This window comes from Lepidochelys kempii, chromosome 6 (assembly GCF_965140285.1).
Source record: "Lepidochelys kempii isolate rLepKem1 chromosome 6, rLepKem1.hap1, whole genome shotgun sequence".
Lineage (NCBI taxonomy): Eukaryota > Metazoa > Chordata > Testudines > Cheloniidae > Lepidochelys > Lepidochelys kempii.
The window spans coordinates 113,332,709-113,445,233 of record NC_136385.1 but is presented as its reverse complement, the minus strand read 5'-3'; the positions used below and the strand labels follow the sequence as shown (position 1 = coordinate 113,445,233).

The window sequence follows — 112,525 nt, the reverse complement described above, 5'->3', positions numbered from 1 at the left end:
AAATACAGTGGGGAGATTTATATACACAGAGAACATGAAACAATGGGTGTTACCATACACACTGTAAGGAGAGTGATCACTTAAGGTGAGCTATTAAGCAGGAGGGGGGGCGTGCGTGGGGGAAACCTTTTGTAGTGATAATCAAGGTGGGCCATTTCCAGCAGTTGACAAGAACGTCTGAGGAACAGTGGGGGGTGGGGAGGACTATATGTCAGACTATATGATCTAATTGTCCCCTTCAACCTGAGACAATGGACCTCTAATGCAGTCAGTGGCAGCCCACCTGCACAGATTCAGTTGTACAATCAGGGCCTAATGAGTTAGTAATGGTGCCAGAAACACTTCTGGGTCTAGCCCTGGTGTACTTGTTTCAAATATTAACTGGAATTGGGTGAGGGCAGGAACTTGTAAATGATTTTGGTTCATTCATTGGCTTCCTCTACATCCCCCACAAACAAGCCACTTAATTTACCTATTTCCTCATCTATTAAGAAGGAATTACTTGGCTCACACAGGTATGCTGGGGGTTGGTTAATATTTATATAGTCTCTGGTAGATGGAAAGCACAGTAAGTGTCCCTTTCTCCCCATGGTCCTATAACCTTGTATAGTGTAATAATACTTAGCCCTTCTGGTGGTCACCCTTTCAAAACTTAAAAAGAAAAGGAGTACTTGTGGCACCTTAGAGACTAACCAATTTATTTGAGCATGAGCTTTCGTGAGCTACAGCTCACTTCATCAGATGATGAAGTGAGCTGTAGCTCACGAAAGCTCATGCTCAAATAAATTGGTTAGTCTCTAAGGTGCCACAAGTACTCCTTTTCTTTTTGCGAATACAGACTAACACGGCTGTTCCTCTGAAACCTTTCAAAACTTGTTAACTTTGTTTTAGACAAGTAAGATTACCTCAGCATTTGCTATATTCCCTGTACTTCCTTATAGTTATTAGGGGAAATACTTCAAATCTAGTAAATGTTGAGGTAATTGTCTTACTTTTCTGAGACAAAGTTAAAGGGTGACCAATACAAGTGTTAACTATTGGTGGTTATTGTTTCTATTATGTAAAACATTACAGAACTGGCAAAAAGATGGACATAGAAGAATTGTGTGTATACATTTTATTTACTCCATGAAACTGAATACAGGATCACTCTCGTTACAGTCTGTATGGTAACACCCATGGTTTCATGTTCTCTGTGTATATAAATCTCCCCACTGTATTTTCCACTGAATGCATCTGATGAAGTGAGCTGTAGCTCACGAAAGCTTATGCTCAAATAAATTTGTTAGTCTCCCAGATGCCACAAATACTCCTTTTCTTTTTGTAAATACAGACTAACACGGCTGCTACTCTGAAACCTGGCCAACATATGTGACTTCAAGATTCTGCTTTTCAGTTAATGCAGGCTAGAGAGCATTTAAAAAAAAATAAAAATGATTTGCTATACTGTTTGTTTTGGGTTTTTTTGAACATGACTTTATTTTTTTCTTTAAATCATCTGACCCATCAAATAAAAAATATATTAACACCATGGGGTTCTGATAATATTAAAGTGTTTACCCTACAATCTGGTGTGGTCATGATGTCAGCAGCATGTATGGACCATATATCCCCTAAATCCCAGCATATAGCACCTCTGTATAAATTTAAAACTCAGCTGTGTATCCACCTCCATAATATACAGTTATTAGATAGTTTAATCCCAACTCTACCTCCTTACACAGCTACCTGCTTGCTGTGTGGTATTGTACAAATCACTAGATTTTTCTCTCTATCCATTCCCATCTGTAAAATGGGTATAATATGTTGTTTACCTATCTCATAAATGGAGTTGGGAAGCTTAATATTTGTAGTGATTTGGGATGCTTCTTCAAGGAAAGGCTCTGCATGATAAAGTATAAAGAATGGCTGCTGCTGCTATTATTCTAAATAACTTAGTATGGAATGTTACTAAAGCCAGACTACAATCTAGAATACAGAAACCGGTCACCAGTGCTGATGAAGGGGTGGGGGAGGGGAGAGGTGAGCTCAGTGGTCCCCCAAATCTTCTAATATCAGTGTAAATAAAGTGAAAGGGGAAGGTATGGGACCGCCAGCAAACATGATGTATGGGGCCCCTAACTTTCTCTCAAAGGGCCTGCAGGCCATAATCTTTTCACTGCATTTCCCTGATTTTGTGCACCATTGTAACAAGACCATTTAATCTGTCTTGATAAATGAATGTCATTCCAGTCATGTCCTTGGGGCATAATTGACAGTCTGTTGGTGAGAATCAAGCTCATTACTTGAAACATCAGTGCTGCCAAACTAAACATCTGAAAAACACAGAGAATGATCTAGTCTTGCTGTGGAACATGAATAGAAACAGGGAGCGGCTTGATTTGACTAAATTGCTAAACTTTATCTCTACCCTTCCTCTAATTCCAGGAGTTTAGTTCGTCCTTTTCCATAATCGAAGCATGCATCTATTGGCCATTAATAGCCTCTTAGGGCTCAGTCTGTACTTTGTCAAATCATCTCTATAGAAAGGGCAAAAAATAATCACAGGTGGGATGGTAAAGCCTGGCTAGAATTTTACCCCTTTTTATTTTTCAGTACATTTGATCAACTTCATATAAACTTACACAAGATGGGATACAACACAAACTTGGCAAAAGAGCAGAGTCCCAAAGCTCTGTCTTATTCACACCAATAAAGTAACTCTGAGCTCACCTCTGCTTGCCTTAAATCTGCACATGCTCACATTGAAGCCAGCTGGAGTAAAGCAAGCAGGATCTGGCCCTCACTGAGTATGTTATCAGCCCCAAATCAAGGCATCCTAGCATGGGTATGGACTGGCTTAGGAAGCAGCCCAATCCAATCCTTGCGTTCACTGTCCTGGCAAATGAAGTGTTTTCCCAATAAAACCAGGCCGATTCACTAACATTCAAATGTATATTATAGGATAAATAGCTCTTCACTCAAGAGCCCCTGACCTTGTCATCTCCTTGTTCAAAACCTGCCTCAAGATTTGCTTCTTTGCAAAGCTGATCAACACTCACCCACAGCTGTCAAATGCTCTCTCCACCCTGCTATGGCACGTGTGAGAAAGCTTTCCTCAATTTCCACCTGCTTCTGTGGGTAGCAGGCTGGCTGGGATTTTTCCTGGCCTTTTCACATGTTAAACTTTCCAGAGCAGTGACTGTGTCTAGTGGTGCCTTGTATAGTGATAAGCACGTAATTGGTTCTGAACCAATCACAAAGCCTAGAAACAGACCCTGCACCAAAACGATGAAAACTCCTAAATTAAGGATTGCACCTCTAGGTATTGAAAAATCATTTCTCACGTCCAGAACATCCTGAGACTGAAATCAGTAAATAAGCATGGAGGTGCTTTTCATTTGCCTTTTGATTTTTGAGTCTTTAGGGTGCACTCAGGTCATGTTTTGAACTCCAGGCTCTCCTCTGCCGCTAGCAAGGCTAGAAAATGATCCTGAGATTCCCATGTAAGCCCAGAACTCAGAAGCTGGAGCTTTAACAAAAACAAAATCTTGCAAGATTTGTGATAACAACAAGATTTGGCAACAGCTGACATTTAGGCAAAATGTATCCATGGTGAGGCTGAGATGCTTCTTTAACAGAAATGGGGCCCACACCTGTGTTTCCTGCATACCCTGAATGTTCAGTAACTTCAGTGGGAGCTTTGGATGCTCAGCACTTCAGACAACCCAGCCCTAAGTGTTTCAGGTTAGGGACCCAAATTTAAAATACCCCAGCTAGCGGACACTTCTGAATATTTGGGCCTAACTAGAGATGTAGTTACCAGGGCCGCCCGGGGGGGGGGGGCAAGTGGGGCAATTTGCCCTGGGCCCAGCAGGAGCCCTGTCACGGTTCCTTCCCCACTCTGAACTCTAGGGTACAGATGTGGGGACCTGCATGAAAGACCCCATAAGCTTACTCTTACCAGCTTAGGTTAAAAACTTCCTCAAGGTACAAACTTTGCCTTGTCCTTGAACCCTATGCTGTCACCACCAAGTGTGTTAAACAAAGAACAGGGAAACAGCCCACTTGGAGATGTCTTCCCCCAAAAATATCCCCCCCAAGCCCTACACCCCCGTTCCTGGGGAAGGCTTGATAAAAATTCTCACCAATTTGCATAGGTGAATACAGACCCAAACCCTTGAATCTTAAGAACAATGAAAAAACAAGCAGGTTCTTAAAAGAAGAATTTTGATTAAAGAAAAAGTAAAAGAATCACCTCTGTAAAATCAGGATGGTAAATACCTTACAGGGTAATCAGATTCAAAACATAGAGAATCCCTCTAGGCAAAACCTTAAGTTACAAAAAGACAAAAACAGGAATATACATTCCATTCAGCACAGCTATTTCACCAGCCATTAAACAAAAGAAAATCTAACGCATTTCTAGCTAGATTACTTACTAACTTAACAGGAGTTCTGAGGAGAATTCCTGATCTGTTCCCAGCAAAAGCATCACACAGACAGACAGACCCTTTGTTTCCCCCCAGCTTTGAAAGTATCTTGTCTCCTCATTGGTCATTTTGGTCAGATGCCAGCGAGTTTATCTTACCTTCTTAACCCTTTACAGGTGAAAGGGTTTTGCCTCTGGCCAGGAGGGAATTTTATAGTTTGTGACGAAGTGGGACTGTTCTTAATGTTTCCTCTGAATAGTCTGGGGGTGCCTCAGTTTCCCCTATGCAGTTCTTAAGTATCTAGGTGGTGGGGTAAGGGTGTATGATCATTGCAGAGCCCTAGAGGGCAGGTGTGTGCAGGGGTCTGGACACAGGGAATGGCTGACACCCTGTTTCCTGGCAACTGATGGCCTGGGCCCTTCCCCCTGCAAGGTGAGAGCTAAAGGGTTGGAGAACAAAGGAATCAGGTGACCTCCTGGCCCAGGGAAGGGACAAAGCCCAGAGGAGGAGGGGCTGGAGGGAGTTTCAGTTTGGGGCTGGCTGGGACATGGAGTGAAGGGCAGACGTGGTTGTCTGGCTCACTGCCCCCCAAAATGGACCCAGTTGAGGGGTCCCGTTCTCTGCACCTGCAAGGTCTGTTTTAGACCATGTTCCTGTCATCTAATAAACCTCTGTTTTACTGGCTGGCTGAGACTCACGTCTGTCTGCGAAGTTGGGGTGCAGGACCCTCTGGCTTCCCCAGGAGCCCCGCCTGGGCAGACTTGCTGTGGGAAGCGCATGGAGGGGCAGAGGATGCTGAATGGTCTGAGGTCAGACCCAGAAAGGTGGAAGCTGTGTGTCCTGCAGACAAGCTGCTCACAGGACGGCGACTGCCCCAGAGTCCTGACTGGCTTCATGGGGAGCAGTTCCAGAGCATCACCCAGGGACTCCGTGACAGTTCTGTATACAGAAAGCTTCCCTTTATATTTATGACAGGCCCCCCACAAGAGTTTTCAGGGGTCCCCAAGAGAATTTTTGACGGCACTTTGGCAGCAGGTCCTTCAGTGCCGCCGAACACACCCGGAGTGAAGGACCCGCCGCCGCTTCTTCTGCTCCGGGTCTTCGGCGGCAGGGGTCCTTCTGCTCCATGTCTTTGGCGAAGTGCCCCGAAGAGCCAGAGCAGAAGGACCCCTGCCGCCAAAGACCCCAGGGCCCCTGAATCCTCTGGGCGGCCCTGGTAGTTACCCCTGCACAGTTGCACCCAAGGGGGTGACCTGTCACAGAGCAGGGATGCGGTGTTTGCACCAGTGCCTTCGCCCATGTGGTCAGCTATAGAAGGGAAGCTTTCAACAGCAGATGGTACCCCATAGGAGGCTCCCCAAGTGGCACCTGCCTAAAAAGTATGAGGATTTAGAGCATTGCCCAGGCAAGTCCTTTTCCTCTTGAGCATTGCCAACCCCCGGTAGTTAGTAAGGTGTTGGGCACCTACCTCATCTCGCAGGCTGAGAGTAGAGCTGAGTAGGAAACGCATTTTCTGTCCCATGAATATTTATGAGACTTCAAAATCTCTTCCTGTCTCAATTCTGAACAAAAATCCAACCTCAAACATTTGCAAACCTGAAATTTTCATTTCAAAACATTCTATTTTGATTCCAAGCTTTTGACCACTTTCCATTAAGCGTAAGTGTCAAAACAAAACGTCCCGGTGAATTGCAAAACCAGGACTTTTGGTTTTGAAGATGTCCCAATGAAGCATGTTGACAATTTAAAAACACTGATTTTTCTCGGTCCTTTTTTGGGAACCCATAGGGCATCTGTATAACCCAACCTCGCTTTGCAAACAATTTCTGTTTCAACAAGTTGACAATTTTGTAAAAAAATTTATTGACAAATTCCTGGCCAGCTCACGAATAGAAAGAGTTAAAGAGCATCATTGTCAGTGCTTTAAACTTGCACATGTGGTAGCAGGAAAATAAATGATTGAAGCATCAATGTATCCACCTTAAGTGCGAAACCTGAAAATACCCCAGAACAGAGCCCTGGACTCTTTGCTGAAATAGTCCATTCTTGTAAGTCTTAGGCATAAAATCAGACTAAATAATTTTTTTTTTTTTTTACAGCACCTGGTGATTTCAGTGTCTTCAACTCAGAAAAATCTGGGTGCATTTTTATGCATACAGTATACCTCTGTGGTTGTTTGTTAATGGCTATGGAGTTAGATCAAAAGGGATGGTTGAAGAAACAAAGCTGGAATAAGAAAATAATGGCCTAGGTAAGGAGCATCCTCATACCACAAATAATTGAGCACAATAGCCTGGTTTATTGTCATGAGAAGCATAAAGAGAAAAGGGACAAACCATTATGGGAGCAAAGGGGAGGGAAAGAAGAAAAGAAAAGAAAGGTGGACCAGAGACACCGATTTTATCAGGACCATCCTGATATTAGGGGCTTTGTCTTATATAAGCAACTATTCTGCATCCCCACCTCCCCCTCCAAAAAAAAGTGTCCCAATTTTCACACTTGCTGTCTGGCCACCCTAGAGGGTCGAGTAAGTTTGGTGAGGCTGCCCAGGGTGTCCGTGAAAAGTGGACAGACTCAGTGATGAGCCTCAGAGCGGGAGGTTAGCTGCAAGCATGCAGGCTGCCTTCCAGACCAGGGGCAAGAGCTCTGCATTTAGGCTTTGCCTTTTGAACCCAATGTACCTAGCCACTGTATTCCTGGTGTCTAATCAACACAGTCTTGTTTTGCAAAGGCTGTCCTGTGACACTGCAGACATCTGCTTCTTGCACAGTTCCCATGAGGGAAAGGCCAAGTTGTGCTGGCCCTGCTGAAGGAGCCATAGTGAGAAAGATGTGCTGATGCCAGGAACCTGGTCTTGGAGGAGTAGGGCTCTCCCTAGAGCAAAGAGATGCCCAGGGCCTATCACTGAGGGGGATAGAAAGGTTAGAGGCAAAGTGCCAATAAGTTCCTTTTGTGTAAGCTCTGGCCCATTACATCCAGGTTATGGGTATAGATCCTCCACTATATAAATCTGTTTGGAGTGATACTGACTTACACCAGCTGAGGATCTGGTCTAATGTTGTTGCTGGCATCTGCCTTGCATTTGCATTCTGAATACTGCTGGCAGATTGTCATGGATTTCCAGGAAGAACAGGGATGGAGGGAACACGAAGTAAAACACCCACCTTCTGCTCCCATATGTCAATAGTTTGGTGCTTTCATGGTTGTGCCATGGCTAGCTCCCTGCACACAGTCTGAGTGTAAATGGGCTGTGCACCATGACCTATTACTCAAAACTTCACATCCTTGCCTTGTTCTTGACACTTCTCAGGGCTGTAGGCCTGCAGATCCTTCCAGGATTGTAGAAGGATCCCTCCTGTTCAGAGGTAGCTAAGATTCAGAGGTGGATTCCGTAGCCCTACAGTCACCTTTAAATCTCCATCCTTCCCACCCCGTAGCAGATGGAGTTCCCTACAACACAACTTAGCACCACAATGGGTATGAAGAACCCCTGCACGAGCTACTCCTCTCTGGCCCCTCACCATTTGCCTCATCCCACTAGTGCTCCTCAGCCTTCTGCCCACAGAATGGGAGTTGGCCCATATACCAATGGCAGGATGCATCTGAGAAGGGATCTACAGTCCAACAAGGGAACCAATTGGTGGTGAAATCTATTGAGGTGCCAGAAAAATTTAGGGCCACCAGGTCCCATCTCAGCTGTGGCCCTGGGAGGCACTGTGCCCTAGGGGCACCCCTTTGACTTTTAGTTCCCTTCTGGCTTTGCCTTTTCAAATTACATCTCCCACCCTGTGCCAGCTCAGCTGCACTGGTTGGCTCTCTGCCCATCTGTTATGTGAAGGGAGAAGTGGGAACAGCTGTGAAGGGGATTCTTGCTCTTCCTTACACATCTGCTCAGATGAATAGTTCTTGTTGCAATCCAGCCTTAAGTGTTTCTTCTGTCCCTTTCAAATCTGAAACAATGCACAAACTTAGGAGAATGTAACCAGTAATTCAATAAATAGATCAGCCTTTTAATGATCCAATACAAGTTTGGAGCATGGGATGCCTTTAGTGGCTAGGGTTAGAATAATAGAAATGTAGGACTGGAAGGGACCATTCTAGTCCAGTGCCCTGCATGGAGGCAAAACCAAGTAAGCCTAGACCATCATTGACTGGTGTTTTGTCAACCTGTTCTTAAAAACCTCCTATGATAGAGATTCCACAACCTCCCTAGGTAATTTGTTCCAGTGCTTAACCACCCTGACAGTTAGGAAGTTTTTCCTAATGTCCAACCTAAACCGGCCTTGCTGCAATTTAAGTCCACTGCTTCTTGTCCTGTCCTCTGTGGTTAAGAAGAAGAATTTATTACTCTCCTCTTTGTACCAGCATGTAAAAGGCTGGAAGACTATTATCATACCCCTTCCCGGGTCTTGTTTTCTTTTCTCCTGGCTAAAGAAGTGCCATTTTTCCAATCTTCCCTCTTAGGCCATATTTTCTAGAACTTTAATCATTTTTGTTGCTCTCCTCTGGACTCTCTAATTTGTCCACATCTTTCCCAGAGCGTGGGGCCCTGAACTGGACACAATACTGCAGCTGAGGCCTTATCTGCTAATAAATCCCAGATGGATGTTTGCTTTTTTTGCAACAGTATTACATTGGTGACTCATTTAGTTGTTGATCCACAAGCTCCAGATCCTCTCTGTGGTACTCTTGCCTAGGCAGTCACTTCCCATTTTGTGCAATTGCTTCTTCCTTCTTAAGTGGAGCACTTTCATTTGTCCGTACTGAATTTCATATTATTGGTTTCAGACCATTTCTCCAGTTTGTCAAGATCATTTTGAATTCTAATCTTGTTCTCCAAATTGCTTGCAACCCCAGCATGGTATAATCTGCAAACTTTATAAGTGTATTCTCTATGCCCTGATCCAAATAATTTATGAAGATATTGAGTAGAACCTGACCCAGGACAGATTCCTGCAGGATCCTGCTCAATATGCCCTTCCAGCTCAACTGTGAATCATTGATAACTATTCTCTAGGTATTTATCAGGGCTTGCTTAGGGACCTCTTTGTGCAATATATTGACTCCTCTGTTGTCCTCGTCTTCTGGAAATGAGAGTCCATTTCTGGACATCTATTGCAGTGCTTTGACTGATGGGCAGGGAGGAGTGGGAGTCACATTTAGGAGCATGACCTAGAAGAACTGTAAAAATTTTGGATGCTCTTATTTCTGTTGTCTAGTGGTCTTTAGAAGCATGTGACAACAGTTGAAGTGTCAATCTCGGCAAAGAATGTTCTATCAGCCATGCTTTCTGCATTTTCTTGGAGTTTGTCTATTTTCTGAATAATGGACTTTTTCTTGTTCCAGTCCAGTCCTCGGAGGGTGAGAACAGCTTCAATATGTTCCTTTCTGTGAAAAGCAAAAGATCATTCAGTGTCATTCTTGGGGAGCGCAAACAATGCAAACAAACAGCAAAGCCACACCCTATGGAAATAGCCAAACACAGTTTCCATCCCTTAATATATCTCAGGTGTTCTCTGCCGGTCATCCCATAGTTGCTAACACATGGGCTAACAGAGCATTGCTGAGGGGGATGGAGCCATAAAAACTCTGGGACAATCAGTGATGCTGGTGAATGGGATAGCTTAATGGTCTGGGATATGGGCAGTTGTGGGTAAAATACAACATAGCTGCAAGTGCCCAGGAATGTGTTTTTCACAGTCAGCTGGAAGACTTGCCCATGTAAGAACTGCCAGGTCAGGTTACAATGTAAGTGCTTGTAAGAGGATCAAATTCTGCCACCTTTGTTGAGTCTCCTTGCAGAAGGTTTTAATCATTGCCTTCAACAAGGCCACTTGCCAGGTGGGTTACTATTTATTATGAGTAAGGCTGGCAGAACTGGGCCCCAAGATTTGCAAAGACAAAATGGGAGTTAAGTGCCCATCTCCTATTGGAAGGCAATGGGAGTTGGGTGCTTACCTGCTCTTTGTGCCTTGAAAAAAATCTTTCCCCCCAGATGTTTTATATATTAAATGTGAAATCTCCACCTTCATAGCAATAAGCTTTCCTGTGAAGCTGGAGGCCTTTTACATAAAAAGTATTTGATTGTTAAATAATTGGGGCAATAATATTCAAGAAATTGATAGGCACTAATTAGATTAGAGCTAGTAAAGAAGACTTATGTAGCAGACACTACTCTAGAAATCTGGGTGCAGACAGATGCAGAACCCATCTGAAAAAAAATCAGTTCTAGGGGAAGAATTAATTGAGTCATGACAGCTAGGCTCTAAAGCAAGCCAGGGCTAGGAGGCTCTGTCTGGTTTTCAAAAAACGTGTTTGTCCAAAGACTATAAGACTCAGCAATAGCTGAAGGGCAAGCTAAGAAATAGAAAAGCCAAGTTGATGAACCTTGGCATTTACTTGTAGTTGGGTTTAAGGCGATTTATGAAAATTGTCATAGGCCCTGATCTGGCAGATTTAAGAGTGTCATGTGCTTTAAAGTTAAGTATGTGCAGAAGTCCCTTTGGGCCTTTTTTTTTTTTTTTTAAGAGCATGGATTGCTCAGAACACAGAAACTGAATCAAAAATATTCAGCCAATCTGCTAAATTTAACACTTAAATTAATCCGCGTGCAAATAACGCCCAGTGGTAACCACACAACAATGTGCTTTACAAACTAACTTTTGTGAAACATACTTTAAGCTTTGCTGTTTGGTGGATATATTGAGGTCACTACACTATTGGTTTTGAAGTATGATAATACAACTAAAGTTCTAGTTCTAGAGAAACAATAACCTTACATGTAGCAGACTCCTTACTGAGTCATGGAAAAAAATCAACTGATAGAGGGGCCTAAGGATAGGAGATCATACCTGACTTGTAGGTACTATGGACAAGCAGTGCTTCAGATTCACTTTGGTGTAAAAGGATGGCTCAAAAGCAAACAACAAAAGCTGAGAAATGTATATCAGGTTCTGCTCTGTCTGATGTAGTTTTGCCACTGAAGGCTGGATTGTAACCTTACAATCCCCTGGCCAGGTTTGGAAATCTCAACCCATAACTTTGCTTTTTAAAAAAAATGACTAATTTCTGCAGCAATCTGGGGCACTGGAAAAATTCTCAATCTGCATCTACCACACTGGAGTCATAGCCATAGAGGTTAAGGTCAAGAGAGACCAGCAGATTCCAGTCTGATCTACTATCACAGGGAACCAACACCACCCAGCCACCCTAACACCAAGTCCAACAACTAACATTAGACCACATTATTGTAGCCCTGGCTCCATTCAGCCCCAGGATCAGTGTTCCATCTATATTTATATTTCTAGCATGCCAGCCACCATGGCATCTAGTAGCCAGATTAGGATATTTATCCTATAATCCTGAAGGATACATATTCTCTGCCTCACACTCAGAAGGGTTGTAATCCATACAGGTGGTCTTAAAGAGGAAGTTGCTCCCCCCTCTGCCCCAGAGAGGAAGATGCCCTCTCTTATACAGCTGCCATGCCACACATGGGTTTTTAAAATCAGCCTCCAGTTTTGGAGGTGCAATTTTGCAAGCACAATAAATAGAGGGCAGAAAGGAGAGCATTTAGATGCCAAACTACTGGACTGTCAGCAAAAATCAGGGGCTGGGATGCGGCCCCTTCAAAAATCCAGTTAAAATTTTCAAAAGCAGCAACTGACCTTTGAGGCCTCAGTTTTTGGGTACTCATCTTAAGACCTGGACCAAACCCATTTCCTCCAAAGCTGAGCCCTGCAAATTGGCTAGCACAAAGCCTTCAAACAACACACAGTAAAACCTGGGACCTGAAATAACTTCTGTGCACCATAAGGTTCAGCTGATTCTGCTACCATCAACCTGGAAGCAAATTATATAAATATTCAGGGGCAAAAAACCTGGGCTTGACACCCTGCTCCAGCACTTTACATTGAGAAACCCTCAGATATTAACCCCATATACCTGACATCTGGATAAGCCTGACATATTTCCTCAATATATTCCTTGATTTTGTGTCTGTTCTTCTCAGAAATTATGTTTGCAATGTAATGCATGGCAGAGTTAAGCCAATCCGCATCAGAGCCCTAGAAATAAGTTAGAATAGGTGAAGTTTTTGATCTATATTTTAATGATAAATGTCAACATTTACAATTCACATTTACAGATAAGTTAACCAACTTGCTCAAGATCATGGAGTGAAGCCATGGCAGTCAGCTTCAAACCTTGTTCATCTGACTCCTAGTCTCCTTATCTAACTTATAGGCCATGCAGCCTCCCTGTGTGACTATATAAACACATGGCAGTGGATGTAACACTGTAATAATAGCATGTCTTGGGTGTATTGCAATGCAGTGAGTCTGGGAAATTAATGGGAACAGGGTCCTGAGGTTAGTTTTTCTGTTGCATTATTAATTGTTTAAGGCATTGTTAGTCTCAGTGGTTCAGAGGGTTTTAAAAGCAAGTTGCTTTCAGGCTCCTTCCTTGGAACTGGAAACAGTGGGGAGGGAGCTTGTGTGTGCATAAAGGCTGCTTAGACCGTCCTACTGGACTTTTAGTAAGGGTCTAACTTTGCAGTCACGTGAGTAGGCCCAAGGGGACTGAGTGCATGAGTAAGGCCCACTCATGTGAATAACAGTTTGTAGGTTTGTGCCTGGACTAGGATGACCAGATAGCAAGTGGGGGGGGGGGGGGAGAGAATCGGGGACAGGTGGTGGTGAGTGTGTGGTAATATAAGGTGCCTATATAAGAAAAAGCCCCAAATATTGGGACTGTCCCTATAAAATTGGGACATCTGGTCACCCTAGCCTGGACCTGCATGATATGGTAGATATCAAATGCCAACCTTTCAGAAAGCAGATTTGTCTGCACTGCCCCAAGTGGCTATTTCCTCTGCCTTGCCTGCCAAAGAAGCACTCTTCTTGACTCACTAATGATCAAAGCTGGGAGGTTTGAAAAGAACCTAAAGCAGTTCAGTGCTCAAATCCCCTGAATTTCAATAGCAGTTGGGCTCCCAGCTCCCTCAGGCTAGGATATTCAAAGGCACTGAAGTGCTTTGAACATTGGTATCAATGAGCTACAAAGGGTGCAGTCAGCAGTAACTCAAGCCTGAAATATCACCCACCCTAAAGCCCCGGCTTCTGCTTCTCCAGACGAGGACAGTTTTCCTAAAAATATCCCACCACTGATCCCTCTGGTTTCTCTCCATCAGTTGGAGTAGAGGTGGGCGTAGTGCTAATGTAGACCTGGCATTTTAATCACTGTCATCTAAGCCTGTTGTAATCAGGGTTCGGAGAGGCAGGGCCCGACCCATATTTTCATTTGAAGTCACTGGGAGCTTTTTGAAAATTAGCTCTGTGGTCCTGAACCAGTGATTGCAACAGTGGGGGATTTTAGGAAAACTATCCTAGTGTAGTCACAGCCCTATCGATCGTCTGTTTCTCATGTTGGGTTTCACGCCAGCCAACCTTACATTTTCTGTAATGCAGCTAAGAAGGCCTTGATGATGCAGTATGAGGTTTTACATACCAGATCTTTGAAGCTGTTATATATGACCGTGGCTTCTTCGTTCATCTTTTTGCCAACCTCTTCCCGCTTGACTCTCTTCATTCTCTTTCTTGGTTTGATAGCTTGTGTGATGTACTCTCTCACCACATACTTGTGAGCATCACCTAGAAAATCCTATTTATTTTAAAAGAAAAAACAGAGGGCAATGAGGTGTGAGTGCAGAGGAGCCTTGGAACTCCTTGGCAAGGCCAGAAGAGGTAGAGGAGAATCCTGGGCTGAGCATCTCCAGGCTAATCAGCACATATGTGAAATGCCAGCCCAGGATTCTGTTCTGAACGCCACTTTTCAGAAGAGCACTCAGTGCAGTGTGTGGATGCTTCTGGGCAGGACACATGGCTCATGTTCCCTTCCATCCACCATCTGTCTAGACATGAAGTGAAGGCAGTGAACAAAAAGAAGCCATATAATTACTCACTGTCTACCCAAAGTTGATCCATGATTATATGTTGGTGATTTGGTTCTTCAGTAACTAATGGGAACATGTGGGACTGTTTAACAATAGGTTTGGATGCTGCCCGCAAACTTTAAATTTAGAGCTATTGTTACCGCTCCTTGTATTTTGCAAGTGTATAGATCTGTGCAGAGTGTATATGATGGTAGCATGTTAAATTAACTACTGCAATCTTCTTCGTATGGCAGATATAAATGTAGAATTATAATTGTTGCTCTACATCTAGGTGGTTAAGCCAGATAATTGTGTCAGGAGTAGTAGAGTATGTCACTGATACCTCCTTTGTATTTGTGAATTGGGCATTGAGTCATTCTGTGTCCCGTGATCTGTTCTGGGTGACCACAGTCGCACAATGGAGAGCTTTTGTTTTCCATTTGTGCAACAAGTATACACATCTGCCATGGTTTGCATGGATGCAGCTTAGGCTTGCCCATGAGCTTCCAGAAAGATCAAAGCAGGGGTCTCCTGCCCTGGATCTTTCACAAGGTATTTGACTTCTTGTGAACTCCATTCCAAGCTTCATCAAGGTTGAAGTCACACTATTAAAGGTAAAGCACATGGGCCCAAAAGGGCTCATGACTTCACGTGGAGGTGGGGAGGCCCTGGTAGATGGGGACACATTTGCTTTCCTCAATTTACTGGACTTCCCAGACGGTTGCAGCATCACAGTGAACAGATGGAGGAACAATGTGAAATTGTACCGGCAGCCAGGGTGTCACAACTGACCAGTAATACTAACCAATGCTTTCGGTTCCTCTTAGAGATCAATTCCCCTATTTCAGCTGTAGAAAGGAAGTGCTAAAAGCTTATTTCCTTGAAAAAGTAAGGGACATACATAAAAGTTTGCAAGGGAAGCAATTGTTAGTTATATGAATAGCTCCACTGAAGGGAAGGGAGTGACCTTTGCAGGGTCAGCCCCCAGCCTGAAAATAAGATCACCATCTATACTGCTGTAACCTCGTGCCAATTGCAGTGATAGGAAAAGGATTCATACCTTGTCAACAGGCTGCTCTAAATGTTTTAGGTGTTGGCAAAATTGTACAGTTGTTGACATTATGGAGTCCAGTATTTCACTATTTAACATCCACTCGTGGGTCAGAATTTTCTTAAAGAATGGCTGGAAAGAGACCAATTCGCCAGTGTTATTACAGTAACATCTTTCAAATCCAAATTTAGGTACCTAAATCCCTTTTTCTGGCCCCTCATGTGGGATTTAGGCACCTAACATGCAGATAGATGCTTTTGAAGATCACACTAGGTACCTAAGTGCCTAACTCCCATTGATTTCAACAAGTGCTAGGTGTGTAGATGCTTTTGAAAATCTTATTCAGTGCCTAAGTACCTTTACCTTAGACTCTAAGTCCCACTGAATTTCAGAGTCAAGCTCCTGAGTGCCTGTTACTTTTGAAAACATTACCCATATGTTTCTAAGTCCCTTAGGAGCATTTGAGAATATTATCCATAGCCAGTAATGTTGAGGCCCACTCCTGTTTTGCTGCACACCCAAAGCTCTTATGGAATTCTGCTGGAGTTCTGGGCACACAAGGAATGCAGGAGTGGGTCCGAAGTTAGACACGACCACGGTTCAGAGAAAGACAGCCTGCAGCTGGAGCAGATCTAACCCTGACATACAGCTATCCTCAGGGATCAGTGCTAGAGCAGTGGTAAATGCCATGGCAAGGAGGCTCTCACTTACAGTACGTACTTTGCTTGATTAAGGGGATTAAGTGCAGATGCTGTGTTTTTTCCCCCCACATTTTGGTTGTGTAATCCCCTGACTATTTCTTTAGATAAATAAATCCTTTTTACATCAGCTGGCAGATCTTATGGGCAAGGAGAGAAATTGAACAGTTAATCATAGAAACCCAAAGTGGAATGTAAGAGCAAGTCACTGAGCACTGTTAGAACACAGTGATAATTGTTGTCAGGCTGTTTCTTGGTATATTGTACAAGGTTCAGCTGGTGTCAAGTGCCATAGCTCCCTTGCCTTCAGTTGAGCTATATAGACTTACACCAGCTGAGAATGTGACTCATCATTCAGAAGCAAACCTGTTGGAAGCTAGCTCAGAAACTGACCTCTATACTCAACTCTCAGCCAGAAAGAAAACAAAATGCGCTCGGGCAAATCCCTCCTGTTAGGGAGGCCGTCCCCAGTGTCTGTGGATCTCATGCTGAATCCTCCTCTGCTTGTCACTCTGATCTGGGTGTGGTGGATCTGGCTATGGGAAAAGTTCCCAGATATACATGCCACCTGTTCATGGTAAAGGTTAAACCTGTAGTGACCCAGCCTGCTCATTAACTCCTTCACACCACCACCAGGTTACATCTCTGCTGAAATCCTTATCCATGCTCTGCTCCTCTCTTTGACCATTGCAGGTCTCTTCCCTGTGGTCTGCCCATGGGTCTCCAGACACTGGCATCTGCAGAATTATGCTGCCCACGTGCAGTTGTACCAAGAGAAGCTCCATCATAACATAAATGCCTCCACAGGCTACCAGTGGGTATTCACTTGAGGTTCAAGTTCAATTGCCTTCCTTCTGAAGATTCTCTTGGGACTTGCTGGAGCTTGGCTTTCAGTCCGTTCCTTTCTACGTCTCTCTAAGCTCCTGACCATCCAACTCCTGGCTGAGCCTTCCCCCAGTTGGTCCAAAAATCCCTTCTTCTGCATGCCCTGCCACCTGGGACACTATTCCCATCTCTCTGCCTCACCAACTTCATGCCTTTCCAGTTCTATCTTTAAAACATGCCGCATTCTCCTTTGCTAGGGCTCTCGGCTCTGCCCCACTCCTGCCTATGTGTGACGGGCCTGATCCAAAGCTTACTGAGGCCAATGGAAAGACTCCCACTGACTCTAGTGAGCTTTGGATCATGTTGGAGCTGGACTATGCCCAAATGCTTCCCTTTGTTTGCCATGATGTATCTTTGCACCACTGTTTCCTGTAGTTTATTCTCTGTAAGTTACAGAGCGAAACGCCAAGCTGACAAACTATAGATAATTCATCAATGTGGCGCACAAGTCCCAAACTTCCCTCATATTTCCCTCACGCTACTCTGCTCCCTCCTGCCCCTCAGATCCCTGTACTCCCCTTCCAGGTCCATGTTCAATTCATAAACCATCTGTGGCAGATCACTGTACAATCCTCTTTTTTCCCAGCCACATTTATGCCTTCTTGGGCGAGATCATCTAGAGCCAGTGTGCACACAGGGATTTCTACAGCCTGCATGCTATCAAAGCATCTGGGAAAGCCCTACTGCCAGAGAAATAACTGGTCATTTCGGCCTCTTATCCCAGATCGCCACTGTAGTGCTGGAAGATCTCTTAGGTTTTGCTACAACACACTTGAACAGAGCCCCGAGGCAGAATAAACTCATTTCATTGTCACTGTGCTGATTTATGCCTTTAGATAGAAGTTGGTAATAGATCATGATGGCAGACTTGTCGTGAATAAGTTAGGCCAAACAAAACCCCTAGAAAGCTATTTTTAAACCAAAGGGCCAAATTAATCTCTGGTGTAATCTCACTGCCTTCGCTTGGGTGAATTTCACCCTGGTGAAACCCAAGGGGTTTTAAGATATAGTATGCTAAGAAGCCACCAAATATACTTTTTTGTTTGTTCCTGTGCCTTAAACAATGCATCAATGTTTGTAATGAAAAGCCTTAAACCCTAGAAATCTGACTTGGAGAGGTTTAGTACCAAAATGAGACAGGAAGCATTTTGAAATAACCACAATATCCTATCCATGGAAAACAGGATGTTGTCACAGGGCGAGACTCACCCCTGCGGCACCTCCTGCTGGTCTCTCAGGGAATTAGCTCTTCCAGCCTCCGGAGCATCCTCTGCAGGCCAGTGTCCCGCTTGCCCCCGGTGTCCCTCCCAGACCCCAGTGCCCCTTTTACCCAGGGTGCTGCCCCCTGGCAATACCCCCACAGTCTCTGGGTCTCCCCTTCCCAGGGAACCCCCACCCACTATCCCCACCTCACACTTTAGCAACTGCCGGTCAGCATTGAGCCCCCACACACACTGGGGCGGACCACAGCGTATAAGCCAACATCACAGGAAAGGGGGGTTTAGACCTGCTGCCTCTGCCTACCCGCAACCTCCCCCCTGCAACCTCAGTACCCTGTCTTAGGCCGTCTGCCAGGCCTGCAGCCTAGGACTTTTCCAGTCTGGAGCCTCCCAGCTCCTCTGGCCTTCCCCAGCCCTGCTCCACACCACGTACCTTCTCAAGCTCCCCAGCAGCCAGGCCCATCTCCCTCTACAGATGAAGGAGACTCTCTGCTCCTGACCCACTGCCCTCTTATAAGGGCCAGCTGATTCCTATTGGGGCATGGCCACAGCTGAGCCTGCTTCCCTCAATCAGCCTGGGAACTGCTTGCTCCCAGCCACAACCCTCTCAAGCCCTTTAGAGCCAGAGTGGGTGACCACCTCGCTACAGATGTATATTGGGGAAATGGCAATAAATCCTGAACTACCAGGTTCAGCTCAAGTCCCACAAACATTCCAAACTCTTCTTACCTGCGTCTTTTGTTTTAATTTATCTAAAACATCCTTTCGGAAGCTCATTGTCACATCAGTCAGGACATTTTCCAGTTCCTTAGTGTCAGCATTAAATGTTGTTTGTAAGCCTCTCCTAGAGAGAGAAGTAAAAGCAATGATTTAATGGTGATCGGCATCATGTGCTACTACTTTGGACAAGTTACCCAAAATAATCTGACAGCTCAGATTTTTCAGAGGAATCTCATTCATCCCCAACAAATTCCCTGCTCTCCATCTGTTAATGGTCACAAAGAATTGCTCCTTCTGTGCAATAGCAGAGATGCCAACCCCCTCTAATTTTTAGTAATCCTCCTGATTTTTTACATATAATTATGAAATTACGAATTCATGCTTAAATCTACTAATTTTGCAAGCTCACACATGTGCATACGCACACAGATAAAGTGTGTGTGTCACTGCCATTCAGGTCCGACCAACACAGCACATAAGGCCGTGGGGGGTGATTTTCTCCACTACTTCTGAGGCACGTGCACGGATTGCGCACTGAGGGGCTCACAGAAGGCGATTTTGAATGGGTTGGGATGCTGCTGAATTCCCCACCCAATACACGGGGGGGCGTGTTGTGCTCTAACTGCCCGGTGAGGACCCTGCTCGGCTATGGTAACACGCTCTAGGTCAGTGGTTCTCAACCTTTCCAGACTACTTGGACCCCTTTCAACAGTCTGATTTGTCTTGCCTACCCCAAGTTACACCTCACTTAAAGTGCTTGTTTACAAAAGCAGATATAAGTGTCACAGCACACTGTTACTGAAAATGCTTACAGGCTCATTTTGTCTGTATGGAATTTTAGTTTGTACTGACTTTGCTAGTGCTTTTTATGTAGCCTGTTGTAAAACTAGGTAAATATCTGGATGAGTTGATGTATCTCCTGGAAGACCTCTGTGTACCTCTAGGTACCTAGAGGGAGCCAGCAAAGTCCACATGGGGCAGTTTGAGTACAACACACCCCCTGTGGACTGGGTGCTGCATTCACCACCCCAAACCGCACTGAGTCGCTGTGGCGTGCCTGCTATCCGTCCCTCACTGCACAGTCTGCAGGGGAGGAGAAGCCAGAGGGACAATAGGAAGATGGGGGCAGAAGAGGAAGAGAGAAAGGGAATGTGACAGAGGAGAGGGAAGAGGAGAAGGATCATCCCGGGAAGGAGGTCCAGGCCTGGAAATGGTCCAGGTAATTAAGAGCCCAAGGCAGCATAGGAAGGCAGCTTTCCTCAGAGCTGATCTTCTCCTTCTCCCTGTTCGGCAGTGGGGGTTGGTTGGGGCATTGCCCAGGCCCCATCCCGAGAGCCATAGATAGAGAGTGGAGAGTGATTTTTACTAGGGTAGGGGAGATGGAGGGAGAGAGAACCTGGATTCTGCAGGGTGGGGGAGGAGAGAGAAGTCCAAACAACCTCCCTAATTTTTTTTGTAAACGTCCCTGAAAGTTTCTGAACAAGATCGCCATCTCTGCAACAGTATCACTACTAGAGGTGAGCCAGAGATGAACAGTTCTGATCTGGATCTAGATATTGGCCACCTGCATTTCTGTAATCTGGGGAAGTTCAAATGTAGGGTTTTGATTCAGGTCCATTATGATTTATTTGCAGTAGAGCTCACTGACTGCTAAGTACTTTCCAAGCACTTAACGAGGACAGTCCCTGCTCTAAGAAGTGTATAGTCTGAGACAATGAAACAGTGGTCAAGGCCAAAGGAAGGCAGTAACAATAAGCAATTTATGGTAATACAAAGAATAAATTATGTAGAAGTCAACTTGATTCCCTATATGCAGCATCTCTTATCAATACGAATTGAACAGTGAACTGTAAAAAGAGGTGTGCCTGTATAAAATGATGTGACTTTGTTTAAAACACATAAACTGTTAACTTTGGAATGTATTAACGTGACCAGAATGGAATGAGTGACAAGTTCAAGGAGAAATGAAGTTTGGAAATTTTGGTGAAGTCCGAAGCAGCCTAGATAGGCTCTGTCTGGCATTAAGAAAGTCCTCTTTATATTTCCCACATTACACAAGAGCAATTGTGTAAAGCTCTCTTCAGCAAATTGAAGTAGCAGCAATAAAGTATTGTGGCTAACCTTAGAGCTGTGTTAGAAAGGCTGCTTTTCATCTCAGGCCTTCTCTGCACACAGAGCTGTACTAGTTTGACTTCCGGTGATTTTTTTTTTTTAAACCAACTTAAGTGAACTGAGGCAAAAGCCTGTGGGAACACTTACTTAGGTGGAAACCGGGCTTAGTTTGTTGAGTTTAAGTTGATTAGGAACAGGGTAAAGCTAAACTAAATAAAGCCCCTCTGAAACTGAAGTTAGAGTGTCCACATGGGCGTTGGACCTTGTTTAACTAAATGGCTGCAAGTACACAGGCTGTGCACAGGTTTAACTTGATCCATGAATAGTCCTGCTCATAGGCACTGATTCCGTGGGTGCTCCGGGGCTGGAGCATTTAGGGGCTGCAACCAGCAGCCAAGCTCCCAGCACTCCCGCCCCAGCTCACCTATGCCTCCCCCTCGTCCCCTGAGCACACCGCATCCCCGCTTCTCCTCCCAGCGCTTGCTGCCTCAGAACAGCTGTTTCATGGCGTAACAAGCTGTGGGAGGGAGGGGGGAGGAGCGGGAATACAGCATGCTCAGGGGAGGAGGTGGGGAAGAGGTGGGGCTGGGGCGGGGATTTGGGGAAGGAGTCCAGTAGGGACAGGGAGGGGGCGGAGTTGGGTCGGGGACTTTGGGGAAGGGGTTGGAATGGGGGCGGGGCAGCGGTGGAGGCGGGGCAGAGCTGGGGGCGAGGGGGGTCGAGCACCCACCAGCGCCAGGAGAAGTTGGTGCCTATGGTCCTGCTGGATCCAACTCATCTACATAGAGGTGCTGGAACTAGGGGTGTTTCAGCACCCCTTGGCTTGAAGTGGTTTCCATCACATACAGGGTTCACAGTTTTGTTCAATGGCGCTCAGCTCCCCCACGATACAAACTGTTCCAATGCCACTGCATCTACACCAAGTTAAGCAGGTGCTTAAGTGCTTGCAGGATTGGGGCCCAACGTTGGCAACGCTGCCCTTCACTTCGCTGTCATAACAAATCCTTAGCATGGAATTCCTTAACAGCTAGTATCACTTAGAAATAAGAAAAGGAGGACTTGTGGCACCTTAGAGACTAACCAATTTATCTGAGCATGAGCTTTTGTGAGCTACAGCTCACTTCATCAGATGCAGTCAGTGTAAGAGTACCGACAGAGCTGATTTTGTGAAAAACATAGACACTGCTTTAAAGACCATGGTGTACGAGTAATTACTGGAGAGACCACGCCATCTAGAGGCTTTCTGATGTTAGTGCTTAATGTGGATTCTAACAAAAAATGCACGGGAGAGAATGGAAGCTGCTGCAACTTAAAACTAGGGCTCTAAAGTGATTAAAAATTAATCGTGATCTTAAACAACAATAGAATAGCATTTATTTTAAATATTTTTGGATGTTTACTACATTTTCAAATATATTAATTTCAATTACAACACAGAATACAAAGTGTACAGTGCTCACTTTATATTTATTTTTTATTACAAATATTTGCAAAATAGAATTTTTCAATTCACCTAATACAAGTACCGTAGTACAATCTCTTTATCATGAAAGTTGAATGTACAAATGTAGAATTATGTACAAAAAAACCTGCATTCAAAAATAAAACAATGTAAAACTTTAGAGCCTACAATTCCACTCAGTCCTACTTCTTCGTCAGCCAATCACTCAGACAAACAAGGTTGGTTACAATTTGCAGGAGATAACGCTGTCTGCTTCTTGTTCACAATGTCACCTGAAAGTGAGAACAGGTGTTCACACGGAACTATTGTAGCTGGTGTTGCAAGATATTTACATGCCAGATGCGCTAAAGACTCATATGTCCCTTCATGCTTCAACCACCATTCCAGAGGACATGCTTCCATGGTGATGATGGGTTCTGCTTAACAGTGATCCAAAGCAGTGACATGTTCCTTTTCATCACCTGAGTCAGATGGCACCAGCAGAAGGTTAATTTTCTTTTTTGGTGGTTCGGGTTCTGTAGTTTCCACATCAGAGTGTTGCTCTTTTAAGACTTCTGAAAGCATGCTCCACACCTCGTCCCTCTCAGATTTTGGACAGCACTTCAGATTCTTAAACCTTGGGTTGAGTGCTGTAGCTATTTTTAGAAATCTCACATTGGTGCCTTCTTTGTTTTGTCAAATCTGCAGTGAAATTGGTCTTAAAATGAACATGTGTTGGGTCAACATCCAAGACTGCTATAACATGAAATATATGCAGAATGTGGGTAAAACAGAGCAGGAGACATACAATTCTCCCCCCAAGGAGTACAGTCACAAATTTAATTGACATACTTTTTTTTTTAACAAGCATCATCAGCATGGAAGCATGTCCTCTGGAATGGTGGCCAAAGCATGGAAGGGGCATACAAATGTTTAGCGCATCTGGCAGGTAAGTATCTTGCAAGGCCAGCTACAAAAGTGCCAGGTGAATGCCTGTTCTCACTTTCAGGTGACACTGTAAATAAGAAGCAGGCAGCATTATCTCCCATCGATGTAAACAAACTTGTTTGTCTGAGCGATTGGCAGAATAAGAAGTAGGACTGAGTGGACTTGTAGGCTCTAAAGTTTTACACTGTTTTGTTTATGAGTGCAGTTATGTAACCAAAAAAACACCAAAAAAAAAAGAGATTGCACTTCAGTACTTGTATGAGGTGAATTGAAAAACACTATTTCTTTTGTTTATCATTTTTTACAATGCATATATTTGTAATAAAAAATAATAATATAAAGTGAGTACTGTGCACTTTGTATTCTGTGTTGTAATTGAAATCAATATTGAAAATGTAGAAAAGCATTCAAAAATATCTAATAAATTTCAGTTGGTATTCTATTGTTATAAGTGCGATTAATCACAATTCATTTTTTTTAATCGCGATTAATTTTTTTGAATTAATTGCACGAGTTAACTTAAAACCATATTCCGGAGGCCTATTCTGACCTCACTCACTATGGAGTGTGACTCGATTGATGCTATTAGTTACTCCTGATTTCCAATGGTGCGAGTGAGCTCAGAATTGATGTGTGATACATCTCACATCTCCCATCACCTTTAGGAATGTGGAATTTGAGTTCTCTGTGGACCCAGGTAAATCATAAACACCATGATATACCTGAAAGGGGTTTTGTTTTCAAAGGACCCCAGATATGGGTGCTTGGAAAAGTTGGCTGCACAAATCCAGTAGGATGAAATTCACCCCTGCTGCACAGGGCCAGTGCAAAACCTCTTATGCATTGTGTGGGGTGGGTGGGTGTGGCCAGGTCATGCAGGAGGCAGGGTGTGGGAGAGGCTGTGGGTCCCCTGGTCCAAGTGCCTCATGGAAGCAGCAGCTGTTATTGCTGCCCAGACTGGAGTAGCAGCCCCAGAGTGTGAGGCAGTCCTGGTCCTGTGCTGGGGGGTAGATTTCACCTCCGATGACTCCATCCGCTTACAGCCTGAACCCTCTGGCTTTCTATGTGTGGGGTGAATTTCAGCCAAACTGCAGCATGCTGATTTGGCAGTAAGACATGTGCTAATAGGCACATGCACAAATCAGGGGCTATTAGCTCCTTTGTAAAGTGCTTGAGATCTGCTGATGTACTGCCCTATATAAAAGCTAGGCATTATTATTGATCTGAAAACCTGGCTCTAAGTCTATCTTTGACATACGCAAATCCCTAAAAATCACCACAGCCAGAAATTATGTTGAGAGTTTCTTTACAGGCTAAATGTTTTCTATGGCATTGTTCTAAGGCCAAAGGGAGCAGCCATCAGATTATGCTGCTGTTTACATGCTCTTTGTTTTTTAAACCATGACCATGTGTCTTTGAAATCTGCAAATTGACTGGAATCTAAACCCCTTTTCTGAACACCAAACATTTCTGTTACTCCATCCCCATTTCCCAGACAAACTGAGCTTTCATCTGTGTCCCTAACTCTGAGCTAAATTCTACCCTGGGAAATAAGCACTGCTATACAAATCTGGAGTAACTCATCCAAATCCATCCCTGGCATAAATCCATTGTTGCCCTGCAGTTACACTGAGGATGATTCTGGCCCATTGACTCTGGTGGGGCATAATTTTTTCCTTCTTTCTTTGCTAAACAATAAGATCCAACAGACATCCTCCCCCACCTCCACCCACCCAAAAATCATAAAGATGTTATAAGGGAAATGCAGACTTACATCAGATCACGGAAGCTGTTAACGTAGGCTACTAAATATGGCACAAACAACAAATCCTCTCTCTCTTTGTACCACTCCACAAATGCCTTCCTGAATCTGCAACAGAAATTTCAGAAGTCATTGTAAATAAAACAGGGTAGAGTTCTTAATGAACTCTTTAACTAACAGAGCTGGAGTGACCCTGCTGCATGTACTTGGGGATAAATAGACAAATTCACTGCTTGCCCATGCTGTTCTCATGTGCATGTGTGTTAGAAGAAGATATACCGTAGATAATCATTGTTTGGCTATGTGCTTGCTTGAATCTGAAATCAGCAAAGCTCAGGATGGATTCCAGAAATTTTTCCCCATGAAAGGGTACTGGAGAAAATTCTGATCTTTAGTTATGAGTGATTAAACATGTCATTGATAAGTGGGCTTTTAAAGCATTTCTGTAGCTTTTGGAGCAGCATAACGCATACCTACTTTAGCCCACAAGAAAGTGCTTTAGCTCAAGGCTCATTTACAACAGAAACCAAATATGAGCAAGGCAAAACACCTCAATCACACCACACTGACAAAATATGGGGGAATCAGGTCTATATTTCCTATATAATGCACCTTTAAGGATTCTGGTATGTACAGAGACAAGCAGCCACTTTGCATTGAGGTCCATACAGACTTTTGGAGGAGACACACAATGCACACTCTCATGGAGACTTTACTTTCGTTCTTTCTTGTTTTATTGCTCTGTTAGTTTTAGATTGACTTATTCAGACTGACAACTTCCATTTGCGTATGCTGTCTAAGAAAACGCATACGTTAGAGAGTACATTCCAGTGAGTTATTCAGTCAGGTGCTTATCTTCCTTTGGAATTCCGTTTATAGGAAGGAAGTTTTAAAAAAATAAATAAAAAGGAAAGGAACATCCTTAGCTCAATCACTTTTAATGGTGAAACCAAAATACTGTTCTTCTTAAAAAAATCTCAGACAAACTGCTGGTGTGAACTCCCCAGGATTTCCCTATGGTAACTGGGAGATTAGAGATGAGACTTTGAGGGGTAATTATTGTCTTTAAAATATTTTAAATACCTGTCATGCATCACAAAATGCTACAATTTCACATATTAGAAAAGCAATTTTCAGTCTTCCACACTTGATTTTGTAAAATACTTAATAGCAAACTACCCATCTGGCTCATTCCTGAGGTGCTAAATTTCACCAGTTAATGCACAATTATTTTTAGTCTCTGTTTGAGTTGATTCATGCTGAAAGGTCCTTCTCTTTTTTCAACTTCATTTTTGAAAACTGGGAATACTTAAATACAACAAACCATGGACCGTAGGAGGTTTAGACCTGTCCCAAGATGAGGAAATAACTTTTTCATCTATGGAACCCAAATCTTTCCAGGGAGTGTCCCAAATCCATGGGATGATCTAGAGCCGTGCTTCTCAAGCTATCTGGGGTGGGGGACCGGCATTTTTTTCCCCCAATGTGCGCGCAGACAGGCAGCCGATGGCTCGTGGACTGGCACCAGTCCGCGGACCACCACTTTGAGTAGCACTGATCTGGAGAACTAAAGATGACACAGGGACCTGAACCTCAGAGGTATTAAAATATAGGCATTTAGCCATAATTCCAGTGGCTACTCCCATGCAGAAAGTACATAATTCCAACTAAGGGGCAGAACAATCTCTACTGCTAGAACAGAGTGAAGTTAAGTGAGATTCAGAAGTCAGGCTAGAAATGAGTTGTGCATATTCTGGGCCTGATCCTTGGCCCATTCAAGTTAATGGCAAAGATCTCATTGGTTTCAATAATGCAGGATTGAGGCCTGTGTCCCTTATTTGGGCATGCTCAGTACTGTGTTTAATTGTTGTCCAGTACTTACATACCACAGAGACAACTGGAAATCCAGTTAATACTGACAGATAGAAAACCTCTTTTCAGCCATCCCTGTTTACAGAGCTGACACCAGATGTATGGGAGACATGCTGTATGGGAGACTCATGCTCCCATCTGTCTGTTTACTATTGTGTATTTGATTGTTTTGGAAATCTCTCAGATCCTCTGTTAAATTTGTCAGGCTCACAAGAATTCATATGAATCCTAATTTTCCTAGAAACAAGCACATGCGAGCCCGGTACTAGTGTTTGGCCCACAGTATGGATACTACTACTGAGCGTTGGCACCAGGATACTCATTTTGGAAGGACTGTGTTTCCAGAAGCCGCAGTGACCTTGGTATGAATTCTCTCAGTTCTCTTATGCTGATCTCAAGAGTTACAGTTTCCAGACTTTCCAAGATTTTGCCAGATCCCTTCTTATGCTGTCCAATGAGCTAGAAAAGAGTCAGATGAGAATCCAGTGAATGGAAGAAGAACAGCAGAAAAGCCTTTGTCCAATTAACTTGTGTAAGCTGGGTCAGCACTAATGTCAGTGATCTGCATATCTAGGGGGAGAGCCCCATAATATTTATCAGACTTATTTTGGCACTTTCTTTTTAAAACAATAATCCAGACTGGACCAAGAATTTACGGTGTGGTAATTCATGTCTGATGTTTCAACGTGCTGTCTAAGCAACCCAAGACGAATTATCAACAGCCCTGAAATGCCTTGATGCAAATCTCTCTCTTCGGAGCCCTTGTTTAAAGCCCAGTTCTCTGCCCAGCACCCAGCATGAGTAGCTGGTCTGAACACTGGGGAGATGTGCATGGATCAGTGGGAGGTTTCCTCTCTTCCAGCTGGTGGAGGGCAGCTATAGAGCTCTAACTTAAGAGTCAGAGTAGTGATCAGGCAGCCACAAAAGTGGCTTGAAACTGCCTTGACCCCAGCTCACGCAAGCTGTACTGAGAGCAGGTCAGCGCCTTTTTAACTCCAAAATCCTTATTGTACTTGAATCACTTCCTGTACTGACTATTGTAATTCATTCTCTCTATCTTCCGGCCCCTTTCTCCTCCTCTTCCCCCAACCCCATGGTCCATCCTAATTCCTAGTCACACAACTTTAGCTGTGTCTGGAAAGTTAGACAAGCTACAGTATTGCTCAAATGCCGTCCATGACATCCTACCCATCTGCTAATCCCATTCAAATCTGTCTTTCTGGTTATCAAAAATGTGCAATATTCTTCTATGAAAAGTGAGTCATGGCAATAGAATAAAAATCTTTGGTATTTTCCTCCCTAGTATTATTTAATTGAAATGATTCAACCCTTTGAAAGTCATGAAAATGAATCCCAAACCCTCCTGGCTTTATTATCCTGCAGCCCCTGAAGCTAGTAGGAGCTTTTGTTTTTTCATACTGTTTAAATTGGAGTGGCTGTCACTCCACCAGCAGCATTTCAGAGGTTGCAGCAGCCCTGGAACAAAGTAGCTCTTTCAATGGAGAGGCTTTTCTAACAAACCATTTAAAAAAAATTCTAATCAAAGAGATTTAAAGACTCTAAAATCAGTTGCCCATTATGTCTGTGACACAACTGACAGCAGGTTTAATTTGCAGCTAAGAGGCGAGGGGTAGAACTAAAAGGTGTAATAAACGGCATTTTTTCCCTTCCTAATGTATTCTGCGAGTGTGTGACTAACACAGGAGGCAGCACCTACATACCAGAATGGAATATTTAATAATGTACTTTATACAAGCTCATCAAATACCATTTGAATATCCAAGGACAGCGACGAGTCGTACTCGGTTTGCGAGGTTTCTGGCTGATTTTCCTCCCACTTTTTTGTGGTCTCCAGCTTCAGAATGTTATCCAAATAGCGCTTTATTTTCTCCTAAATGTTAAAGGGGAGTGAGGGGAGAGGGATGGAAAACTACAGATCAGCATTAATAAAACAAACAGAGGTTAATAAACAGACACTGTGTAGTGCATATCCTGGGAAAGCATCGTGCAAGAGGAGCTTGGAAAGGTTCACGCATTACTCTGCAGCAGACGTTCCTGGCGCTAGACCTTGCCACCATTGCTCATGGGGGTGAGTGCTCACTCCCAGAATGGGTGCTTTTGGCTGCTGTTCATGAGACTCATGCTTACCAGTGGGAGTAAGGGAGGTACAATCTCTCCCTCCTGCTGACTTTTATGTGGGGGCAGCAATTGAGACCCGGAATATTCACTACAAAGCAAATTTTTCTTACCATCCTACAAATCACAGGCACCTAGCTGGTGTGCCACGTTTAGCTATTAGTCACCTGTATAAAACTGATGTGCAAAAAAAAAAAAATCCTATGTTCAAACCCTTTACCATCTTTATAGAACCCCAATGGAAATCAGGAGACCGTTACCGTTCAAGGATCATATTCGGCACTCAGTTACACTCAATCTGAAATCACTCCACTAATTAGAAAGAAGATACAGATTTTCTGCAGTGAAGGCAATTAATCACTGGAACGGTTTACTTGGGGCTGTGGTAGATTCTCCATCACTTAGTCTATGGATCAAGACTGGATGTCTTTGTACAAGATATACTCAACTGCAAGTTATAGGCTTGATGTGGGATCAACTTGGTGAAATTCTATGGCCTGTATTATGCAAGAAGTCAGACTAGATGATCTAACAGTCCCTTCTGGCATTAAAATTTGAGTTACTCTGGTTTGACACTGGGAGGACTGGACCAAATTCTGCTTCCTGAATATTAAATCTGTCCTCCTGCTGCTGGTGAAACAAAACAGTCCATAGGAGAAAGGGTTGGAAATGCTGATTTTAATCATAAAAAGCCACATCCTGATGCCCTGACTCGTCCTGAATAATGCCTTGTTCCGTAAGCAGTCCCACTGAAGTCAGTCGGGCACACTGATCAATTAAGATCCTGTTGAGTGGAAAGACATCAGAATCTGGTCCCCAAATGTTAGTTTCAAAAGCATTTCACATTCTGACATGCTAGGGAGCCCTACACACCAAGTGAGCCAAGATACCTGACTGAGCAAAATAGGCGCAACTGTCTCAAGAATTTCCACTTTAGGGCTAGCCTACGCTAGACAGGCTTTGCAGTTACACTGATACAGCTATACCAGCAGTGCCCCCTAGTGGTGGAGATACAGCTTACACTGGCATAAGGTGATCTTTTGCTGGTGCACTTACACCACCTTCCCAAATGACACAAACTATACTGGAAAAAGGACCCTTGGGCTGGCATAGTTGCATCTACACAAGAAGGGAAGGTGCTGGCATAGCTATATTGGTTAAGGGTGTGAATTTTTTACACCCCTGACCAACACAGGTATGCCAGCAAAACTTTGTCGCATAGACCTGGTAGAGTTGATCAGTCTGTAATGAAGCTTGTCACTGCGATAAGTTCAAAGCACAAGTGGAATTTTAAAAAACATAAATAAGCAACCTCCACTGATCATATTTTTGAAATATCTCATTTAAATTAATCTATTATTTTCTAGGGGGTTTCTCTTAAACTTGGCTAGGTATGGTTGTGAATTGTCCCTGTGTCTGTATAATGTATGACTTCACTGGAGTTACTCTGCGTTCACATCAGTGTAATAGATCGGAATCAAGCAGTACATTTAGACAGCACACTTCCATTTCCTCTTTCTGTTCATTTAAGGCCAGGTTCTGCCTGGTGCTGAGTGCCCCATATCAATAGGAGTCAAGGATGCTCAGCTTATTGCAGCATCAAATCCTGTAAGAGAAGTGCTGCCTAGAAGCTCTCGCTCCCTGAGACCTGGCAATGTAGATCTGACAAAGCCCGCAAAGGAGAGACTGATGATGGATTGTAAAGGTCAAAAACGTTATTTGCCATTCATTAATTTATCCCATGGAGAAAAGGGAGATTTATGTAGGAAGTGATTCATGGAGGCAGCTGCTTAGCACCTCAAGGTGCAAAACTTAGCTGCCCACCACTGGGCCCTGGATAGGAGTCCAGTGGCGATGGTGGGCCCGGACTCTCCTACCAACTTCAAAAAACGGGACATCAATAGGAGCCTTTACTTTGGTGAAGAATCCAGCTGGGGAAGGCCCTGAAGCCCATGCAGGTGCTGAAAGACTTCCGTGTGATCAGACTTTTTTCTGGTATACCCCGAAAGGGTTGGACTGAGACGTGTGACCCAGCCGGAGGGCTGAGCCTCAAAAGAAGGGACAGCCCTACAAGAGACAGCTATAACTGACAAGGGGGCACAACAGGGAAGGAGACAACCTGCTGTACTCCCCCCGACCACTAGGCAGCCCTGGTGGTGAGTGTTCCCCTGTGGAGACATCTGAATATTCTATGTAGGAGGCTGGAATTATTTGCTCCTGTATAAGCCAGACAACAGGGCCCAAAGTCTTACCTCTAGAGAATCCATGTAGTCCTTTTTCAGTTTATCCCAAGTTTCTGATGGTAACAACTGAGGGAGATTCTCAGTCTTTACCTCTGCTTGGAGATCAGGGTGTCCCAGGAGAGTTTTGCTACAAAATTCAAATGAACACATTAGGTTGTCTTGGAGAGTAAGTACATGGAATAGTCATATTGCATGAGCTACATAATTATCATCTTGTATGAAATTTACTTAAAGCTTAAACTATGTGGCGTGCTTTCAAGCTTTAACAAGGAAATCATTCCTCGCTTTGAAATTGTAATTCCTCAAACTCGTAGTGATTCTGAAGGCTAGGTTTCAGCCTAGTTTAGAAAGCATGAAACCCCCGGTGTTGCTTGGACATGAAAAGTTATTTTCTTAAAATAAATAAAACCCATGAAACTGATTCATTTAACAATGTGTTGTTAGGATTTTTCTAGAGCTTGTTCCAGTAACATTGGTTTTTTTTTGTTTGTTTTCTTTGGCGTTAGCTGGTCACGCTATGTCTCTATTTCCTTGTGAAGATAACAATGAAAGATCACTGCTCAGGTCATCTGGGTGATATTCTGAAGGGCAGTGTCTGGAAATCATGCAAAGGTACAAACAAGTTTGGACTTGAGAAACATTTCCTTGCATAGGGAAGAAGTGGGTGGATGCTGAACTAGAGACTGACTTTAAAGGGCATTGAATTGATAAACTACTTTTCCTTTACGACTCATTTCTCCCATGAGTTACCATGCAATACATGGCAGCTGATTAGTGGGAAGGTAAAGTACCACTTTGGGGTAGAAACAGATGTGTTGCTTACTCAATAGCAAAAAATCCATTATTAGGTGCCATTATGATTCAATATTGTACAATATTCGCATGTGCTATCCACCAACCCATCCATACTCTGCACAAGCAAAATCAGTTTACAACTCTGTCTTCTAAATATGGGATGAGAAGGAAGAGAAAATGTTTGTAACCTCCTTGAATGTGGAACATGAATTACTAACTGTTCGGTAGAGCTATATCTGGAAGACAGCTGCAATGACAGCATCTCGTAAGGGGCCTTATCTTGTACTCAAAACTCCCATAAATTGCAATTAGGTCTGAGTACAGAGTGCAAGATCAGATTTAAGTTGAATGAAAACTGCACTGTATCAAGTCTGGATTCTGGCAGGCTAATGCAGAGAGAGCTTATTAGGAAAGAGTTAGTAGTATTGCCCTGTCATCTGGCCAAATTTGTGGGTTGGGAATGTATAAGATGTCATTAGCTGTACAAATAGTGTGTACTCCAGCATGCTGCATGAATGTGTCATTCATTTAAAAGTACACCCAAGTTAGACAGCACCTTTCTGTCTGAATTTTTTTTACCCACTGCTGTTGCAAGTAAAGACGCAGATGACTGTATATGAAAGAGAAATGTATTTTGCTTTTTGATTTTTAGTTTGTTTGCTTTAGTTTATTTTGACAGGATGTTTGGCATAATCAGCTTCAATCTCCCTTCTGTGTAATCAGATTCCTCTGTTTATGTGGGTTTTACACACACAGTAACGAGAGGGAAAATATTTCTTAAAATAAGAAAAATGCAATTGTAAACTCACAAAAACTGGGAAGGGGACTCAGGCAGATGTAGTATCTGAAAGTGCTCGAAACTTATGGCTAGATTTCAAGTTGATGACGTCAGTTTAAGTAAACAACTTCATATAAAATGAAATTTAAATCACCATTTTCAAACAGGGAAGCATAAAGCTAAGCTCCTCAATCAACAGTTAAGCACTTATATATATGTGGCCCAATCTATTCACCTCTTTTGCAACTGCTTTTGTGTTTACTTCTGTGTCATTGGAATGTGCTGGTTGGCCTGCCCTCTCCTTATTCAGGTTCCCCTTTAAGACCCACCCTCATCTGCAGTGATGCCTCTGTGAAATTAGCCAGCCACTAACGGGTAGGTAGAGAATCCATATAAACCAGCATATCATAAACAAGTCCAGCTGACTTGTATATTGTATCCTTTTCCCTCCACCCTTCATGTATTTCTATTGTCTTTGTAGGGCTTATCTACATGGAGCAGCAATGCGCACTAGAAAGGTGTGACTTCTAAAGTGCGCCAATGTCTTGTGCACCAACTAGACATGTGGACCCTGCTGGGACTCACTAAAAGTTCCCTCCTGTGTGTTAACATTGAAACAGAACTTTTTAGTGTGTACCAGTGAGGTCCACGTGGGCCAGTTTGTCGCACAACATGTAGGTGCGTTGTAGACATCGCTCCCCTGTAGTGCACATTGCTGCACCATGTGAACAAGCCCTTAGACCCAGTAAGCTGCTAGTCCCAGCCCCAATGTCATCTTACGTATCTGTACTCTGTATACCACCAAGCACATTTGGGTTACTACTGTACTGGAAATAATTTTTAGAGGTGCTGAGACCCCACACCTCTAAAGTTATTTATTTGAGCCAATTCCTCTTTTCCTTTGGGCTAATGCCATCTAGTGGCGTCCCACATAGCCATGCTCAGGTGGTGGCCATCAGGTAGGATGACCATATTTCCCAAAGGGAAAATAGGACACCGCATGGGGCTAGCCTGAGCCCTCCCTCCCGCCATGTGGTGGGGCTGGCGAGAGCTGATCACCTGAGCTCCCTTCCCCGGTGGGGTTGGTGTCGCTGCTTCCCCGAGCCCTGCCTCCCCCCCGCCCAAACCCTTCCTCTCCTCCTGCCCAGGGTTGGTGTCACCACTCGCCTCCACCCCCGCATGTTCCTCTGTACCCCACTTTTCGACAAAAGTGGGCATTTGTCCTACTTGCTCTTGCTAACTGATCAAGTTGGCAAGAGCAAATGGGACAAATGCCTCTTTTGCCAAAAAAGTCGGGACGACTGGGACAGGGCTTAAAAAAGGGACGGTCCCGGCCAAACGGGGATGTATGGTCACCCTATCAATAGGGACAGGTGGCCGTGTGGATTCTTTCCAACCCGCATCACAACTTAAACAGGTGCAGCTCCTCCACGCTCCACGCACTACGGCTGGAAAGATCTGCTAATAGAGGCTGCGCTTCGCAAAATGTTTCCATGGGGGGGAACTGAGCTTTCTTAGAGCTGAAATATAACATTGGCAAGTGGAACTTATGGGTATCGTGAGCACTGCAAGTCAGTGACTAAGAGAAACAAGGCAATCTAAATGTACAGTGGATGCATGTGGTAAGCATTTTACGCACAAGCCTTTGCCTCCATCCTTGATCAGATTGGTACCTGCCGTTATAGTTCAAGTGGTTGCATCTGTCTTATTCACATGGGAACCCAAGAATAACTAAGTGTCTTGAAGTGCCTTGTAGATATTCAGAGCTAAATTACTATTTGGAGGAGAGACAGTTGGCATGGGGAATAGTAGCTTACCTATAGTATGTGTTAACAACCCAATCAAGTAATGCGTAAAGTTCATTAAATTCCAAGGGTCTCTGCAAGAGTCGCTGCAGATGTGAAGAAATGGCACTATGAAAGGACTCCACGTATCTTCCACAAACTTTATAGTCATCTGGGTAACACTTTTGTACTGACCGCTTGATTTTCAATAAATCTTCACTAACATATTTTCTGAGGAACCCTAAATGGATAGCGAGCCAAGAATCGTTGTCCTCTTTCAATGAAATAGGCACATTACAGACTCTTTTTTCAGCACTCCCTCTGACAGCTTCCTTCCACACGTCTCGCCATTTTCTGGGTCTGCCAACGCAGTCCGATTCTGAAGAGCCAGGAATCTGTACATCAGCATGAGCTTCTTCTTCCTTGGAGATTAAGGTCACCATAGAAGTCAACAATCGTTCATCTATATTGGACTGATCAAGTGTTTCCTCCACAATGGATTTGATTGAGTTAGCAACAGAGTTACAAAGCAAATCCACATCCTTGGCTTTCCGGACATATTCTGTAGGATTGTCTTCATATTTCTTGGCCTCTTTTTCAGTTATAATTTCATTCTCCAAACACCTGATGCTTGCAAATGTCTCCAAAAGTTGCTTTTTCTGAATAAGTTCATTTATTTCCATGACTGCAAAGAGAACATGGGTTGGGGAGAGAGCAGATTATGAGTTTACTTTTAGATATTTAATGTGCCTATTACAACAGTAAAGACCACAGGAGAGACCAGTGTCTGAGTCACGACTGCGGGGCTGCTTTGTCTCTCTACTGCATCCTGCATGAAGAGTGGCATTCCAGCTGCACGTATGTGACAGGTCACCTTTAATCTCCTTAACTCCTGTTTGACATAGAGGAGAAATACCGTTCAGATGAAATCACTGAAATATCAGAGCCATGTCTCTCAGGGTATGTCTACACTGCAATGAAAGACCCGCAGCTGGCCCAGATCAGCTGGCTCAGGCTCGCGGGGCTGCGGGGCTACGAAATTGCAGTGTAGATGCTTAGGCTGGAGTCTAAACCTGAGTCTGGCGGCACAAGCCTATCTCTGCTTAAATATATTTCAGGCTGGAGATCTTATTTGTGTGATATTTCTGGTTTGTACTCTGTATTTTAAAGCAAATATGCATCATATGGCATTGTTCCTATGGCCATTGTTCTATTGTGGCCACTGTAAACCAGTCTGGCTGCACAGATTTCAGACTGAACATAAGACCACTGCATCAAGTCATCCGAGGAGGCAAGATCTACTGGAGAGAGCCCTGGACTGAGAGCTGGGATTAATCCCTGTCTCCCAGCCCTCCGACTGCTATGCTTGTGACTTGGGGCAAATTGTAACTTTTTTCTGGGCAAGTGTTCTCCTATTTATGTTTATACAATGCCTCGTACAATGGAGCCCTGATCTCAGTTGAGGCCCCTATGTGCTATTGTAATAGAAATAATAATATTTGCATGAGTCTACTAAAAAGATCTCAAAGAATGGCTCTGACTCATCCCCACTGTAATTTCCTTGAAGCCAAAGGAGTCCCACTGTGGCTGGCCTGACCCAGTCATTTTACAGACCTGCACATAACTACTAGGTACTGACTTCGCTGTAACCCTGGTTTCCAAGTAGTGTATGCTGTTATCCAGTCTGGGAGGGATGGGGGAAATCCATGTACCTTTCATTCTCAGTCTCCAGTCACTTTAGGAGTGGGTGCCTTCTTTTACACTCCCACTCAGCTGAATTATCAACTGTGCAGATTTTGAAAAACGATGATAAAAGTGCCTTCAAAATACAGTTCTAAGGGACCACAAACAGCCAGCATTGTATCACACCATGCCATAATGTAGTGCCAATCTTTAAAAAAGGGAAGAAGGAAGATCCTGGGAACTACAGGCCAGTCAGCCTCACCTCAGTCCCTGGAAAAATCATGGAGCAGGTCCTCAAAGAATCAATCCTGAAGCACTTGCATGAGAGGAAAGTGATCAGGAACAGCCAGCATGGATTCACCAAGGGAAGGTCATGCCTGACTAATCTAATCGCCTTTTATGATGAGATTACTGGTTCTGTGGATGAAGGGAAAGCAGTGGATGTATTGTTTCTTGACTTTAGCAAAGCTTTTGACACGGTCTCCCATAGTATTCTTGTCAGCAAGTTAAGGAAGTATGGGCTGGATGAATGCACTATAAGGTGGGTAGAAAGCTGACTAAATTGTCGGGCTCAACGGGTAGTGATCAATGGCTCCATGTCTAGTTGGCAGCCGGTATCAAGTGGAGTGCCCCAAGGGTCGGTCCTGGGGCCGGTTTTATTCAATATCTTCATAAATGATCTGGAGGATGGTGTGGATTGCACTCTCAGCAAATTTGCGGATGATACTAAACTGGGAGGAGTGGTAGATACACTGGAGGGGAGGGATAGGATACAGAAGGACCTAGACCAATTGGAAGATTGGGCCAAAAGGAATCTGATGAGGTTCAATAAGGATAAGTGCAGGGTCCTGCACTTAGGACGGAAGAACCCAATGCACAGCTACAGACTAGGGACCGAATGGCTAGGCAGCAGTTCTGCGGAAAAGGACCTAGGGGTGACAGTGGACGAGAAGCTGGATATGAGTCAGCAGTGTGCCCTTGTTGCCAAGAAGGCCAATGGCATTTTGGGATGTATAAGTAGGGGCATAGCGAGCAGATCGAGGGACGTGATCGTTCCCCTCTATTCGACATTGGTGAGGCCTCATCTGGAGTACTGTGTCCAGTTTTGGGCCCCACACTTCAAGAAGGATGTGGATAAATTGGAGAGAGTCCAGCGAAGGGCAACAAAAATGATTAGGGGACTGGAACACATGAGTTATGAGGAGAGGCTGAGGGAGCTGGGATTGTTTAGCCTGCAGAAGAGAAGAATGAGGGGGGATTTGATAGCTGCTTTCAACTACCTGAAAGGGGGTTCCAAAGAGGATGGATCTAGACTGTTCGCAATGGTAGCAGATGACAGAACGAGGAGTAATGGTCTCAAGTTGCAGTGGGGGAGGTTTAGATTGGATATTAGGAAAAACTTTTTCACTAAGAGGGTGGTGAAACACTGGAATGCGTTACCTAGGGAGGTGGTAGAATCTCCTTCCTTAGAGGTTTTTAAGGTCAGGCTTGACAAAGCCCTGGCTGGGATGATTTAACTGGGAATTGGTCCTGCTTTGAGCAGGGGGTTGGACTAGATGACCTTCTGGGGTCCCTTCCAACCCTGATATTCTATGATTCTATGATTCTATGATTCTATGATAGGAGTGAGGGTAGTTTGCCAGTAATAATTTGAACCAAAATTTTGTTGGGTGATGCACCATTTGGACTATGATAATCGTGGAACACTAGAGTCCGAAAAGGGGCTGATCCCAATTAAATTTTCCATTTCCCACTATCGCAGCAAGAACTACAGCTCATTAGTCTTATTTCACTTGCTAACCAGACATAGAGAGCGTACAAAACTGCCTTTCTGGATGCAGCAGTGGTGTGACAGCAGAGATCCTTGCTGCTGTGTGAGAGACTCCTATTCTGGAGCACCTTCCAGCTCCCAGAGGTCACTGGGAATTTGAGCCCACTAAACAGGCGCTCTGGGTGTGGTGATGTGGCTAAGGGAGTTCAGTCTAGTCAGTTTATCAAAGAGAAAGTTTGAAGCAATTTGGTCACTGTAAGTACCTAGGCAGGAAAGAGAGATCTGATACTAAATGGCTCATTAAACTAGCAGCCAAAGGCCCAACACATTGAATGGCTGGGAAAACAGAAGGTTGACAAATTCAAACTGGCAATAAAACCAACTTTTTTAAAACAATGAGGGTGATTAACCACTGGAACAGCTTACCACTGAGTGTGGGAGATTCTCCATCACTTGTAATCTTTAAATCAAGATTGGGTGTCTTTCTAAAGGAGATGCTCTAATTCAGACACAAGTAATTGAATTCAGTGCAGGGATTACTGGTGAAATACGACACAAGTTTATGCAGGAGGGGAGCCTAGATTATCATAATGGTGCCTTCTGGGCATGATCTGTGAATCTAGGCCATGAGGTATGCAAAGCTGACAAGATGGGCTTACATCCATTTTACAAAGCTCACACTGTAACAAGGTGAAGCAGTTTAAGCATCTTCACCGGAACAGATGTCACAGTTGGGACACAGCCCTTCTAACCAGTCCATATAGTGCCATCAACAATGGCCTCTGGATCTTGCCTAGATTAGAAATGTGGGTTGAGGTTAGGTCAGGGTGTATTAATTCATCTCCACCTTTTTCCTAAGCGGAAACACTGTGATGCTTTTCCCTTGGCTAAGCAGTTAGACGTGTTGCTTAGTCAGATTGAAAGGCGGTGCTATGAGTCCACTCTAGGAAAGAGATATGATTAGGTAAACGTCAGTTACCATAGACCCATTTTTCTAGTGTAGACATGGCCCATGTGAGTGCACATCCTTATGACCTGGCCTGAAAAAGAAAGTGAAGCAGCATTACTGTAATAAATAGCAAATTAAAGGGATGTATCAAGACAAGTGTCCCTTTTGAGGATCCTTCAATGCTAATAAAGTAACATCTGAGGGAGCCACAGAACATCCCATTCATGGGGTCTCCCTTGGTATCTGGGAGACCTGTCCTCTGTGCTCAACCTTTAAAGACTCCAAGAAGACCTTGCAAGGGATCAGACTATTCTCTACCCAGGCAAGTCCATTTCATTCAATGCTCTATTGTGCGCGGGGCCTTGCAGAGTCTACTTTGATTGAATGTTATTAGAATCCTAGCAAGTGTTTTTACAGTGGGTTATATTTCACCTCTTACCTGAGAGAGGTTCTCGTTGAATGGACTCTGCCCCCATATTCTCCCCACTCTTGTCCACACTGGTGTCGGTCATATTTTTAGCACTGCTGCCCTCTTTTTTTTTTAAGCCTTTCGGTGTAAAATCTTTGTTTCTTCTCAGGGTGCCAGAGTCTTCACTTGCTTTGTCTTTGGCCTGACTTGGTTTACTTCTCTTGAAGCTTAAGATTCTATTGAGAGCACTTTCGGGGCTCTTTGCCTCCTGCTTGTTCAAGGGCGAGCTATTCAGTTCAGAAACAGAATCAGTTCCTTCATCCTCAATGCTTTTTACTGGGGATGCTGGTTCTGCTGGAGATGCCATTTTTTCACTGCGCTCAGGTATCTCCTTATTTTCATCTTTGTCTTTGGCTGGACTTCGTTCACTTCTCCTGAAGCTTAACATTCTTTTGAAAACACTTTCGGGGCTCTTTGCCCCCAGATTGTTCAAGGGCGAGCTATTGAGTTCAGAAACAGAATCAGTTCCTTCATCCTCAATGCTTTTTACTGGGGATGCTGGTTCTGCTGGAGATGCCATTTTTTCACTGCGCTCAGGTATCTCCTTATTTTCATCTTTGTCTTTGGCTGGACTTCGTTTACTTCTCCTGAAACTTAAGAATCTATTGAGAGCATTTTCGGGGCTCTTTGCTTCCTGCTTGTTCAAGGGTGAGCTATTGAGTTCAGAAACAGAATCAGTTCCTTCATCCTCAATGCTTTTTACTGGGGATGCTGGTTCTGCTGGAGATGCCATTTTTTCACTGCGCTCAGGTATCTCCTTATTTTCATCTTTGTCTTTGGCTGGACTTCGTTTACTTCTCCTGAAACTTAAGAATCTATTGAGAGCATTTTCGGGGCTCTTTGCTTCCTGCTTGTTCAAGGGTGAGCTATTGAGTTCAGAAACAGAATCAGTTCCTTCATCCTCAATGCTTTTTACTGGGGATGCTGGTTCTGCTGGAGATGCCACTTTTTCACTGCGCTCAGGTATCTCCTTATTTTCATCTTTGTCTTTGGCTGGACTTCGTTTACTTCTCCTGAAGCTTAACATTCTTTTGAAAACACTTTCGGGGCTCTTTGCCCCCAGATTGTTCAAGGGTGAGCTATTGAGTTCAGAAACAGAATCAGTTCCTTCATCCTCAATGCTTTTTACTGGGGATGCTGGTTCTGCTGGAGATGCCATTTTTTCACTGCGCTCAGGTATCTCCTTATTTTCATCTTTGTCTTTGGCTGGACTTCGTTCACTTCTCCTGAAGCTTAACATTCTTTTGAAAACACTTTCGGGGCTCTTTGCCCCCAGATTGTTCAAGGGCGAGCTATTCAGTTCAGAAACAGAATCAGTTCCTTCATCCTCAATGCTTTTTACTGGGGTTGCTGGTTCTGCTGGAGATGCCATTTTCTCATTGAGCTCAGGTATCGCCTTATTTTCATCTATCTCACCTTTGCAATAACTGGTTTTTGGAAGGAGGAGGAGTAACTAGTTAAACACAAAAAAAAACAGACAAGAGCAGAATTAAGCAGTAAGACTTACATGGGATCTATGTAATGCTGGGATATTACTGTGTCTCTTGAGTCACCCTTAGGCAGCAACTCTCTGTATCCCCCACTTTGTGGAATTGACAGAGGAGGCAAGTCTGTAATAGCCTTTGTTGCACCCCAGCATAACCAGAGTTGTGAGGCACCTCACAACCACCTGCCCTGCACATGAAGCAGTCTTGTCTATGCCTGCTGTGGATCAGGTCCCTGAAAACAAGAGCCCCTGGCAGCATGAGCATGGCCTTTCAGGCCTCCACAGACTGCTCCCTCTCTGTACAAGTAGAGATAGGTACACACCGACCTCCAAATACTCCGAGCGTTCCCTGCCCCTTGTCCACTAAACTCTCACAGAATTTAGAGTGAGGCCTGCTGCTCCCAAAGGAACAGGACACACGAGCTTGTAAGAAACAACTCTGGACCAGGTCTTTGTTTACCACCACAGCACACATGTATTTATAGTGAAAACAAGAATAAGTTTATTATCAGAGACTAAAAAGAAAAGGAGTACTTGTGGCACCTTAGAGACTAACAAATTTATTTGAGCATAAGCTTTCGTTGCATCCGATGAAGTGAGCTGTAGCTCACGAAAGCTTATGCTCAAATAAATTTGTTAGTCTCTAAGGTGCCACAAGTACTCCTTTTCTTTTTGCGAATACAGACTAACACGGCTGCTACTCTGAAACCTATCAGAGACTAGAGATTCAAGTGATAGTGAGTAAGAATATGAAAACAAATGGTGACACATAAAAACAAAATCATAACAGGCTTTCTAGATAATAACCTTAACTGCCAAGTTACCCTCCTGTCTAAAGAAGTGTATCTCACCCAAAGTTCTCTCCAGAGTTTTCAACCAAGCCTGGCTGAGACTCCTGTTTCACGAAGCAAGAGCACTTCAATCCCTGATGGCAGCCCTTATACTCCCGCAGTGAAAGGGGCCTTTGTTTCCTCTCATCCCCAATATACCTAAGCAAACTTTTGCTATGCACCTCCAGATAAAGCTCTCTTCTTCCCCGTTGTGCTTCATTTCCTGTTAGATTATATCTAAGGTTCTTTCTTACAATCCTTCATTTGCATTCAGTTCAGACTGGTGATAGGGGACCCACTGTGAATGAAACAATACTCAGTTTACATGTAAATGGATAGGCAACTCCTGTCTGACAGACAACCTGTTTGTCACTTTTCCTGTTGACTAATACCTTGATACAGACTTTAAAAACATATTTTCTGCATATACGCACAACTCCTTACAGAGTATCTGTACATACCCATGTCACAAAGATATTGATGGGTTTCAGAGTAACAGCCGTGTTAGTCTGTATTCGCAAAAAGAAAAGGAGTATTTGTGGCACCTTAGAGACTAACCAATTTATTTGAGCATAAGCTTTCGTGAGCTACAGCTCACTTATCCGATGAAGTGAGCTGTAGCTCACGAAAGCTTATGCTCAAATAAATTGGTTAGTCTCTAAGGAGCCACAAGTACTGCTTTTCTTTTTAAAGATATTGATGGCCAGTGTGACACCAGCTTTCATTTAAGACTTCACATGACATTCTTGGTGAACCAGAACGTACAGACGAGAATTAGGTGATTCCTGTAACCTTTCTGCACCCCTTGCCACTTGGCATTAAGAGGTTCTTGGGTCCCATACCCCTACCTTCAGAGCCTGGCTCTTTAGCACAAGTTGTGCACATGCATGCTCTTAGGTCTAGAGGGCCCCAGTTCAATTCCTGAGTGCAGCCCTCTTGCATACTTTCAGGTATGCCATGCACTCTCAGTACCTAAACTGGTACCATTGGTTTCCCCCTCCAGCTGAGTTTAAAGCAATTTAGGGCAGATCTATGCATTAGCCAGATCTGCGCATTCACAGCCTATAACCCAGACATGTTAGTTTTGAGCTTGGTTGCTGCTGCCTTGTTGATGCACAGAGATCTGCAGACATTCAACATTGGAATGTGGCTCGCGATGTGGATGGTCAGTTACAGACATCACATAGCAGTGACTAAAGCACACTGAAAAGCCTCAGTTTTCACCTCTAGTTCCTTAAATAAGAAATCAAAGCATAATGGTTTCTGTGCTCTGAATTGTCATGGTTACAGTTCTGCAGAGGCTACAAAATGCAATGAACTTTTATATAGCACACACTATCTGAAAGCAATTCAAAGTCAAACAAACCAAGGCCAGCCTGGGAACAGCTTGCTGATTGATTGGATTTTTTTATTTTTGTTTTTTGGTCTCACAGGCCTTATCTACACTAGAAGCATTTAAAACCAGTTGCCCACAATTGCTAATGTTAGGAGCCCAAGTGCAGGCAACGAGCCAGCTGCTGACATCTTTTTCAGAGCCATTTCATCTCATTTCTCTTTATGGTAGAGAGCTAAATTGTGATTTTTTTTTTTTTTTTAAGTCTTGCGCTGAGGAAGCCCTGGTGCAAGAGCAAGACACCATGCCCCTGTGATGCCCCCTTGGGGCACAGTGCCTCCCCAGCTTTCTCAAAGGAGGTTTGACTTCTGTATCTGGATGATTACCAAAGCCCATTTAATGCTCTGAATGCCCCACTACCCAGCCTGGGAAGGTCCCTAGTTGCCTCCTCCGTGCAGATAGTGCTGCCACTGCCTCTGGGAGACAGGCCGGGCTGTGATGTGAATGCCTAGGACCTCAAGTCTCTGGCTGGCTGGGAAGGGAGGGTCCCGACTAAAGGTTTCTTCTTCCCACAGATGCTGCTGCTGCTTGAGATGGAGTCAGGGCCTGATACTAATGTGGTTCCCTGGCCCTAAGTACTTCTAAACTACCAGCAAATTAAAGCACCTCTTCAAGTCTGCTGAGCTGGGCTGGCCATGGAGTGAGGAGATGGAGCCAATGCTCTTCTCATTTTCTGCCTCCTGCCTGTTCCTGAGACAGTGAGCCTGCAGTCCCAAGGGCCTGGTAGCTGGCATAAGTATGTAATGAGAGTCCTTGCTGCCCCTTCCTCCTTTGCACAGCACTGTCATCCAAGTCACAAATTAATGCACATTGCACACTGTTTCCAAAAGACCCTTTTGGAGAGTGCTCCCAGACTGATATCCCCAAAAGGCGATTGTATTGCACCATTAGCTGTACAGGTGTGTACAGGGAAAGCCATGCAACCCCACATTTGAAAGAATAGACACAGCATACAACCCTAACCCTGACTCTCTTTCTAGAGGGCTTGGGGACACCCAAAACCTTTGCAAAACTGGCAGCTCAGCACCTGATTAGAACCACTGGAAACGATGATCCCTCCACATTGTGCTGAAACTTCCAGCCAGCTACGTTTCTCCAGCCCACAAGAGCTATGGTTTAAATGTTGCTTCTGCGAACAGACCAACGTCCAGGGACGATACTGGAAGTAAATGCCACATCCCAGCCTTATGAGCTGCATGCGGTTAGCTATCAAACGGTAGGCAGTTCCACAGGGAGTGCACAGGAAGGAAAAGCTGGAGACTTGCCTCAGAGGACTTCTGCAGAGGCCAGGAACCAGAGAGCAGCCTGTGCTCTAAGGATCGGAAAGACAACAGTAGTGGGTAGAGCGATAACAGACCAATAAAGGCACCAACCTGCACAGCGCAGGTGTAGAAAGGAAGGCAAGTTCAGCGGGGCCAGCACGCAAAAGAGAAAGGCCTGGCTTACATCTAAAACTTAGGTCAACCTAGCTACATTGCTCAGGGCTCTGAAAAATGTCACACCCTGCGTGCTGTCATTAGGGTGACCAAACCCCCTCTGGGGAGACAGCTAGGTCAATGGGAGAATTCAGATGTTGACCTAACTACTGCCTGTCTGAGAGCTGGATTAACTCCAGCGATGGAAAAATCTGTTGTTGTAGGAGGTGTCTACACTACAGCAGCACTGTAGCGGTGCCATTGTAATGTGGATGTACCCTCAGATAGTGATCCGTCTACTGTGAGAGAAATAGACTCTATTTTACTAGGGCTAAAGTCCTACTGAGCTGTCTGGGTGTGCACGAAAAGTCTCACTCAAGATCTTAAATTTCATATCTTTGCTGTTATTTCTGAATTGATTCATTTCTATTGCAATAGGGTCAAAAGGCCCAGACCAGGGCCTCTCTATGTTGCACAAACACCAAGAAAGGCAGGCCCCAGCCCAAAGTGCTTAAACCCTTGTTGTTGCTGCAGCTGGGGGCTTGAATTGGCTGGGCTTCACCAGGTCAGGGACCTGGCACTTTTCGGTGAGGCATTCATCTAGTTCACCAGGCTCACAACTTTCAATTAAAAAAAAAAAAATCTTGTGTCCTCATGGCTGGGGTCCAAGGCGGGGGGTAAAGGGGGGAAAACATGGTGACTGCTCTCTGCAATGGACAAGTAGGCGGACCCATGATTCTGCCCTTTCCCAAGGCACCATCCAGCAGAGCTGCGCCAGTGCAAGGACAGGAGATATGTAATTGGTGTCTGTCAAAGGACGGTTGTAGATTGCATCTCCTCCGGAGCCAGGGAAAATGGTAACTTTGAGTCACACTTCCTTCCTTGCTTGGGTCACTGGCCCAGTAGGAAGGAAAGTGGGAAGTGGCAGGCCAACCACCTGTAGCAAACCGCGTGGTTGGAGGGAGGAGCACATGTTGAAGGAGGGAAAGAAGTACGGGGCAGGCACTAGGAAACTAGTCTGTTTCCTAGTGCCTGCATATGCATATGGCTGGATTGGCCTAGAGTCTCTAGGAATTAGAGATTAATCTTTAATTAAAGATTATGTCATGTAATGAAACCTCCACGAATACCTCCAACCAAAATTGGCAACCCTAGGCTGGAATACTAACTGCATTAGATCACCTCTGTAAATAATTCTCTTAATAAAGAGCCAGTTTAGTTTTAGAACCATGGAGTTCTCCCATGTTGCTACCTAGTACAGCATTTTTCAAATGCAGCCACCGTGGCCGCATGCAGCCACGACAGGGTTTTCCTGTGGCCAGGACAGCCTCCTGGGCAGAGATGGGGGAGGGGGCAAAGCAGCGGCCCCTCCCTGCAGCCCTCTACCCCGAGCTTCAGCCGCGGGACTCTGGTGGCAGGCTTCAGCACAGAGTGGGGGAGCTTCAGGAGGGCTGGCCTTACTGGGCACTGTGATCAAGAGGCAATGAACAGGATGAGCCTGGGGTGTGAGGCTGAAGAAGGGAGCTTAGAGCAATGGCGGGGGAGCAGCAGGGCCTTGGGGCAATAGGGAGCCCAGGGATGGTGGTGGGCTAGGGAAGGCAGCAGGGGCTAGAGGTGATGTGTGGGGATCGGGGGGGAGGCAGTAGGGGCAGATGCATCAAAATACGTCTGGTGCAAGATTTCCAAGGAGAAACTCAATGCCCCGTGTTATGCTAGAGGCCAGGCTAAATGTTCACATGGCATTTCAGAGTACTGGGACTACCCTCTACAGTGGTGGGCCACCACAGAAAAAGCCAGAGAAACAATACCTGTCCGAGCAGGCCCTCTGGAGAGCATGTCTAATGGCTCCTTCCTGTGCTCTACAGGTAGCTGGGAATGAACATGGCAGCCTCTTGCTGCTTTCAGGTTCCCTGCAGGGCACAGGGGGTTTGGCAGTGGCTCCCAGAGAAACTCACCTGGTTTAGCTGGCAGCAGCAGTTCCTTGCTTTCCTCAGAGCCTGGCAGCTGATCCCTCTCCCTACAGTAAGGCTCTCCTCCTCCTCCTCTTCTTCTGGATTTCCAGAGGGCTTTATTGAAAACAGGCTGTACGAGGAAGAAAAGCAGTGTCTCCCAGGCAAAAATCCCATGCAGCAGTTTGCTTCACCTGTCTGGGCACGGAGAGCTGTTTTCTCTTTCACTCTTGCACTGATAACAAAATAAACGTTAGGCCCTGGGGAAATTCCAGCAAAAGGAGAGTAATGATTTACAATGCCCTGGAGTGGATGAACCTATGTATCTGAGTCCAGAAACACTCATCTGGCTGCCGCCATGATTCTTTTGAAGGTCATTGTGTGCAGCAGGGAAAAGGGAATCTTCCCTTAGCCTCAAAATGAACCGTGCAAGTATATTTTTCTGCCCGAGGCTTGTGTGGGCCCTGGGCAACATTCTGACCTATTACCACTGTGGCCGTGCAATCCCAGGCAAGTCTGCAAGAGGAGAAGAGAATTTGGCCCACTTTTCTTTGGTGTTGACCCTTGTGGATTTGAATCCCACCAGTTTTTGCTTTGGGGTCCAAATGCATCTCCAACCAAATCTCAGTTGAAACTGTTGTATTTAACCAACTGTCCCACATTTCCTTGAATGATTCATTGGCTTGATTTTGTGCAATGAAAGGATAAACCAGGAGAGCTCTGTGTGTGTTCAGGTAGTGGTAATACGTTGTTCACCTCTTCTCTCTGTGCACTGGTCACGGGTGTGTCTGCCTGTGTGTGCAATAATGAGCCTCAGTCCCAGGAATATATTGACAAATGGGAAGGAGTTCAGAGAAGAGCAGCAAAAATATACCGGATTGCTTATGGGGACAGTTAGAAGAGCTAAGGATCAGTGTAGTCACTTGGCTAGTTAGTGATTTTTAAGTGCTTTAACCCTTTCAAGCCCAGAATGGGCTGAGATCCAATCTTTCTCTCTGTGATGATTCGGTGGTTGCAATCAATAAAGCCACAGGTTATTTCTGCAGTGCCATAGGTGCGGGTGGTGAATATTCACATAGAACAGGGGTGGGCAAACTTTTTGGCCCGAGGGCCACATCGGGGTGCAAAACTGTATGGCAGGCTGGATAGGGAAGGCTGTGCCCCCCAAACGGCCTGGCCCCCGACCCCTATCCGACCCCTCCCACTTCCCACCCCCTGACTGCCCCCCTCAGAACTCCCCACCCATCCAACCTCCTCCCCCCAGCTCCTTGTCCCTTGACCGCCCCGTCCCAGGACCCCCCCCCAACCGCCCCCTGGGACCGCACTCCCTATCTAACCCTCCTGTTCCCCATCCCCTGCCCCCCCCAGAACCTCTGCCCTATCCAACCGCCTCCTGTTCCCCATCCCCTGACCGCCCCAGAACCTCCGCCCCATCCAACCGTCCCCTGCTCCCTGTCCCCTGACTGCCCCCCGGGACCTCCTGCCCCTTATGCAACCCCCCGCCCTGGCTCCCTTACCATGCTGCTCAGAACAGCATGTCTGGCAGCCGCGCCCCCCAGCTGGAGCCAGACACACTGCCGCACTGCCCTGCCTGAGTGCGCAGCCCCCCACCCAGAGCGCTGCCTGCATGGCGGTGTGGCTGCAGGGGAGGGGGGACAGTGGGGGAAGGGCCGGGGGCTAGCCTCCCGAGCCAGGAGCTCAGGGGCTGGGCAGGAGGGACCCGTAGGCCGGATGTGTCCCACGGGCCGTAGTTTGCCTACCTCTGACATAGAAGACAAGGTTTCCGCCCTGAGGCCGTCACAGTCTGCAACATGGTGGCCTGAGGTACTAGATCTAAATAATCTACTTGCTTATTTTACACTAAGATACTGAGCAGTTAAAATAACAGCGCGAAGTCCAACACACCAGCAATGCTCTACAGCAGCTCCCATGCAGAAGCTGGGAGGCGGTTTCCTCCTCAGTTGCATGGCAGATTTGGATGCTAATTTGAAGAGGAGTGAGTGGATGGCAAAGGAAAAGCAAACACTGGTGATAAGCCAGTGATGTGATGGAAGGATCCAACCTAGGCCTAATGGGAAAGCTCTACAGGTACCAATATAAAAATATTCCTTGTCGGCACTTGGGATTAGCCCTGATCAGCCTTTGGTGTCCAGCGACCCCTATAGCTGCACCAGGGCAAACCCCAGCTGTAGACAAGGCTTTGGTGTCCTTCTCATAGAATCATAGAATATCAGGGTTGGAAGGGACCCCAGAAGGTCATCTAGTCCAACCCCCTGCTCAAAGCAGGACCAATTCCCAGTTAAATCATCCCAGCCAGGGCTTTGTCAAGCCTGACCTTAAAAACCTCTAAGGAAGGAGATTCTACCACCTCCCTAGGTAACGCATTCCAGTGTTTCACCACCCTCTTAGTGAAAAAGTTTTTCCTAATATCCAATCTAAACCTTCCCCACTGCAACTTGAGACCATTACTCCTCGTTCTGTCATCTGCTACCACTGAGAACAGTCTAGATCCATCCTCTTTGGAACCCCCTTTCAGGTAGTTGAAAGCAGCTATCAAATCCCCCCTCATTCTTCTCTTCTGCAGGCTAAACAATCCCAGCTCCCTCAGCCTCTCCTCATAACTCATGTGTTCCAGACCCCTAATCATTTTTGTTGCCCTTCGCTGGACTCTCTCCAATTTATCCACATCCTTATGTTATCCTTATGATATATTATCCTCATACCCTACTGAGTGTATGCTGGTGCACTCAATAAACTGCTGTTCAGCCCTGCAATCTTGAATCTGGAAAACACATACTCCTGAAAAGAGTTTACCATCTTGAGGCATAGGCACCAACTTCTACTGCCGCCGGTGGGTCCTCAACGGCCCCCGCTCCCCGCCCCAGCCTGACCCCACCCCTTCCATGAGGCCCCGCCCCCCATTCCAACCCCTTCCCCAAAGTCCCCACCCCAACTCCACCCCATCCCTGCCCCTATTCTGACTCCTTCCCCAAATCCCCGCCCCGGCCCTGCCTCTTCCCCGCCTCCTCCTCTGAGTGCGACATGTTCCCGCTCCTCTCCCACCCCCCAGAGCAGCCAAACATCTGTTTGGCGGCGTCCGAGCGGGAAACGCTGGGACGAAGGTGGAGGAGCAGGCACGTGGCGCGCTCAGGGGAGGAGGCGTCAGAGGAGGAGGTGTGGGGGAGGGAGAGGGGAGCTTGGCTGCCAGTGGGTGCAGAGCACCCACTAATTTTTCCCTGAGGGTGCTCCAGTCCCAGAGCACCCACGGAATCAGTGCCTATGTGAAGCATCACCAAATTACCTTCCACACACCAGCCATGGCATAATTCCCTGTCTGCTCTCTGGGTGCAAATGGTGCAGGAGATTTATCGTCAATATTATTTGTCTCTCATTACATGTGATTTCTGATCCTCCCAATCAAAGGTTGCCTCTTACAGTGAAATGCAATGACTGGATTTAAACTGGGGCCTCCTTCCAACCAAACCAATTCAGAGGAGAGAAAAGAGAAGAAAAGAAAAGTAAAAATGGTTTGAGAATAAAGGGCTGAGAGAAAATCCACGTGAATCTGTAAGGATAAGGCCTTTTCCAGTAGCCATATTGTGAGGCCTAAGGTCTTTGTGTGCAGCCATATTAGGCGAGCAGCGGCCATTAGCTAAGAGGCAGGAAGTCACATCCTAACATTCCATCTAAATTACATTAAAACAGTGTAATACTGGGCTGTTAAGAAGGTGCTCCTGTCCTAATAGCACCCACCATCACCAGATAAAGAAACAGATCTTAAGATAGTTAAAGAAAACTTAGTTTGATTCATAGATTCATAGATATTTAGGTCAGAAGGGACCATTATGATCATCTAGTCTGACCTCCTGCACAATGCAGGCCACAGAATTTCACCCACCACTCCTAAAAAAGACCTCACACCTATATCTGTGCTATTGAAGTCCTCAAATTGTAGTTTGAAGACCTCAAGGAGCAGAGAATCCTCCAGCAAGTGACCCGTGCCCCATGCTACAGAGGAAGGCGAAAAACCTCCAGGGCCTTCCAATCTGCCCTGGAGGAAAATTCCTTCCCGACCCCAAATATGGCGATCAGCTAAACCCTGAGCATATGGGCAAGATTCATCAGCCAGATACTACAGAAAATTCTTTCCCGGGTAACTTGGATCTTACCCCATCTAAAAACCCATCACAGGCCATTGGGCCTATTTACCATGAATATTTAATTACCAAAACCATGTTATCCCATCATACCATCTCCTCCATAAACTTATCGAGTTTAATCTTAAAGCAAGATAGATCTTTTGCCCCCACTACTTCCCTCGGAAGGCTATTCCAAAACTTCATTCCTCTGATGGTTAGAAACCTTCGTCTAATTTCTAATCTAAATTTCCTAGTGGCCAGTTTATATCCATTTGTTCTTGTGTCCACATTGGTATTGAGTTTAAATAATTCCTCTCCCTCTCTGGTATTTATCCCTCTGATATATTTATAGAGAGCAATCATATCTCCCCTCAACCTTCTTTTAGTTAGGCTAAACAAGCCAAGCTCCCTGAGTCTCCTTTCATAAGACAAGTTTTCCATTCCTCGGATCATCCTAGTAGCCCTTCTCTGTACCTGTTCCAGTTTGAATTCATCCTTCTTAAACATGGGAGACCAGAACTGCACACAGTATTCCAGGTGAGGTCTCACCAGTGCCTTATATAACGGTACTAAAACCTCCTTATCCCTACTGGAAATACCTCTCCTGATGCATCCCAAGATGACATTAGCTTTTTTCACAGCCATATCACATTGGCAGCTCATAGTCAACCTATGATCAACCAATACTCCAAGGTCCTTTTCCTCCTCCGTTACTTCTAGTTGATGCGTCCCTAGCTTATAACTAAAATTCTTGTTATTAATCCCTAAATGCATGACCTTACACTTCTCACTATTAAATTTCATCCTATTCCTATTACTCCAGTTTACAAGGTCATCCAGATCCTCCTGTAGGGTATCCCTGTCCTTCTCTAAATTAGCAATACCTCCCAGCTTTGTATCATCTGCAAACTTTATTAGCACACTCCCACTTTTTGTGCCCAGGTCAGTAATAAAAAGATTAAATAAGATTGGTCCCAAAACTGATCCTTGAGGAACTCCACTGGTAACCTCCCTCCAACTTGACAGTTCACCTTTCAGTAGGACCCGTTGTAGTCTCCCCTTTAACCAATTCCCTATCCACCTTTCAATTTTCCTATTGATGCCCATCTTATCCAATTTAACTAATAATTCCCCATGTGGCACAGTATCAAACGCCTTACTAAAATCTAAATAAATTAGATCCACTGCGTTTCCTTTATCTAAAAAATCTGTTACTCCCTCAAAGAAGGAAATCAGGTTGGTTTGGCACGATCTACCTTTTGTAAAACCATGTTGTATTTTGTCCCATTTACCATTGACTTCAATGTCCTTAACTACCTTCTCCTTCAAAATTTTTTCCAAGACCTTGCATACTACAGATGTCAAACTAACAGGCCTATAATTACTTGGATCACTTTTTTTCCCTTTCTTAAAAATAGGAACTATGTTAGCAATTCTCCAATCATATGGTACAACCCCTGAATTTACAGATTCATTAAAAATTCTTGCTAATGGGCTTGCAATTTCTTGTGCCAATTCTTTTAATATTCTTGGATGAAGATTATCTGGGCCCCCCGATTTAGCCCCATTAAGCTGTTTGAGTTTCGCTTCTACCTCCATATCCTCATTCCCATTTATCATGCTACCATTATCCCTAAGATCCTCTTTAGTCTTATTAAAGACTGAGGCAAAGTATTTGTTTAGATATTGGGCCATGCCTAGATTATCCTTGACCTCCACTCCATCCTCAGTTTTTAGCGGTCCCACTTCTTCTTTCTGTGTTTTTTTCCTATTTATATGACTATAGAACCTTTTACTATTGGTTTTAATTCCCTTTGCAAGGTCCAACTCTACTTGACTTTTAGCCTGTCTCACTTTATCCCTACATATTCTGACCTCAATAAGGTAGCTTTCCTTACTGATCCCTCCCTTCTTCCACTCCCTATATGCTTTCTGCTTTTTCTTAATTACCTCTCTAAGATGCTTGCTCATCCAGCTTGGTCTACAACTCCTGCCTATGAATTTTTTCCCCTTTCTTGGGATGCAGGCTTCCGATAGCTTCTGCAGCTTTAATTTAAAATAATCCCAGGCCTCCTCTACCTTTAAACCCATAAATTCTTCAGTCCAATCCACTTCCCTAACTAATTTCCTTAATTTTTGAAAGTCAGCCCTTTTGAAATCAAAAACCCTAGTTGCAGATTTATTTTTGTTAATCCTTCCATTCAGTTTGAACTGAATTAGCTCATGATCACTTGAGCCAAGATTATCCCCTACAACCATTTCCTCTATGAGATCCTCATTACTCGCCAAGACCAGATCTAAAATGGCATCCCCTCTAGTCGGTTCAGCAACTACTTGTTGAAGGAATCCATCAGCTATCGCATCTAGGAAAATCTGAGCCCTATTATTATTACTAGCACTCATCCTCCAGTCTATATCTGGGAAGTTAAAGTCTCCCATGATCACACAGTTTCCATTAGTATTTACTTTATTAAAAACATTAAAAAGGGCTCTATCCATATCCAAATTAGATCCCGGTGGTCTATAGCACACCCCAAGCACTATCCTAGGGGAGGCTCTAATAGTTTTCTTCCCCAATTTAATTATTGCCCAGACAGACTCAGTCATATCCATTTCATCGCTTCTTATTTCTTTACATTCTATCTCATCATTGATATACAGTGCTACTCCACCACCTTTACCTTTATTTCGGTCTTTCCTAAACAGCACATACCCTTCAATACCTGTAGCCCAGTCATGACTACTATTCCACCAGGTCTCTGTTATACCTATAATATCTGGTTTCACTTCCTGCACCAGTAACTCTAGTTCCTCCATTTTGTTACCTAGGCTCCTTGCATTAGTGTACAAACATCTTAATTTTTGCTGTTTGGCCTCACTCACATTCTGTACCCTATTAGGCACGGTTATTTTACTACCAGTATAACCTATTAGACTTGTATCTACACTGCCCTTCCTCCTACCTACAGCTGTATCCACTCTTACTTCATTTTCTTTCCACTCTATGCTAAATTCTGGCGTGGAGATTACCTGGACATCTCCCAACCATCTCCCCCAAATTCCTAGTTTAAAGCTCTCTTAATCAGTTGTGCCAGCCTCCATCCTAGAAGTCTATTTCCTTCCCTACTCAGATGAAGTCCATCCCGAGAGAACTGTCCTCTATCCATGAATGCCTCCCAATGGCCATACATCCCAAAGCCCTCCTTATAGCACCACTGCCTAAGCCATCTATTGATAGTCATAATCTTGTCACACCTTTGTTGCCCTTCTCTAGGAACAGGCAAAATCCCACTAAAGATCACCTGAGCCTCAATTTCCTTAAGCGTCCTCCCCAGCCTAACATAGTCTCCCTTAATACTTTCCAGTGAGAATCTAGCCGTATCATTTGTTCCCACATGAAGGATAATTAGGGGATTCTTTCCCGCTCCCTTTAGAATCCTTTTTAACCTCAGGTCTACATCCCGTATTTTAGCACCTGGAAGACAGCACACCCTCCTATTTTCTGGATCAGCTCTGGTTACAGGCCTATCTATTCTTCTCAATAAAGAGTCCCCAATCACATAGACCTGCCTTTTCCTAGTGACAGTGCTATTCTCCAGTCTATCCCCTGTTCCCTCTGGCTGCAAGTTTTTTCCATTCCCATTCTCCCTTGTAATCCTTTTTAACCCATCCTGTATCCTCCTGGGGCTCATATTTGGTGTAATCTCCATTAACTCTTCCCCTTTTCCTATAGGACTAACCGCTCTTCTCTTCTTCCTTGCCCTGTCACCTTCAGTGACTACCTGCTGAGCCCCTTCTTCATTTTCCAACTCTGCAAACCTATTCTGAAGCTCTATTTCTCCTTCACTAGCCCGTCTTTTCCTCTGCCTAGTTCTTTTAGTCACATGCTTCCACTGACCACTTTCCTCACCCAGTCTCCCCTCAAAATTCCCTAGTCCTGCTTCCATCTGCAAGTCTGAGCTTTTCCCTTCAGATACCTCATGTCTTTGCTCCATAATCTGCTCAAACCCCTTCCTAAACTCTACCAGACTTTCCACCTGCATCTCCAAACCTCTGATCTTTTCCTCCATCAGCTCTATCAGACGGCATTTCATGCAGACAAAACTCTTACCAGGTGCCCCCTCCAGGATCATGTACATACCACAGCTTCCACATCCAGTCATCTTCATTGTGTCATCTGCTACATGGGTCACTCCCACTGCCACCTCTGAATCTGTCATAGCCTTCCCACCTAAATCCTGTTAATCTGGGAAACACAAACCACACCAAAACACCACCACCCACAGCAAAACCAAACCCCACACAAGCACCACAAGACAAACTCCGCTTTCAAACTCCCAGGGTGTTTGATACAGGGTGGATTTGATTTAAATCATGATTTAAATCACTAGTCAGGAAAACTCGATTTAATCATGGATTCCTACATAAAAGTGCATTCTTGTTGGTTGTTATAACCTTAATACATATTCTTCACAACTGAGAGATAGATCTAGGTTTCATTTTTAGAAGGTACACACTATACATTTTTAAACAATGATTTATTTTGAAAACTTTTCAGATTACCGGTAATTTTACAGCTATATCAGGAAATGAATGAGTGTTTGGTTATCTCACTTACCAAAGGTAGTTGAAGCAGATATTTATGAAGTCACTGGGAGGTCAACAGTCTCCAGTTCAATGGGTTATTCATTTGGAGGATTTTCTTGCCATGCTGTATTACGAGGAGAACATCAGACAGACAGACATTTAAATTGTTTTATTTAACTAAAACAACATTATGTATTCTGGATTTTTTTCTTCAACAGCAAACATATAATATTTTAACAAAACAAGCATATGTCCCTCGCTTCTCACATTTATCTCCAGACTTCTTCTCCTTGTTCAGATCTAGTCCACCCCCAACAATCTTCTATCACTGAACTTTTTGAAACTTTGCACTTTTAGAGAGAGGTAAGGGATTGACTCTGCGTACACAAATTTGCAGAGGGGCAATAGAGTTGAGGTCTGTTATTTCTCACCTCTATATACTATTTATTTATTTATTTAAAACATTTTTGCTGTTAACAGACATGTTACCTCTGGAGACACAAATCCACAGTTTGAAAACTGCAAAACTAAGCCTCTCTGATGGTATCTTCTAGACTGAGCACTGAATCCATGGTGTAGATAGAGAGATTAACCTAAATAATCTATACAGAAGCCTCTGGAACCCCATAAGATTGGATCCCTAATCCATGAACTATTGGAACTCATTTATAAAACTTTTCTTTCAGAGTAGCAGCCGTGTTAGTCTGTATCCACAAAAAGAAAAGGAGGACTTGTGGCACCTTAGCGACTAAGAAATTTATTTGAGCATAAGCTTTCGTGAGCTACAGCTCACTTCATCTTAAACATTACATTAATATATTGTCTCATCCTATAGAATTAGAATTTATAATCCTTATTCAATGATGAGATATCTTTGAGCTATAATGTATCTTAATTAAAACTATCTTTAGATAAGTTTTTTCCTCAAAAAGCATTTTATCAAAAAAATCCGATTTAAATAAAAAAAAATCTGATTTTTTAGATTTTAAAAAAAACCACATTGATTTTTATCCACCCTGGTTTGATAGAGTTCTGTCTGGCAAGAAATCAATTATCAATGGTTGTGGTTGTGAAATCCTCATTTCTTTATTTTGTCTTTATGGTCCCCACTTTATTGTTTGTCTGATCTCTATCTGGTTCTTTGATTGTTTCTGTCTGTTACATAATTAATTTTGCTAGGTGTAAATTAATTAAAGTGGTGGGGTCTGAATGGTTAGAGAATGTTAGAATCATAGAATCATAGAATATCAGGGTTGGAAGGGACCTCAGGAGGTCATCTAGTCCAACCCCCTGCTCAAAGCAGGACCAATCCCCAATTAAATCATCCCAGCCAGGGCTTTGTCAAGCCTGACCTTAAAAAACTTCTAAGGAAGGAGATTCTACCACCTCCCTAGGTAACGCATTCCAGTGTTTCACCACCCTCCTAGTGAAAAAGTTTTTCCTAATATCCAACCTAAACCTCCCCCACTGCAACTTGACACCATTACTCCTTGTCCTGTCCTCTTCTACCACTGAGAATAGTCTAGAACCATCCTCTCTGGAACCACCTCTCAGGTAGTTGAAAGCAGCTATCAAATCCCTCCTCATTCTTCTCTTCTGCAGACTAAACAATCCCAGTTCCTTCAGCCTCTCCTCATAAGTCATGTGTTCCAGACCCCTAATCATTTTTGTTGCCCTTCGCTGGACTCTCTCCAATTTATCCACATCCTTCTTGTAGTGTGGGGCCCAAAACTGGACACAGTACTCCAGATGAGGCCTCGCCAATGTCGAATAGAGGGGGACGATCACATCCCTCGATCTGCTCGCTATGCCCCTGCTTATACATCCCAAAATGCCATTGGCCTTCTTGGCAACAAGGGCACACTGCTGACTCATATCCAGCTTCTCGTCCACTGTCACCTCTAGGTCCTTCTCCGCAGAACTGCTGCCTAGCCATTCGGTCCCTAGTCTGTAGCTGTGCATTGGATTCTTCCGTCCTAAGTGCAGGACCCTGCACTTATCCTTATTGAACCTCATCAGATTTCTTTTGGCCCAATCCTCCAATTTGTCTAGGTCCCTCTGTATCCTATCCCTGCCCTCCAGCATATCTACCACTCCTCCCAGTTGAGTATCATCCGCAAATTTGCTGAGAGTGCAATCCACACCATCCTCCAGATCATTTATGAAGATATTGAACAAAACCGGCCCCAGGACCGACCCCTGGGGCACTCCACTTGACACCGGCTGCCAACTAGACATGGAGCCATTGATCACTAGCCGTTGAGCCCGACAATCTAGCCAACTTTCTACCCACCTTATAGTGCATTCATCCAGCCCATACTTCTTTAACTTGCTGACAAGAATACTGTGGGAGACCGTAAAGCTTTGCTAAAGTCAAGAAAGCCTTGCTTTCAAAAGCTTTGCTAAAGTCAAGAAACAATACATCCACTGCTTTCCCTTCATCCACAGAACCAGTAATCTCATCATAGAAGGCGATTAGATTAGTCAGGCATGACCTTCCCTTGGTGAATCCATGATGACTGTTCCTGATCACTTTCCTCTCATGTAAGTGCTTCAGGATTGATTCTTTGAGGACCTGCTCCATGATTTTTCCGGGGACTGAGGTGAGGCTGACTGGCCTGTAGTCCCCAGGATCCTCCTTCTTCCCTTTTTTAAAGATTGGCACTACATTAGCCTTTTTCCAGTCATCCGGGACTTCCCCCGTTCGCCACGAGTTTTCAAAGATAATGGCCAATGGCTCTGCAATCACAGCCGCCAATTCCTTTAGCACTCTCGGATGCAACTCGTCCGGCCCCATGGACTTGTGCACATCCAACTTTTCTAAATAGTCCCGAACCACCTCTTTCTCCACAGAGGGCTGGCCATCTATTCCCCATGTTGTGATGCCCAGCGCAGCAGTCTGGGAGCTGACCTTGTTCGTGAAGACAGAGGCAAAAAAAGCATTGAGTACATTAGCTTTTTCCACATCCTCTGTCACTAGGTTGCCTCCCTCATTCATTAAGGGGGCCACACTTTCCTTGGCTTTCTTCTTGTTGCCAACATACCTGAAGAAACCCTTCTTGTTACTCTTGACATCTCTCGCTAGCTGCAGCTCCAGGTGCGATTTGGCCCTCCTGATTTCATTCCTACATGCCCGAGCAATATTTTTATACTCTTCTCTGGTCATATGTCCAACCTTCCACTTCTTGTAAGCTTCTTTTTTATGTTTAAGATCTGCTAGGATTTCACCATTAAGCCAAGCTGGTCGCCTGCCATATTTACTATTCTTTCGACACATCGGGATGGTTTGTCCCTGTAACCTCAACAGGGATTCCTTGAAATACAGCCAGCTCTCCTGGACTCCTTTCTCCTTCATGTTAGTCCCCCAGGGGATCCTACCCATCCGTTCCCTGAGGGAGTTGAAGTCTGCTTTCCTGAAGTCCAGGGTCCGTATCCTGCTCCTTACCTTTCTTCCCTGTGTCAGGATCCTGAACTCAACCAACTCATGGTCACTGCCTCCCAGATTCCCATCCACTTTTGCTTCCCCCACTAATTCTTCCCGGTTTGTGAGCAGCAGGTCAAGAAAAGCTCCCCCCCCTAGTTGGCTCCTCTAGCACTTGCACCAGGAAATTGTCCCCTACGCTTTCCAAAAGTTTCCTGGATTGTCTATGCACCGCTGTACTGCTCTCCCAGCAGATATCAGGAAAATTAAAGTCACCCATGAGAACCAGGGCGTGCGATCTAGTAGCTTCTGCGAGCTGCCGGAAGAAAGCCTCGTCCACCTCATCCCCCTGGTCCGGTGGTCTATAGCAGACTCCCACCACTACATCACTCTTGTTGCTCACACTTCTGAACTTAATCCAGAGACACTCAGGTTTTTCTGCAGTTTCGTACCGGAGCTCGGAGCAGTCATACTGCTCCCTTACATACAGTGCTACTCCCCCACCTTTTCTGCCCTGCCTGTCCTTCCTGAACAGTTTATATCCATCCATGACAGTACTCCAGTCATGTGAGTTATCCCACCAAGTCTCTGTTATTCCAATCATGTCATAATTCCTTGACATCACCAGGACCTCCAGTTCTCCCTGCTTGTTTCCAAGGCTTTGTGCATTCGTATATAAGCACTTGAGATAACCTGCTGATCGCCCCTCATTCTCAGTATGAGGCAGGAGCCCTCCCCTCACAGACATTCCTGCCTGTGCTTCCTCCCGGTATCCCACTTTCCCACTTACCTCAGGGCTTTGGTCTCCTTCCCCCGGTGAACCTAGTTTAAAGCCCTCCTCACTAGGTTAGCCAGCCTGCTCGCAAAAATGCTCTTCCCTCTCTTTGTAAGGTGGAACTCGTCTTTGCCCAGCACTCCTCCTTCATGGAACACCATCCCATGGTGAAAGAATCCAAAGCCTTCTCTCCGACACCACCTGTGTAGCCATTCGTTGACTTCCACGATTCGACGGTCCCTACCCAGGCCTTTTCCTTCCACGGGGAGGATGGACGAGAACACCACTTGCGCCTCAAACTCCTTTATCCTTCTTCCCAGAGCCACGTAGTCCGCAGTGATCCGCTCAAGGTCATTCTTGGCAGTATCATTGGTGCCCACGTGGAGAAGCAGGAAGGGGTAGCAATCTGAGGGCTTGATGAGTCTCGGCAGTCTCTCTGTCACATCGCGAATCTTAGCCCCCGGCAAGCAGCAGACTTCTCAGTTTTCCCGGTCAGGGCGGCAGATAGATGACTCAGTCCCCCGGAGGAGAGAGTCCCCGACCACCACCACCCGCCTCCTTCTCTTGGGAGTGGTGGTCATGGAACCCCCCATCTCAGGACAGTGCATCTCATGCCTTCCAACCAGCGGAGTCTCCTTCTGCTTTCTCCCCCCAGACATATCATCTGGTCCACTCTCCGCAATGGTACCTGTGGAGAGGACATGAAAGCGGTTAGTTACCTGTGACCGCGTTGCTGGAACCCGGACATTCCCCCTTTTTCTTCTGGAGGTCACATGTTGCCAAGCTTCTTCACTGGCCTCTTGGCTCCGCTGTGCAACCTGCTCTAAATCTTTAGAGCTTTGTGCCAGTAGAAGCATATCCTGACTTTTGTCCAGAAAATCCTCCGTTGTTATAATATGTTAGGATTGGTTAGCAAAATTTTAGTAAAATGATTGGTTAAGGTATAGCTTAGCAGGACTCAAGTTTCACTATATAAACTGGGGTCCAAGAAGGAGACCAGCAGAAGGAACAGAAGAATAAGAAGGAGAGACCTGGAAGAAGAAGGAGAAGAACTCACCTCTAAGACACAGCCTAAGATCAAAGTTGCTAAAATTCCTCTGCATGACCATGACATGCAGCAATTAGAATCCAGATGAGACTGACCTTGCCTGGCCAACAGGGAAAGTCTGTTTGCATGATCAGGACTGGTGATCATAGCGTTGTATGCTTAGCATGTGTATTCTGTTTGGTAATTGTTAATAAATAGAGAATAAGGACATTACTGTGTAAGGCTGTTTTACGTACGGGTAAAAGGTCCTGCAAACCCACAGAGAGTAAGCACTGAGCCCTAGGAATTGGGTAAAGGTGAGTGCCCCAAGAGTGTGTGAGTAACAGCGAATTTTGTTCGGGTAACAAATCCACCTCTACGCTGGGCTGTACTCAGGGACAGAGAATTTGTGCCAGTGCAACCCCACAGCTATCTATCTGCAGGAGCAGTTTTTATATCATGTGGGAATTCTGCAGACCGGCTTTGACTGCAGGGGAAACTATACATAAAGAACTGACTTTTGGCGGCCACCCGGGAGCATGAGCTTGAGTGCTTTGTTCAGATTCTGCCGTATTGTATTGTGCAAAAATACCAAGACTTTCTAATTCTCCCTCATCAAAATGCCTCCATCACATGCACGAGGTGTGATTAGTGCAGGGTGCTACTGGCAAGGTGCTGCTGGTATCCATGTAGCATAGTGGGGGGTGCATCAGTGTTGTGGGAGGTGACAGGACAGATACAGACACCATGTGCTTCTGCAGAGTAAGGCTATATCTACGCTTAAAATGCAGCACCACTGTAGTGCTTCAGTGTAGATACTTACTACAGCGATGGGAGGGTGGGTGGTTCTTCTGGCATTGTAGGTAACCCATCTCCCCAAGAGGTGGTAGCTAGGTCAACGGAAGAGTTCTTCTGTTGACCTAGCACTGTCTACACCAAGGGTTAGCTCTGTTCAATCACATCTCTCAGGTAGATGGATTTTTCACCTCCTTGAGAGATGTAGCTGTGCAGATGTAACTCCGAGAATGATCTCTGACCTGGGAGTCCTTCAACATCCAGATATATAGAAGGGTGGCAGCCTGGCAATGACACCGGGCAGAGTTGAGGTTGGTTACGTGACCTTTTACACTTTCATACTTTCTGATATTTGAGCTGGGTTTTCAAAGTGTAACCTTAACTCCCAGTTTCTAGGCTTTCTAACACTTGTGTCTTTCTGGAGGGTTTCGCCCTGAAAATGACTGCAGAAATGGCCTTGTGGATTTCCATGGTGACTGTGTCTGACTACAGATCAAATTGTTCAAGAGTACTAATAAGGAAATGTGTGTGTGTGCGTGCGTGTGTGTGTGCGTGTGTGTGTGTGTGTGTGTGAGGAGGATGGGGGGGGGGTTCTAATTGCGAGTTCACCCTTGGATCTGAAAGCCCAGCTGTATTCTTCCTAGCTCATGCATCTTCCCTACCAAGAAGTGTTCTGCAGGCCAAATGCTGTTCTGCCTTACACCTGGGCAACCCCTTTCCCTTCACATCATGCCTTCACCTGTATCTTCAGTGGGGGTGGCAAAGCTATACAGTACTCTGTTAGTCCAGTAATTGAAAACTGGTGAACAGTTCTGTTGATGACTGACCAGATGGGCTAGCGACCAACACATTGTTTCTGTGGGTGTGTCTACATGGTAGTCCAGGGGTGTAATTGCAGCTCATGTAGACATGTTATACCAATAAAATAAAAACCAGCAGGATCTTATTAAAGGGGAAAAGGCAAAATGCCACATATATTGTGAATACAGAAAGAATCATAGTAAGCAGTTAGTTATAGCTATAACATTGCATTCAATTTCATAGTTATTCACACATTCATTCATACACACACACACACAGGTTCTGCAAGGTTGTTATCATAGTTACCAGCCTTAGAGTTGCTCATGCCAAGCCACTGGCCAGGTGGCCTGGACATGAGGAGAGAGCAGGGCCTTGTCAGATGCTCATCTGATGCTCCTGGAAGTTGGTTTGCAGAATCAGACCCCAAAGTTCTCACTTTCTAGAGTCCATTTTTATAGGAATTTCTTCCTATGCCAGTCTATGGGAATTGCTTCATCATGCTGTTGCTGAATCAATCAGCAGATGGCACATTCCTGATGGCTCCGTGCTGCCAGATGTTATCTTGTTCTTTGGTTCTCCCATTCTTGAGGCTGTTGGGTGGATTCCAGTCTGCCCTCCAGGGGTCCTCTGCTTATTTCCACTTGATGCCTTCTTCAGCTGATAGACACTGGATTCTTAGGCTGGCACCTCCCTGATCATTCAGTTATTATCCACACCAAGCATCCATCCACATACATCCTCTATCTCTATTTTAATCACAATTGTTAACAAAGCGAGATGAATACAACAAAAGGGCGGGGAGTCTCTGGGTGCTGTTTCTGTTGTTACAGAGTATTGCTTTGAGTCTCTCTCTGTGTGAGAAGTTGTTGTTACAAAGAATTGCTTTGAGAACAGACTCTGTCTTAGAATGTACTAACGCAAGTGGTAGCTTGCAAGTTTCACACATAGAGGGAGAGAAACAGTCCCAAAAACCAAGAGACCTTTTAATTAGTAATATCCTGGAATTTGAACTATGGGGAATCAAACTCATTTGTGATTTTAATACAGAACTTCTTTAACATGATCCAACAGACACAGTGAGCTGTAGCTCACGAAAGCTTATGCTCAAATAAATTGGTTAGTCTCTAAGGTCTCTAAGCCTCCTTTTCTTTCTACCTGAGTGAGTGTAGTCTAACTAGCTCAGGTGCCCGAGCAGTGACGCTGTGGCAGCACAGGCTTCAGCATGAGCTGTACAAGCCCGCCTGAGCCCTGGGCTAGCTGCAGCCCATGCTGCTGAGATTTCACTACTCCAGTACCCAAGATAGCTGGCTTGCAGTTCATGTACACCTACCCAGTCAGACCCTGTGATTGTAGAAAGAAAAGGAGTACTTGTGGCACCTTAGAGACTAACGAATTTATTTGAGCATAAGCTTTGGTGAGCTACAGCTCACTTCATCGGATGCGACTGTAGAGTAGACATAACCTTAGTAGCTGTCCTGGCTCAGCCAGGCCATCAGGAGTCAAAAGCACTATGAAATCTTTCTGTCGCTAAAGTGTCTACATAAAAATAGCACTTTCTTTACTTGACAGATGTGCTCCATGAACCTGATTCAAAGCTGGCTGAAGGCAATGGAAAGATGCCCTCTGATTTCAGTGGGCTTTGGAGTCAGTAGAACCGTACTCGAAATAACTGATAGACGTTTGCGGCTTTAACTCCCAACTGAACAAACTTTTTTGGCTGGGATTTATTAAAGGAGAAGGATCAAGGCAATGCAAGAAAGCTGGTCATCTAGCAGACAGTGGCTTCTACACTCTACTTATCACTTACAGCAGGCTAACATGCTACACAGGGCTTTCAGGAACGTTGTCTGAGATCAATACACAGCACCTCGTTATTGTTTCATTATGATTTCTTCCTTTGTCCATAGCTGTTGACAGGGTATAAACACTTAGATCCATCTCAGTCTATAACATGATGTAAGCAGAGTCAGGATGAACTCCACCCTGACATCTGGTGGTGAGGTGTGGCAAGTTGTGGAAAAGAACTTTAGGGGCTGATCTTATTTGCATAGGCACACCCACCCCACCTAGAATGAGGCCATAACTGCCCAAATGGTCACTTTGGCTGTTGTGGGATCCCCAGTATCTCTGTTATTGGGGCAGGAAGAATAAATTGTTATTACCCTGATTATGGGAACTGTGCTTGGAACTGTACTTGGCCTTTTGTTATGATGGAGGGACTCACCATCAACTAAGTAGCACTCGCTAGGCAAGGGACATGGGTTCCAAAACTCTGAATTGAGAGAGGCTTGAGGCAGGTATTAGTACCTGGTGGTGTGGGCCCCTTTGTGAGGGCCTGAAACACCAATTGCACTTCTGTCTCTCTCCACTGTGGAAAGTCAGAGCTAATTTTGGGTATATTAAGGGTCTTGCTACAGGTACTGAGCTGAATTCACTTTGGCCTTATGGTGCACCAGCACTAAGGCTCCCACTACTATGAGCTGGAATCACTGAGCACTGTGTCAAGTAGTGGGGAGCTGGAAGATCTAGAGTGCAGTGGTGGTGTTCGTGGATAGGCTGGCAGAGTGTTCGTGAGACGGCGAGGCGAGCTGTGCAGAGCAGAGCTGTTCATGAGACAGCGGAGTGTTCGTGAGGAGGCGAGGTGAGCTGAGCAGAGCTGTTCTTGAGATGGCGGAGTGGAGTGTTTGTGAGATGGCGAGCTGTGCAGAGTGGAGCCCCATGGGGCAGTCAGCTTCAGGACACGTAAGGTGCCCCTTACTTCTTTCCCCCACACACAGGCACATTTTAGCCAGACTGGGGAGTAACACTATGCAGATGAACTTTTGAACTCTGGGGCTGGACTTTTTGGACTTCAGGTGATTTGCGGATTGCTGGACTCAAGAGACGTTTGGGTTCTGGGGCTCAAGAACCCAAGGGAAAGGATGTGGCCCAATTAGCAGGGGTGGGTATTTGCTCATGGTTTGGTTAATGAACGCTAGTTGTGGTGTTTCCCCAATTTAATGCTGATGTCGTTTACCTCATGTTATTAAAGATTCTCTGCTACACCGAGACTCTGTGCTTGCGAGAGGGGAAGTATTGCCTCCTTGAGGCGCCCAGGGGGTGTGTAAGATTTTCCCAGGTCACTGGGTGGGGGCTCGAGCCACTTTTGCATTTGCTTTGATGAGATGGAACCCCTGTGTACTGAACCCGGCCCTTGCTGCTATCAACTTGGCCTGGCAGAAGGGTTACAATTAGTTTCATTAGATGACAATGTGTGGACATGTCCACAAACCTACCCTGTGAAGAAGAAGGTGGTCTTGAGGCTGCTGTGATCTGCAATTTGTTTGAATTTTTCAATACCCTGCATATGCAGGACAGAAATAACAATTTTTATGCTTCATGTTCTTTTAATCTGATGGTCCCTCCCCCGCCCCAAGTAAGTATATTTCAGAAATATCATTCTGAACATGTCTCTTGCAAAGAGCTTTGCAAAATTAAATGTCAGCCATAAAAATAATTTTAACTAGAGCTGGCCAGAACATTTTTTTCCCTCGACAGAAAATTTTACATTTTCAGCAAAAAAACAAAATATTTTGACAAAAAGTGAAATATTTCATCTGAAAGCTGAAATACTTAAATTCAGAAATGCTGCCATAGTGCCTTCTCAGAGCTGTAATCCCAGTGCCTCATGGGCCTATTCCCTCTACAGGCCAGGTTTCCTGGTCAGACTACATCTCCCATGATGAACCAGGGTGTCCCCTCTTGGTCAGTTTAGTCAGGGAGCCCTGCCCATAGAGGAGAATGGGGATATGAGGAAAACAAACTACAACTTCCATGAAGCACTCTGGCGACATTTCTGAATCAAAATATTTTGGGGCTTGCGAGTTGCTTTTATGACAAATAAATTTTCTGCAGAAAAGCTTGTTTTTGTCAAAAACCCTATTTTCCACTGGAAAAAACTCAAATCAAGGTTTATTGATTGAATTTTATGTTAACCAGCACTCATTATAACCCCCACAAGCCATCTGCAATGTACTGCTTTACACAGAGGTAACCTCCAAAGAATCCCACAAACACCCATAGTAGTACCTGTGGGATGAAGAAATGTACTTCTCCCTAGAATAGAGAGGCTGTTGGTATAAGGCTGGTGTATGATGGATCCCAGCTGTTTTGAAGTCCATCATAAATTCTCTAGACCAAATTCTGCCCTCACTTATCCCACTACTACCCTGGCTGGAGTTAAGTACTGCTCTGGCTTGTAGAGGTGTGCTGGCCTAGGTGTACCAGCAGGTAGAATCTGAACCTCCATTTGTTGTTTTATACTTTGTGGCAACACACACAATTTCTCACTCCAGATGTAAGAGAAAACAGCCATGTTTTTGAAAAGATGTTAGAAATAGGGACTGAGCTGAATATTTACTCAACCCTGGGGCAGTTTAAGCAATTCTGACCAAAGCTGCTGCTCTGATGGTATGGGAGACTATGAAACTAAAAAGCCAGAGACCCCATGAGTGCCAGAAAGGAACACAGGCTTTCCACCTGACTCCACTGAACTGGTACCTACAGGAGGTTTTTATCTGAAACATTTTCCAAGAGTGTGGCTCTGGCTAGACCAGGATTTAAGGGTGCCTGGGATCAGGATGTAGTATCTGACACATGCTAGCTAACGCATTCTAAAACCCCCACGTAGACTTCAATACAGGCTCAGATGGGCGGGGGGGGGGGGGGGAAATTAGGCTTTAATTCCACCAGCTAACTTGTTAAAGCCCAGTGTTCTGCACTAATGTGGCAGTGGTGGGAAGTTCTTCAGAAAAAGCCCAGTGTAAACATAAAGGCAATAGCTATTTTTGAGAATAGGGACATTAATGTGTCTCCCATTGACCTTCTACCCACCGGTAATGGCTTTGTGTTACTCAATTTTTTTTTTTTCATGTATGAGGGGTGGCTGACAAAATGGATGGCCAATACATGGCAAGTTGGTAATCTGCAAATAGACTCTGTTGCTTAATGGCTGGAGCATCCTTTCCTCCATTATCTGAGTCACAGACAATATTCACCCCTTGCAAAGTGCCCAGGTTATGTAGCACCCACTCATGCCTTTTATTCATGTCTTCACTCCAGTGCTCATGGGGTGACTTATCAAGAAATTTATTTTATTGCCAGCTATTCCCATGTTGCTCATCATTGGAGTTTCACAGCATCACACAAACATTAGTGAATTTATTCTCACAACACCCTGATGAGAGAGGGAAGTACAGTAGAACCTCAGAGTTATGGACACCTTGGGAATGCAGGTTGTTCATAACTCTGAAATTTTGTAACTCTGAACAAAACGTTATGGTTGTTCTCTCAAAAGTTTACAACTGAACATTTACTTAATGCAGCTTTGAAACTTTACTACGCAGAAGAAAAATGTTGCTTTCCCTTTATTTTTTTTAATAGTTTATATCTAACACAGCACTGTGTTTTGTTTTGTTTTGTTTGTTTGTTATTTTTTTTTTGTCTCTGCTGCTGCCTGATTGTGTACTTCCAGGTTCCAAATGAGGTGTGTGGTTGACTGGTCAATTCGTAACTCTGGTAACTCTGAGGTTCTACACTGTATTATTACTCCCATTTTACATATAAGGAAACTGAGACACATTCAAATGCCTTTCCCAAGAACTCACAGGAAATTTGTGGCAAACCTAGATTTTCTAATTCCTAGTCGTGGCCCTTAATCCCAAAACCATTATTTTTCCAGTAAATAAAGTTGGATGCATAAAGTTAAGCACTTCATAAGTGTTTGTAAGATAAGGCACAAATGAGCAGCCAGAGCAGAGTGGCTTCCAGTATATTGAGAGGCAGTATCATTACTCTGGCTCTAAAAAGAAAAGGAGTATTTGTGGCACCTTAGAGACTAACAAATTTATTTGAGCATAAACTTTCGTGAGCAACAGCCCACTTCATCAGATGCATGTAGTGGAAAATACAGTGGGGAGATTTTATATACACAGAAAACATGAAACAATGGGTGTTACCACACACACTGTAACAAGAGTGATCAGGTAAGGTGAGCTATTACCAGCAGGAGAGTGGGCGGGGGGAGGAAGCTTTTGTAGTGACAATCAAGGTGGGCCATTTCCAGCAGTTGACAAGAACGTGTGAGGAACAGTAGGGGGGGAAATAAACATGGGGAAATAGTTTTACTTTGTGTAATGACACATCCACTTCTAGTCTTTATTCAAGCCTAAATTAATTGTATCCAGTTTGCAAATTAATTCCAATTCAGCAGTCTCTCGTTGGAGTCTGATTTTGAAGTTTTTTTGTTGAAGAAACTCTGGCTCTAGTTACTGTGTAAAATTCTCACAATCCACATTGCTGAGCAGGGTATGAAAAGCAGGAGAGAGAGATGTGACCTTCGCCGTCTTGCACAAGTGTCATTACAATGAGAGAGAGCAGTGTTAATGGTGGCCCGGGAAAGCTTCAGAAAGTGTAATGGATTTTCTTTGCTGTGCATAGCTTCTGACCCCAGTGCGATCCTTACAAAGAAAAACTCAGCCTGCACTCTAATCTGTGCTCCAGATTACAATCCAGTTAGTAAATATGCCCTTGTCCCACCCGCTGTCCCCCAAGAACTGCTGGCCTTTGTTCCCTGCAGTAAACTGATGCTGCACATTTCTGTCAGACCCGTGACCCATACAATGTGGAGCTTTTGAAGAACTTCCTGTTGGGAGAGATCCAGGGTGTGCAGAGTTCAGACGTCCCTTGGCTCTGGTTGCAGTCATTGTTTGCTGCTGTTGCATAACATGGCAGAAGGAAAGAAGAATGGGGGCATTGGAAATGAGATGTCAGAAACTTTTTAGAGCATGGAGGGTTCTTTGAGACATTCAGTGTTTGCACTTACTCTCCCTGCTTGTGAATGGATAGTGGGGAAGGTTGACTGCTACTCTGGTGCTTCCCCCCCTTTTAATCGTGCAATAAACAATCATGGGGCATATGGGGTGCATGGGAGAGGTAGTACCTTTGACTGATTCGAATTGCCACACTCCTTGAGTGGTTGTAAGTTTGCGACAGCGGCCACAGCCCGGTAAACTGCCTCGGCAGGCAGGCTAAACCAGCTGAAGATAACCGGAAGTGTGGAAACTGATGGTGATTTAGGGACTGCCCTCCCAAGCATACAAAGACTGTTCTGTGCAGCAACGCATTGTGGAAGGTGAAAGGCACGACGAGGCACTATAGAAGTCATGGCTATCCACTGCAGCTAAAGATGCCTCCAACTGTAACAGCCTGTGTGCCACTGAGCCAAGCTTCAGCAGCTGAGAGAATGGGATTGTCCCAGTGCAACAACTCTCCCATTTTAATCAACCTTATGCACGCATCATTCATGCACTTCTCTCTTTCTCTCTAAAAGAGAGAGCATGAAAAAGTCATCGTTGAACCGATGGACTACGTGAGAAACAGTCATAAAGTGCAAGACTCGGGAACTTAAATGGTTGGGATGTTTGAAAACAGGTATTCAGGCATGTTGGAAAAACCATATCAAGAGGGCGAAACCACAAAACATGGATGAACATGATACTTTACGTATTTTGCATTTGCAAGATCTTTGGGGCCATTGATGCTTTTGCTAAAATAACCTCTTCTTCCTAGAAGAGACTTGTTTTCAAACGGTGCGCCGAGCTGTTTTCAGTATTCCAGATGCAGCCTGTTCACTACCAGACAGAGAGACGACATAGTCCAGTGCAAGGTGGTAAAACCTTTTCACTGCTGTGGACCAGATGCTAGTTTGGGGGGCACTTCCGTGTCCACAGACAGAAACATAATTCCAGAGTCTAGAATCAGATCATTCTTGTAGGGTAGAGGATTTAGCCATTAAGGACTAGTTCAGTTTGAATCCATCTCTGACTGTACAGCGGTTTCCTCCAAAGGGGTAGATCAGCAGCTTGGGAGAATTCAGGCGAGTTCTCATTGCTGTGGAGGCCACTCCTACGGGTACCTCTACACTGCAGCTGGGCACGTGCTTCCCAGTGTGGGTAGACGGATGGGCACTAGCTCGAGGGGAGCTAGCACGCTAAAACGAGCAGTGTAGGTGCAGGTAGCATGGCTGGCAGCTTGGTCTAGCTGCCTGCGTACAAACCCAGCTAGACTTACTTGGACAGTTAGCTCAGACACAGCCCGTGCTACATCCCGCTATATGTACTGCCTTTAGCGCATTAGCTCTGCTCGAGCACACTCCTGGCTGCAGCGTAGACATACCCTAAAGGTTTCAGAGTAGCAGCCGTGTTAGTCTGTATTCGCAAAAAGAAAAGGAGGACTTGTGGCACCTTAGAGACAAACCAATTTATTTGAGCATGAGCTTTCGTGAGCTACAGCTCACTTCATCGGATGCATAAAAGTGGAAAATGCAGTGAGGATGTTTTTATACACACAGATCATGAAAAAATGGGTGTTTATCACTTCCAAAGGTTTTCTCTCCCCCCACCCCACTTTCCTGCTGGTAATAGCTTATCTAAAGTGATCACTCTCCTTACAATGTGTATGATAATCAAGGTGGGCCATTTCCAGCACAAATCCAGGGTTTAACAGGACGTCTGAGGAACGGGGTGGGGGGGGGAGGAGGAAAAAACAAGGGGAAATAGGTTACCTTGCATAATGACTTAGCCACTCCCAGTCTCTATTCAAGCCTAAGTTAATTGTATCCAATTTGCAAATGAATTCCAATTCGGCAGTCTCTCGCTGGAGTCTGGTTTTGAAGTTTTTCTGTTGTAATATCTCAACTTTGTCTGTAATCGCATGACCAGAGAGATTGAAGTGTTCTCCGACTGGTTTATGAATGTTATAATTCTTGACATCTGATTTGTGTCCATTTATTCTTTTACGTAGAGACTGTCCAGTTTGACCAATGTACATCGCAGAGGGGCATTGCTTGCACATGATGGCATATATCACATCGGTAGATGTACAGGTGAACGAGCCTCTGATAGTGTGGCTGATGTTATTAGACCCTGTGATGGTGTCCCCTGAATAGATATGTGGGCACAGTTGGCAACGGGCTTTGTTGCAAGGATAGGTTCCTGGGTTAGTGGTTCTGTTGTGTGGTATGTAGTTGCTGGTGAGTATTTGCTTCAGGTTGGGGGGCTGTCTGTAGGCAAGGACTGGCCTGTCTCCCAAGATTTGTGAGAGTGATGGGTCGTCCTTCAGGATAGGTTGTAGATCCTTAATAATGCGTTGGAGAGGTTTTAGTTGGGGGCTGAAGGTGACGGCTGGTGGCGTTCTGTTATTTTCTTTGTTAGGCCTGTCCTGTAGTAGGTGTCTTCTGGGTACTCTTCTGGCTCTGTCAATCTGTTTCTTCACTTCAGCAGGTGGGTATTATAGTTGTAAGAATGCTTGATAGAGATCTTGTAGGTGTTTGTCTCTGTTTGAGGGGTTGGAGCAAATGCGGTTGTATCGTAGAGCTTGGCTGTAGACAATGGACTGTGTGGTGTGGTCTGGGTGAAAGCTGGAGGCATGTAGGTAAGAATAGCGGTCAGTAGGTTTCCGGTGTAGGGTGGTGTTTATGTGACCATCGCTTATTAGCACAGTAGTGTCCAGGAAGTGGATCTCTTGTGTGAACTGGTCCAGGCTGAGGTTGATGGTGAGATGGAAATTGTTGAAATCGTGGTGGAATTCCCCAAGAGCTTCTTTTCCATGGATCCAGATGATGAAGATGGCATCAATATAGCGCAAGTAGTGTAGGGGCTTTAGGGGACGAGAGCTGAGGAAGCGTTGTTCTAAGTCAGCCATAAAAATGTTGGCATACTGTGGGGCCATCCGGGTACCCATAGCAGTGCCGCTGATTTGAAGGTATACATTGCCTCCAAGACAAACTTCAAAGTAGGTCTCTGTCTGTGAGCAAAGGGTCTTACGGTATCCTTCCCTTTTCAAGGGCTGAAATGTATCTTACGGTATCCTTCCCTTTTCCAGTGTTGTTTGTTTGTTTTTGATGTAATAAAATATTGAATATTTTCCACAAAATAAAATTGCTTGGCCACACATTTTCTGGGGACATCCTGTCATATGGCTGTCATTCAAGAAGGTATTAGCTGGTTGGTTGGGAATAGGCTGGCCTAGCATGTGTGCTGTCTCCAATCCCTACATCAAAAGACAAGTCAGCGCTTTCAGACTGAGCATTGCATCAAAGCAAACTGCAAAGGCTTGGTAAAAATGAAAGGGGTTTGTAAGGTTCCGAAAGGGGAAGAGTTTGTGGCTGTTTAGCAATGGCATTAGCCTTGGGCTTTATCAGAATTACTTCCTGATGAGGCTGGGAAGTCTGCACTTTAGCATCTCTGGAAAAGCTGGCCTCTGGAGTTCCGGGGACCAATGGCCACAGCTAAACTCATCAATTTTTTCCACACCAAAAAAGCAATCTGTTGTCCTTTCTGTTGTGGGTCCAGCCTTGAAAAGTGAACCCGGACTTGCCCGATTCCTCTTGCTGAAAGTCCACCAAGTCATATCTTCTAGAAACTCACCTGATATCCATAGTCCCCCATAGAGCTGCCCAGCTCTGGCCTTTGTGGGCTGTGAAATCTGTGCTTACCATTCCCTCTAGTGTTTTGCAGGGCAGCCCTAAACTAATTTGTGAGTGACTGTGGGTAGTGAGGGCCAGAAGGCCTGCCACCAAGGGCTCAAAGACTAGCTTTGTCCTGGGGGCCAGTTAGCTGCTCACACTTCAGTCAATTCTCTGCTGAGCAGCCAGTGTGGCCTCAGGATACCCATGGAGCACTGTAATAGCTTGAAGAGAAGTGCAAGGTCTAATGGGTCAAGGATCGATCTCAGAGTAAGGCATGCCTGCATTCCAACCTTCTGTGCTCCTGGTCAGGTCACTCCCAGATGGAGTTTTAAAATGTAGCCAGTGTTCTTTTGGTTTGGTCTGGTTGGGAGGCAGGGGAGGGTTAGTTGTCAATGCCTTAAACTTCTTAAGCAAAGTAAGTATAGCTTCTCTTCCTCCTCACCCAGCACTGTGATATGCCGGGCCAGCTCCAGGCACCAGCGAAGGAAGCAGGTGCATGGGGCGGCCAATAGAAAGGGGTGGCACTTCATCCGTTATTGGGGCGGCATGTCTGGGTCTTCGGCGGCAATTCGGCAGCGAGCCCTTCATTTCTTCCCTTCCTCTTCAGCGGCACTTCAGCAGCAGCTCAATCGAGTGTTTCTTTTTTTTTTCTTTTTTCTCTTTTCCCTTCGCTGCTTGGGGCGGCAAAAAAGCTGGAGCCAGCCCTGGTGATATGGTAACCGAACAAGGGCCAAAGGGGATGTTTTCAAACTTTCCAAATATATAAATAAATGATCCATTTTCCCATGTGGCCTGAGTCAAAGTACAGAAAACTTCCCCTGAGAGGGGAGACTGAGTGATCAATAGCGGCAGAAGGCGTTCCATTGCAGCCTTAACTAGGGGTTTATCACAGAGGACTTGGGATAACAAGCTTTTATAGTATGGCAAGCACAAGCCAGTCAGATCACTTGATGTGCCAAGCTTGTTTTTATTAAAGAAACTTTATACCAACTTTCCCACTAACTCGACTAGCAAAGTCAATTAGCACAATTACAGTGAAGCCTCTCTCAATCCTCCTAAAATAAATGGATAAAAACACTCCCTTGCGGCTACTATATAAATGCTACTGACGGCCAGATCCTCACAGGTATTTAGGTGCCTAAATACCCATTATTGGGAGTTAGGTGCCTAAATATCTTTGAGGATCTGGGCCTGAATCTTTTGTAAGATTCGTGCACTCGCCCGACCCCAGCTCCATTGGGGCTGAGTCACCTCTGCTGGCGGAAGTATTCATCTGGCTAATCACTTGCAGCACGGAGTACTTTCATATAATGTTTGTTTTTAAGTAGCAGTTAGTTGATGAGTAAATGGACAATAATTGCTTTTCCTGTGCTAGCACAGAAATTAGCTCTTTGAGTTTTGCTCTTGCTAGACCACTCATTTGTGGCTAAAGTACTAGCCAGTCCAGTGTTGCAATCAATGACCCCTTCCCCGTTTACCATCTTACTGATTTGAATGTGACTGTGTACACATTTTAGAAGAAAGCTGCTATCCTACTGTGTAAAATGCCTTCATTACATCCATGTGAATAATTGCTGAAATCATGGCTCTAAAAGCATATGCATTCTGCACATCATGGAACTTGCAGATTTTCTAAATTTATTGCACTTCCCTCAGTGACTTGTGATATGCTTTGTAAAAATGTTGGATCTGATTCTCATCTCATTTGCACTGTTTTGTTTTGTTGTTTTTTTTTACTGGTGTGGCTTCATTGACTTCAAAGGGGTTACTCCTGATTTACACCAGTGCCAGACGAGAAGAATCAGGTACATTGGCTAGACACTGTGCACTTCAGTTGACACTAAAAGGTTATTTCATAGAGGTGACCATAGCCTGATTATTACTCGGCTGGAGCCAGCAATTTTTGGGGCAAGAATAAACTTAGAAGTTTAGTAAGTCAAGCAAATCTCTTCCGCTCTGTTATTTAAATTAAGCTGCTAAAGAGCAATAATTTTGTCAGCAAAGGCATCCCACCTGCTTGTGACTTCACGGTATCTAGATGTCTACTGTTGCAAATGTGTCACTTGGAAGATGAAAATTAAGAACTGTAAACTGATACAAACAGTGCAGAGGCAAAATAGGTAGTTGTCTGCATATATGCAGCATCTTTTGTCTTTTATACCTTAAGGTGCTTGGTTTATAACAGCAAATATTTCAGGTCTTTTTTGTCTAAAAACATACCATTGATATCTACTGGGGGAGGGGGGATTGTATCACTACACATTAGTTTTACTATGAGATTTTTTTAGACTGACTCTATTTTAAAAAAAAATTATTAAGGCTTTTGTTTGTTTGTTACTATATAAGTAAAAAAATGGATTAGTCAAACCTATGCACCTACTTGGTGTTTTAAGCCTACTATGTTAATATTTAGAACAATAACACTGTGATGATCTGTGCATTGCAATCATCCGGTGAAAGGTGTGACAGCACCTTTCACTGGATTATCTCAATGGGCTTTCAAAAACAGGACATTTTTCATGCTTTATAGAGGCGGAAGTAGAGGCCCAGGGAGGTTAAGTGATTTGCCCAAGGTCGCACATTTAGTGTCTGTCTAGTGTATAGGAATGGAATTGAGATCTCCTGGTTCCCAGCCCATGTGACTAGCCACCACTGCTCTGAATTGCTTTTTAGCACATGGTGTACAAGGAGCTTTAAAAAAAATCACCATTTAGGAACCTCCCAGTTCCCTTCTCTGACTGAGTTTTTCCAGCTTTATACAAGGCTTGGTTTGAGGGATGGATCAAGGTGTAGACTACTATTTATATTATTAATTAATAATTCATCTAGCTTCACAGGTCTACATGGTGCTTTCCAGAACATCAAGGAAGAAATGCTCTCTGCTCCAAAGAGTTTGCAATGGTCCTCCAAATACTTATGGATGTGAGTAACTTTACTCATATAAGTAGGAAGTGTTGGTGAAATCATAGAATCATAGACTTTAAGGTCAGAAGGGACAATTATGATAATCTAGTCTGACCTCCTGCACAATGCACGCCAAGGAATCTCAACCCCCAACTCCTGTAAGAAACCCCTAACTTATGTCTAAACTATTGAAGACCTCAAATCATGGTTTAAAGACTTCAAGGTGCAGAGAATCCTCCAGCAAGTGACCCATGCCCCACGCTGCAGAGGAAGGCGAAAAACCCCCAGGGCCTCTGCCAATCTGCCCTGGGGGAAAAATCCTTCCCAACCCCAAATATGGCGATGACTGGGATTACTTATGTGAGTAAAGGTACGCACATAAATACTTGCAAGATCTGGCCCTAAGAGTGACAAGAGAAGACACCGTAGAACAGTATAGGGAAGGCATGATGTGGAGTCAAGGTAGGAAGGAACTGAAGTAGGACAGAGGATGCCTGAAAGATTAGAAGGCCTTGTCTGTTTAGGCACTTCTGGGAAGATCTCCCTCTGATGCAGTTCCAGCAGTGTTAGCAATCCTGGGAGCATACTTGTTAGGATATAGATATTCAGGCCTGTCTGTAAAGGCCTATACTCTAAGAATTTAGGTGTATTCTTACACTTAGGTAGTTATAGAGGTATAAAAGAAAGAATCAAAATCACTGTCTGCCAGTGCAAGGTCCTTCTCTTACTGTGACAGTCTGAGGCCTTGTGCTTAGCCTAAGATCTTTGGCTAAGCAGCAGAGGCAGCCATAAACTGGGAAGCGAAGGGTCATATCCTCACATTCCAACCTAGTCACATTGAAATAAGGTGCTATTGGGCTAGTAGGAGTACAATCCTGTCCTGATTATGCCTATTACCTCCAGAGAAAGGGAAGTGCCTAGAAAATGTAAAAGGAAACTTAGTTTGATAGCATCCTGTCTGGCAAGAACTCACTTATTAATAGCTGGGATGTGAAATCCTCATTTCTTTGTTGTTCTATCACTGTAGTCCCCATTTCCCTATTGTTTGTCTGTATAATCTCTGTCTGGTTCTGTGATTGTTTCTGTCTGCTGTATAATTAATTTTGCTGGGTGTAAACTAATTAACGTGGTGGGATATAATTGGTTAAATAATCATGTTACAATATGTTAGGATAGGTTAGTTAAATTTCAGTAAAATGATTGGTTAAGGTATAGCTAAGCAGAACTCAAGTTTTACGAATTGGTCTGCAGTCAATCAGGTAGTGTGGGTGGGGAGGAATGGGAACAGGGAATGGGGGTGGGGAAATTGGAATCATGTTTGGCTAAGGGCAGGAATGGGAACAGGGACACAGGTGTAAGGCTCTGTGGTATCAGAGCTGGGAAGGGGGACACTAAGGAAGGAAACTGGAATCATGCTTGCTGGAAGTTCACCCCAATAAACATCGAATTGTTTGCACCTTTGGACTTCGGGTATTGTTGCTCTCTGTTCATGCGAGAAGGACCAGGGAAGTAAGTGGGTGAAGGAATAAGCCCCCTAACAATACTGACCACTGACATTTTTACTACTGTGTCATCTACACCAGGAGAAGAACTCTACTGTACACCAGCTACTTGCATCCTTACCACTAGGTCATCTAGATGTCACCAGGAGAGCTGTCACATGCTACAGCAATGGAGGTGAGTGACTTCCCCAAAAGTCAAACTGAATGCAGCCTAAGTATCTTGCCTTCCAAGGGAAGCAGTGGGGCCAAAAACCTAACTGGCTTCAAGACTGAGCTTGATAAGTTTATGGAGGGGATGGGATGATAAGACAGCGGACAATGGCATGTAGCCTATCTGTGACTGCTAGCAGTAAATATCTCCAACAGCCGGTGATGGGACACTAGATGGGGAGGGCTCTGGGCAGGGCCAGCTCCAGCTTTTTTGCCTCCCCAAGTAGCGAAGAAAAAAAAAGAAAAAGAAAAACCCGATTGAGCTGCCGCCGAATTGCCGCCGAAGAGGAAGAGAGGGAATGAAGGACTCGCTGCCGAATTGCCGTCGAAGACCCAGATGTGCCACCCCAATAACGCAGAGAGTGCCGCCCCTCTCTATTGGCCGCCCCAGGCACCTGCTTCCTTCGCTGGTGCCTGGAGCCGGCCCTGGCTCTGGGTTACTACAGAGAATTCTTTCCCAGGTGTCTGCCTTGTGGGTCTTGCCCACATGTTCAGGGTCTAACTCATGGAGACCGGAACGGCGGAGTTAGGGGACCATAGCCCCATCACTTTTAAAAGTGGGAGGGCTATGCCTTCCCACTTTTTACCAACCGTAAGGGTGAGCATCGGGGGTGGGGGGGGGCAGAGAGGAGTGAGTGGGGACAGGGTCTGGGGGGAAGAGGCAGCATGGGGGCGGGACCTCAGGGGGAATGGGTGGCGCAAGGTTGTGGGTTCAGGGAAAGGGGAGCTTGGAAGGGCAGGGCCACGGTTCGCACACAGGTGGGTGTTTCCCCTACTTTTAGGGAGCTTCTGCTGCTCCTGGTCTAATTGCTCACCATATTTGGGGTTGGGAAGGAATTCTCCCCCTGGGTCAGATTGGCAGAGACCCTTGGGGGGTTTCGCCTTCCTCTGCAGCATGGGGCATGGGTCACTCGCAGGTTTAAACTAGTGTAAATGGTGGATTCTCTGAAACTTGAAGTTTTTAAATCATGAGTTGAGGACTTCAGTAACTCAGCCAGAAGTTAGGGATCTATTGCAGGAGTGGATGGGTGAGGTTCTGTGGCCTGTAATGTGCAGGAGATCAGACTAGATGCTCATGATGGTCCCTTCTGACCTATAAAGTAGGGGTGGGCAAACTATGGCCCACAGCCGGCCCATGGAACCGTCCTGCCCGGCCCCTGAGCTTCTGGCCCAGGAGGCTACCCCCGGCCCCTCCTCTGCTGTTCCCTTTCCCACGCAGTTATGTCACTGCGCAGCAGGGCTGCAAGCTCCTGCCGCTCTGAGCAGCATGGTAAGGGGGCAGCACATGCGCGGCAATGGGAGGGTTGGGTAGGGGGTCTCAGAGGGCAGTTGGGGACAGAGAGCAGGGGGCGGTTGGATGGGGTGGAGGCTCTGGGGCAGTCAGGAGTTGGGGAACGGGGGCGTTGGATAGGTCATGGGAGTCCTGGGGGGCCTGTCAGCTGGCAGGGGTGTGGATAGGTTGGGGCAGTCAGGGGACAGGGAGCAGGGAGGTTTGGATAGGGGGTGGGATCCCAGGGGGGTGGTTTGGGGCAGGGGGTCCCAAGAGGAGCAGTCAGGGAACAAGGAGCAGGGGAGGTTGGATGGATCGGGGGTTCTGAGGGGGACAGTCAGGGGGCGGGAAGTGGGAGGGGGCAAATAGGGGGCGGGGACCAGGCCTTTTGGGGGGCACAGCCTTCCCTACCTGGCCCTCCATACAGTTTTGCACCCCGATGTGGCCCTCGGGCCAAAAAGTTTGCCCACCCCTGCCTTAAAGTCTATGAGTCTGAGTCTTGGAGAGTTTGCCCATTTGTAGTGCTGAATCGCTTGTGAGGAGGAAAATCCTCCACTGTGAATTCCTCACCTTTTGTGGTTGCAAAACTGATCACTCGCATGCTTTAAATATATATTTTTGCACTCATTTTTTTAAAATATGTATTTTTGGTGTTTCATGGAAGATATTGTCATTGAAATCAATAGATTGCTACAGGGATAATAATGACTCCTTTTGAAGAGTTAGTCTCTGTCAGTGCTTAATTCACATATCAATGACTCCACAAACCACAATGGCTCTTTTGAAGCTGTCACAATCTATTGTATCAATGAATGTTTGTAAGGCTTGTCAGCACAGAGAGAACTCACCTGATGAGCTGCCACAGATCCAAAGGAGCAAACAGTCCAGCATGTCAATGATGCCTTGTCTATACCTGAGAATGGAAGGGTTTGTAAACACAAATGGCTCAGCCCATGCACTTTAGCCATGCTGAATTGTCCTGTGCCCATGTGTTGCAATGCCTTCTGGGTACCTACCCCACCGTTCTCAGCCTGACTCTCAGGAGCAGTGTGCTCTGGCTTATTTTCTCCAGGCCAGGCCACCTTTTCAGGGGCACCCACAGAAGAAAAAAAAAAGGTGTGCGCTTTTCAACTTGTCTGTGTGCACAATGGCATTAACTTTGTTAGAGCGGATTGGTTATATTTGAGGTGGTTATTAAACTTTTTGAGAGGCAGCTCATTCTAAGTGGTTAGTAGATCACTTGTAAACCGTTTTGTGTTTGGATGCAGAAAGTTTTGTGAATGTTTCAGGGGCTGTAGCCAGTTTAATGTCTCTATTGTAGAGCAGTCCTGGGAGTTTGCACTTTATTTCTTTGAAGGATACGCTATACCCCCTGCAGCATGCTGGGAACTGGTGTTCACTGGTGCCACAATCCATCTACGGAGTAACATACATGGATACTATTCTCAGGGAAGTCAATGGGAATTGCTCTTGTTTGCAACAGGGCTGAATCTTACCTTTCTGTTTGAATGGCTCAGGCCTGTAATTTCTAATGCCCAAAAGTGCTCCAGCATGAGAGGCCGCTGACATTTTGTGTTTGTTTCCAGCCACTTCAAAATGGACAAACTGTCTGCCAAATGCTTAGAGAGAATTTATACAGTTGTGTTTGAAACCTCTTAATGTGTGGGGCTATAATGGAGCCCTAATTATAGGAGCATTAACAGGCAATTTCCCTTTTCAGAGACTTTAATTTGATTTAAAGAAGTGACAGGGACTCAATGAATCACTCACACATGGATGCAGTCTGCCCCTCCCCCCACTGTCTCTTGAAAAAAATACATGTGAAAGCGGAATTTTTTTTTAAAAAAAAGTCTCTCAGAGACTCTAGGCAGTGATTGTATTTTCCCCTCCCATCCAGTTACATCCATTAGCATCTAATGAATGTACAAATTAAAAATTCCAGGAAGCCGTTCTTAACAATCCTAGTAGGGAGACAGAGGTGTGGTCTAAGCACCAGACTGGGGAGACTCCTGATTTTCAAACAAGGGTGCCTATAGACAGGTACTTAAACTTTATATTTAGGCATCTAAATAGCTGGCCTGAGGCTATACAGGGGCAGAGCACTCAGCACTAACATGGCTCTAGATGATAAAATCTGAATCCTCAGGCCTTTCTAATGGGCTTCTCTAATTTCCATTGGTTTTCCTTCCACCAGGTGGTAGCATACTGCACTTTGTACTAAAATATTCAGCTAACAATTACATCGTGCACTTTCAGTGCCATACTGTACATTCACAGCATAAACTAAAGCCTGAAGAACCTGAGCATTATAAACGGGGTTTGCCTTCATAAGCACGATAAAAACTGACACACAGACACAGGGGCCTGTCCTCCTTTCTCTACTATAATCCACAGTTCAACATAACACACAACAATTATTTCCTCTGCCGATGCATAATACAGGCATTCAGAATATACAGCCCAAAACCAGGCTAAGGGGCATATGGATAAAAATGGTATGCATTCTCAATCTGGCCATTTAAAGAAGAGTATACATCAGATTTCCCCAGGAGAAAAAGGCAAAGAAGGCTAGTGTTGCAAATGTAACTAGGCAGTGCTTGAATTGAATTGTTACATGTATTAGTGTGGATTTGTTTTTATTAGAGATGAGCCAAGGAGATGGTGTTTGGATTTCCATTAGCGTCAGCCTTGGGATTTCTGTTCCAGGCTTGATGAGAGGTAGGGTTTACACTTGGGTTTGGATTTGATAGTGCAAAATCTCACACGTTGTTCTTGCAAAAATGTGGCCAAATCCAGCAAATAAGCTCTTTTTTCTCTGACCCGAAGGAAAACTCTGGCAGAGGGTAGGTTCAGACCCAAGGGTTTGAAAGTGACTCTGGACCTTCTCTTCTCTACCTAGACAGGTTTCTGAATAACAGCCGTGTTAGTCTGTATTCGCAAAAAGAAAAGGAGTACTTGTGGCACCTTACAGACTAACCAATTTATTTGAGCATAAGCTTTCGTGAGCTACAGCTCACTTCATCGGATGCATAGTGTGGAAAGTGTAGAAGATCTTGTTATATACACACAAAGCATGAAAAAATACCTCCTCCCACCCCACTCTCCTGCTGGTAATAGCTTATCTAAAGTGACCACTCTCCTTACAATGTGTATGATAATCAAGGTGGGCCATTTCCAACACAAATCCAGGTTTTCTCACCCCACCCCCCCCAACTCACTCTCCTGCTGGTAATAGTTTATCCAAAGTGACCACTCTCCTTACATTGTGTATGATAATCAAGGTGGGCCATTTCCAGCACAAATCCAGGGTTTAACAAGAACGTCTGGGGGGGGGGGGTGGTAGGAAAAAACAAGGGGAAATAGGCTACCTTGCATAATGACTAAGCCACTCCCAGTCTCTATTCAAGCCTAAGTTAATTGTATCCAATTTGCAAATGAATTCCAATTCAGCAGTTTCTCGCTGGAGTCTGGATTTGAAGTTTTTTTGTTGTAAAATAGCGACTTTCATGTCTGTAATTGCGTGATCAGAGAGATTGAAGTGTTCTCCGACTGGTTTATGAATGTTATAATTTTTGACATCTGATTTGTGTCCATTTACTCTTTTATGTAGAGACTGTCCAGTTTGACCAATGTACATGGCAGAGGGGCATTGCTGGCACATGATGGCATATATCACACTCTCACAAATCTTGGGAGACAGGCCAGTCCTTGCCTACAGACAGCCCCCCAACCTGAAGCAAATACTCACCAGCAACCACATACCACACAACAGAACCACTAACCCAGGAACCTATCCTTGCAACAAAGCCCGTTGCCAACTGTGCCCACATATCTATTCAGGGGACACCATCACAGGGCCTAATAACATCAGCCACACTATCAGAGGCTCGTTCACCTGCACATCCACCAATGTGATATATGTGATATAGGCCCCCCTGACTCCCTATGGCCAGAGTCCCCCCACAAATATACAGTGCCCTGCACAGCCCTGCAGGCTGAGAGGAACAAGTGGTGCGCAGTGGGGAGAAAGCCAGAAGGCTGGCGGGGTCTCAGGGTGCAGCGCAAGTGAAGCAGGCCGGGACCACTTCTGAGCATGGACCCGGCTCCATGGCGCCACTGGCACCATTGTAAGCACGGTACTGGGGCCTGGGCTCCCCAGCCCCGCTCCAGCTTCCAGCTTGGCCGGGGACGGGGCCTTAGGGGAAGAGGAGGGGCGGGGCCATGGAGGGGGTGAGGGCCCCTGCCCCCCCTCCACTTTTGGGAAGGCTGTGTCACCTTTGGCTGGAATCTTAAGGGTGGGACTGGATTCCCCTACTTGCCTCAAGCAAGGGGGTGTACAAGCCCATCACAAGGGTTATTGAGCCCTGCACGTGGCTGCAGGCTAAGTCCCGAAGACAGACGGAGAAAGTGTCCCAGAGAGGGTGAAAGGGTTTTGTTTTAAAGGCAAAGGGAGGACTTTTTGTTTGGACAATGGCAACCCTGGCAGGGGAGCTTAGGACGGAGACCTGGCTAGAGGGCTGAGTCACTGAAAGAGAAGCCACCACAGTGCATGAGCAACTGTTGGCAGGGAGGCACCATAGAAGCGAGAAAGCTGCTATGCCATGCCTGGCCAGGAATGGGTGCCTAGCAGTGAGTGGACTTGTTTATACGCTGGCTGGTTAAGCTCCAGGGAGACCAGCGCAGAAAGTCACTTTCATTTCACTTGGCGAATCACTGTAGTAATTCGGCAAGAAAACCTTCTTCTTTCCTCTGTGTCTGAAGCTTCGACTGTCCCCCGCAGGTAAAATCCTGCAGGATGGAGACAAATAATGCTAGAAATGCTGTGAGATTCACCTCTGTAGTGCCCTCTGGGGGGGGACAGCAGTGACAGCACAAAGTCATCCCCGCCTCTGGCTTTCCTGGGCGTCATTCCTATTGGTCCTGGCCCTTGTGTAATCCCTTCTACTAGGGCAATGTGGACGTTCTGATCAGGTCTCATTTACACCCTTTGTTCTTGGAGTATAATGGTGGTAAATTAGTCCTGCATAATCACCGGAGGGCCCCCCCAGTGGAAGGGGTCTCTTACATGATACAGGGTCTGCATGCTCAGAGTCTGCAGGAGCCATCTTGTTATGTAGCTAACAAAGAGCGTTGTGGTTTAAACTGTGTGTTCGTGGTCTCACTCTGGGTTCCTGAAATTCAGAGGCTATAGTACACTCACAGGGAAGACGCTCTCAGATGCCTGACTGTGCTAGAAAGCTGGGCAGGTCTTGTGTAAATGACTACAGAAGGTCCAGGGCAATGGTGAATTCATCTTTAGAGTCCGTTCATCAGAGCAGGAGCTATACTCTTGTTCTTGTGTATTGTACAGGGATGAGCCCATTGTCATGGGACAGGAAACGAGCACCCTGTGATCAATTGGCTACAGAAGAGGTATTCCACATTGCTGTCGGTGGCCCTGAGATCAGAAGCTGGCCATATAATAGCAACAAGAAGAAAGTCATGGAAAGTGTGGGCCCCTTAATGAAAGAGAGAGGCAACCTAGTGACAGAGGATGTGGAAAAAGCTAATGTACTCAATGCTTTTTTTGCCTCTGTCTTCACGAACAAGGTCAGCTCCCAGACTACTGCACTGGCCAGCACTGCATGGGGAGGAGGTGACCAGCCCTCTGTGGAGAAAGAAGTGGTTCGGAACTATTTAGAAAAGCTGGACAAGCACAAGTCCATGGGGCCGGATGCACTGCATCCAAGAGTGCTAAAGGAGTTGGTGATTGCAGAGCCATTGGCCATTATCTTTGAAAACTCATGTCGATCGGGGGAGGTCCCGGACGACTGGAAAAAGGCTAATGTAGTGCCCATCTTTAAAAAAGGGAAGAAGGAGGATTCTGGGAACTACAGGCCAGTCAGCCTCACCTCAGTCCCTAGAAAAATCATGGAGCAGGTGCTCAAGGAATCAATTCTGAAGCACTTAGAGGAGAGGAAAGTGATCAGAAACAGTCAGCATGGATTCACCAAGGGCAAGTCATGCCTGACTAATCTAATTGCCTTCTATGATGAGATAACTGGCTCTGTGGATGAGGGGAAAGCAGTGGACATGTTGTTCCTTGACTTTAGCAAAGTCTCCCACAGTATTCTTGCTGGCAAGTTAAAGAAGTATGGGCTGGATGAATGGACTATAAGGTGGATAGAAAGCTGGCTAGATTGTCGGGCTCAATGGGTAGTGATCAATGGCTCCATTTCTAGTTGGCAGCCGGTATCAAGTGTAGTGCCCCAAAGGTCGGTCCTGGGACCCGTTTTGTTCAATATTTTCATAAATGATCTGGAGGATGGTGTGGATTGTACCCTCAGCAAGTTTGCAGATGACACTAAACTGGGAGGAGAGGTAGATACGTTGGAGGGTAGGGATAGGATACAGAGGGCCCTAGACAAATTAGAGGATTGGGCCAAAAGAAATCTGATGAGGTTCAACAAGGACAAGTGCAGAGTCCTGCACTTAGGACGGAAGAATCCCATGCTACAGACTGCTACAGACTAGGGGCCGAATGGCTAAGCAGCAGTTCTGCAGAAAATGACCTAGGGGTTACAGTGGACGAGAAGCTGGATATGAGTCAACAGTGTGCCCTTGTTGCCAAGAAGGCCAATGGCATTTTGGGCTGTATAAGTAGGGGCATTGCCAGCAGATCGAGGGACATGATTGTTCCCCTCTATTCGACATTGGTGAGGCCTCATCTGGAGTACTGTGTCCAGTTTTGGGCCCCACACTACAAGAAGGATGTGGAAAAATTGGAGAATGTCCAGTGGAGGGCAACAAAAATGATTAGGGGACTGGAACACATGACTTATGAGGAGAGGCTGAAGGAACTGGGATTGTTTAGTCTGTGGAAGAGAAGAATTGGTGGGGGGCGGGGAGATTTCATAGCTGCTTTCAACTACCTGAAAGGGGGTTCCAAAGAGGATGGATCTAGACTGTTCTCAGTGGTAGCAGATGACAGAACAAGGAGTAATGGTGTCAAGTTGCAGTGGGGGAGGTTTAGGTTGGATATTAGGAAAAACTTTTTCACTAAGAGGGTGGTGAAGCACTGGAATGCGTTACCTAGGGAGGTGGTGGAATCTCCTGCCTTAGAGGTTTTTAAGGTCAGGCTTGACAAAGCCCTGGCTGGGATGATTTAGTTGGGGATTGGTCCTTCTTTGAGCAGGGGGTTGGACTAGATGCCCTCGTGAGGTCCCTTCCAACCCTGATATTCTATGATTCTATAATATTCATATACCTGCTCCCTGCAGCCTGCCTAGCCTGCAGCAGAGTCCCTTTTCCTGCTCTTCCAGGTGTACTACTGCTGCTCTTACCAAGACAAGCCAATGTTTCCAAAAGGCCCCTCTCCCTGAGGCCCTGCTGTGGAATGCTGCTGCTGCTGCCCCCAGGGAAATATGAGTAGACAGTACGTGTGCCACAGGTGCCCTGTTTGGAAGGGAAGGGTGTGCGCTGAGCAAGCACAGTCAGTACTGGGTTTACAGTGGTGCCATGGAGCCAGGTCCATGCTCAGAAGGGGCCCAGGCCTGCTCCGCTTGCACTGCACCCCAAGACCCTGCCAGCCTGCTGGCTGTTCCCCCGCCCCCCACTTGTGACTCTCAGCCTGCAGGGTTGTGCAGAGCGCCGTGCATTTGTGGCAGGGCTCTGGCCAAAGGGAGTCCGGGGGGAAGACAAACTTTCTTGCTAGAAGTAAAGGAGCACTTGTGGCACCTTAGAGACTAAGAAAGCTTATGTTCACATAAATTGGTTAGTCTCTAAGGTGCCACAAGTCCTCCTTTTCTTTTTGCAGCTGCAGACTAACACGGCTGCTACTCTGAAATCTTTCCTGCTAGAGACAGGCTCTTGGCCATTGCAGTGATCTCGGGACTGCTTACTTGTTATCTCTTTCAGTGAACCAAATAGTAACTGGTTTTTGAAGGGAGCAGACTGAAGTGCAGAAATGTGCTGCAGAAAGAGGGGAGCTGCAGTAGCTGTGTCTGTACCTCCTGTCTGTTTCTATGGAGGTTTGTGCTAGAAGACCCTGCTCTCTTGCTATTGCTGTTAACTCACTCACTTGGGAGATAATGTCCACCCCACCCCCCATGTGTCAGGAAGGCGAGATTCCAAACCAGATACCTGGCCATTCAAAACCCCATAGCCTAGTTTCCAAAACAGCACCACAAACCTTTCCGATGGCAGCCCAGCCAGCCTCTCCCATTCCTACAAGATAGTAGAGCTGAAGAGTCAGAGGTGGCATAACAAAATATAACAATATGCAGATGGCGCTGAACTCAGAGGGAAGTGAGTAAATGCCTGGCTGAAAATCTTAGAGAGGATGCGTAATTAACACTGAGAGCAGGCTAGACTGTGGGTGGGAGGGTGTGGGTGAGTGAGGTTGGAGATAGGTTCTTTCTTGCTACCTATAAATTTTTAAAAGTTCCTTTACAGTTAAAGTTTTTGAAGAAAACAAGAGAAACTGAAAATTAATCCAGCCTGCAAAATTCAGATCTGAGTCCAGGCTCCGAACCCCTGCAAAGCTGGTGCAGCCCATTTCTAGTAGAGACACTTCAGAAGCAAGCTGGTGCAGACAAATGCAGGAATGCCAACATTAGCAAAGCTCAAAGGCTCCTCTTTCATTTTTCTGTATCATCATCTTTTCAATCAAGCCTTTCAGATTCTTACTGTTGGAACATTTTTGAGGGGGTAGGGGGGAGCAATGTGTAAGATATGTACAAATCTACACTAAAAATATGTTTCAGAAGAGCAGTAATTGGATGATAAATCTTATTTTAAATCCAAATACAAATTTCTGCATCAGCCTGATGAAATTGAAGGATAAACAATGAATCCAGCTTTGCATTGCTTCTGTAGATAGTGGACTTTTTATCTCCTGCATTTTAATTTTCTCTCTGGCTTTATCTGCTAAACTGACACTGAAAAATTTGTCTGGTCTCATGGTGATTACTTTTGTGCCACATCATAGAGAAATGTCACTTATTTCCTTTTATTTGACCCATAAAACACTCCTTTTTGAATTGGCCTTAATCTTTATCAGGCTTTGAAAGAATAGAAAGCTCTAGCCTTTTCACACTTCCCCATACAAATTCTCCCCCCCCCTTATTTTTTTTTACCCATGGTTTTCTAAAAAGCAATTCACCTTTTTTCTAAAGCAATGATTACAGGCTCTCAGTTTTTCAATACAAATGCAGTTCAATTTCAGAATTACTACACACTAAATCATAGCGTACATCCCACCATGCTAAGGAACCTTGCAAGGATGAAAACAAATCCCCAACAAATGGTGATTCAGAACATTTTGTGCAAATCAGTAATTACACTAAGAACTAAAGACCCTGCCCTGCAAAACTTACCCACACAAATAGTCCTTACTCTCATCAGTAGCCCCTCTGAAATCTGATTGCTTGCTTTGTCTTGCTATTTCTAAGGCACCTATTAATTGAAGGGTGGGGTTTTCAACACTGAGTTTTGTGGGAGCAGAGCTGGGCCAACGCTGAGTGCTTTTTGACACCCCTGCCTTTAGTATTGTAATCAGAGCTCACATGAGTCAGTGTTGCAGGTTCCAGCAAACGTAACTGTAACAGCCAAGAGAAGTAAGGGGAAAAAACACAAAAAGTCAAGTAGCGAGATTAATAGGATAATTTTTTTTTTTACAGGTGGGCTTACAAAATACCTGTTTGTATATTCTCTTCTACATAATACGCTGGTAGTTGAGGCAGTGAACCCTTTGATGACTTTACCTTCATTACAAAATGTGATCATGTTTGAAGCTACTGTAAATGCAAATCGTCAACACAATACTGACCATAACTTAGCAGTCACTGTAGACCAGGCAAATTAAGTTGACCAACCACAATGAAACTCTGGTCCCATGATTTGTGCTGGTCTGAGCTAACTGCTGACATGGTCAGCATCATGTTATCTAATTTGATTGCAAACAAACACGATAAAATGCTGCAGTGGAGACAAATCTTGAAAGAGCACTTAAGCTGTACCAAAATCTGTGGTTAATTTTTCATATTGTTTTGGCTCATATGGTTGACAAGGTTTTGAGGCTAGTGGATGTAACATCAATACATACATCTGCTCATTTTATTTTCTAATAGGTGGAGATTGGCTTGAACCAAAATCCTGTAACCAAACTATGAGAAATGTGAAATCTGGATCAAGAACTGAATGTAGAGATGTGAGTCCATCTGTCCTTTTCTATAATAGAATTAAAATGTCCAGATGTTTCCCCCAGCATGGCAAATATTAAGTTCATGAAACACACACAGAAGTTAGATGAAAACATAAATACTCTTTCTGCAATGTTGCAACATAACACTACTTTCTTTCTTATAATTCAGAATGATAACACACAGGAACCAAACAACAGAGAGAGAGAAAACAGGTTGCCCCTAAGCGAGACATAACCCCCCTCCTGGCTTTCAGCTGGCTCTTATCAGAATAACACTGAATGCATTTTCCCCTACAAAGCCCTCTAGCCTGCAAGCAGGACCAGGAAACCCTCTACTCTTAAAGTAATAGCTTGCAAGTCCAACACAGTCCTCAGTCCACATCAAACATAACCTATATTAAAAATAATCCTCTGCTCTGCCTAAAATCAGCATCCAGACCAAGAGGAATTCACTTCAGCATTTGTTCTTTGTAGTTACAGTACCTTGTTTAAAGACTTTTCTGTGGTGCTTATCATCATCACAGTATCTGTGCACCCTCGGGTACCTTTCATGGACCAGTACCTGGGTGGTAGAGGATGACCATCCCAACATTATAGCAGGGGGATGGATGCACTGTGGAAGATAAAGTGACTGATGATTCCCAATTAGGAAGTCTGAGGCAGAGCCAGGATCTCCAGAGTCCCACCCAGAATCCAAATGGTAAGACCAGCCATCCCCATCCCCCCACCTCTGATTTGGGAGCGATTTGTGCCATGTTTCCTTATGTGGGGCTGCCATTCACCTCCCAAACAAACAGCAGTGTTGACACAATTAACAGTTGAATGTATGGGCACAAGTCACTTCTGCAGTTTTCCAGATGAGAGCTGTGCCAAGTACTCCAAGAGAGATGCCAGGAGGCGATGCCAGGAATGACTGCATTTAATTGAATACACCTTTTTTTCCACATTCTCTTAAGAGTTATGTGAAATCAACAAAGAGCCCAACTCAAGTTCCCAGAAGAAACAGTGAGACAAAGATGAAATACCACCTTGTTCCCAGAGGGCAAAACCCTGATTCCACGTCCATAGGTAGGGATGCTCCCTGATGTGACTCTGCTGGGGGGTGGGAGGGGCAGGATTTCTAGAGACCGTGGGATGGCAGGGGGCACGTAGTCCTTCAATGTCACAGAGCCCATCTCTATGGGGGCTCCCTCTGTGTCCAGGCAAAGCAGGGTACAAGTGTAGGGCAGGGAGGAGCAGAGCTTGGGGCCAGAGGGGTTTGCTAATGACCAGAGCAGGGAAGCAGCAGTAGAGAGGCCTGGGCAGCATCAGGACTGCAGTGGGGGCTACCTGGCTTCACTTTTACTGCTCAGCAGCCCAGATGTGGAGGATTCCTTCCCCTTCCGTGGATTCCCCCAGGCTACTGGGACTGGAGGGAGGATTTCACCCTACGTAAGTATAAGGGTTTTGAGTATTCCTGGTGAGCTAAGGTGGGAGAAATCTTGAGAGCCTGGCTACCATAGACCCTGCAATAGCCAGGACCAGAGCGAATGGTAGCTCAGGGAGAATCAGCTTGTTCCTGTCCCATATTCTGTCTGCCTTATCTGTAGACTCTGCAATTTTCCCCCTTTTTTTCAGATGTTGTAATACAGGGTGAGTGTAGCAACTGGGTTGCGTCAGGAATGAGCCAGAAACTGGCAACAGCTCCAGGGAGTGACCTGTTAACGACCACTCAGCAGTGAGACAAAATCCCCTGTAAGGAATCTGGGTTAGGTTTGGATCTCACACCGGCATATATCCGGAGTAATTCCATACAGAGCAATACAACTACTCTGGATTTCCCCCAGTGTAGGGGCAGGAGGGGGGGATTTTAATTGCACTTAACAGGATGTGGAGTTGCTGCTGCTTCTAGAATCTCTTCTTAGCAGCCTCTCTGCTTTCCCAGTTCCTATGTGACTTACGCTTTGTCTACACTACACAGCTTTTAGCAACATGGCCGTGTCGACACAGTCGTGTCGCTAAAAGTCGGACAGTGTCGCCGTTGTTTGTCGGCACTTTTGCCAACAACATACTTCCGCCCACAATGAGCGGCATTCGCATGTCGACAGGAGAGCCAACAACATGCTGTTCATACTGACACTTGCTGTAGCTAAACTTTTGTCTTTCGGGGGGGGGGGGGGTACGGGTTTAGCACCTCACTGTTTACCCCTTTTTCCAGGTCATTTAGAATAGGGGTTCTCAAACTGGGGGGTCGGGACCCCTTAGGGGGTTGGGAGGTTATTACATGGGGGGTTGCGAGCTGTCAGCCTTCACCCCAAACCCCGCTTTGCCTTCAGCATTTATAATGGTCTTAAATATTTTAAAAAGTGTTTTTAATTTAGAAGGTGGGGGGTCGCACTCAGAGCTTGCTGTGTGAAAGGGGTCACAAGTACAAGAGTTTAGAATATGTTGAATAGGAGTGAATGTGTTGAATAGTGTGAAAGGGGTCACCAGTACAAAAGTTTAGAATATGTGGACTAGGACTGGGCCCAGTAAAGACCTCTGGGGATACCACTGTTTACCTCTCTCCATTCTGAAAATTGACCAGAACAGACTAGGGAAAAAGAAAAAGAGAAGGAAAACAGACAACAACAAGGGAGAAAAGATCCAAAAATGGCAGGCAGAAAGAAAAGTCAATGGAAGAAAAGACAGAGAAAAGATAGGTGGGAAGATAGAACAGAAATAACCACAGATGAAAGAGAGAGGGACATTGGGCATGTGGGGGGGAGAGAGAGATGGTTGCGGGAAGACTTAAGCTTAGGCATTTTGAATTATTAAACTGGGAACTGTGGTAAACTGAGGCACAGAGATGTGGATTACCAATGTTTAAATGTGAGGCACAAAAAATGGGTTGCCTACCAAATTAGTATTGTGTCTATTGATTTGCCCACGAGCTAAGTGAGAAATCGTGGTGTGTAGGGGGAGCTACACTGAAAACTAAGTCATTGGTGAGGGGGTTGCTGACTAGAGATTTCATGATGTTGTTGGCACTGTGACATTTTACCTCACCCTTTTGTAAAATCTTGAGGGAACGCTGCCTACTCTTGTATATATTAAAAAAAAAAAAAAGCAGCACAAGAGTTGGCATGGTAACTTCATCTGCTAAGGAACTAACGTGTAGAATTGAGTTCCTGATCTGGAATAATAACGGCAACAGTCCCCTGGAAGATGCTTTCTTGTGACCGATTGTCTTCCTTTTAAATTTCTCATCTCTTTAAATAAATAATGGTAAGAGGCCTGATTCCAAAATGTGCTGAGCACCCACAGCTCCCAATGATGTTTAATGGCCTTGGTGGATGCTCAGGAATGGGCCTGTCCTGAGCAACTAAACCACTAGATTATATGTTAGCTAGTTTCTTCTGCCAAGCTACAATTTCACCATTACATGGTCAGGATGCCCCAGTCACTGGCTTCATGGGTAAGACTCTTTGGCTTTAATTACTTGCTGACTCTGGGGCTGCTACTGTTCTTTCTTTTAAATAATCCTGTAAAAGGATTGCTCTCTCAGGCTGCAAGGTCATTTACCATGCTGAGACTTCATACTGCTCTTTCTGAGGAGTGTCTGGCCTACCTCATCCCCCCTGCTATTTTCCCTACCACCATTCGAACTGCCAAAGGAGTCCAACCACTGACAGCTGAGTTTGGGAAAGGAGGTGAAAGGGGTCTGTCTACTCCCCAGAGAAAACGGCGCTTTTTTTGGAGTGCAATTTTTCTTGGGAGCTCGTGTGGAGTTTGACTAAGAGGCACCCTTTGTGATTTCTTGTTGCTTTCTTTCCTGTTCTTTTCAGCCTGATCTACACACAGGCTTGGTACTAATGCAGCAAAGTTGGTGAGGGGTGTGATTTCTTACTTATGCAGTTATACTGGTACAAGCCCTAGTGTGGATGCAGTTTTACAGGTATAAAGGTAACTTATATTAGTATAGCCTATTCCTCCAAATGTACAGGAATAGACTATACCGCCGTAAACCACTTGTACACCGTTGTGTCTGTGTCCACCCTAGTGGGTTGTTCTGCTTTGACTTGACTCGTTTCAAACCAATATAGCTAAGGCAGTACCCAAACCTGTGTATAGACAAGCCCTTCCTTTTCCTCACCTCCTACCCCCAATAGTCTGGTCAGCAGGGTGTGCCTTTCTCAGTGAGGGCTTGTCTTCACAAATCAGCTAACATGAGATGTAGCTCAAGTGTTCGTGTTAACTCTATCCCCCTGCACATATATAAATCTGGCTCATGTAGGTCAGGAGTTCCTGATCCTGTAGACCAGCAGGAGAGAGTCTCAAGGGCAGGTATGTCCGTCCTAGCAAAGGCTTGGCTTCTGTGCTTGCCACCCTGTGCTCTGCTCTTCTTCCTGCCTCAAATGCACTCTTTCTTTTGCCACCTCTCTTTCCTTTTACATTACTGGGGCTGAGGGGAAGGGGAAGGAAGACTGCTGCAGAGGGATTCAGGGAGGACCTGGAACGGGAGGAGAGGAAATTCTTGCAGTTTCCATTTGCGGTGCCCATGCGGCTCTGCTCCAAAACGTGGCCCCTGCGACCAAGCTGGAGACTTCTTTCAGCAGTTTTGTAAAATGAGACAAGGCTGATCTGGCTTGAGGATTCTCATGAAACAAAGCAACTTTAAATGGCTGAGTGACCACCTCCTCAAGAGCAGGATTTATAAATGTCAACAACCAACACTCAGTAGCACAATAAAAACATATTGTACGGTCGGTAACTGCTTTGCCTAAGGGATCCCCAGTAAATTCATCGAGTCATTTTCTTAGTTCTTTAAAGTGAGTGGAGAACTCTTAGGCCTTTTATTTCCTTCACTGATCAGTGGCTCAGAAATAGTCTTCGGCACAAATCTTTTCCCCATCTAGCTTTCTTTATCTTTTCTGTCTTTGGTGAAGAAACAGGCTATGAAAAGGTAAAAAAGCAGACTGCATGAACGCCTCCACCCCCCGCCCCCCGGTCTTTATCTATTTGCCAAAGAAAGGCTGAGGCAAAACTGTTTCGTGAGCATTGCTTAGGGGTTTCTAAATGAGCTGTGTAAAGGCAAGGCTGCCAGGCTCCATTGGCAGCCTGCATCTATTTGGAAACTTTGAGCTTTCTAGCTCTTCACCAGAGGCAGCGGCAGCATCTGTAAGGTGCTTGTGTCTATCGAGGCTGCTGTGCTTCATGGCGCTGTGTTTACTCCTTGCATAACATTGGAGATAAGGGAGATAATTGCACCCAATTTGAAGAGTCACAGATGAAGAACATTCAGTCATGCTGCATCATTGTGTAAACAGGCGGACAGAACAGCAGTATAACTTATCCAATCGGTAGCTCCTGCTCCTATGTATGGGAGAGGTAGAGTGCCTGACAACTTGTGGATCATGTGGGTTTAGTCTCCTTGGGGAAAAAAATGCAGGTTGAAAAAAAAATAGACGACCTTGTTCTTTTGTGAGAACCACGCATTAATGCAAGAAGCAAAATGAAATCATGGTGCCTGCTCCTGCCACTTCTGAATACTCTTTATTTAATCTTGTTGAACTTCCTGAGCTCGGTGTGTCATTAGAGCACTGAGAGGCATGATGCACTATTCTGATGGTGATTCAAAATGGCAATGTGGGAGGCAAACAAAAGAGAGTTTTAAACTCTCTCTGTTTAATGATTATTCCATTTTGCAGCACAAGGGATAAATGTGTGTAGCACAGATGTGGCCCAAGCGGTGATATTTCAGACATCTGAGATGTGAACTGACTACTGTTAATGTAGGGATCTGACTCTCTGGCAAAGATTCTGGCTGTGTGGCTAATCAGTGTAACAGCAGCTGGGGACTTCAGAGCCAGTCTCCTCTCCAAGAAATCATCACACCCGTTCAAGGGTGTTTTGTGTAACATGCTAGCAGGTAAAGCAAGGCATGGCTGGTTCTGCTAAGCAGGAATGACCAAACCACACAGCATCAGGGTGGTGAGAAGTAACAAACAGCTCTAATCTCCACAAGAAAAAGTTGTTTTGACTGATAGTTCTTTAGGTTTTACAATTGCTGTTATTGGTAACTAAATGTTGCTAAGCAGCATATGATGACTTCTAGCTGCAGTGTAGAGGGTAAAGGGAAATTGTTAATTATGGTCAGTGCAGAGACTGCTATTTTTCCAGCCGCTATGCAGAGTGCAGCAAAAACAAAGACAAGCTTCCCTTTTCTACAAAGGGCTTGAATTTTGTCCGAGTACATGGAAGCTCCTTCGTGATCCACCTACACCTCCTTCCGCTCTCGTTCTCCTGGATAACTAACAATCCACCTCCCAAAGTTCGCATTTTCTTCTTACTGCCTTGCCCATATCACAGTACCAGGTTGGCTGTTTCAGCAGGTTGCAGTTCAATGGGCAGCCACTACGGCGGGTCAAAACCCAGTGTCCAGTGCCAGGAATCTTGTGTACTCATTTGCGCCCACAGAAAATGCATGTAAAGACGATACCAAATCAGAACCATAGCATTTTATACCTACTCTGCACTCAGTTTGCACGGGTGTCAATGACTACATGAGACGCAGCAAAGGGAAAAGTCAGGTTTCTTGCGTGAGGTCTCATGCACAGCACTAGTGATTGGGAGCTAACATGACCATAATGTGAATTGCTTTTGTTGTGCCAGAACCATTTGGGTTTTCGAGGGGTATGCTTCCTACAAAAGCATCATGGGCTGCTCAACGTGGGATGAGTTACAGGAGTAGGGGAGAAATCTGCAAGTTCTGGTGTCCCACAGCTGAGAACTGCGGCATTCTGGATCATGTTAAGGTTTGACTGGTACCTAATTGTGGAGGCTGTGGTGGTCGCCACCGAAATCAAGTACCAGTGGAATTTCGCTGATAGTAATCTATCATTTAAAAAAAATCAAAGACTCATTCAGAGTTGTTCTGCTTAAACCAATATTTTACTAAAGAGCTTTAAAATGTTTTGTGAAAGAGTCACAGGGGCAGTTTCTTGGCTGCTATGAACTGGCGCAATTCCATAGAAATCCAAACACCTAGATATACAATAATTCTGTCTTTCATTGGAAAAGCCTACAGCGTGTTAACCTGTGATATCAGATTATACAGAGGTATCTAGATCATCTAGCAGTGTTACCTTATAAAGCATGAAAGTCTCAAATAGAAAAAATTCCTTTAACTTGATAAGAAAAAAATTGTTGCCCTATGATTCCTTGAGGCTAGTCCAGTGACACTTGATACAAATCAAATCAACATCAGTGCACTGACATGAAGGAGAAAAGGCTGCTTTTTAAGATCGCATTTAATGTATTTTTGTACAAAATGGGGCTTTTTGGTTAAGTAGGTTAAGTGGCCCCATGAACTGCAAAGATCTTTTAATACAGTGTCATTAATGGCAAGCATTGTCAAAATTGACCTTCTGAGGCCTGGGGCGTGACCGAGCCCAAGAATTACAGAACGGGGGTTATATCAAACCTGAAACACGAGCCAGTATCTAAGCTTCCAAATCATGTTTGGTCTCAAATTCAGTCATGAGGCGCCTGATGGGTCCCAACCAATATTTATTAGAGTTACTGGAAAGTTTTGACCTTGAGAAGACGTCAGTTCCTTCATTCATTAGGCCCTAAGTGAGTGTGATCGAGAAGATCAGTTGTACAATCTCTCCTACCTGCTAGAATCTCTCTCCAAGCCCCTTGTACAGAATGCAGCAGGAGGGAGGACCAGATTGTTGTAGTCCAACAGAAGTGTAAATGGAGATTGTGCGTGGGCACAAAGAAGCTTAAGCTGTAGGCGCAGGCTTCTCCCCGCACACTGAGTGGAAGTAAACCTCAGACCCTGTGCACGCTAACACCCCTTACTCTGCAAGGTACGAAGTGGCAGAGAATGGTCCAGTCTGAGGAGGCACAGATTTAAGGGTGAGCTGCAAAAGGAAAATGTGTAGCTTGTCACTTGTGTTGCTTCTTTGTTGCATAAGAAAGGGTTGAAAATTGCTTCGTTGGTTGTTCTTGTTTTTACATTAGAAATTCAGGTCTTGTCTGTCCTGTTTGTTTTTTCTGCACTGGAGAACTAATAGGATTATGACACTGCAGGTAGCAGAGAGTGGAAACAGGCATTTCAAGAAGTGTTTTCCATTCGCAACGCTTTAGTAAACTCTAACTCAAATTCCTCACAAACACTTGGAATAGAAAATCTTTGCAATCCAACACCTCCTCCTTCCCCTTTCCCCCAAGAACTTCTAATCCCCTTGGCTGGAGAGTCCAGGAAAAATACACGACTTGACATTTCTGATTCTTCTAAAATAAAAATAAAAAGCTGACAACAAAATGTTTTAAATAATTATTTCCAGCCTTCATTATACATAGTAAAGAATTAAAACAAGGCACGAGCCCAATGCTTTTTCCTTTGCACATCCATTTGCAGTGTGATCAGCCTCATGCAAACATGGCATGTAGGCTCCACACTTCAGGTTTGCCCCACCTAAGAGCAGGAGCAATATGGAGACTGCGTCCGGTAGTGCTCTCATTATCTCAGTCCTTTCCATATCAGACAGTCCGGTGTGGGTGATCCTCATCTCCATGGCAACTGGAGGAAGACCAGATCTTTGCTCTTTATCTGGGGTTAGGACAGCTAACCCGGGAAGAACCTCCCAGAATTCGCTGCCTCCGAGTGGCACACGCAGCAGGCCAGGGCTCCCTTTAAAGCCAAGCTTTGGCAGGATTTGCCAAGATTTCTAACTAAATGTCTCTCAGTTTAGTCACTGGCTTCTACGGTTTTCCCCTCAAAACTGCTAAACCAAAAAAAACCAAAACCCAGTTCTTTTGGCTTTGCGACGCAGGTTTGAAGAACTGCAGTTCCCCCCTGCTGCTCTCCCCCCAAAATGGCAGAGACAGCAGGCTGCAGGAACCCAGCTCCCAGCTGGCGTGTGGGCGAGATCCACACTGAGATGGTTGAGCAGGCCCCAGGGAAACCTGGCTCCCAGCCGGCATGTGGGCGAGGTCTGCACAGAAACAATTGAGTAGGTCACATGGAAACTGCCTTTACTGAGCCCAGACTAAAATCAGTGGCATGGAACCTCCCCTGCTTCTCCCCCAGGCATGGGATCTCTATTCCAACAGCTTGCAGAGGAAGCAGGAAAGTCTCTTGAATCTTGGGGGAAGGCAAGGTCCCCCACATAGCAATCAGGAGGAAGAAATTCCTGCTCCCAGGCACTGTGCACACAATGTCTGTGTCACAGTGGTTGAGAAGGCCACAAACCATCCTTTCCCACACACGGTTTTACCTGCAAGGGCTCAGCTGCCATGAAAGGTGCCAGTTTCTGCATCTTTCTAATACCACTGAGTGATCAGTGGCTCCAGTACAATAACCAGTTTGGGTATTCAGTTTTCTAGGGTTGCCAACATCAAAAATACAGGACAGAACTTAGGTATCCCCAGTCTTGGTCACCAGAGGTTGGTCTCTCCCAGCAAGGGATAGGGGTCAAGACTCTGGGGTAGTGGGGTCAGTCTCTCCTGGCAAGGGGAAAGGGCAGTGCCCAAGGCGGGAGGGAGGGCCAGTCCCCTAGTGAGGGGCTGGGGGCGGTGCTCGGGGCGGGGATCAGTCTCTCCCGGCAGGGGATGGAGGTGGAGGATGGTCTATCACAGCAAGGGGAAGGAAGTGATGCTTGGAGATGGGGTTGGTGTCTCACAGCGAGGGGAAGGATTGGTCTCTCCTGATGAGTGGCAAGAGGCCGTGTCCAGGAGTCAGTCTCTCCCAGCAAGGGGCAGGAAGCAATGCCTTGTGGGGGTGGGGTTGGTCTCTCCAGTAAGGGGCATAGGGTGGTACCCAGGGGGGTTGAGAGCCATGGGGCAGTGCCTGAGGACTGGGGGGGCAAGAGGCAGGGAGCAGTGTCTGGAGGTGGGAGGTCAGTGTCACAGGTCAGGGCAACTGCACCTGTATTCTCCAGCTATGGTCCAACAAGGTGGAGGCACACATCTCCCTCTCCTGACCAGGATATTTCCAGGCTGCACAATTCCCTGCCTACACTGTGAATTCCCCATCAAATCAGACTGCCTTGGCAGGCCAGCTCTGCCAGCTCCTCAGAGGCTATAAATAGGACAATTGCCCACAGTTATAAGGTACCACACAGCTCTCTGTAAGCAAGCATATTTATTCTTAAGGTAAAAGTGTTACAGAAAAAACATATTTAAAATAATTAAAGAACATGCATACATGCTAATAAGCTTACTAGAGCTCACCTCAGCTCCAACAGGAGCTCTGCCAGGAGAACAGTCCTTCAGACCCCTCCAAGGGGTTTTTCTATGGTTATAGGTTCATAACCATCTTAGTTCAGAAAAAGCACCCCATGAATCTGTGAGTCACTCCTTCATACAGTTTGGGCCTCTGATCTTGTCCTTATGTAACAGGTGATCGGCCACCAAAGATCCCCTCTGCAGGGTGGAGCTTCAAAAAGCTGAGTTCTTGCATTATGGAAGCGGCTACACTGAGCATGAATTAATATGCAAACTAGATACCATTAACTTGGGTTTGAATGGAGACTGGGAGTGGCTGGGTCATTACAAATATTGAATCTATTTCCCCATATTAAGTATCCTCCCACCCTTCTTGTCAACTATCTAAATGGGCCATCTTGATTATCACTACAAAAGTTTTTTTTCTCCTGCTGATAATAGCTCATCTTAATTAATTAGTCTCTTACTCCACTTTTTCATGTTCTCTGTATGTGTATATATATATATATTCTTACTATATGTTCCATTCTATGCATCCGATGAAGTGGGCTGTAGCCCACGAAAGCTTATGCTCAAATAAATTTGTTAGTCTCTAAGGTGCCACAAGTACTCCTGTTCTCATTTATCCCCTTAGAGATTTCCTGGGATACCCACTTGACTTTAAAATTTCATTCTTGCCTGGCACATCATTTCAAATAGTCCTCTGAAGCTCATAAAACTTTGCAGGGTTTACATTAGTCAGATCTCCCCCCAGCAATGTTACATGCTGTCCCACAATAATACAAAAACATTTGCATTTTTAATACAGTGAACTCCTAAGATACTTAAACTTAATTCAGTAAGGTTTCTCCAAATATTGCAGGAAATTACCATACCTACCACCGTCAGTTTCTCCCAGGGGGAGTGGCAGCAGGCAGTGCCTGGGAAGGAACAGTCTCTCCTGGCAGGGAGCAGTGGGCAGTATCCAGAGGTCCGGGGGAGTTGGTCTCTCCCAGCAAAGGGATTCAGTGTTGGTCTCTCCCAGTGGGGAGAGGTCTCTCTGCATGACTGGGCCAATCAGGGTTTCTCTGGGGTGGGAGGCAGGCCAGCAGAACCCCAGGACAGTGTTTACCGTCTCATCTACTCTTCTCCCTGCTGGGTCCTTTGTAGGGGAAAGACCTCAATATTGATGCAAGAATAATATTAATAAAGTTGTTATAGCTTATTTTTCGGTTAGGTCATTACAAACTTGTTTGTGCCTTTACTGAATGTTATGATATAGCTACAAGTATGTTGTAGTCAGGATGTTGGAAATATAAAAATACATATGTTTCGCTGGCTGTGTTACACAATGTTAAAGCTAATCAAAGAAATTCCAGAAGGTTTCTATTTCTGCCTTCCAAACAAAGATTGAGAAGACAAACCATGTAAACATTCATGTTTTAGGAAGAAACCTGACTAAAAGGAACGTAGGGTATATTGTCAGAGCAATAACTCTAGGTAAAGTGAGCTGTACCACCCCCCACCCTATTGCAAAAAAAACCTGCTTGTGGTCTTAAAAACATGTGTAATTAGAGATGTTTTAAACTTTTGTTTACTTCTTAAATCTGGCAATGACAAAAGCCTTTGTGAAAAGGTAGGATTGCAAATGTGTTAGCTAAATGAAAAGTTCCTACTATAGCTCCTAATATCTTTGCCACATAAATTGGCAAAATCCTTTATGTAGCAACATGAATCTAATGAACTTGCTAAACTAGTGTAGGAAACCATTTAAATATAGAATATTTATATTAACGGGGAATTAATTAATTACTGGCAGTGCACAGTATTTACCAAACTCCAGAAGACAGGAATCATCTGTTCAAAAATTGTTATAAGAATCATCAGCTTTTATTTGTTTAAGCTGAAGACTTTCTAAGAATTATTTAATTTTAAAAGATTTTTTTTGGTAACGGAAAACTTCTTTGTACAAAAAAGGAAGTGTTTGGACTTTTTAAAACCTAATTTCATTTTCTGTGAAATTCTAATAAAATTGAAAGAATATCTCAGAGAATGAACTGAATAAAAAGAGTTAAACTATCCGAAAATAGGGCTGTCGATTAATCCCAGTTAACTCAACTCAAAAAAAGTAATTGCGATTAAAAAAATTATTGTGATTAATCGCAGTTTTAATCAATAATAGAATACCAATTGAAATGTATTAAATATTTTTGGATGCTTTTCTACATTTTCAAACATAATCATTTCAATTACAACACAGAATACAAAGTGTACAGTGCTCACTTTATATTATTTTAATTACAAATATTTTCACTGTAAAAATGATAAACAACAAAATAGTATTTTTTTTCATTTCACCTCATACAAGTACTGTACAGCAATCACTTTATTGTGAAAGTGCAACTTACAAATGTAGATTTATTTTTGTTACATAACTGCACTAAAAATATGTAAAACTTTAGCACCTACAAGTCCACTCAGTCCTACTTCTTGTTCTGCTAATCGCTAAGACAAGCAAGTTTGTTTACATTTATGGGAGATACTGCTGCCTGCTTCTTATTTGCAATGTCACCTGAAAGTGAGAACAGGCATTTGCATGGCACTTTTGTAGCTGGCATTGCAAGGGCTGAGCCTGGGCAGGGGGCAGCCTGCCGCCGCTGCCACCTGGCGCTCTTCCAGGCAGCTGCTGCGCTACAGCAGGCATTAGGAAGAGGCATTAGGAGTATGCCACTATTGCCTTTCCTGAGGGGAATCCCACACTGGGATTCCCAGGAAAACCATCCAGTTCCTAAAAATTTCTCTTGTTTTCAAGTTTCCCAAGTCTGGGTGGGACCCTTCATAGCATCAGAAGATGATGGGTGCAGTAATCCATCTCCCACACTTTGGAAGATAATATCAGTTCCATGGAGAGACAGATGTTTTGGAAATGGCACAAGATTATTTGTGGTACAAAGAGAACTAATGACATGCAGCCCATTTTAAATCTCAGTTCTCTCAACAAGTCCTTAACGAGATCAATATTCCAGGTGGAAATACTTATATCTATCATTACAGCATTGCCTTCCCAAAACATAGAATATTAACATCAACCTCTGGGAGATCTACTGAAGATATGATAAAGGAAAGTCACCCAGAGATATTTTAGCTTCTGCTATAGCAAGAAGTATTTTCTAATACATAGTGAAACCCCTCCTACCACCTCGCCCCCCGGATCTTTTGGGGCTCATAACTTCTACACAAATGCTATTTCATCCTTCTTTCCAAGTGAAAGGAATACATGTACACCCTGGTCTGGTGACAACATCATCATGTTACACATGGCCCAGTTAAAAGGGCCATTGCTAAATGCTTTCAGAAATTACAGCCCTGACAAAACTCCAGCATCTAAGTTATCATCCAAGACAACCCCCCCCCCCGAGAAGATAGATGATGAGAGAAGACAGTATCAGATTAACCAAACATGCCTCTTCTAAGACAAAATCTCGGATTCAAATCCTGGGCTAGTTGATCTCTGTCAAGATTCCTTCCCCACTCTGAACTCTAGGGTACAGATGTAGGGACCTGCATGAAAACCCCCCTAAGCTTATTTTTAGGTTAGCTTAGGTTAAAACTTAGGTTAACCAGCTTAGGTTAAAACTTCCCCAAGGTACAAACTATTTTACCTTTTGCCCTTGGACTTTATTGCTGCCACCACCAAGCATCTAACAAATATATAACAGGGAAAGAGCCTGCTTGGAAATGTCTTTCCCCCCAAAATCCTCCCAAGCCCTACACCCCCTTTCCTGGGGAAGGCTTGATAAAAATCCTCACCAATTTGCATAGGTGAACACAGACCCAAACCCTTGGATCTTAAGAACAATGAAAAAGCAATCAGGTTCTTAAAAGAAAAATTTTAATTGAAGAAAAAGTAAAAGAATCACTTCTGTAAAATCAGGATGGTAAATACCTTACAGGGTAATCAGATTCAAAACATAGAGAATCCCTCTAGGCAAAACTTTAAGTTACAAAAAGACACAAAAACAGGAATATCCATTCCATTCAGCACAACTTATTTTATCAGCCATTTAAACAAAACAGAATCTAACGCGTATCTAACTAGATTGCTTATTAACCCTTTACAGGAGTCCCAGGCCTTCTTCTCAGGCCCTGGCTGTGCTGCAGGGATGCTGTGGGTTGGACACTTGCTCAGGTGGTGGCCACACTCTCTCAGGCTACAAGTGGTAGGACCCTTCTTCCCAGTGTTGCCCCCGCCCTGTCGGGGTTACGATCCAAGCCTGGTCTGCAGAACCTCTTGGCTGAGGCATCTCCCTGTGCTGGGCCCGCTGCCCAGGGTCCCCCTCGCTCTTCCCAGCTGCTCACCGCACCCAGCTCTGGACTGCTCCAGCCCCAGCTCCACCACTCTGTCTCTGCACTGCTGCTGCTGCTCTGCCTCCAGCTCCCATGGCTGCTTCTTTGGCCCCTCTGCCTCTGGTTGCTACAGCTCTGCTCCCAGGACAGGTCTGCTCTGCAGGCTGCTTCTGTGACTCTGCTCCCAGCACTGACCTGCTTCCTGGGCTGCTTTTCTGGCCCCTCTGACTCTGGTTGCTGCAGCTCTGCTCCCAGGGCAAGTCTGCTCTCTCTGGGCTGTGCCTCTAGCTTTGGGGCTGCAGCTCTGCTTCCAGGACAGGGTCTGCTCTCTCTGGGCTGCTTTTCTGGTCCCTCTGGATCTGGCACAGCTCTGCTCCCCAGCTTAGCTTGGGCCCCTGCTTTCTCCTTAGCTCAGCCCCACACTGTCTGACCCAGGCAAATCCAGCTCACACGGAGGACAGGACGGGACCTCCCTGGCCTCCTGACTCTCTGATTAGTCTGCCCATGCTGTCATTCAGGCTGACCAGGAGCATTCGCCTCTCCCCAGTGTTCCTGGCGACTATCAGTCTCAGGGTCATGTTTCCCACAGACCCTTCCCCTTTTAGTACTGGGAGCTAGCCAACCAAAACACCACTACTGAATGTTAGTAAGGGGGCAACAGTTCCCTTACACTAGGGTTGCCAGGTGTCCATTTTTTTACCAGAACGCCTGGTTGAGAAGGGACCCTGGCAGCTCTGGTCAGCACTGCTGACCGGGCCATTAAAAGTCTGGTTGGCGGCACAGCGGGGCTAAGGCAGGCTCCCTGCCTGCCAAGGCTCAGCGCTTCTCCTGGAAGCAGCAGCATATCCCTTCTCCAGCTCCTATGCACAGGAGCAGCCAGAGGGCTCCGCGCGCTGCCCCTGCCCCAAGCACCGGCTCCGCAGCTCCCATTGGTCGAGAACCATGGCCAATGGGAGCTGTGGGGGCAGCACCTGTGGATGGGGCAGCATGCAGAACCGCCTGGCCACACCTCTGTGTAGGAGCTGTAGGGGAGACAAGCACCGCCTGGAGCCTGCACCCCAACCCCCTCCCATGCCCCAACCCCCTGCCCCAGCTCGGATCCCCCTCCCGCCCTCTGAACCCCTTGATCCCAGCCCAGAGCACCCTCGTAAACCCCAAATCCCTCATCCCCAGCCCCACCCCAGAGCCTGTACCTCCAGCTGGAGCCCTCACCCCCCCAGTGCCCCAACCCGCTGCCCCAGTTCTGATCCCCCTCCCAAACCCTGAACCCCTTATTTCTGGCCCCACCTCAGAACCCACACCCCCAGTCCAGAGCCCATACGCCCTCCCACACCCAACCCACTGCCTCAGTCACATGCCTGCACCATGAACTCCTCATTTCTGGCCCTACTACAGAGCCTGCACCCCCATCCAGAGTCCTCAACCCCTCCCGCACCCCAACCCCCTAAACCAGCCCGGTGAAAATGAGCGAGTGAGTGAGGGTGGGGAAAGCGAGCAACAATGGGAGGGGGGAATGGAGTAAGCAGGGGCAGGGCCTCAGAGGATGAGAGGGCAGGGGCCAGGGCAAGGGTATTCAGTTTTGTGTGAGTAGAAAGTTGGCAACCCTATGTGTTGCTATAAGTTTGGACAGACTAATATCTGTCTTCCTGCTGAACCTGCCTTTTAGGTTCTAGATCCCCTTATGATTTGCTTCTTCACCTTTTCCATTGTAATTTCAAAGGACAGATTCTGCTGCGCATAGGGAGGTTTTGTAGGGCTATAATAATAGAACTGAAATCCGCCAGGATGGAAACTAACATCTAATATTTAAGATGTCATTTGCCATCATGGATGCCTGGTTCTTTGTAACTAGGAATAACAGTGCTGATTATACCACAGACTTTAACCCCCACGTGTCTAAAAGGGAATAAACTTCATTTTGTTGTCAACTTCTTATGCAGAAGCCAATTGTCCCATTTTTCTTTTGTACTGGATGCAAAATGTTCCCCCTTTCTGGAGTTGCTGATACATCTCCTCCATCCCCATCTGGATACAGAATGCTCAGTGAACAGGAAGGCTTGCTCCTTATCCTTTCGGCGACCAAGACCTCGCTCACAAGGTTTGGCTACATCTACACTTGGAGCTGGGGGTATGATTCCCAGCTCACGTAGGCATACTCACACTAGCTCTCATAGACTTGAAGGTCAGAAGGGACCATCACAATCATCTAGTCTGACCTCCTGCACATTGCAGGCCACAGAACCTCACCCACTCACTCCTACTAAAAATAGTAGTGTAGCCAGGGTACCAGCAAGTGGTGGCATGGGGAAGTTGTGCCAAATACATATCCATGGGCTTTAGGCAGGTTTGTGCTTGCTATGGTGAGCCCATGCTACTGTCCGTGCTACCTGGCTACACTACTATTTTTAGTGTGGTAACTCGATGAGAGCTAGGGCAAGTATGTCTGCACAGGCTGGGAATCACACCCCTAGCTCCAAGTGCAGACATGCCCTTGGACTTGCCAAACGCCCTTGTTAAACATCCCTCACACAAAGCTCTTAAGGAAATAGTGCTGGGGTGAGAAGTGAAATTCTGCCAGTAATGAGAAACTGGCTAAACAACAAAACACGAATAAATGATCAGTTTTCTTCATGTCAAAAGGTTAACAGCAGATGTCACAAGAACTGGTGGAGTTAATTATGTTTGTTAATTATCTGAAAAACAGGACCAGCACGGTAATGGCAACATTTTACAAATGAGGATGCAAAATTACTTAGGTTAGTTAAGACTCATAAGACTAAGAACAAATGAAAATTAGTGTTGACAAATGCTAGACAATGCCTGTTGGAAAGAATCATAGAATCATAGAATATCAGGGTTGGAAGGGACCTCACGAGGGCATCTAGTCCAACCCCCTGCTCAAAGCAAGACCAATCCCCAACTAAATCATCCCAGCCAGGGCTTTGTCAAGCCTGACCTTAAAACCACAAATGAAGGAGATTCCACCACCTCCCTAGGTAACGCATTCCAGTGCTTCACCACCCTCTTAGTGAAAAAGTTTTTCCTAATATCCAACCTAAACCTCCCCCACTGCAACTTGACACCATTATTCCTTGTTCTGTCATCTGCTACCACTGAGAACAGTCTAGATCCATCCTCTTTGGAACCCCCTTTCAGGTAGTTGAAAGCAGCTATGAAATCTCCCCGCCCCACACCAATTCTTCTCTTCCACAGACTAAACAATCCCAGTTCCTTCAGCCTCTCCTCATAAGTCATGTGTTCCAGTCCCCTAATCATTTTTGTTGCCCTCCACTGGACATTTTCCAATTTTTCCTCATCCTTCTAGTAGTGTGGGGCCCAAAACTGGACACAGTACTCCAGATGAGGCCTCACCAATGTCGAATAGAGGGGAACAATCATGTCCCTCGATCTGCTGGCAATGCCCCTACTTATACAGCCCAAAATGCCATTGGCCTTCTTGGCAACAAGGGCACACTGTTGACTCATATCCAGCTTCTCGTCCATTGTAACCCCTAGGTCATTTTCTGCAGAACTGCTGCTTAGCCATTCGGTCCCTAATCTGTAGCAGTGCATGGGATTCTTCCGTCCTAACTGCAGGATTCTGCACTTGTCCTTGTTGAACCTCATCAGATTTCTTTTGGCCCAATCCTCTAATTTGTCTAGGGCCCTCTGTATCCTATCCCTACCCTCCAACATATCTACCTCTCCTCCCAGTTTAGTGTCATCTGCAAACTTGCTGAGGGTACAATCCACGCCATCCTCCAGATCATTAATGAAGATATTGAACAGAACGGGCTCCAGGACCGACCCTTGGGACACTACACTTGATACCGGCTGCCAACTAGAAATGGAGCCATTGATCACTACCCATTGAGCCCGACAATCTAGCCAGCTTTCTATCCACCTTATAGTCCATTCATCCAGCCCATACTTCTTTAACTTGCCAGCAAGAATACTGTGGGAGACTTTGCTGAAGTCAAGGAACAACATGTCCACTGCTTTCCCCTCATCCACAGAGCCAGATATCTCGTTATAGAAGGCAATTAGATTAGTCAGGCATGACTTGCCCGTGGTGAATCCATGCTGACTGTTTCTGATCACTTTCCTCTCCTCTAAGTGCTTCAGAATTGATTCCTTGAGGACCTGCTCCATGATTTTTCCAGGGACTGAGGTGAGGCTGACTGGCCTGTAATTCCCAGAATCCTCCTTCTTCCCTTTTTTAAAGATGGGCACTACATTAGCCTTTTTCCAGTCGTCCGGGACCTCCCCCGATCTACATGAGTTTTCAAAGATAATGGCCAATGGCTCTGCAATCACCAACTCCTTTAGCACTCTTGGATGCAGTGCATCCAGCCCCATGGACTTGTGCTCGTCCAGCTTTTCTAAATAGTCCCGAACCACTTCTTTCTCCACAGAGGGCTGGTCACCTCCTCCCCATGCAGTGCTGCCCAGTGCAGTAGTCTGGGAGCTGACCTTGTTCGTGAAGACAGAGGCAAAAAAAGCATTGAGTACATTAGCTTTTTCCACATCCTCTGTCACTAGGTTGCCTCCCTCTTTCATTAAGGGGCCCACACTTTCCTTGACTTTCTTCTTGTTGCTGACATACCTGAAGAAACCCTTCTTGTTACTCTTAACATCTCTTGCTAGCTGCAACTCCAAGTGTGATTTGGCCTTCCTGATTTCACTCCTGCATGCCTGAGCAATATTTTTATACTCTTCCCTGGTGATTTGTCCAATCTTCCACTTCTTGTAAGCTTCTTTTTTGTGTTTAAAATCAGCAAGGATTTCACTGTTAAGCCAAGCTGGTCGCCTGTCATATTTACTATTCTTTCTACACATCGGGATGGTTTGTCCTTGTAACCTCAATAAGGATTCTTTAAAATACAGCCAGCTCTCCTGGACTCCTTTCTCCCTCATGTTATTCTCCCAGGGGATCCTGCCCATCAGTTCCCTGAGGGATTCAAAGTCTGCTTTTCTGAAGTCCAGGGTTTGTATTCTGCTGCTCTCCTTTCTTCCTTGTGTCAGGAGCCAGAACTTGACCATCTCATGGTCACTGCCTCCCAGGTTCCCATCCACTTTTACTTCCCCTACTAATTCTTCCCGGTTTGTGAGCAGCAGGTCAAGAAGAGCTCTGCCCCTAGTTGGTTCCTCCAGCACTTGCACCAGGAAATTGTCCCCTACACTTTCCAAAAACTTGCTGGATTGTCTGTGCACTGCTGTATTGCTCTCCCAGCAGATATCAGGGTGATTGAAGTCTCCCATGAGAACCAGGGCCTGCAATCTAGTAACTTCTGTTAGTTGCCGAAAGAAAGCCTCGTCCACCTCATCCCCCTCGTCCGGTGGTCTATAGCAGACTCCCACTGTGACAACACCTTTGTTGCTCACGCTTCTAAACTTAATCCAGAGACTCTCAGGTTTTTCTGCAGTTTTATAACGGAGCTCTGAGCAGCCATACTGCTCTCTTACATACAATGCAACTCCCCCACCTTTTCTGCCCTGCCTGTCCTTCCTGAACAGTTTATAACCATCCATGACAGTACTCCAGTTATGTGAGTTATCCCACCAAGTCTCTGTTATTCCAATCACATCATAATTCCTTGACTGTGCCAGGACTTCCAATTCTTCCTGCTGGTTTCCCAGGCTTCTTGCATTTGTGAATAGGCACTTAAGATAACTCACTGATCGTCCTGCTTTCTCAGTATGAGGCAGGAACCCTCTCCTCTCGCGCTCTCCTGCTTGTGCTTCCTCCCTGTATCCCACTTCCCTACTTACCTCAGGGCTTTGGTCTCCTTCCCCCGGTGAACCTAGTTTAAAGCCCTCCTCACTAGGTTAGCCAGCCTGCTTGCAAAGATGCTCTTCCCTCTCTTCGTTAGGTGGAGCCCATCTCTGCCTAGCACTCCTCCTTCTTGGAACACCATCCCATGGTCAAAGAATCCAAAGCCTTCTCTCCGACACCACCTGCGTAGCCATTCATTGACTTCCATGATTCAACGGTCTTTACCCGGGTCTTTTCCTCCCAACGGGAGGATGTACGAGAACACCACTTGTGCCTCAAATTCCTTTATCCTTCTTCCCAGAGCCACATAGTAGACTAATTTGAACTACATACACCTTACTGGGTTCCTAACTAACGAAAAACTCAGGAACAAAACCTGGACAGGTCAATGAAGGCTTCTATTCAGTATGTAGTAACACTCAAAAAAACAAACAAAACATTAGGATGAGTAAAAAATGGAATGGAAATCTGTGCAACCAATATTGTTCTGTTCGGAAGTGTTAATGGGTGCCATCAAGCAGATCTTTGATCAAAAATCATAGACCTCGTTAAAACTGGTGGGTTTCATTCAGACTAATTGGAAGGAGCAATGAAACACCTTTATGAAATGAGGTAGCTAGAGACAACTGAAGGCAAGACAATGGGCCATATGGCAAAGCCTGAGCAGAGCTAAGCCATGTGGTGGAGGGGATTCCCTGGGACTGGTTGCAAACACAGAGGCAAGGGCATTGACTGGCTGCAGCTGTGTCTGTTTGCATGTGTGAGAGGCAGAAAGCAAGGCAAGCAGTTGTGAGTGTGGCCCTAGGAGGGAGAGCGCTCTTTGGGGCATAGAGCTGGCAGGAGAGGTAGATCTGGGAACTGTGAGCAAGGAAACTGCTGTTTGTTTCTACTGTGGGAAACAAGATTTTGTGTACATTCTTTGTAAATTAACAGGATTGCACCAAAGAAATACGTGACTCCTATCCTCTATTTCTTCTCCTAAAAGAAACAACCCTGTAAGGCCCTGAGTATTGGCGAGCTGCTTAGTCCTAAGAAGCACCCATATTATATTGCTATTATATAACTTCTGGTCACCCTCCCTCAAAAAGGCTAGATGGAGAGATTGAAAAAACTGGGCTTGTTTAGTTTAAAGTGGAGTTTGCAGGTGCACAGTTGGTTATGTAAAATTGGAGGTTGGCTGGAAATTTGACCCTGTATTTGCAAAAAATATGCATAGTTTATCGTTAGCTTTAAAAGGCATTGGTGAATTTTTTTTTAATCTTCAAAACAGCACAAACAATTGGCAATGATCTATTTTGTATTTTAATGACACAACTTTACTAAATATTTTTTCCCACTTTCATTTGAAATTCTTTATCCATAAATCAGACTGCGTTGGGATAACATGTGGCAGACTTCTGATTAAAAGGAGTTCATAATAATCGCTCAGGAGGAAAATGCATGGACAATTAAAATGGTCAGAGCGGAACAGAGGTATTAATAAATGTGTCAGAATGATTGATCATAAAGAAGGAGCTTCCTTTGAATCTCTAGGCATGCCTAGCAGAGGAGGTCATGAAAGGTACCAAACTGAGAAGGGCTCCCCGAGGATACTTATGTGATCAAACTGTAAATCCTCCTTTAGATGAATGGAGTAAAAAACCCCATGATAACCTCAGCTGCCAAACTAGAACCATATTTCTCTTCTGAAAGTAACATTTTGTTCACTTAGATTCAAGTAACCATTCAGGGTTTCAGAAAAGAAGAAACTTCTTTCCTCTTCTAATCACCACGGCTGTAAAATTTTAAAAGGACTGGAATTTTCACGATGACGTAAAAGGCACATTAACGGGTCAAAAATCACACTGTCCGAAAATGTGATACTTATTATGGTTACTGAATTACCAAAACTGAAAGGTTCGTGGGACGGAAAATAGAGGTCCCCCCCGTCCCCCGTCCCCCCGGCCAGTTTGTTTACTTTGTGCATCTGACAGCACTTTGTGTATATTCTGCTTCACTGTTTCCTGGTATATTAAGTTAGCCATTTAGTATCTCCCTTACTGAAGACACCTATAGACAGGCAGGGGATGTGGGCTCTGGGGTGGGGCCAGGGATGAGGGGTTTGGGGAGCAGGAGGGGGCTCAGGGCTGGGGCAGGGGGTTGGGGCACAGGGGAGTGAGGGCTCTGGCTGCAGGTGCAGGCTCAGGGTGGGCCAGGGATGAGAGGTTTGGGGTGCAGGAGAGGCCTCTGGTCTGGGGGTGAGGGGTTCAGAGTGCTGGAGGGGGTTCCAAATTGGGGCAGGGGGTTGGGGGGGGTGAGGGCTCCGACTGGGGGTATGGGCTCTGGGATGGGGCCAGGGATGAGGGGTTTGGCATGCAAGAGGGGACTCTGGGCTGGGGCCGAGGGGTTTGGAGAGTGGGAGGGGGATCAGGGGTTGGGGCACGGAACAGGGTCAGGGGTGCAGGCTCCGGGCAGTGCTTACCTCAAGCAGCTCTCGGAAGCAGCTTCATGTCCCCCCTCCAGCTCCTACACAAAGGAACAGCCAGGCAGCTCTGCGTGCTGCCCCATCTGCAGGCGCCACCCCCGCGGCTTCCATTGGCTGCGGTTCCTGGCCAGTGGGAGCTGCAGAGTCAAGGGCAGTGTGCAGAGCCCCCGGCTGCCTCTACGGATAGGAGCCGGAGAGGGGGACATGCCACTGCTTCTGGGAGCGGCACGGAGCCACAGCAGGCAGGGAGCCTTCCTTAGCCCTGCTGCGCCGCCCACCAGACTTTTAACAGCGTGGTTAGCAGTGCTGACCAGAGCTGCCAGGGTCCCTTTTTGACCAGGCATTCCGGTTGAAAACTGGACACCTGGCAACCCTATCCTGAACACTCACTCCTCGTGCATTGCCCCAAAAGGGTTAAATCAACACAGCCCACACATGGTGTTCCCTCCTCTGGTTCTCCCAGTGCATTCTACCTTCCATGTGTCTGTTAGGGCAGGTCTACACTTCAAACTTACATCGGTATATCTATAATGTCGCTCAGGGGTGTGAAAAATCCACACCCCGAGCGATGTAGATGTACCAACCTAATGCCTGGTGTGGACAGCACTATGTTGACAGGAGAGCAAGTTGTGTAGTTTGTAGAATCTCAGGGTTGGAAGGGACCTCAGGAGGTCATCTAGTCCAACCCCCTGCTCAAAGCAGGACCAACCCCCAATTTTTGCCCCCGATATAAATGGCCCCCTCAAGGATTGAACTCACAATGGTGGGTTTAGCAGGCCAATGCTCAAACCACTGAGCTATCCCTCCCCCCAGTTGCGTAGCTGTGTCTTCACTGAAGTGCTACACAGCATAACTGCACTGGTGCAGCTGCAGTACTGTACGTGTCGACAAGCCCTTAGACCAGGCCA

At 45.3% G+C, this 112,525-nt stretch overlaps 1 protein-coding gene across 2 annotated transcripts; it reads right to left on the bottom strand.

The window, feature by feature from the left end:
- Nucleotides 1-8,401: 8,401 nt before the first annotated feature.
- On the bottom strand, nucleotides 8,402-111,672 carry EXOC3L4 (exocyst complex component 3 like 4). Of its 2 annotated transcripts, XM_073349721.2 has the most exons (13): nucleotides 111,615-111,672; nucleotides 55,491-55,583; nucleotides 39,631-41,113; nucleotides 34,822-35,473; nucleotides 31,441-31,558; nucleotides 28,821-28,943; nucleotides 27,411-27,511; nucleotides 25,193-25,288; nucleotides 18,927-19,041; nucleotides 15,404-15,526; nucleotides 13,920-14,072; nucleotides 12,357-12,478; nucleotides 8,402-9,800 (listed from the first exon to the last, which is right to left on the bottom strand). In XM_073349721.2, exons 3-13 carry the CDS (start codon nucleotides 41,030-41,032, stop codon nucleotides 9,638-9,640), a joined length of 3,168 nt encoding a protein of 1,055 aa, XP_073205822.2. In that variant the 5' UTR covers nucleotides 41,033-41,113; nucleotides 55,491-55,583; nucleotides 111,615-111,672; the 3' UTR covers nucleotides 8,402-9,637. The 2 variants fall into 2 exon arrangements, with proteins under 2 accessions (XP_073205822.2, XP_073205820.2); XM_073349719.2 differs by lacking the exons at nucleotides 55,491-55,583; nucleotides 111,615-111,672 and adding an exon at nucleotides 46,740-46,979.
- Nucleotides 111,673-112,525: the final 853 nt, after the last annotated feature.

Excerpts from the sequence above, each read along its gene's own strand:
- EXOC3L4 (XM_073349719.2), bottom strand. The coding sequence starts at position 46,910 with ATGGGATTTTTGCCTGGGAGACACTGCTTTTCTTCCTCGTACAGCCTG. Across the intron at positions 15,527-18,926 it reads AATTAAAACAAAAGACGCAG|CCATTCTTTAAGAAAATTCT; the intron begins GTAAGAAGAGTT and ends GTCTCTTTCCAG. Across the intron at positions 9,801-12,356 it reads CAGGCTTATCCAGATGTCAG|AAAGGAACATATTGAAGCTG; the intron begins GTATATGGGGTT and ends TGCTTTTCACAG.